This window comes from Meriones unguiculatus, chromosome 1 (assembly GCF_030254825.1).
Source record: "Meriones unguiculatus strain TT.TT164.6M chromosome 1, Bangor_MerUng_6.1, whole genome shotgun sequence".
NCBI classification, from domain to species: Eukaryota; Metazoa; Chordata; class Mammalia; order Rodentia; family Muridae; genus Meriones; species Meriones unguiculatus.
In genome coordinates this window covers 54,463,335-54,590,759 of record NC_083349.1, presented here as the reverse complement: position 1 = coordinate 54,590,759, position 127,425 = coordinate 54,463,335, and the positions used below count along the sequence as shown (strand labels likewise).

The 127,425-nt window shown below is 39.0% G+C and overlaps 3 protein-coding genes and 3 pseudogenes across 3 annotated transcripts in view; 3 read left to right on the top strand and 3 right to left on the bottom strand.

Moving 5' to 3' along the window:
- The window catches only part of LOC110541031 (cytochrome P450 2C29-like), a 21,479-nt gene extending 15,407 nt beyond the window's left edge, over nt 1–6,072 (bottom strand). The window contains exons 1-3 of the mRNA XM_021627825.2: nt 5,865–6,072; nt 3,821–3,983; nt 3,497–3,646 (exon numbers count right to left, since the gene is read on the bottom strand). Coding sequence (XP_021483500.1) covers nt 3,497–3,646; nt 3,821–3,983; nt 5,865–6,032 — 481 coding nt within the window. The 5' untranslated portion in view covers nt 6,033–6,072. The remainder of the gene's footprint in view (nt 1–3,496; nt 3,647–3,820; nt 3,984–5,864) is intronic.
- A 34,706-nt stretch (nt 6,073–40,778) lies between these two features.
- On the bottom strand, nt 40,779–41,363 carry LOC110541032 (large ribosomal subunit protein eL19-like; annotated as a pseudogene).
- Nucleotides 41,364–55,603: 14,240 nt separating this feature from the next.
- Nucleotides 55,604–91,791, bottom strand: LOC110540048 (cytochrome P450 2C18-like). The gene is given in 10 exon segments (XM_060389099.1): nt 55,604–55,723; nt 55,725–55,809; nt 58,037–58,178; nt 61,675–61,862; nt 67,371–67,512; nt 68,695–68,871; nt 69,894–70,054; nt 81,415–81,570; nt 81,783–81,945; nt 91,613–91,791. Coding segments are annotated over 10 exon segments (1,461 nt in total). The 5' UTR covers nt 91,781–91,791; the 3' UTR covers nt 55,604–55,644.
- Nucleotides 70,421–71,168, top strand: LOC110540046 (ubiquitin-conjugating enzyme E2 variant 2-like; annotated as a pseudogene).
- A 4,608-nt stretch (nt 91,792–96,399) lies between the features above and the next one.
- LOC110540045 (small ribosomal subunit protein eS10-like) lies at nt 96,400–96,898 on the top strand (annotated as a pseudogene).
- A 15,605-nt stretch (nt 96,899–112,503) lies between these two features.
- LOC110540047 (cytochrome P450 2C50-like) overlaps nt 112,504–127,425 on the top strand; it is a 19,665-nt gene continuing 4,743 nt past the window's right edge. The window contains exons 1-7 of the mRNA XM_021626866.2: nt 112,504–112,702; nt 113,913–114,075; nt 114,251–114,400; nt 114,668–114,828; nt 116,091–116,267; nt 122,411–122,552; nt 124,518–124,705. Coding sequence (XP_021482541.1) covers nt 112,535–112,702; nt 113,913–114,075; nt 114,251–114,400; nt 114,668–114,828; nt 116,091–116,267; nt 122,411–122,552; nt 124,518–124,705 — 1,149 coding nt within the window. The 5' untranslated portion in view covers nt 112,504–112,534. The remainder of the gene's footprint in view (nt 112,703–113,912; nt 114,076–114,250; nt 114,401–114,667; nt 114,829–116,090; nt 116,268–122,410; nt 122,553–124,517; nt 124,706–127,425) is intronic.

Sequence of the window (127,425 nt, the reverse complement as noted above, 5' to 3'; positions counted from 1 at the left end):
GATGGAAGGATTTGGAGAAATGAGAACCTCACAACAAGACCAACAGAGACTAACCCAGGCCTTGGGGGCTTACAGAGACTGAGGCATCAACTAAGGTGCATGCATGGTCCAGACTTAGGACTCCTGCACACATGTGAACGGGGGCAGCTTGTTCTTCATATGGGGTGTGTGGGGAGTGAATGGGGGGTTGTTCCTAACATAGATATGATTGTCTGTTTTGGATCACTTTCTCCTGGCATGGCTGCCTTGCTTGGTCTCAGGGAATGACGATATGCTCAGTCCTGATTCGACTTGATGTGCCGGGGAGGGTTGATATGGGGGAAAGGGGCTCTCCTTTTCTGGGTGGGAAGAGGAGAAGGAAAGAGGGAAAAGGGGGTAGGGGTGGGGGAGAAGTTTCAGGGGAGAGGGGACTTGGAGGAGAGGAGTAAGTGGCCGGCCTTGGGATGTAAAGTAAATAAACTGAAATTTATTTTTTTGAAGTATTCTAAGCAAGTTTGTTAGTCTTTTGGCAGCCTGATTCTGGGTTGCCTAGCAACCTATTTTATCATCATGTGTTGCCAGACAGGTATCTGGACCTGGCAGGCATGGCTATGTTGCTCCTTAATACGACCAACCTGCCATTTTATCTCTCTCTTTTGCTCTTGGCTCTTGCCTTCTCTTGCCCTCTCTCCTTTCTTTGTTGGGGCATCCCCTTTTCTTTCCCCTATCATGTCTTCCTCTCTCTGTCTCTCTTCATCTCCATCTAATAAACCTCTTTCATATAAAATCTGCTGTGCACATCATCATCATCATCATCATCATCATCATCATTTAATTTTAATTGGTGCTTTTGGCTGGGAATGGCTCTCCTGGGAGCACCTGGTCTCGTCATGCCAGGACCCCTTTAATCAATCGGACTATGGATGCCTGCAACAGATTTTTTTCTGCTCCATCTATCCTTAACCACCTATGCCTTAAAACCTTTTTCTCAACTGCCCTTCACTTACTGTGCACACCTGTCTGGCTGCTTGCAGCTGCTTGGACTTGAAGTCCTGCCAGATGCTCTGAGCCCCAGGGACTCAAGCTGCACCAAAATCAGCTTGTGGAAACTCAACTGCTCACAATTCAGACAGACACAGCCTGCTTCTAGGTAAGCAATTACAGGGGACCCTGTACACACACACATGTGGCTTTAAATTGCACACTGCCTCAGGCCCCACGGGTGAGATCTTAAATTTCCCGCAGAACGCCTGCCTAGAAGCTGGATTGCGGAGAAGGGTTTTCAGTTGCACAGACTTCCATGCCACGTGCACGCAGCCATGCCATGAACATGCAGAGTTTTAAACCGGGCCGGGACAGCCATCCCTTGAGCAAGCACCAGGTCTCCCTGTGCTGCCACAGTTGCGCACCGCACATGGAATGCCTTCATGTTGATTTTAAAATAGAGAAGCCAGGGCATGCGTTCTCCCCTCCCCCACATCTGCAAAACTCTAAGCCAGGCACATTCAAATACTAACCTTTAAGGTGCTACTTCCAAGCTTTTAAAAACCTTTTCTTCCTGATTTCTGTACATAATGCTCTTAATATATATATATATACATGTATATATATGTATATATATATATACATGTATATTTAAGTGCTGTAAATTCTTATCTAATGATTTATATTATTTTCTCATTTGATTCCATTTATAAGATTTCCTTAATCATAATTAATTCTATGTTTATTTTATCTCCTTTTAGACTAGGAAAGTAACAAGTATCATTTTAAATTGGTATGGATTTTTATAAAAATTCAAAGTTATGTTTTAAAAAATATATGTGTTTATCAATTCTTAAATTAATAAATACTGTTTCTCCTGCCATAATCTGCCTATGATCCAGATACATCACTACACTTTCTGGCTAAGGGATTTGGTATAATAGATTCAAGTATAATTTTAAAATTGCTTTATACTGTTCTAAACTATCTTGTTGGTTTTAAAACTCATAACTCAGGGGTCACTACGTACAAGTTTTCACCAATACTCTAAGATATATTAATTTTAGAGCCATTTATTTATATTAAAACTTGGTCATTGCACTATATCTTTACTATCAAAAGGTTAAAATATACTTGGTCTTGTTTTCTAAAAATGGTGTTATTATTAATCTATAGTATAGCCTTATACTTTTATAAGCTGTGAACTCTTTATGTACTAAACCATACAAAAAACTGTTGTGCTCTATACTTACGGCTTTTAAGGCTCCAACTTAACAGGGACAAAACCTAAAGGTCTAATATTTAATGGTTAACAAATGCAAGTTAATAGTCAATCATCTCATTGATGATCAAGTTATTTATCAAAATGATGTGATGCAATTGCAATAATGTCTAAATTTTTTGTTTCATATTGGCCATGTCTATGATTTTTACACATAAGAAAATAGAAGAACATTTCTTTTTATGAGCTTTCTATAGAAATTTCTATACTCAAACCATTAATAATCCTTATATGTAAGGAGACTACAAAATTATAACTGTAGTTCCCAAATAAAGATCACTTTAATTGGTAATATGCTTAGCAAATTGTTACATATGTAATGAAAGGGAAATTCCAAAATATGTTGGTTGTATACCAAGCTTTCAAACATTACCATATTATAATCTTTCAGAAATGTATTCTTTTTAGAAGAGAAGATAATGGGTAACCTTTTGGGATTTTTCTTGGTATGCATGCCATTCACAAGTAAAATCTGATTTTCAGTCTTTTCTTCACTTTATTTTGGGGAAAGAAATTAAAGATAAAGTCCTTCAGAATTTAAGAAATAACCTGAGTCTTCCCTGACAGGTGCTCTCTAGGTGAGTAGCATTCACAATGGCAGCAAATTAAGATCTGCCCATCCCCTAATGCAAAACAATAACTGTGTGGTGAATTGATGGACAGGACAGATGATACATCCATAATACACTTTTAGAACCATGAGATAAAGTGTTAATGTAAATAGTTCAAGTCATTTAAACTGATCATTTGATTAGGTTTGTTTCCTTAGCAGATTGATGTTATCACATGTAATTTCTTAAATGTATAAATCACAACATAAGAAGAATTCATGATAATTTTGAAATCATGATAAACTTCTATTACATTCAGCTAAGAAATTAAACATATATTGATTCATTAGTACTCAAAACTGTGGACATGACCCTTCAGTGGAACATCAGTAAAATTAGGGAGACCAAAGTGTTTCAACAAAATGAAAACAAATATCATCTGGTTTGGGCCCCATAAGTGTAGATGAAGTCACTGCCACTGTTATCAATAGCAATTTTTCTCTGATGAAATGATTAGCAATATATAAGTTATAGTTGTACTTGGGTTGTAACTCATCAGAAATTTAAAGTGAAAGCTCTGTTCATGATATCTGTTTCATAAACAAAAGGAAAGCTTTACATTTAGAATACAATCAATAGATTTTTTTTATACCTAAATTTAGAACAGGATGGAAAAATTAAAGCACAAAACTTTCCTCACCATTGGTTCTTCTCAGTTCCTCCACAAGGCACTGAGCTTCTTCTTGAACTCGGTCCTCAATGGTCCTTTTGCCCATGCCTAAATTCCGCAGGGTCATCAGAGAGAAGCGCCTCATTTCTTTCCATCTGTTTCCATGGCTTAAAATAATTCCTAAACAAATAACAAAAACTACAAGTGATTTCCAGAATAGAAGGAATATCTGAGAACACACAACAATACAGAGGCCCAACCTGAGCTCCAGAAACAAGTCTGGCGTTTTCTTCATATCTTCTTCCTCACCATGAATACTATCCAGCTCACACATGAATGTACACAGTAACTTACCAAGGCCTTTACTAATTTTGTCAAACACTGGGAAGCTTCCTCTTTCAGAAAACTCCTCCCCGTGATCAAGCAAGGCTTCCTTCACTGCTTCATACCCATGCAATACGACAGTGGGCGTCATGCCAAAGTACAGAGTGAACACGGGGCCATAGACTTTTGAGAACTAGAAATTGGAAAGCAAAGTAATGGATAATTATTACTTGTGGGTGGGACAATGTACCATGTGATGGCCCTTTCAGTTGATACTTAGATTACAGTGAATTGTCACATCAAAGTACTTAGCAGGTCTTTTGATCATGTTTCAAAGAGAAACTGAGGCAAGAGTTTTCCACATTAATTTTTGGCCTGAATTGCTAATAAATAAAAGACTCAGCATCTGTATTCTGTTCTTTTTTTTTTTAATCACTTGATGCCTGAGGGATTTATTTCCATATTTGCTCAATAGTAAAATTAATATCACTGCCCAGATGACTCCTTCACAGTACTGAACCTAAGTAAAATCACAATTCTTCTCCATCTTTCCCTTTTAAGCATTAAAACATATTGTCGTCAGTTTCCTAGGTAAGCTGAATAATTGTTTGTTACTAGGTAGCTTTAGAAGTTGTGATGTGCTCTCCTCAAATGCTCAGAGAGCTGGAGTCTTTTAAGAAATGATATAATCCTGTTTCATATATTTGTATTTCTATATATTCAGGCAATTTTGTCTTATACAGAATTGTACTCATTTGTCTCATATTTGTAATTTATTCACATTGGAAACATTTGAAATATACTATCCCGAAAATGAAAAAAAAAATCTATCAGGAATCTGTTAGTTTTGTTGATATAAAAGTAGTTGAGTAATAACCACCAAAATAATTATATGTATTAATAATAAACATTTATAGCTTTTTTATTTTCTACAACTGTAAAAAAAAAAAAAAAAAAAAAAAAAGAAATACCTGTAAAATTTCTCCTGCAGAACTTCATCACACAATGAAGAGTAGAAATCCATACCAAGCAACTGAGGTTCACTCTGTCATTACTACAGACGCAGAGACTGGGTACCACTAAAGCAGCGCTCAGCATGAGCATAGCTAAGAGAACAGTTTCTTACCCTGGGGCATTCAAGTTCCCAAACAACACCGAAGAAAAGTCAATTTGGAGAGTATCAAATATGCTGTGGACATTGATTAGTTTTCTTTTCCTGTGTTACTACACATATATAGATATTTTCTGTTGATAAAACACCAGTTATTCACAGTACTTCAGTACCACTGACAAATGTGAATAAAGATACATGTCTAAAATATTACCTGACTTGTTGGATGATGTGATGTGTCCTTTACCAGAAACTTTTAGCAATGAATTGTGGGAAATTGAAATAAAATAAAGATGGGAAGAGGTATGCACAACTTGTGCAATTTTGCAAATTTGATTATGATATGCAAAGATCCAAAAGTTCTCTAATTCACAACAGAAATTGCTAAATTTCTGATAGGGACAAACTAAAACATTTAAGATGCATGCAATTTTCAGGAGTTTTTGATTTTATGACAATTAATTACAATATTATTTTGGCCAGTCCTGAAAATGTGAATACAAATAACAGTATACAGACTATATTGGTTATATTTAAGAATATATACATACACACACATATATATGTATGCATATATGCATGTAACAACAATAAAAGAAGAAGCCATGAATTTGAAGAAGAAAAAGGAGCAGCATATGGGAGTGTTTGGAAAGACTAAAGACAAGAGGGAATATATGCAATGTCAAAATAATAATGTCATTGTATTATAATCTCAAAATTAAAAAAATAAAACAGGATCAGATGAATGGGGAGGAGGTCCCCCCCCATCAGTGGACTTGGAAAGGGGCACGGTGGAGATGAGGGAGGGAGGGAGGGTCTGGGAGGGAATGAGGGATCGGGACACGGCTGGGATACAGAGTTAATAAAATGTAACTGATAAAAATAAAATAAAATAAAATAAAAAATAAAGAGCTCAATTTATCTTACTTTGCAAAGTGCTGGAGGAGCATAAGGCATACTTACGTTGGTTAAGGATTGTCTGATGTCCTTCACATCTATCTGGAGAATATTGCCAATAATTGGGAGAGGTGTGGGGCCAGGAGGGAGCTTCCCTCTCCCTGAGCTCTGTCTCCAGAGTGAGAAGAGAAGCAGACAGGAGAGAGTGAGCACCAGGAACGTGAGCAGATCCATGGAGCCTCTTCTCACTAACACGATTGAGATCAGGCAGCACGGAGCTTTTATCATGTGGCTACAGAATCAATATGACAAATTAACTGACTAATCAGATAAACGTTCTTTAATCTCTCTTTTGAGTGAACTTTATCCTAGTGACAAAGACAAAAATAAGATGTTCTTCATGCCTGTTCTTGTTAATAGGTACACATAAGGGATTCTTTGTAATACAAACCAAGTATTGTAATTTAAAAAGCAAGCTGATGTTTAGATGGTGTCACTAATCTTGAAAGTGTTAAGGTTGATAATTGAGTAGAAGAATATGTCTTAAAATTCTATTACATTGATTCCAATGATTCTGAGATTAGTTACCAGGTAAGGATTTTTGACATTATGGATATTTTGCATGCTATGAAATATGTTTGTTTTCAAGCAAAGTCTCATGATGTACCTTACCACTCATGTGCTTTATCTCCCTGTGGTTACAAGTCTATGCACACAGCATCATGCCCACGCTTACCTGGATATTTAAAATATTTATTAGTTATCTTAAACATTTGCACATGCATTCTCAATAAGAATAGCCTTATCAGTACATAATAGACTCAGAGAAATACAACTAAATAAAGTTTGGCTTGTGTTCCTGGATATCTTGTCTGAAAGACCATACATTATTCTGTCCCAGAACCCCATATAACACAAGTCATAGAAAGACAAGACTGATGTTATTTGTACTAATGCTGAAAAGACAAACAGAAGAACTGTCAGGATTGCACAGCTCATTGACAGAAACAAATAGAATTCAGTGAGATTTTCTGATGGCCCTAGTTATTCACTGTGGCTTTATAGCAAATATTTTTCTATTGAAAATAGATTATTGTATCATAGCATTTTCTGTCCACAGTTTCCCTCCCTCTACTCCCAGCTTCTCCCAACTCTACTCTCCCATCTATCTTATCTTAAGAAAAAAAGCGGGCCACCAAGAGATGACAAATGGGAAAAATCAAGATAGAGTAAAACAAGTAAGAGCCCTCATACTGAAGCTGCAAAAGGCAACCCTATTTGAAGAAGAGTTTGAAGAGCAGACAAGAGTCAGGGATACACCTGCTTTCACTGTTGGCAATTCCACAAAAACACCAAGCTAATGGCCATACAACTTCTTAAATAAAGGTATCAGGATTGTCTCTTTCATACCATTTGAGAAGTGATTCCATCTCAGTCTAAGTGACCACAGAAACATCAGAAAATAAGTGCTTGAGGACTGTTGGTCCTTCACATTATAGTCTCCCCGACAGAAGTGTTTGTTGTTTCTATTCCTGTCTTAGGTAGGGCTACAATTGCTGTGATGAAACATCAAAACCAAAAGAAAATTGGGGAGGAAAGAGTTTATTTGGTTTATACTTCCACATCATTGTTCATCATTGGAAGAAATCAGAACAGGAATTCAAGCAGGGTAGGTTTCTAGATGAAGAAGCTGATGCAGGGACCATGAAGGGTTGTTCCTGACTGGCATACTTTCCATGGCTTACTCAGTCTGCTTTCTAATAGGACCCAGGACCACCAGACCAGGAATGGCCCCACATACAATGAGGTGGGCCTTCTTTCATCAATCACTAGTTACGAATATGCCTACAGCCTGATCATATGGAAACATTTTCTCGATTGAGGTTCCTTCCTTTCAAATGACTCTCTCTACTTTGAGACAAATTGACATAAAACTAGTCATTACATTTTTCTAATTGTTAAGAAGGGGAAAAAATCGCTATTCAGTAAGGAGGTTGAATAAAGAGCAGTTTCTGTAGCTTTAACAAATCATGGGTTCATAGAGATGCTTGTAGTCATAGAATAAATAAAATGACCAGAGTGTTCACTATGGAAGGTGAGGACACAGGATTATAAAGATTCAAATAGGAGTGGAATGGTATGTATTATTCTAATAATAATAGCAAAGCTCTAGAAAAGGATTGATTTCTAAAGATTTCATCATATTTGTTCTAAATTGACTAACCAGATATCCCTGTGCTTTCTTAGCACAGAAAATTGTTTTTAAATACTGTTTCACAGTATTTCAAAAATTATACTACACAGAGTCTGTGAATTTTCTTAAAATGCTCATAGCAATATCTCTTCCAATTCTCTCTACTTTCCTTGTCTAAGTAAAAATTTTTCCCACTAGGGATTTAAAGCTGAGCATTAGAGATTCAGGACTTTGGCCAGAAGGATAATATAGATACTATAGCTAGAATTTGAACCCCCATTCTATATTTTATTTCTCCACAAAAACATTCAGTTCCATGGCATCCACTGATCTTTACTGACTGTGTACTGTGATTCAATATCAATCTTACTCAGTTGCATTCAAAAAGAACATGAGTTTAGTTAATTATACGATCATTTAGGACATGGAGATCATGAAAGTTTGGTTTTAATGATCTTTAGAATCTAGTTAAAAATGAGATCACCATTTGTCCACCTAAAAGTCAGAAAAGTTCTATTTTAATGATCTTAAGAATCTATTTAATAGGTAGATCATCATTTGCTGACATAAAGGTCAAAAGAGTTCTATTTTAGTAATCTATCAACCTTTCGTGACCTACAGTCCTCCTGCCTTATCATCTTATCAGGGTAAGCAGAACTTGTTGCCCAACTCCTATTGATCTAAATTCCCAAAGAAACAAAGTTCCTTTTGCTTAACATAGGCTAGACTAAAAAACACAGGACTTTATATTGTAATTTAATTAAATGTTGGTAGACTCTTAAATTGGTGAGATCCAAATAGCTTCTATGAGTATTAGCTGAGGACAGACTCTATGGAATAAGTTAGAGACTTAAGGCCTAACCGGTTGTATTTCCCATCTCTGTGTGGCTGCTTAAACTTGAGCTACAGTTCACCCACAGAGGTAATCAGTAATACATTCTGCATGGCCCTGGTGCTTCCCCAAAGCTGAGCTGGTCTCAGAGCTTATCTGAGCTACAGGGTTTGGATGGGGTACAACATACAGCCTTGGTTTTCAAAACACTGCCCACACCATTCCTCCCCTAAGCTCAAGAAGCACAGTTCGGAGTAATTGTTTTTAGAGGAGAAAATGGGAAGTAGGTAACAAGTTGTTACATAAATGATAACTTTTGTAGGGTACCTACCAGAGAACACTGCTCAGACACAGATTTAAACCAATAGAAAGTCTTTATTAGCCAGTTGTCAACTACAATGGATGTTCAGATCCCAGCTTAGTCCAATCCTTTCTCAAAGTGAACTTTAAGTACAAAAACAATGTTCTGTTTTGACATTGTTCAGTTAGCAAGAATGGTTAGCCAGAAGAAACACTACAGAGCAAAAAAACGAGGTTAGTGCATTTAGAAACTTTCCCAGAACTATGGGCTTTGATAGATTAGGTCTTCTTTTGTTGTGCTTTTGTTTCTGTTTCTGATTTTTTTTTTTTCATTTTAGCAGGTTGTACTAAGTCTGCGTGCTTTGAGTTTTATAGCCTGAATGCTATTTCCATCATGAAGTCAGTTGTACTAAAATCTGGGTGCCTCTTACAATTACTACTGGTCACATCATAGTTTCTGTGTCTTTTGCCAAGTGAAATCATTCAGTGTCTAACCATGGATAGGTGACTTCTCTAACCCAGATAACGGACTATTATTTTTTGTTAATATTTTGATGCTTTGATAATTTTCATATATAATTAGATGATACTTATCATCTTTTCCCATCTTCTACATATGATCTTTATTGCAAACACATCCAACTTTGTGTTCTCATTCATGTTTGTGCTTAATCCATAGAGTCTAATTAGTGCTGTGTCTATAAGCCTGGGCGTGTAGCAATCAAGTGTTGTGTCTTAGACCTCCAGGGGTTACACCTTTACGAAAAAACTATCTCTCCCTCTTCTAGAAGCCATCGGTAAGATGGCTCCTCTGGTAGGAATGAACTTCCTTCTTATTGTTAGCTTCCATGTCTTGTGTAGCTTGAGCTTGGTCACGTCTGATGTCTGTTATTACAACTGCTTTGGTTCATTTGTGCAACTGCCTTATTGTGTCAGGAAATCACTGTTTCATTGTAGTCATCTACTATCTCTGGCTTTTACAGCCTTTACTGTTGTCTAATGATATCTGAGCACTGGCAAATCGTGGGGGGCAGGGAGTGGGTGGGTGGGTGTGCATGTGTGTGTGTGAAAGAGAAAGAGATACAGAAACAGAGAAGCAGGGAAAGAGAGACAGAGCTGCCCTACATAGGGATGAGTAACCCATAGTCATGCATTCCCTATATGTTTACCAGTTATGGCTCTCTATATTGACTAACTGCAAAAATAATTTTCTCTGATGAAGGTTGAAAGATTCATTTAACTATGGTATAAGGAGAAGTTGTTAGAATTGGCTTAATACTATATCCCATTAGCAGAGTAATAGTAATGGGTTCTGCTCTCAGGACCTATGAACTAAGTCACAGGTTCTTTGTTCTAACAGCTGTGCCCAGTAATGGTTCCATCTGGTGGACAGAGCCATAAATCCAACCATAACATAGTTAGATAGTCACATGGCGTCTGTGCCACTGTTAAACCAGCAGCCATACCTTGCCAAAGGGTCGTTGTTACAGTTCACAGCATAAACGAATGAGTATGGCTAATGATTGCTCTTCTCCTCTTGTAGTACACGTAGCCCTGCCAGCAATAGAGAAAAAGTTTCTAGATCAATACCAGGTTGATTTCTCCTTTCTTTCTAGGGAAATGGATTTGTGCAGGAGAGGGGCTGGCCTGCATGGAGCTGTTTCTATTCCTGACCACCATTTTGCAGAACTTTAAACTGAAATCTCTGTTTCACACAAAGACATTGATAAGACCCCAGAGGTGAATGGATTTGCCTCTCTGCCTCCCACTTACCAACTCTGCTTCATTCCTCTCTAAATTTAACAGATTTTTCTGGCCCTGGGGTTGTTGTCTTCTGTAGTCTTTTCCAGGTCTTCATTCATCTTTTTCTCTATCAGGGACAATGTGTCCCTCCTCCCCTCTCACACTGCCCCATTCTCTCAAGACCCAGAAAATATCTATCAAGCTGTTTGCAGTTTCTGAAGTCCCTGCATAAATGTACTAATATTTTCTATTAGATATAACTGTGTTTCTGTCCCTTGTGCTTATGTGTATCCATTCCTGGGTTAAAATAAAGCTTCACTGTAAATTAGTAATTATTGTTAGATAACTCATAGTCATTTTTCTTCTGCATGTTTTCACTAATAAATATAATTGTTTTGTGTAACTGTTCTCAGACTTGCTTACAATTTAGGTAAGTATATGTGAGAATAATACCTCTCACACCATCCTGAAGCACATAAGAAAAAGCATAGAAAATGCAAGAGGAGGTGCTAGGGAGATATGTCATTCACTAAGGAGCTTGCTATACAAACATGAAGACACAATATAATCTCTCACATGTTTCTAAATGACCAGGAAATGTGGTTTGTGCTTGTTATACCAACAGAAACAACAGATCCCTACATCTCACTTGACATCCTGCCATGCCTAATTAGTGAGAATCATGTCCATGAGATACCCTTGTCTCAAAAAACAAGCTCCGATATCCAAAACCCAAGGGTCGCCTCCAATTTCCACATATGTGTACATGTACATGCACTCCTCACACACATGCACCTGATTATGTACACACATCTACAAACCCACATGTATACATGTAAAACAGAATCTCAAGAGGAAGGTGGTATGAAAGCTCTTTGGCTGAGCAACACTAGGAATCACTTGAAGTGTTTGTATTGGAAACAAATAGTGCCTATGAACAGCTCTGCTCTGAAGAGAACAAGTCACAGGGAGGGTGAACACACATGCAGGATGGAGGTCAAGTCCTGCTTTGCAAATATTACTGTCAACAAATGTAAACATTTAACTGTGCCTTTGAATTGATGTTCACTGCTTAGAACTGAGCATAGCATACATTTTGATTTGCTGTTGCTAACTGTATGATCTGTGTGCCTCTGTTGTCTCCAATGAGAATAAAGTTCCCTGGAATTGACAGTTGTGTTATCTCCAGATGCTATTTTTCCTTCCCACAGCATTAAAGGTTATATGTTGAGCAGTGACCTCACTCATTACATCTTTACATTACAGTCTTAAAGAACACCACTGTGTCTGGTATTGCTGAGTTCCTACCTTGGATCATACTGCAGAGACATGTCTGTACATACCTTACCCCACAAGCATACATTTCACATGTTCTGTGATCTTTAAACACATGGTTTCAGTAGAAAACGTGGTTCCTTGTAAAATTAAACTAAAATTACATTTTATGCAATTACATATTTTTCTAGTAAAAGTGTGTTACACACTTTTGTCCACTATGCTCAAAACTCTAAACATGGATTCAGACACAATTATTTTCCTGTGTATTCCTGTTACAGTTAGATTCCTGTGGAAATTCTCAGGTCTAAGACCATGTAAATCAATTGCTTTAACATATCAACTCTCATCTATGAAACTATGTATCTGTGAGATTTTCTATGTATCTATCTTTCTATCCTCTATCATCTAGATATATCATCTATTTATCAATCTATCTAACTTGTCTCACTTTCCTATGTCTCTCTATCAATCTATGTTTCTACCTACCATATTGCTTCTGTTTCCTAAGAAACCTGAGCAAGGAAAGAAGTAATTTCTTGCATTGTTTTATCATCTGTCTTGAAGTTTGCCAGGCATATACTTCTAGGGTGTAAATAATTTACTTTGGTACTCTTCAGACATTTAAAAATGAATTTTAATGTGGTGTGTTGCTTTTGAGGAATTATATTCCCTACTGAATTTTGAGACTTTATTTGCAATATGTGTTCCCTTTGATCTCTTAAAATGTTTTCTTCCAAGTTTATAGCAAACATTTCACTGTAAATTTCTTCATTCATTCAGTATCTTCATCTGCTTTAATTAATCTCCATAGTTCTTTTAATTAAACAGAATCCTACTGAATATTTTGTGGACCTTAACTATAAGTGTTCATTGTGTCTCTGACCCTCATATTTGTATTTTATAATGTACATGTGGCACTTCTTAATTGGTGCGGGGCTGACTAGAGTACCATGGAATCAGGAGGAGCCAGTCTGGAACAATACGGTTGTGTCATGTGCAACCCAGGAAATCTTGTCTTGAGAAGTGTAGGAGTGAGGACCACTCTCTCCCCTGCCCAGGCCTGCATATCTGCCTTGACCTCTGCCCCTCTTGAGGTGATCACATAGCCTGGTAGCCAGATAACATGTTAAACTTCCTCTGTCCTCATAAGGTCATGTGCAGTAGCACCTGGGATTCCTCTTTGTGCAAATAAGTCATTCCCAGCACCTTGGCCCTGGCAATGATGGGCAGTCACACAGAAAGCTTTTATTCACTCCTTAAAGGTTTAAATAACATTTGGTCCCCTGCAATTAAACTATCTGCTCAATGAAGCCTGCTTCCAAGAACTCTATTTTCTACCAGGCACCTCTGCCTGAGGTTTCCATCACACTCCTGACAGTTCCTGAATCCCTCTCAGGCCACTGGTCATGATCAAGGGTAATCATGCCATTAAGGGACAGAGAACAAAGAACATGTGTTTGGTTCCCAGCACCCACATGGCTGCTAACAACAGCCTGTAACTCTAATTCTACAGAAATCCACACCCTCTTGTGGCTTCTGAAGGCACTGCATGAATATGCTGGGCAAACAGGCAAGCAGGCAAACACGCATATACATAAACAAAATAAAATAAAAGATCCATCTCAAATGTTTAGCACTTATGTACAATGAAACACTTTAACAGTTTCTTCTTGTTTTGTAATTATACAACACATTTTATCATAAACACATGAGAAGCTTCTATTCAGCTGTAGTGATCAGCTTTTTCCTCAGCTCCCCCTTTCTATCCTCTCAAAATTTAATTAACTACCCATTTACTCTAAAGTTCTATTGAAATTAACATTCTTTAAGGTGTAAATGTCCCTGTGTGTGTTCAAGGGACCTTCATAACATTTTACTGATTAAGAAAAATAATTACTTCTGTTGATCCATAGCACAAGCTTGAGATCAGGGATGGAGATACCTCCAGAAGATCTTTTATTCTACAGAGTTGTTTTAGCAATTCTGGGTTTTTGTTAGTCCATATGAAATTGATAATTGTTCTTTCCAGGTCTGTAAAGAACTGTGTTGGTATTTTGATGGGAATTTCGTTGAATCTGTAGATTGCTTTTGGTAGGATGGCCATTTTCACTGTGTTAATCCCATCAGTCCAGGATCATGGAAATCTTTCCATTTTCTGATATCTTCTTCAAATTCTTTCTTCAGAGACTTGCAGCGTTTTTGTTTTTTGTTTTTTTTTTTTGTTTTTGTTTTTTTCATACAAGTCTTTCAATTGCTTGGTTAGAGTCACAACCGGGTATGTTATATTATTTATGGCTATTGTGTCTTAAGCTGTACTGGGGAGCAACAGTAATAAAAATGGCATGATACTGGCATTAAAACATACTGGTGGATAAATGGAATCGAAGTGAAAACCCGTAAATATACCACACACCTACGTATACTTGATTTTTAACAAAGAAGCCAAAACCATACAAGGGGAAAAAGACAGTATCTTCAACAGATGGTGCTGGTCTAACTGGATGTCTGTATGTGGAAAAAATGCAAATAGATACCTATTTATCTCCCTGAACAAAACTCAAATCCAAGCAGATCAAAGACCTCAACATACAACCAGACACCCTAAATCAGTTACAAGAAAAAGTGGGGAAGAGCTTTGAACTCATTGGAACAGGAGACAACTTCCTGAACAGAACACCAACAGTACAGGTTCTAAGAGCAACAATCAATAAATGGGACCTCATGAATCTGAAAAGCTTCTGTAAAGCAAAGGACACTGTGGTCAGAACAAAACAATACCCTACAGACTGGGAAAGAATCTTCACTATCCCTATATCTGACTGAGGGTTATAATCAAGAATATTTTGAAAATTCAAGAAGATAAACACCAAAAAAAAATCAAATAATCCCATTAAAAATGGGGTACAAAGCCAAACAGAGAATTCTCAATAGAGGAATGAGAGAGAAACACTTAAAGAAAGGATGGACATTTTTTAGTCATCAGGGAAATGCAAATAAAAATGACTATGAGATTTTACCTTACAGCCATCAAAATTGCTAAGATCAGAAACTCAAGTGACAACATATGCTGGAGAGGATGTGGATAAAGGGGAAATCTCCCCATTGCTGGTATGTAAACTTGAACAACCACTTTGGAAATCAATCTGAAGCTTTCTCAGAAAATTAGGAATTGTGCTACCTCAAGATGCAGCTATAAGACTCCTAGACATATATCTAAAAGATTCTCAGTCATACAACAATATTTGCTGAGTTATATTCATAGCAGCTCTATTTGTAATAGCCAGAAGCTGGCAACAACCTAGATGTCCCTCAACAAATGAATGGATACAGAAATTGAGGTATTTTACACAATGGAATACTACTCAGCAATTAAAATGGGGGGGGGGAAATCATGAAATTTGCAGGCAAATGGATGCAACTAGAAAAGATCATCCTGAGTGAGGTAACCTAGAAGCAGAAAGACATGTATGGTGTATACTCATATATAAGTGGATATTAGCCATATAATATAGGGTAAATATACTAAAATCTATAGTCCTTAAGAAGCTAAACAAGGAGAACCCTAGGAAAAAGGTTTATTCCTCAATCAGAAGGGCAAACAAGATATATATTAGAAGGGAAAGAAGGCAGGGAACTAGACAGGAGCCTACCACAAAAGGCCTCTAAAAGAGTCTACCCATCAGGTAAAAGCAGAGGCTGAGACTCATAGCCAAACTTTGGGCAGAGTGCAGGAAATCTTATGGAAGAAGGGGGAACTAGAAGGACATAGAGGGGACAGGAGCTCTACAAGATCAACAGAGCCAAAAATCTGGTCCCAGGCAGAACCTGCAGAGACTGATGCTCCAACCAAGGACCAAGATCATTTGCTCAGATGTACCTCATAGGCAGCTCAGTCTCCATGTGAATTTCCTATTAAGGGAAGCAGAGCCTAGCATAACTGTCTTTTGAGAGGCTTCCACGAGCAGCTGATAGAAAAAGATGCAAAGATGCACAACCAAACTATAGGCCAAGCTAGTGGAGCCTTGTGGAGGGGGGTGGAAGAGTGATGTCAAGGACACCACTAGAAGACCTACAGAGTCAACTAACATGGGCCCGTAGGATCTCAGAGAGACTGAACTACCAACCAAAGAACATGGATGGGCTGAAACTAGGCCACCTATACATCTATAGCAGATGTGCAGCTTGTTCTTCATCTTGGTCCTCTAACAATTAGAGTAAGGGTATGTTTCTGACTCTGTTCTCTACCTTTGGATCCCTTTCCCTTAGCTGGGCTGCCTTGTCTGGCTTCAGTGGCAGAGGATGTACTCAGTACTGCTACAACATGATGTGCCGAGAATTGCTAAAACAATCCTCTACAGTAAAAGATCTTCTGGAAGTATCTCCATCCCTGATCTTAAGCTGTACTATAGAACAACAGTTATAAAAACTGCATGGTACTGGCATAGAAACAGACTGGTTTCAATGGAACCGAACAGAGGACCCAGAAATAAACCCACACACTTATGGACTCCTGATATTTGACAAAGACGCCAAAACCATACAATGGAAAAAAGATAGCATCTTCAACAAATGGTGCTGGTCCAACTGGATGTCTACAAGTAGAAAAATGAAAATAGATCCATACTTATCACCCTGCACAAAACTGAAGTCCAAGTGGATCAAAGACCTCAACATAAAACCAGACACATTAAATCGGCTTGAAAAAACAGTGGGGAATACCCTAGAACTCATTGGTACAGGGAAAAACTTCCTGAACAGAACACCAACAGCACAGGCTCTAAGAGCAACAATCAATAAATGGGACCTCATGAAACTGAAAAGCTTCTGCAAAGCAAAGGACACCGTCATCAAAACAAAGTGACCACCGACAGATTGGGAAAGAATCTTCACCAACCCTTTATCTGACAGAGGACTCATATCAAGTATATATAAAGAACAAAAGAAGCTGAAAAGCAGCAAACCAAGTAACCCACTTAAAAAATGGGGAACAGAGCTAAACAGAGAATTCTCTGGAGAGGAATATCGAGTGGCAGAGAAGCACTTAAAGAAATGCTCACTAGCCATTAGGGAAATGCAAATCAAAACAACCCTGAGATTTCACCTTACACCCATGAGAATGGCCAAGATCAAAAACTCAAGTGACAATACATGCTGGAGAGGTTGTGGAGAAAGAGGAACCCTTCTCCACTGCTGGTGGGAATGTAAACTTGTACAACCACTCTGGAATTCAATCTGGTGTTTTCTCAGACAACTAGGAATAGTGCTTCCCCAAGATCCAGCCATACCACTCCTAGGCATATATCCAAAAGAGGCTCAAGCACACAAAAAGAAAATTTGCTCAACCATGTTTGTAGCAGCTTTATTTGTAATAGCCAGAAGCTGGAAACAACCCAGATGCCCCTCAACTGAAGAATGGATGCAGAAATTGTGGTACATCTACACAATGGAATATTACTCAGCAATGAAAAATAAGGAAATCATGAAATTTGCTGGTAAATGGTTGGACCTGGAAAGGATCATCCTGAGTGAGTTGTCCCAGAAGCAAAAAGACACACATGGTATATACTCAGTCATGTAGACATACAACATAGGACAAACCCACTAAAACCTGTGCATCTAAAGAAACTAAGCAAGAGAGAGGACCCTAACCAAAATGTCCAATCCCCATCCAGAAAGGCAAAGAGGATGGACATCAGAAGAAGAAGAAAACAGGAAACAACCTAGGAACCTACCACAGAGGGCCTCTGAAAGCCTCTGCCCTGAAGACTATCAAAGCAGACGCTGAGACTTATTGCCAACTGTCGGGCAGAGTGAATGGAATTTTATGTAAGAAGTGGGAAATAGTAAGAGCTGGAGAGGACAAGGTCTCCACAAGGAGAGCAACAGAACAAGAAAATTTGAACACAGGGAACTTCCCAGAGACTCATACTCCAACCAAGGACTATTCATAGAGATAACCCAGAACCCCTGCACAGATGTAGCCCAGGGCAGTTCAGAGTCCAATTGGGTTACATAATAATGTGAAGAGGGACTGCCTCTGACATGAACTGACTGGCATGCTCTTTAGTCACCTCCTCCTGAGGGGGAGCAGCCTTACCAGGCCATAGTAGAGGACAATGCAACCACTTTTGATGTGAACTGATGGACTAAGATCAGAAAGGAGAGGAGAACCTCCCCTATCAGTGGACTTGGGGGGAGTGACATGCATGCACAGGCAGGAGGGAGGGTGGGACTGGGAGGGGAGGAGGGAGCGGCTTATGGGGGGATGCAGAATGAATAAAGTGTAATTGATGAAAAATTTTAAAAAAATGGAAAAAATGATTTAAAAGCCTTAAATGACTTTCAAAAGTGGAGGAAAACATGGAGTTAGTCAATTTACATGGAGCACGTCTCGCCCCTGGGGGCAATGGTCTCCTGAACCTACTCAGACCTTGGACACCACCACTGCTAGTTCTAGAACTGATGCAGGATGTTCCAACGAGGGGGGTTAAGGCTTCTCATAATATTTCCTATAAGCCCACACCTGTTTGCTTATATCCCCATTTTTATTCATTATTAGCCAGATAGAGCCAAGTAATTGTGGTAATGATACTTGCTTTTTTGCCCAATGCTGGAATGCTAGTAAATTTACTAGCTGGTTACTCGCATGCCTTGCTGGGTGCCTGTGCCCATTGATGCCCCTCACGCTATGACTCTCTTCAGACAGAAAAGGGTTCTTGGAATTACAGCCGCCATTGTTACTGCCATCTCATTGGCGGCTGTTGGAGTTACCACCGTGGCATTAGCCATGAGTCATACTGTGCAGACTACTCAGACCCTGAATAACCTTTTAGCCAATGTAGCTCATGCCTTAGATGTACAAAAAGGAATTAATGCTCAACTAAAAGGAGGCTTGATGGTGTTCAATCAGAGGATTGACCTCGTGCAGGAGCAAATTGATACCCTATGGCAAATCGCTCAACCTGGCTGTCAATGAAAGTATGCTGGACTTTGAGTCACTAGCATACAACATGAGAATTTTCCCTGTGCTGCAAATCTGTCTAAACAATTGTCTAGCTATATTTTAGGTAATTGGACTGGAGAATTCAATACTATAATGGAGCAGCTGAGAGTGGCCATTGTCACGGTAAATTCTACCAGAGTGGACGCAGGACTAGCCACAGGATTATCATCATGGATTGCTGCAGCCATGAATCATCTGAAGGAATGGGCGGGCATGGGAGCGTTAGCAGGACTTCTGGTGTTGGTCTCCTTGGTTTGCCTGTGGTATATATGCAAGATTAGAGTCTCACAACTCACAACAGCGTAATGCAGCCATGACCATTCAGGCCTTTATAGCCATTGAAGCAGGACAGTCTCCCCAAGCATGGTTGGCTACCATAAAAAGCTAAAATGTTACTCTCAGGTTGCGAGGCTAAGCACTGCACTCAGGGTCAGCCGCTTTGGACTCAGAGAAGAGCATGTCTGATTGCATGCGGGTTGATGCCCCAGGTCCTGCCTCTGAGAAAAAGGTATCAGACGGGTCTGATGCTCTTTGGGTGGATGACACCTAAATGAACATCAGTACAAAGTCCCAATTTGTTTCTAATATCTGAGATCAGACCTCTACTCTTGCCTGATGCGTCTAAAACAAAAAGGGGGACCTGTAGAGAGCTGCGGAATGCTATGCCTTAAAGATGGAGCTGGTTTCCGTGATGGTGAGTGCTCTCTGTCACAAACAACTCCACATTTGGCTAAGGCTGAGGATCTGGCTTGCTTCCTTGTATGTGGACCTATCTGCATTGCCCACTTGGCATGCTGGGGTTGGCTACCCAGAGGCTATTTAAGCTGTGGGCTGGCTTTCCCCAGGGTCAGATGATTGTTCAAGGTTCCTGAATAAACTGCATTGAAAAAAAAATCTAGTATAAACAAAACAAACAAAAAAAAAAACATGGAAAGAGATCATGACTGTTTTGTTTCTGTACAGAAAATCTATTCATGCTAGCCAGACTCAATCAGCTTGAGTGTATGAGAAAATAAAGGTCTGTCGTTTTTTCTATCAGAGTAGGATTTGAGAGATGGAAGTAATGACATAAGAACAAGTCCAGCACTGCTTTTGGCTGGCTATTGCCAATGCTCCTTTAATAAACAGTTGTTTTGAGCCAAAATAAAAAATAAAAAAAAATAAAAAATCTGGGGTCGGGGGTCCTGCAAGAACCAAGAACCAAGAACCATGCATGAAGAGGGCATAGATCCCCTGCTTAGATGTAGCCCATGGGCAGCCAAATCTCCACGGTGGTTCTTAGTAAGAGAGCAGGGGCTGTCTCTGACATAGACTCAGTGGTATCTATTTTATCACTCCCCTGGCAAGGTAGCCTAAATAGGCCATAGAGAAAGAGAATCCCGACAGTCCTGATGAGACCTGATAGGATAGGGTTAGATAGTAGGGGAGCAGGACCACCCTTATCAGTGGACTAGGGGAGGCACATAGGGGGAAAGAAGGAGGGAGGTTGGGACATGATGGAGATGAGGCAGGGGGCTACAGCTGGGATACAGCCAATAAACTGTAATAAATAATCATAAAGAAAAAATTGAAAATAAAATAACATAAAAAATAAATATTGTTTTATAGTTTGTATATAATAATAATAATCTGAAAATTATACCATTAACATTTTTTAAATATTTTAAAAAAATTTTTGAGACTAAAATATAATTACATCATTTGTCCCTTTCCTTTCCTCTCCCTCAACCATCTGGTGTAAGAGCAAAACCACACACTTGCTATCATTCAACTTTAACACTTATATTCCACAGGAGATTAGAAGTGGCACTTGTTTTCTTTTCCTGCCTTTCTTCCTGCAGCATAACACTTCACACTTCCACTCACAGATAAACAAAATGAAAGAATATAACCACATGATCATCTCGTTAAATACTGAAAAAGCCTTTGACACAATCCAACACCACTTCATGATAAAAGTTTTTACAGATAGATGGGGAAAACAAAATATTCCACGACAAAACTAAATTTAAGCAATATCTGAACAGTAAACCAGCCCTACAGAAGATATTAGAAGGAAAATTCCAATCCAACAAAAACAACTACACCCAAGAAAACATAGGATACAGATAATTTCCCAACACAAAATAAAAGAAAACAAGCAATGAATCACAATAACACCACCAACTGCACAATAATAGGAAATAAAGTTCAATGGTCACTATTATCTATCAACACGAATGGACTCAACTCTCCAATAAAAAGACACAGACTAACAAAACGGGCGCAGAAACAGTATCCAACATTCTGCTGTATCCAACAAACACACCTATGCAACAAAAATAAACATTGCCTCAGAGTAAAGGGCTGGAAAAATGTTTCTCAAGGAAATGGACCCAGAAAACAAGCTGTAGTAGCTATCCTAATATTGAATAAAATAGACTTTCAACCAAAATTAATAAAAAAAAATATGTGGAGGGGTACTACATTCTCATCAAAGGAAAAATCCACCAAGATTTTCCAGCAGATAGCTGGAAATAATTAATAATCAATAATTAATTTATTGATTATTAATTATTAATTAATAATCAAACCTGAAATCAATCAATTAGAAACAAATAAGACTTTTCAAAGAATCAATGGAACGAAGAACTTGTTCTTTGAGAAAATCAACAAAATAGACAAATCTTTAGCCAAACCAACTAAAAGGCAGAGAGAAACTATCCATATCAGCAAAATCAGAAATGAAAAGGGGGACATAAAGACAGACACTGAGGAATTCCAAACAATCATTAGTTCATACTACAAAAACCTATATGCCACAAAATTGAAAAATCTAAAAGAAATGGACAATTTTCTTGATAGATTCCATCGACCAAAATTCAGTCAAGATCAGATAGAAAGATTGAACAACCTTATATCACCCAAGGAAATTGAAGTGGTCACCAACAGCTTCCCTTCCAAAAATAACCCTGGGCCAGATAGTTTCAGCACAGAATTCTACCAAACCTTCAAAAAAAGTGTTAACTCCAATTATCTTCAAATTATTCCACAAAATAGAAACAGAAGGAACATTACCAAACTCATTCTATGAAGCCACAATCACCTTTATACCTAAACAACACAAAGACCCAATAAAAAGAGAACTTCAGACGAATCTCTCTTATGAACATTGATGCAAAAATACTCAATAAAATACTTGCAAACTGAATCCAAGAGCACATAAAAGATATCATCCACCATGACCAAGTAGGCTTCATCCCAGGCATGCAAGGGTGGTTCAGTATACGGAAATTCATCAATGTAATCCACCATATAAACAAACTGAAGAAGAAAAACCACATGGTAATCTCCTTAGATGCCGAAAAGGCATTTGACAAAATTCAACACCCATTCATGTATAAAGTCTTGGAGAGATCAGGGATACAAGGTACATACCTAAACATAGTAAAGGCAATATACAGCAAGCCAATAGCTAATATCAAATTCAATGGAGATAAACTTAAATCAATCCCACTAAAATCAGGGACAAGGCAAGGCTGCCCACTCTCTCCATATCTATTCAACATAGTACTTGAAGTCCTAGCTAGAGCAATAAGACAAGTAATGAAGACCAAGGGGATACAAACTGGAAAGGAAGAAGTCAAAGTTTCATTATTTGCAGATGATATGATAGTATACGTGAGTGACCCCAAAAATTCAACCAGGGAAATCCTTCAGATGATAAACACCTTCAGCAAAGGCTGGATACAAAATTAACCCAAAATAATCAAAAGCCCTCCTGTATAACCAAGACAAAAGCGCCAAGAAAGAAATCAGGGAAACAACACCCATCACAATAGCCACTAATAACATAAAGTACCTTGGGGTGAGTCTGACCAAGCAGGTGAAAAACCTGTTAGAAAAAAAACTTCAAGTCTCTGAGAAAGAAATCGAAGAAGACATCAGAAGATGGAAAGATCTCCCATGCTCATGGATCGATAGGATTAACATAGTGAAAATGGCCATCCTGCCAAAAGCAATCTACAGATTTAATGTGATTCCCATCAAAATACCAACACAATTCTTTACAGACCTTGAAAGAAAAATTCTCAACTTCATTTGGAGAAACAAAAAACCCAGAATTTCCAAAAAGTTCTTGTACAATAAAAGATCTTCTGGAGGTATCTCTAGCCCTTTTCTCAAGCTGTACTACAGAGCAATAGTAATAAAAACTGCATGGTATTGGCATAGAAATAGAAATGTGGATCAGTGAAACTGAATAGAAGACCCAGAAATAAACCCACACACTTATGAATACTTGATATTTGACAAAGAAGCCAAAACCATCCAATGGAAAAAAGACAGCATGTTCAACAAATGGTGCTGGTCCAACTGATGTCTACGTGCAGAAAAATGAAAATAGATCCATATTTATCACCTTGCAAAAACTAAAGTCCAAGTGGATCAAAGACTTCAATATAAAAACAGACACACTAAATCGGTTAGAAGAAAAAGTGGGGGAAAGCCTAGAACTCATTGGCACAGGAGACAACTTCCTGAACAGAACACCATCTATACAGGCTCTAAGAGCAACAATCAATAAATGGGACCTCATGAAACTGAAAAGCTTGTGTAAAGCAAAGGACACTGTTGTCAGAACAAAACAAGAGCCTGCAGATTGGGAAAGGTCCTTCACCAACCCTATATCTTACAGAGAGCTGATATCCAGAATATATAAAGAACTAAAGAAGTTAAAAGGCAATAATTCAAGCAACCCAATTAAAAAATGAGGTATGGAGCTAAACAGAGAATTCTTTGTAGAAGAATATAGAATTTCAGTGAAACACTTAAAAAGATGCTCAGCATTGTAGGCCATCAGAGAGATGCAAATCAAAACAAACCTGAGATTTCAATTAAACCCATCAGAATAGTTAAGATCAAAAACTCAAGTGACAACACATGCTGGAGAGGTTGTGGAGAAAGGGGAGCCCTCCTCCATTGCTGGTAGAAATGTCAACTTGTACAACCACTTTGGAAATCAATCTGGTGCTTTCTCAGAAAATTAGGAATGTGTTTCCTCAAGGTCCAGCTATACCACTGCTAGGCATATATCCAAAAGAGGCTCAAGTACACAACAAGGACATTTGCTCAACCATGTTTGTACCATCTTTATTAGTAATAGCCAGAACCTGGACACAACCCAGATGCCCATCAACGGAGGAATGAGTACAGAAATTGTGGTACTTTTACACAATGGAATACTACTCAGCAATTAAAAAACAAGGAAATCATGAAATTTGCAGGCAAATGGTGGGATCTAGAAAAGATCATCATGAGTGAGGTATCCTAGGAGCAGAAAGACACACATGGTATTTACTCACTTATATAGACCTATAAGATATGATAAACATACTGAAATCTATACACTTAAAGAAGATAAACAAGAAAGAAGACCTGGGGTAAGATGATCAATCCTCACTAAGAAAGACAATTGGGATGGACATGGGAAGTAGGAGAAAACAAGAAACAGGACAGGAGCCTACCGCAGAGGGACTCTGAGAGATGCTGCCTAGCATTGTATCAAAGCAGATGCTGAGACTCATAAGCAAACCTTCGGTAGAGTGCAGGGAATCGTATGATAAAAGGGGGAGTTAGTATGACTGGGAGAGGACAGGAGCCCCACAAGAACAAAATATATCAGGGCACCGGGGTCTTCTATGTGACTGTTTCTCCAACCAAGGACCATGTATGAATATAACCTAGAAACCCTGCTTGGATGTAGCCCATAGTAGCACAGTATCCAAGAGGGTTTTCCTAATAAGGGGAACAGGAATTATTTCCGACGGGAACTCAAATGACTGGCTCCTTTACCTCCCTCTGACCCCCCCAAGGGAGGAACAGCCTTGCTAGGCCACAGAGGAGGACATTGCAGCCAATCCTGAAGATACCTGATAAGCTAGGGTCAGATGGAAGGGGAGGAGGACCTCTCCTAGCAGTGGACCTGGAAAGGGACAGAGAGGAGGTGAGGAAGGGAGGGTAGGATTAGGAGGGAATGAAGGAGTGGCCTATGGCTGGGATACAAAGTAAATAACCTGTGATTAATATTAAAATAATAAAAATTAATAAAAAAATAAAAGTTTTTACAGAAATTGTGGATAAAAGGGACAAGCCTAAACATAATAAAGGTGATTTCCAGAAAGTCTATACCCAAAATAAAATTAAATTGAGAGAAACTTAAAGCAGTTCTACTAAAATCAGAAACAAAACAATTTTGTTCACTCTCTCTTTATCTCTGCAATAAACTATTTGAAGTTTTAGCTAGAGCAATATAACAACTGCAGGAGATCAAGGAGATACCAACTGGAAAAAAATGAGTCAAAGTATCAATATTTGAAGATGTTATAATACTCTACATTGGAAACTCCAAAAATTCTACCAAGGAACTCCTACAACTGATACACACCTTCAGTGATGTGGCTGGATACAAGGTTAAGTCAAAACAATCAGTAGCCTTCCCATATGTAAGTGAAAGAGGGTTGAGAAAGAAATCATGAAAACAACATCCTTCACAATAGCCATAACAATATAAAATATTTTGGGATAATCCTAATCAAACAAGGACTTATAGAAAAAAAAAAACTTCAAGTTTTTGAAGAAAAAAAAATGAAGAAGTTATCAGAAGATGGAAATATCTCCCATCCTTGTGGAATGGTAAAATTAATGGTGTAAAAATGTCCATCCTACCAAAAACAATCTACAGATTCAGTGCAATTCTTATCAAAATTTTAACACAGTTCTTTACAGACCTTGAAAGGACAATCCTCAATTTCATACAGGAAAACAAAACTTAAGGAAAGCTAAAAAGAAAACTGATCAATAGAAAACATTCCAGAGGTATCATCATTCCTGATTTCAAGCTCTACTACAGAGCCACAGTAACAAAAAATATATTGTGTTGGCATAAAAAACAGATATTTTCATCAATGGAATAAAATAAAAAACATAGGCATAAATTCACACAACTATGGACACATGATATTTTATTTAAAAAATCCAGAAATACACACTGGAATAAAGAAAGCATCTTCAACAAATGCTGCTGGTCTAACTGGATGTCTGCATTAAAAGAATGAAAACTGAATCATCTTTATCACCCTGCACAAAACTCAAGTTCAACTGGTCAAAGACCTCAATAGATACACTGAATCTGATAGAAATAAAGTAGGAAATAGTCTTAGAGGAGAGAACTTTCTGAACACAACACCAATAGCTCAGGCACTAAGATTGACAAATAATAGTTGGGATATCATGAAACTAAAAAGCTTATGTAAGGCAAAGGACACTGTCAATTGGGGAGAGAGACAGCCTACAGAATGGGAGAAGATTTTCACCAACTTCACATCCTAAAGAGGATTAATAGCCAAAATATATAAGAACTCAATAAGCTAGACATCAATCACAAAATAATTCAATTTAAAAATGGGGTATCTGCAAGCAGTTGGATGGAACTAAAAAAGACTATCCTGAATGAGGTAACCCAGCAGCAGAAAGACACACATGGTGTACACTCACATATAAGTAGATATTAGACATATAATGTAGAATAAACATACTAAAATCTGTAGTCCTAAGAAGCTAAACAACAAGGAGAACCCTAGGGAGGAAGCTTAATCCTTACTCAGAATAACAATCAGGATAGACATCAGAAGTAGAAGACAGGGAACAGGATAGAAGCCTTCCACAGGGGTTCTCTGAAAGCCTCTACCTATCAGGGTATTGAAGCAGATGCTGAGACTCATAGCCAAACTTTGGGCAGAGTTCAGGGAATCTTACAGAGGAAGAGGGAGACAGAAAGACCTGGAGGGGACAGGAGCTCCACAAGGAGACCAACAGAGCCAAAAAATCTGGATCCAGGGGCTCCTGCAGTGACTGATGAATCAACCAAGTACCATGCATTTAGTGGACCCAGAATCCTGCTCAGTTGTATCCCATTGGCAACTCAGTCTCCATGGGGGTTCCCCAGTAAGGGGAAAAGGGCCAGTCACTGGCATGAACTCAGTTGCCTACTCTTTGATCTCTTCTCCCTGGCAAGGTGGCCTTACTAGTCCACAGAGAAAGAGGATCAAACATTCCTGATGAAACCTGATAGGCTAGGGTCAGATGGTAGTGGAGGATCTCCCCTACACAGGGAAGGAAATAGAGGGAAAAGAGGGATGGAGGGTGGGGCCAGGAGGAGATGGGTGGGTATAGTCTGCATAAAAGTGAATAAATTGTAATAAATAACAATATTAAAGAAAAATTTTTTAACCCTTCCATAATTGTTTATTGATAACTCAACACTAAAGAATTCATATGAGAGAAACTTTAGAAATGAATAGATAAGGGAAGGGCTTTAATAACAGCTTAACCCTTACTCAACATTCACCATTACATACTGGAGAGATCTCGTAATGGTGAAGAAGATGGCTGTATTGAACATTCTATAATTATGCAATATCAAACATTTTGGAGAAGTGCTACAAATGCAAGTAATGTGGGAAATCCTCATTAACCATGAGTGAATTCTAATAGAACTTTATACATGCATAATGTCTTGGGAAGGAACAATTTTTAAAGAAAAAAATGGGGTGCAGATGCAAACAGAGAATTCACAACAGAGGTATCTCAAATGTCTAAGAAACACTTAAACAGATGTTCAATATCCTTAGCCATCATGTAAATTTAATTCAAAAAATCTTTGAGATTCCACCTGTCAGAAAAACTAAGATCAAAAACACAAGTGACAGTTCATACTGGCAAGGATGTGGAGTAAGGGGAACACTTCTCCATTGCTGTTTTGTGTGCAAACTTGTTCAGCCACTATTTAAATAAATATGGCAGTTTTTCAGAAAACTGAGACTTGATCTACCTCAATACCCAGCTATACCATTCCTGGGAATATATCCAAAAGAGGCACCACAAAGACACTTGCTCAACTATGTTCATAGTGACTATATTCATAATAGCCAGAAACTAGAAATAATCTTGATGTTTATCCAGTAAATAAGGAATAAAGAAAATGTGGAACTTTACACAATAGAATATTTCTCATCTGTTGGAGAAAATGAGCATCTGGGTTGTTTCTGGCTTTTGGCTATGACAAAGCTGCTACAAACATGGTTTAAATGCCCCTCAGTTGAGGAATGGATACAGAAATTGTGGTACATCTACACAATTGAATATTTCTCAGCAATAAAAATAAATAAATAAAAATAAAATAAAAAACAAGGAAATCATGAAATTTTTAGGCAAATGGTGGGAACTGGAAAGTGTCATCCTAAGTGAGCTATCCCAGAAGCAGAAAGACACACAGGGTATATACTCGCTCATAAGTGGATATTAGATATATAATATAGGATAAACATACTAAACTCTGTACACCTACAGAAACTAATCAAGAAGATGCTCAATCCTCATTCTAAAAGGCAAAGAGAAAGGACCTCAGAAGAGGAAGAAAACAGGGAACAGGATAGGAGCCTACCACAGAGGGCCTCTGAAAGCCTCTACCCTGTAGGGTATCAAGGCAGACGCTGACACCTATAGCCAAACTTTGGGCAGAGTGCAGGGAATCTTATGAAAGAAGTGGGAAATAGTAAGACCTAGAGAGGACAAGAGTTCCACAAGGAGAGCAACAGAACCAAAAATTCTGAGACTGATACCAAAACCAAGGACCATTCATTGATATAAATATAGTCCCTGGCAGTTCAGTGTCCAAGTGGGTTCCATAGTAATGGGAACAGGGAATGTCCCTGACATGAACTCAGTGCCCTGCTCTTTGATCACATCCCCCTCAGTTGGAGTGCAACCTTACCAGGCCACAGAGGAAGACAATGCAGCCATTCCTGATGAGACCTGATAGACTGTGATCAGAAGAAAGGGGAGGAAGACCTCCCCTATCATTGGACTGGTTGAGGGGTATGGATGGGGCAGAGGTGAGTTTGGGAGGAGAAGTGGGAGGGAGCTACAGGTGGAATACAAAGTAAATCAACTGTAATTAATTAAAAAATATTTTAAATTAAAAAAACTAAAAAATTACATAAAATCTATTTTTTTTGTTTTATTTATAGCTTTTTATTCTTAAGCAGACCACAGGAAAATCATTGGTATCTATTGGATGCAAGGATAGTACAATTGCAGATTTTGTGTTATGGTAAGAAAGCATGGTGGATATTAACATTGAACGGGGATAAAACAAAACAAAACAGAACAGAACAAAAACTTTCAAACTGTCTCCATATATCTGGCAGTCTCTGGAGCCTAGGTTCAATGTCCAAGGTCCAAGGCACACTGAGCCGTTCTGGGGCTAGAGTTCATTTTCTTTTCTTTCTTTTTTTTTTTTTTTGAATTTTTTTTTTCTTATCAGTTACATTTTATTAACTCTGTATCCCAGCAGTGTCCTGCTCCATCATTCCCTCCCAGTCCCTCCCTCCCTCCCTCATCTCCACCATGCCCCTTTCCAAGTCCACTGATAGGGGGGACCTCCTCCCCATTCATCTGATCCTGTTTTATCAGGTATCTTCAGGACTGGCTGCAAAGCCCTCCTCTGTGGCCTAACAGGACTGCTCCTCCCTTGGGGGGTGGGGAGGCCAAAGAGCCAGTCATTGAGTTCCTGTTAGAAATAGTCCTTGTTGCCCTCACTTTGGGAAACCAATTGGTTACTGAGCTACCACAGGCTACATCTGAGCGGAGGTTCTAGGTTATATCCATACATGGTCCTTGGTTGAATGCCAGTCTCAGAAAAGACCCTGTGCCCAGATATATTTGGTCTTTATGGATCTCCTATCCTTTCCCCATCAGACTAACTCCCCTTCTTTCTTATGATTCCCTGTACTCTGCCAAAGGTTTGGTCATGAGTCTTTGCTTTGACAACACTGCTAGTTAGAGTCTTTCAGATGCGTTCAGTAGACTCGTGTCATACGTTCAATGCACATCCCATCTGACTTTCTAAACGAGGATTGATCATCTTACCCCATGTCCACTCTCTTGATTATCTTTTTTAGGTGTATAGATTTCATTATGTTTATCATATCTTATAGGTATTTTCAAATGATTCATCTCTTTCACTGTCATTTCTTTTTAACCACTTTAAGCCTAAGTAATAGTAAAATGCTTCAAAATTAAAGAGAATTCTGGAGTATCAAACAAAAATGACATTATAATAATAAAATAAATTTCTATGAAAAAAAAGAAGTAGATATTAATGGTTAAGTAAAGGATACCCAAACTACAATCCATAGGCCCAGAGAAGATAAGTAATAAGGAAGGCTCTAGGGAGATGCGTGGATCTTCCTGGGAAGGGAAAATAGAATAGATTTTCAGGTAAACCAGGCACATGCAGGCATAGGAACAGGAGGGAACAGGTGGGGGAAGGAAAGACAGAGGGAAAGAGACAACTGAAACAAAAAAACACTTAAGTGCCAGTGTGGAAACCTAACATAGCAGAAACTCCCTGGAACCTAAAGGGTGTACCTAGTGAGAACTCTCAGTAATGGGGATTCAGAGCCTGAAGTGGCCATCTTCTTCAAACAGGCAAGGTTCCTAGTGGTGGAATCTAAACACCAACTGCCAGAGCCCAGTCATGCAGGAATGGACTTGAGGCAAGCAACTGAGCTTCTTGGAGGTGGCCCACTGCTGCAATATTTGTGGTGGGTGCGCCGCAGTAGGCAAAGTCCCTAGGGACCTCTTTTCTAGATTGCTTCTTGCTGCTTATTGCCTTTCCATGTTTGTGTTTCCTCTACTCCTCATCTGGCATGGCTGTTGGTATAATGTTCTTTTAAAATGTATACACCTTACCCTTGTTCATTCAAATGCTGATTTCTCCCCTCCACTCTCTGGTTTCAATCCGGATATTGCATTGTGATACTCATTCTAAGCATCCTGTCTCAACTCTTGTGTAAACAGGCCAAAATAAAGCAACTAGACGCAATGTTGAGCTGGGAGGAGCCAGATGACAGGAAAGAGAGGAGGAGCTAAAGGGCAGGAAATGAGTGGGAGGGGAAGGGGCCAGAGGAGCTTGGAGAAGGGAGCTGGGAGAGGGAGCTGGAGGAGAGATCTTGGAGGACATGGAGCATGAACCAGACCTAAGATTTCACAAAAAGCAAGCATAATGTGGGCAATCTAAATGCTAGGAAACTTGGAGGTTTAGGATGGAGTAACTATTGCCCAGCATTGTGTTCTAGGTTAACTAAATAAACCCAGTCTCTGTGTGGTGATTTGGTTATACAGCTGTATATGTCTAACAGCAGCTTTACCAGAAGATATATCAATAGTAAATATTAATAATCGACACAACACATGGCATACAAAATATATATACATCCTTCATTGCCTATACTCTGACATGACTACTTTTCTCTGACAGGCAGATTCTTGCAGAATCATCATGAGTATAACATTATTTTTGATAATGACTCCTAAATTGATTCAATTAGTTTTTTCATCCCTTCATGCAGAATAGCTAAATCTGCAAGAAATTCTGTGAAAATTTTTGTTAAAAATAAGTCCTTATGTAATTTTCTTATATATTTAAAAATTATTGTAGGAGTAATTGTTTTACATTTATTTGTTCTTCCAGTCATCAAGCTCTAGATCTACTTACTGTCTGCACAGACAGAGATTCACAGCTTTCATTTAGTGAATCTGAAAGGGAGAGCTGCCAAGAGCCCTTCAATTGGGGAAGTGCAATAGGCACATGGGCTTCCTGGAATGTGATCTAAGTGTTCCACAAGGTCTGTACCATGATGCACCCTCAGAATTGCTTACAGCCTCTGACACCCTCCTTTCTGTGATGCTGTAGCTCTCAAAAATCTGGCATGGTGGGAACCTCACTTTTTGGGTATTTACCTACTCTGACTGAACAATTCTACAGGATCTTTATGAAGATGCACTGGTGTCAGACTAATTAACTTCTGATTATGTAATTCCTCATTTAATTCACAGTTTTAGAAGTTTAAAAGTTGAATATTTAATAGACAGTTACAGCTGCAATACATACTTTACTGGACCTCCAGGTGCCTCACTAAGAGACAGGCGTGGGACAGATTTGTGGCTTCAGATAAGCTTTCACAATGGCACCTTGAATTCCAGCACACATCATAAGTATAGGCAAGGTGGTTTGAACTTCTCATGAACTCTGAAAATAATAGTACTATCAAAAAGTGACTAAATTAGGTAAAAATCTTAATGTCAAATAATACAAACTGTTTCATTGTAATTTCTTATACCTTGTTAGCTTATGGGACAAAACACTGTCATTCCAAATTTACCTTGTATCTTGGAATGTAAGACTAGATAAATAAGTGTGTAGCTTAGTAACAAAACATATGCTAATAAAAATCCCTCCATTGTATCAGTTTTAACTGTCTCTGTGATAAATCCTTCTGACTATGATGTAATTTTCTAACATAGAGAGCATTGTCTCAGAAGTACAAAACTTGTGACCAGACATAAACAGGGTTGAAGTTTCTAGCTTCAACTACCTTTTCCTCTTAAATGATTGTATGTCAGAGTGGTCTATTTTCTATCTCTCTCTTATTTATTAATCCCATATAGATTCACAAATAGGTTAGCAGACTCAGGGCTTTACCACCAGCCTTGAACTCATTGGCACAGGAGACAACTTTCTGAACAGAACACCAACAATACAGGCTCTAAGATGTACAATTAATAAATGGGACTTCTTGAAACTGAAAAGTGTCTTTAAAGAAAAGCTCACTGTGAACAGAACCAAACAGAAGTCTAGAAATTGGGAAAAGTTCTTCACCAATCCTACACCTGAAAAAGGGTTCATATCCATAATATATAAAGAACTCAAGAAATTAAACATTAATAAACCAAATAATCCAATTAAAAAATGGGATACAAAGAGAAATAGAGAATTCTCAACAGAAGAATCTGGACTGTCCAAGAAGCACTGAAATAAATGCTCAATGTCCTTGGTCACCAGGAAAATGCAAGTCACAGCAACCCTGAGATTCCATCTTACACCTGTCAGAATAGCCAAGATAAAAAACTCAAGTGCTAACACATACTGTCAAGGATGTGGAGAACGGGGAACACTTCTTCATTGTTGGTGGGAGTACAAACTTGTACAACCACTTTGGAAATCAGTCTGGCACTTTCTCAGATAATTAGGAATAGCCATAACTAAAGACCCAGCTATACCACTACTGGGCACACACCCAAAAGGTGCTCCACCATACAACAAGGGCATTTGCTCAACCCTGTTCGTAGCAGATTTATTCATAATAGCCAGAAATTTGAAACAACCTAGATGTCCCTCAGCCGAAGAATGGATAAAGAAACCGTGGTGCATTTACACAATGGAATCCTCTTCAGCCACTAAAAACTAGAAAATCATGAAATTTGTAGCCAAATGTATGGAACAAGTGAAGCTCATCCTGAGTGAGGTAACCCAGAAGCAGAAAGACACACATGGTATATACTCACTTATAGGTAGTTTTTGGTCATATAGTAGAGGATGGACATACTACAATGCACAGACCCTAAGAAGATAAGTCCAGTGGATATATATTAGGCTTCATGTTGGCACACTAGTTAGGGGAGTGGGGTTACCTCTGACACAAACTATATTGCCTGCTTTCTGATCACTTCCCCCAGATAGCTCTTCCCTACAATGCCATAGGGGAGGAAGAAGAAATCAGTCCTCATGTGAACGGATGAGCTGGGGTTTCTGGATAAGGGGGTTCCCTATTTTGTGAAATAGGGGAGAGGGGATGCAGGAGAAAGGGTGAGACTGGGAGGAGAAGAGGGAGGGGACTATGACAAAGATGTGAATTGAATTTATTAAAAAAGATTTCAAACTTTTGAAAAGTTAAAAAGAAAAGAAATATTAAACTGTTATCTTTGTTGATACTTAAGTTTCAAAATCCAGCTTTCTCAGGTCAGGAAACCCAGAGGCAGGTAGACATAGAATCATCAAATGGGGACAGAGGCTAACAGCTTCTGGAATCTAGGTTAACAATTTAACTCTTTAGAGGTCAGTACTTTACAGCTTCTGGAATCTAGGTTAACAATTTAACTCTTTAGAGGTCAGTACTTTACAACTTGAAGAAAGAAAAAAAAACTTCTTAAACTCTCTTTAAGCTCTCCTGGGGTCAGAATTGTAGACTCTGACACTCTGACTAATGCCTCCTGCTGATTAGCAGCAGGCAGTTAAAAAAAGAAAGAAAAGAAACTTAATTACCTAAGCCAGACTCCATGCTCTCTAAGAGTTCTATGGCACAGATAAAAAACCCAAAGAGCTTAGTAACGAAAAGGGACCAAAGGAGAGTGCTGAAATGTCACTCAGAAGGGAAGATAGAGCAGAAGTGGGTGAAGAGAGGGAACTGGGCAGGACATGAAATGGGGAGAGAAACAGGAGTGGGGATGAGATGTTGGGAGAATTGGGATAGAGGTGAGAGGGCTGTGGAAAAGAAGGGACACTCAGGAGTGGTAACTCTTTGAAAAGCTAGAGGCCTTCAACAGGGTAAGCTCCTAGAGGGATATAGTGTGACTCTAGCTGAGACTCCTAAAGGAGACTGAAGTAAACACCTCCTGTCCTAGCCAGGCAGGACAAGTGAAGAGAGAGGAACAAAAACCCACTGATTAAAACTTTTGATCCAAAAATTACCCTGCCTACAAGAAGTTCAGGAATAAAGAGGGAACAGAGATTGAGGAAATGTCTAACCAATGACTGGCCCATCCTGAGATCCACCCCATCCCATGTCAGGGCTGGTACAGAGCCAGCCCTGACATTCTTTTTTTTTAATTTTTTATTTAACTTTTATTAATTACACTTTATTCATTTTGTATCCCCCCATAAGTCCCTCCCTCCCCCCCTCCCGATCCCATCCTCCCTCCCCTTTCTGCATGCATGCCCTTCCCCAAGTCTACTGATAGGGGAGGTCCACCTCTCTTTCTTTCTGATCTTAGTCTATCAGTTCTCATCAGAAGTGGCTGCATTTTCATCTTCTGTGGCCTAGTAAGGCTGCTCCCCCCTCAGGGGGAGGTGATCAAAGAGCAGGCCAATCAGATTATGCAGAGGCAGTACCTCTTCCCATTACTATGTAATCCACTTGGACACTGAACATGCACATACATCTGTGCAGGGGTTCTAGGTTATCTCCATGAATAGTCCTTGGTTGGAGTATGAGTCTCTGGGAAGTTGCCTGTGTTCAAATTTTCTTGTTCTGTTGCTCTCCTTGTGGAGTTCCTGTCCTCTCCAGCTCTTACTATTTCCCACTTCTTACATAAAATTCCATTCACTCTGCCCGACAGTTGGCCATAAGTCTCAGCGTCTGCTTTGATAGTCTGCAGGGCAGAGGCTTTCAGAGGCCCTCTGTGGCAGGTTCCTAGGTTGTTTCCTGTTTTCTTCTTCTTCTGATGTCCATCCTCTTTGCCTTTCAGGATGGGGATTGGACATTTTAGTTAGGGTCCTCTCTCTTGCTTAGTTTCTTTAGATGTACAGATTTTAGTGGGTTTATCCTATCTTGTATGTCTATATGAGTGAGTATATACTGTTTGTGTCTTTTTGCTTCTGGGACAACTCACTCAGGATGATCCTTTCCAGGTCCCACCATTTACCTGCAAATTTCATGATTTCCTTATTTTTCATTGCTGAGTAATACTCCATTATATAGATGTACCACAATTTCTGCATCCATTCTTCAGTTGACAGGCATCTGCACCCCTGACATTCTTAATGATGCTCTGCTATGCTTGCAGACAGGAGCCTTGCATGACTGGCATCTGGGAGATTACAGCCAGCAGTGAATCAAGACAGATGCTGGGACTTGCAGCCAAACATAAGGTGGAACCCCTGGGGTCCTGTGGAAGTGTTGGGGGAAAGATGAAAGGATCTAAAGGGAAATCAAACCCCACAAGAAAACACAAGGAGACAATTACCCCAGACCCATGGGTGTTGACAGAGACTGAGACATCAGCTAAGGAGCATGCATGGTCTGAAGCTAGGCTCCCTGCCAATATGTGACTGATAGGCAGGTTGATCTTCACGTGGGTTTCCTGGAGATGGGAATGTGGGGCTGTTTCTAACATGGGCTCTATTGCTTACTTTTGGATCACGTCCACTTGTCAAGGCTGCCTGGCCTAAGGGGATGAGAACATGCTCAGTCCTGATGTGACTTGATATGTTGGGGAAAGCTGATAGGGGAAGAGGGAGACTTGCATTTTCTGGGGGGAAAAGAAGAAGAGGAACAGGAAAGAGGAGGAGGAGGGGTAATGTGAGGAAAGGATTCAGGAAGCACCTTTGAGAAGTAAAGTAAATATATAAATAAAATTAAAACATTAATACCATTTAAAAAAATAGAGGAAAGAAAATTACCTAGCCAGACTCCAGGCTCTCTAACTCAGAGACCTGTGGTGCAGATTGGTACAGAGCTTATTAACTCTTTGTGAGCCAGCAGGAAAGAGAAAAGAAAAGTTGAACCATGCACTCACATACACATGAAATGGATGAAGCAAAGCAGGCTCCAATCAGCAAGTTTCCACAAACTTTAATAATGTTACACATACATATATACACACATAAATACAAAACACACAGTTGGTAGATACAGCAAGGCAAGCTGTAACACTTCATATATACATACATAAATCATACATACACACATGCATACACACACAGGTGGACAAACAGTCAGACAGACACATATTTGATTGAGAGTGGATGGAGCGTAAATTCCACCTACAACCAAATTCATTCATAAGTACAGATAAGAGAAACATATTTGGTGGATGGTGGATGAAGCAAAAGCTCCAACAACCAAAAAATGTTTATTATTTCTTTTATATCCTCTGAAAGTACTCTACTTCAGAAGAAAAATTACCTCATGGCCATAAAAGCAAATATCACAAAATTTGGTACACAGAAAGATTATTGATTACATTTTTCCCTTAGACTTGTACCTAATTAAATGTCTCTTATCTGTGACTTCATTCTACATGTTCATTGTGAGTTTAAAAACAGTTTTTCACGTCACAGGCTAGTAAGATTTAAGGTAACAGGGTCCAAGAAGTAAAAGAAGGATTATTGTTTATATGTCTGTCCATTAAGACTCTATCTGACTAAACATTTTTTCAGCTATCCATGGGTTCACTGAAAGTTCAAAAGGAAAGGGTCTTTTTGTTTTGTTGTTGTTGTTTTGATTCTTCTGTTTGTATTAAACACCCACTTCTTCAGCCTAGAAGAGGGAAGAACAAGATAGAGGGAGAAGACAGCAGCAACCATGAAGGCATCAGTGACAGTGTGATGTTCAGGACAGTCAGACAACCCACCTTCACACAACCTCCCTCAGAGAGAGCACTAATGAGGACAGCTTCTTCAGATTATGATGTTTCCTCAGACAGATCTTCAGAGAACAGCTTAATAAAGCATTCTTCATGGAGCTCCTTCTCCCCTGGAGATAGGAATGATCTAGCCCCTCCCCATCCCACCCCCCACATAGAGATGATCTAGCTACATAATCTTGTGACTGATATATCTGTGGAATGCTATGTTGATTTTGATAAAAGGTATCTCTTTGATTCTTATAGCTATCAATATATGTATAATAGAACTGCCAACACCATTTAATATGCAGGAGGCTCTATGGTTCATGGGTGGTACTTCTTTAGACATAGTTGAAAGCAGAACAGAAGACAGAGGGATACATTGTTTCTATAGATAAAAATATTACATGAATTTAGATGAAGTTTAGGATACAATAATCATAAAACTCCTGAAGGGGTAATGTGAAATAAGTCTTTTTTAAAATATGAGCTTTTTGTAACCTCTTAGTTCTGTGACTGCCTGTGTGATTTTCTTTCATCACAGAGCTGCTCAGCATCGTCAGCATTAGCTCTGGTCCTGTTAGTGGTTGGGAGTGCCTGCCTGCACAGTCTCATTTTTCTGCTTACTGAAGCACATGTTATCTTGAAAGATCCTATTCATTAATTGGAACTATTCAGGTGCAAATAGGTATGCAACAAAATGGGGGAGGGTGGAAAAACAAGCTCAAGGCTTGATGTTCAGGGAACATTTTTAGATTTAGAAGCAGCCTGCTGCTCTCTGTGAAATCACTGACTGTAATTAATGACACACATTCCTTTCTGGTATCTGGTGTTTTTTTTTTTTTCCTTTAAGGGTAAACTACTAGTGTGGCTTTCTCTTTCTCTCTATGTTTGTCTGTCTGTCTGTCTTTCTCTCTTTCTCTCTGTATGTGTGTGTGTATGTGTGTATATGTATGTGTATGGGTGTATGTGTGTATGAGTGTGTGTGTGAGAGTATCCATGTGTGTGTCTGTACATACCGTCACGTGTCAAAGTTAATGACTGTGATTATTTTGTTAACTCTACCCGGACAGTGTTTCTATTCAGGTCATAGAAAGTATCTTCTTTAGTCATTATAGAAATCTGATAATCTTCCCAGTTAGATTCAAAACACGGTAAAGCTATTTACTAAAACAAAGCATGGCAGTAAATTAATTTTTCTATTTTTGGGGAATGGAGGGTGAAGCCACAGATAAATGGCATAGTAAAATTTCAAGTCCTGTTGAGTTATTAGGTGGAGTCAGAAATAATTTTTTTTAGCCACTTTGAGCCAATGCAGTTGAGGAGAGCACTTCTTGAATCTCTTCTTTAGCCTGGAGAGAGTCAGTCCTCAAGAAAATCTGAGTGGCAGACCTTTTCACTGAACTTCTTCTAGTGAGGATTTAGTAAAAACCACCACACTCCTACTCATTATAGGAGAGAATTAATCACACTTGAGAGCCAGGAAACTCATCTTTAGGCTGGAAACATTAGATCATGCACCATTCACATTGCTAACCCTCAGCTTTATTCTTTACAGTGTTGGAAAAAGCTTTCCAGTTTAGCATAAGACAGCTTTTCTTTCTTGACTGTCTCTCTCACACTTGAAAAACACATGGTTAGTCCTCATAAAAACTCTAAACAGAACAGCTCGCTGTGTTGGGTGGTGTGGCATAAGAGGCAAAAGACTCATACTCATCTTTGATGGTCTCTTTGGACTGCAGGCAGGATGCCACTGGTGTCCTGATACCTGACAGGTGATTATAAGCATGGGACCATGACTTGCAATGGGACCACCTGTCTTCCTTCCCTATGTCTTGGAATAGTCTTTTATTTAGGCTCAGTGCAGTGTCTAATCAGTACCAACCTGGCTCCAGCCTGCCCTGCCAATCTGGTTTTTGCACAGAATGCCTTGGTCCACTCCAGAAGCAGAACTGACTTTCCCTTTTTCTTCTAAGAATTATGTATCACATGTATCGGTGTTTTGGGGGAGGTTCTTTCTTGTTTGTTTTGTTTTGTTGTTCATTACTTCAAACACAATAGAGAATCAGTTTAACTGCTATCCCCTTCCTGTGGATTTGCCTGGGAAGTCGCTATCAGATCATTGCTGAAATCATCACCCCATATTTTCATGCTATCATGAAACTTTCAGAACAATTTCTTATAGGGTACATTTTGGCCAGAACATTTTTGTAAGACTAGTTTGTCCCTCTTTCCAAGCATTTAGAAACATAATCCAATACAGAGGCTGCCAACCATCTTACTCTTTGCACTCATCTCCAGACTGTCAGGATTCACACCTCCCAGGTCAGGTTGTACCTCCAGAGGAATAGCCAGGTCTTCTGTAGCTAACAACATACAAACAGTTTCAATATTTTTGATTTGGGATTTCAAGCAGATGGTATTAAAGCAATTGAGTGTGTAATACCAGGTTCATGGGACCCTCAGAGACCACCAGGAGATGACTCAATGCCATAGCAAGAGAGTTTTATTACAAGAGCAATTGAACTCGGGACCCAAGTCTCACTGACCCAGCAGTAGAGAAGTGGGACCCTGAGCCCTGAGTGAGCAGGGTTTTTAAAGGGAAACTCTGTGATGAGGGGGTTTCCATGACAGCAAGCAGGGGAGGTACATGTTTCCATGACAGCAAACAGGAGGGTACATGCCTTGACGTTACAGGATTAGGTAAAGTTAGAAGGGCGAGGTGACCTTCTCTGTGGCACAATTGCCTAAGGCATATGCCTCTATGAGGCATAATTGCCTAAGACATATGATCACAATGGCTATTCTTTTAAACTATATCTGAAACATTGGGGAGATTTTCCCACCCGATTCTCAACCGATTCTCAACCAATTCTCATTGATTATTGCCAGGGAGATTGTCTCTATTTTCTATGAAGTATTTATTCTGTGATATTTCCTGGTACCTGAATTTAGCTCCCAGTCAAGATGAATCTTTATTTCAGAATGGAGTTATTCTCAAGCTAACTATACCCAGGCTAACTTAAACTTTTCAAGTGTTAATTTTTTTCCATCGGGGAAGTGGGACAAAGTGGGCACTACTATTATCACAAAATTTTTAAAACTTTAACTAACAGGGGTTAAAAGTCATCTTACAATTGTTGCAGAAATTGATAAGCAGTCAAGAAAGTCCATCCTTAGTCCTCTCTGAAACATATCTGTATTTTCTATGTGGAGCTTTCCCAAGGAATTATTTCCTTTATGGGTATCTTATTTTATTCTGTTGTTTTGTTTTGTTTTGTTTTAATGATTGATTGACACAAGGCAACAACCAAGCCACTATATACAAACACAAGGGCAGCTTTATTTCTTGGCCTCTTCCTCCCTGGACAGAGTATGGATAATCTCTTCCTTCTAGGCCTGGAGCCGCTCATTCTGGTGCTTCAGGGCTTCCTTGCTCTTAGACATGTGAGCCTCAGCCTGGCCAGCCAGGAGCTTCTTGTGGGCCTGGTCTGCCTTGAGCTTGTGGATGTGCTCCATGAGAATCCGCTTATTTTTGGTCATATTCCCTTTGACCTTCAGGCACAGGCTATGATATATATGGCGATCCATCTTCTTAGATTCACAGTATCTCCTAAGGAGCCAGTGCAGGATCCTCATCCTTCTCGTCAAGGCCACCTTCTCGGGCATCAGAATGTTGGCGGTACCCTTCTGCTTCCCTATGGCCACATGCCTGCCCTTCCTTAGAGCCAAGGTGTTTTCTGTCATCATGCCCATGATGGACTGTCACAGGCTTCCGGATGATCAGCCTGTCTTTGATCAGTTGCCTGATTTGCTGAGGAGAGTGGCATTGGTGATCTCATTGGTATCGTTGGGGTCCCTCCAGACCTCCTTTTTGCCACAGTGGGCACTAGAGGCAAGTCTCTTCCATAGCCTGAGCATACTCATGGTTGCAGTTACTAAATTATTTTCTTTTTTTTTTACTTTGGACTAAGCTTGTTGATGATGGTGATGATGATCATTTTTTCATTTTGTATCCCACTTATAGCCCCCTCCCTCATCTCCCCCCCTTTACCTCCTCAATCCTTCTTCCTCTCCTATCCCTCTCCCTTGTCCAATGATAGGGGAAATACTCCTCCCCTACTGTCTAACCCTAGCCTTTCAGGTTCCATCAGGACTGTCTGGATATCTTTTTCTGTGGGCTGGCTAGGTGTCCCCACCAGGGAGAAGAGATCAAGGAGCAGGTAACCAAATTTATGTCAGAGCCTGTCTCTTCTCCCTCATACTACAGAACCCTCATGGAGACTGAGCTGTTTTTTACTTTACAAGTTAACAAGGTTTAAGCAGGACAAGCCTATAGTAGTCATTTTTTCCTAGTTACAATCTGTATTTTCTAAGAAACAAGTTTTTTATCTTTTGTCTTACTTTTAAAGTTTGTATAGATAAAATAGTTAATTATCGATTTTCTATTCATGGCTTATCTATTATGGCACATACCAAGACTCAATGATCTCATTTCCAACCTAAATCAAATGTTTATTTTTGGTCATGAATCTGTCCCAAACCTGTTCTTCATAGTGAAATTTATATGCTTGACACAAGAAGGTTCAGAGAGTTCCTACAAAATTTAATATTCTAAAGGGAGGTTTAAAGTTACCTGAATCAAATCAGGAATTCTATAAAATCATTATCAGGAATTATAAAATCCTGGACTCCAAGACAGTTGCAACCAGTGCACAACTTATCTGTATGGCAGAGGATCCAAATCTCCAAAACTGATGAGTGGATGGGCAGCTGAAGCCAAAAAATTGACTCTGAGGCTTCCCAGGCTAGAGGGAACTACCTGTGAACTGAGACAGATTGGATCCAGGTCTCCCATGAATGTCCCCAGAGTCTGAAAGTAGCAAACTATCAACCCCCTGCACTGTAGGCTGCCCATTTCCTGGCTTTGCCAGCAGTGGGTGTGTCTGTGGCAACAGGGTGGGAGGAGAACATAAACCTAGGTAAGGGGCCTTCTTACCCTAAAGGCCAAACATGGCACCGAAATCTGAGAATAGAGAACTGTGGGCCCTCTAAGCTTACCGCATACACCTGCCAGTGAGTTCCCAGGCCCTCTGTGCTTTCCACATGCTTATGTGTGAGTATTTCCATGAGAGAGTGTTTACAGAGTCCCAGATCTGGGGTTTCACAACACTAACTGCCAGACATCAGATCCCTCCCATGAATCCACTGTGGACAGCATAAGGATCCCTGAAACTGTGTTCTCAACATTGAAGCCCCTGTTCAGTGGGCCTCCCAGTGTATCCAGCCAAACAACATTATGCCTAGATCAAAAGACCCCCCCAAGAAACCATCAGGATCATGAGTCCAGTGTAAACACGCAGGGGTCTTTATTCAAGCTCAAGCTCAGGACAAAAATAGTCCCTCTCACTGCAGTTCAGAAAATAGCAGTCCCATTCCTAGTTGTATGAGAAAGAACCAGACTGATTTCAAGATTGGTTGTACTAGTTTACATTCCCACCAGCAGTGGAGGAGGGTAACCCTTTCTACACAACCTCTCCAGCATGTGTTGTCACTTGGGTTTTTTATCTTAGCCATTCAGATGGGTTTAAGGTGAAATCTTAGGGTTGCTTTGATTTGCATCTCCGTGATAGCTAAGGATGTTGAGCATTTCTTTAAGTGTTTCTCTGCCATTCAATATTCCTCTACAGATAGTTCTTTGTTTAGCTCTGTTCCCCATTTTTTAATTGGATTACTTGGTTTGCTGCTTTTCAGCTTCTTTAGTTCTTTATGTATACTGGATATTAGCCCTCTGTCAGATAAAGGATTGGTAAAGATTTTTTCCCAATCTGTAGGCAGTCATTTTGTTTTGATGACGGCGTCCTTTGCTTTACAGGAGCTTTTCCGTTTCATGAGGTCCCATTTATTTATTTTTGCTCTCAGAGCCTGTGCTGTTGGTGTTCTGTTCAAGAAGTTGTCTCCTGTACCAAAGAGTTCAAGGCTCTTCCCCACTTTTTTTTCTAATCGATTTAATGTGTCTGGTTTTATGTTGAGGTCTTTGATCCACTTGGACTTTAGTTTTTTTTGTTGTTGTTGTTGTTTTGTTTTGTTTTGTTTTTTGTTAGTTTTTTTTATTATTTTTTTTATCAGTTACATTTTATTAACTCTGTATCCCAGCCATGTCCCGATCCCTCAGTCCCTCCCAGTCCCTCTCTCCCTCCCTCATCTCCACCGTGCCCCTTTCCAAGTCCACTGATAAGGGGGACCTCCTCCCCATTCATCTGATCTTGTTTTATCAGGTATCTTCAGGACTGGCTGCAAAGCCCTCCTCTGTGGCCTAACAGGACTGCTCCTCCTTTTCAGGGGTGGGGAGACCAAAGAGCCAGTCATTGAGTTCCTGTTAGAAATAGTCCTAGTTCCCCTCACTTTGGGAAACCAATTGGTTACTGAGCTACCACAGGCTACATCTGAGTGGAGGTTCTAGGTTATATTCATACATGGTCCTTGGTTGAATGTCACTCTCAGAGAAGACCCTGTGCCCAGATACATTTGGTCCTTGTGGAGCTCCTATCCTTTCCCCATCAGACTAACTCCCCTTCTTTCTTATGATTCCCTGTACTCTGCCAAAGGTTTGGTCATGAGTCTTTGCTTTGAAAACACTGCTAGTTAGAGTCTTTCAGATGCGCTCAGTAGACTCCTGTCATACGTTCAATGCACATCCCATCTGTCTTTCTAAATGAGGATTGATCATCTTACCCCATGTCCGCTCAATTGATTATCTTTTTTAGGTATATAGAATTCATTATGTTTATCATATCTTATAGGTCTATATAAGTGAGTATATCCCATGTTTGTCTTTCTCCTTCTGGGATATTTCACTCAGAATGATCTTTTCTAGATCCCACCATTTGCCTGCAAATTTCATGATTTCCTCCTTTTTTATTGCTGACTAGTATTCCATTGTGTAAAATTACCATAATTTCTGTACCCATTCCTCCGTTGATGGACATCTGGGTTGTTTCCAGGTTCTGGCTATTACAAACAAAGCTGCTATAAACATGGTTGAGCAAGTATCCCTTTTGTGTACTTGAGCAAACTTTGGGTATATACCTAGCAGTGGTATAGCTGGGTCTGGAGGAAGCACTATTCCTAATTGTCTTAGAAAGCGCCAGATAGCTTTCCAGAGTGGTTGTACCAGTTTACATTTCCACCAGCAGTGGAGGAGGGTTCCCCTTTCTTCACAACCTCTCCAGCATGTGTTATCGCTTGAGTTTTTCATCTTGGCCATTCTGATGGGTGTAAGGTGATATCTCAGGGTCGTTTTGATTTGCATTTCCCTGATGGCTAATGAGGATGAGCATTTCTTTAAGTGTTTCTCTGCCATTCGATATTCCTCTGTTGAGAATTCTCTGTTTAGCTCTGTTCCCCATTTTTTAATTGGATTACTTGGTTTGCTGCTTTTCAGCTTCTTTAGTTCTTTGTATATACTGGATATTAGTCCTCTGTCAGATAAAGGGTTAGTGAAGATTCTTTCCCAACCTGTAGGCAGTCATTTTGTTTTGATGACGGTATCCTTTGCTTTACAGAAACTTTTCAGTTTCATGAGGTCCCATTTATTGATTGTTGCTCTTAGAGCCTGTGCTGTTGGTGTTCTGTTCAGGAAGTTGTGCCTATGAGTTCTAGGCTGTTCCCCACTTTTTTTTCCAATTGATTTAGGGTATCTGGTTTTAGTGAGGTCCTTGATCCACTTTGACTTTAGTTTTGTGCAGGGTGATAAATATGGATCTATTTTCATTTTTCTGCATGTAAATATCCAGTTAGACCACCACCATTTGTTGAAGATGCTATCTTTTTTCCATTGTATGATTTTGGCATCTTTGTCAAAGATCAGGTGTCCATAAGTGTGTGGGTTTATTTCTAGGTCTTCTATTTGGTTCCATTGAAACCAGTCTGTTTCTATGCCAGTACCATGCAGTTTTTATAACTGTTGTTCTATAGTACAGCTTAAGATCAGGGATGGAGATACTTCCAGAAGATCTTTTATTGTAGAAGATTGTTTTAGCAATTCTGGGTTTCTTGTTATTCCATATGAAGTTGAGAATTTTTCTTTCAAGGTCTATAAAGAATTGTGTTGGTAATTTGATGGGGATTGCATTAAATCTGTAGATTGCTTTTGGTAAGATGGCCATTTTTACTATGTTAATCCTGCCAAGCCATGAACATGGGAGATCTTTCCATCTTCTCATATCTTTTTCTAATTCTTTCTTCAGAGACTGGAAATTTTTTTTTCATACAACTCTTTGACTTGCTTGGTTAGGATTACACCAAGGTACTTTATGTCATTTGTGGCTATTGTGAAGGTTGTTGTTTCCCTAATTTCTTTCTCAGCCCTTTTGTCTTTTGTATACAGAAGGGCTACTGATTTTTTTTGAGTTAATTTTTTATCTGGCCACTTTACTGAAGGTGTTTATCAGCTGTAGGAGTTCCCTGGTAGAGTTTTGGCGTCACTCACATATACTATCATATCATCTGCAAATAGTGATAATTTGACAAACTTTCTCAGACAACTAGGAATAGCGCTTCCTCAAGATCCAGCCATACCACTCCTAGGCATATATCCAAAAGGGGCTCAAGTACAGAATAAGGACATTTGCTCAACCATGTTTGTAGCAGCTTTATTTGTAATAGCCAGGAGCTGGAAAGAGACCAGATGACCCTCAACTGAAGAATAGATGCAGAAATTGTGGTACATCTACACAATGGTGTATTACTCTCCAATGAAAAATAAGGAAATCATGAAATTTGCAGGTAAATGGTCGGACCTGGAAAGGATCATCCTGAGTGAGCCGTCCCAGAAGCAGAAAGACACACACGGTATTTACTCACTCATATAGACATATAACATAGGATAAACCTACTAAATCTGTACATCTAAAGAAACTAATCAAGAGAGAGAACCCTGACTAAAATGCTCAATCCCCATCCTGAAAAGCAAAGAGGATGGATATTAGAAGAAGAAGAAAACAGGAAAAAACCTAGAAACCTGCCACAGAGGGCCTCTGAAAGGCTCTGCCCTGCAGACTATCAAAACAGACACTGAGACTTATGGCCAACTGTTGGGCAGAGTGCATGGAATCTTATGTAAGAAGTGGGAAATAATAAGATCTGGAGAGGACAGGAACCCCACAAGGAGAGCAACAGAACCCCAAATTTGAACACAGGGGTCTTCCCAAAGACTCATACTCCAACCAAGTACCAGACATGGAGATAACCCAGAACCCCTGCACAGATGTAGCCCATGGCAGTTTAGTGTCCAAGTGGGTTCCATAGTAATGGGAAGAGGGACTGCCTCTGACATAATCTAATTGGTCTGCTCTTTGATCACCTTCCCCTGAGGGGGGGGCAGCCTTACTAGGCCACAGAAGATGACAATGCATTCACTCCTGTTGTGATCTCTTAGACTATGATCAAAGGGAAAGGGAGAAGGACCTCTCTTATCAGTGGACTGGGAGAGGGACATGGGTGGGGAAGAGGGATGGTGGGATTGTGAGGGGAGGAGGAGGGAGGTACAGGGGAGATACAAAGTGAATAAACTGTAATGAATAAAAATAAAAATAATTAAAAAACAAAAAGAATATAGCAGCCCCAAGTCTCTGGAGGGCAGAGTTTTTAAAGAGAAAAACCATAGACAGGGAATTCCAACAGGATTATTTAAATTGGCTAAGGATTCAGCAAGTGAGGTGAACTTTAAGCTGATTGGTCCAAGCCACCTGGAAAAACTGTAAGATATCTGTATGACAAACTGCTGGGTAGAGGCCTAATTGTAGTTATCTATTAACACATTCTGTTATCTATTAACACAACAAAAATCAGGACATCATTGCTTCACCAGCAACCCCCAAAATCAATGGATGTTTCAATTTGTAGGAAACACAAGAAAATTATTTTAAAGCTATGCTTATCCAGTTATTAGAGGCACATAAAGAGAAAATGAACAAATCTCTCAAAGAAATTGCTACACTAATGAAGGCAAATAAAGAGAAAACAAACAAAGCAATCAAAGAAATACAGGCAAATACAGCCAAACAAATAGAGGCACAATTAATGACATATAGAGAGGAAAACAAATAGAGGCAATCAAGGAAAGACAAGAATCCACATTCAAACAAATGAAGGAAATGGTGCAAGACATAAAAACAGAATTAGAATCAATAAAGAAAACAAACAGAGAAAACCCTGGAGCTGGGGAACTTAGAGAAAAGATCAGGAACAACAAAGGTAAGCATCACCAATAGAATACAAGAGATGGAAGACAGAATCTCAGGTGCTGAAGATACACTTGCAGAAGTTGATACATCTCTCAAAGAAAAAGTAAAATCAGAAAAGTTCCAAACACAAAATATCCAAAAAATAAAGGATGCCGTGAAAAGACGAAATCTAAGAATAATTGGAGTAGATGAAAAAGAAGATTCCAGGCTCCAAGGTCCAGAAAATATTTTGAAGAAAATTTTCCCAACTTGAAGAAGATGTCAATAAACATACAAGAGGCCTATAGAACAACAAGTAGACTACACCAGAAAAGAAACAACTCAGGTCACATGATAGTCAAAACACTAAATCTACCGAACAAAGAAAAAATATTAAAAGCAGCAAGGGAAAAAGGCCAAGTAACATATAAAGGTAAACCTATCAAAATCACACCAAGCTTCACAGCAAAAACTATGAAAGGCAGAAGGGCCTGGGCAGATGTCATGCAGACTTTAAGAGAACATAGATGCCATCCCAGGCTACTCTACCCAGCAAAGCTTTCAATCAACATAGATGCATAAAACAAAATATTCTATGACAAAACTAAATTTAAACAATATCTACAAAGCAACCCAACCCTACAGAAGATATTAGAAGGAAAGCTCTAATTCAACAAAAACAACGACAACCAAGAAAACATAGGATATAGATGACTTCACAACAGAAAAAGAAAACAAGCAATGAAACACAGTAGCACTACAATAAAAGAAACTAACATTCATTGGTCATTATTATCTATCAGCATCAATGGATACAGCATCAATTGGATCAACTCTCCAATAAAAAGACACAGGCTAACAAAATGGTTGCAGAAACAGGACCCAACATTCTGCTGCATCCAAGAAACACATCTCTGCAACAAAGACAAACACTCCCTCAGAGTAAAGGGCTGAAAAAATGTTTTTCAAGTAAATGGACCCAGAAAACAAGCTGGGGTAGCTGTACTAATATCTAATAAAATAAACTTTCAACCAAAATTAATCAAAAAAGGTGAGGAGGGGCATTTCATTCTCATCAAAGAAAAAATCTACCAGTAGGACATCACAATTCTCAACATGTATGCCCCAAATACAAGAACATCTACATTTGTAAATGAAACATTATTAATGCTAAAATTAAACATCGATTCCAACACCTTAATAGTTGGAAACTTCAACACTCCATTCTCACAAGGGACAGATGATCTACACAGAAATAATAGAGAAATAATGGCACTTACAGAGGTCTTAAATCAAATGCACCTAATAGATGTCTAAAGTACATTTTACCCAAATTCAAAAGAGTATATATTCTTTTCAGCACCTCATGGAACCTTCTCCAAAATAGACCATATAGTTGGCCTCAAAAAAAAGCCTCAACAGATACAAGAAGATTTAAAAAATCTGTTATATCGTATCAGACCACCATGGATTAAAGCTGGACCTCAACAACAACAGAAATAACATGGAAATTGAACATCTCGCTACTCAATTACAGCTGGAATAGGAAAAAAATAAAGAAAAAATTAAAGACTTCCTAGAATTCAATGAAAATAAAGGCACAATATACCCAAACTTATGGGGCACAATGACAGCAGTGCTATGAGGAAAATTCATAGCACTAAATGCATTCAAGAAGAAATTTGTGACATCTCATACAAGCAACTTAATGGCCCAACTGAAAGTCCTAGAAATAAAAGAAGCAAATACACCCAAGAGGAGCAGACAGCTGGAAATAATCAAACTCAGGGCTGAAATCAATCAATTAGAAACAAATTAAACTATTCAAAAAAATCAAGGAAACCAAGAGCTAGCTGGTTCTTTGAAAATATCAACAAAATAGACAAACCTTTAGCCGAGTTAACTAAAAGGCAGAGAGAAACTATCCATATCAGCAAAATCAGAAATGAAAAGGGGGACATAACTACAGACACTGAGGAAATCCAAACAATCATTAGGTCGTACTACAAAAGCCTATATGACACAAAATTTGAAAATCTGAAAGAAATGGACAATTTTCTTGATAGAGTTCATCTACTAAAATTAAGTCAAGATCAGGTAGAAAGATTGAATAGTCCTATATCTCCCAAGGAAATAGAAGCAGTCATCAACAGTCTCCCTTCCAAAAAAGCCCTGGGCCAGATGGATTCAGTGCAGAATTCTACCAGACCTTCAAAGAAGTGCTAACTCCACTTCTTTCCAAACTATTCCACAAAATAGAAACAGAAGGAGCATTACCAAACTCATTCTATGTAGCCACAGTCACCTTGATACCTAAACCACAAAAAGACCCAACAAAAAAAAAGAGAACTTCAGACCTATCTCTCTTATGAACATTGATGCAAAAATACTCAATAAAATACTAGCAGACAGAATCCAAGAACACATCAAAGATATCACCCACCATGACCAAGTAGGTTTCATCCCAGGCATGAAAGGGTGGTTCAACATACAGAAATCCATCAATATAATCCACCATATAAAGAAACTGAAGGAGAAAAACCACATAATCATCTCCGTAGATGCCGAAAAAGCATCTGAAAAAGTCCAACACCCATTCATGTATCCCTTGGAGAAACCAGGGATACAAGGCACATACCTAAACATAGTAAAGGTAATATGCAACAAGCCTATAGCTAACATCAAACTCAATGGAGAGAAAATTAAATCAATCCCACTGAAATCAGGGACAAGACAAGGCTGCACACTCTCTCCATATATCTTCAACATACTACTTGAAGTCCTAGCTAAAGCAATAAGACAACTAAAGATCAAGGGGATACAAATTGGAAAGGAAGAAGTCAAAGTGTGACTATTTGCAGATGATATGATACTATACATGAGCAACCCCAAAAATTCATCCAGAGTACTCCTTCAGCTGATAAACACCTTCAGCAAAGTGGCAGGATACAAAATCAACTCAAAAAACTCAGAGCCCTCTAGTATACCCAAGACAAAAAGGCTGAGAAAGAAATTAGGGAAACAACACCCTTCACAATAGCCACTAATAACATAAAGTACCTTGGGGTGACTCTAACCAAGCAAGTGCAAGACCTATTTGAAAAAAATTTCAAGTCTCTGAAGAAAGAATTAGAAGAAGATATGAGAAGATGTAAAGATCTCCCATGCTCATGGATTGGTAAGATTAACATTGTGAAAATGGCAATCCTGCCAAAAACAATCTACAGATTCAATACAATTCCCATCAAAATACCAATTCAGTTCTTTACAGACCTTGAAAGAATGATTCTCAGCTTCATATGGAGAAACAAAAAAAACCAGAATCTGCAAATCGATCCTGTACAACAACAGATCATCTGGAGGTATCTCCATCCCCAATCTCAAGCTGTAGTACAGAGCAATAGTAAGAAAAACTGAATGGTATTGGCATAGAAACAGAAGGGAGTATCAAGAGAACTGAATAGAAGACCCAGAAATAAACCCACACACTTATGAATACTTGCTTATGACAAAGAAGCCAAAACCATTCAATGAAAAACAGACAGCATCTTCAACAAATGGTGCTGGTCCAACTGGATGTCTACATGCAGAAAAATGAAAATAGATCTATATTTATCACCCTGCACAAAACTAAAGTCCAAGTGGATCAAAGACCTCAACATAAAACCAGATACTCTAAATCTCTTAGAAGAAAAAGTGGGAAAGAGCCTAGAACTCATTGGCACAGGAGACAACTTCCTGAACAGAACACCAACAGCCCAGGCTCTAAGAGCAACAATCAATAAATGGGACCTCATGAAATTGAAAAGCTTCTGTAAAGCAAAAGACACTGTCAGCAGAACAAAACGACAGCATACAGACTGGGAAAGGATCTTCACCAACCCTATATCTGATAGAGGGCTGATATCCAGAATATATAAAGAACTAAAGAAGTTTAAAAGCAATAAATCAAGTAATCCAATTAAAAAATGGGGAACGGAGCTCATCAGAGAATTCTCGATAGAGGAACATCGAATGGCAGGGAAACACTTAAAGAAATGCTCAACCTCATTAGCCATTAGAGAAATGCAAATCAAAACGACCCTGAGATTTCACCTTACACCCATCAGAATGGCCAAGATGAAAAACTCAAGTGACAACACATGCTGGAGAGGTTGTGGAGAAAGGGGAGCCCTCCTCCATTGCTGGTGGGAATGTAAACTGGTACAACCACTTTGGAAATCAATCTAGTGCTTTCTCAGACAATTAGGAGTAGTGCTTCCTCAAGACCCAGCTATACCACTCCTAGGTATATACCCAAAATTTGCTCAAGTACACAACAAGGACATTTGTTCAACCATGTTTGTAGCAGCTTTATTTGTAATAGCCAGAACCTGAAAACAATCCAGATGTTCATCAATGGAGGAATGGATACAGAAATTGTGGTATTTTTACACAATGGAATACTAGTCAGCAATCAAAAACGAGGAAATCATGAAATTTGCAGGCAAATGGTGGGATCTAGAAAAGATCATTCTGAGTGAAATATCCCAGAAGGAGAAAGACAAACATGGGATATACTTACTTATATAGACCTATAAGATATGATAAACATAATGAAATCTATACACCTAAAAAAGATAATCAATTGAGTGGACATGGGGTAAGATGATCAATCCTCGTTTAGAAAGATAGATGGGATGTGCATTGAACATATGACAGGAGTCTACTGAGCGCATCTGAAAGACTCTAACTAGCAGTGTTTTCAAAGCAAAGACTCATGACCAAACCTTTGGCAGAGTACAGGGAATCATAAGAAAGAAGGGGAGTTAGTCTGATGGGGAAAGGATAGGAGCTCCACAAGGACCAAATATATCTGGGCACAGGGTCTTTTCTGAGACTGACATTCAACCAAGGACCATGTATGGATATAACCTAGAACCTCCACTCAGATGTAGCCTGTGGTAGCTCAGTAACCAATTGGTTTCCCAAAGTGAGGGGAACAGGGACTATTTCTAACAGGAACTCAATGACTGGCTCTTTGGTCTCCCCACCCCCAAAGGGAGGAGCAGTCCTGTTAGGCCACAGAGGAGGGCTTTGCAGCCAGTCCTGAAGATACCTGATAAAACAGGATCAGATGAATGGGGAGGAGGTCCCCCCTATCAGTGGACTTGGAAAGGGGCACGGTGGAGATGAGGGAGGGAGGGAGGGAGGGAGGGAGGGAGGGAGGGAGGGAGGGACTGGGAGGGAATGAGGGATCGGGACACGGCTGGGATACAGTTAATAAAATATAACTGATAAAAAAAATTAAAAAAAAAACTGAAAAAAAAAAAAGAAAAGATCATTCTGAGTGAAGTATCCCAGGAGAAAGACAAACATGGTGTATACTCGCTTATATAGACCTACAAAATATGATAAACATAATGAAATCTACACACCTAAAGAAGATAATCAAGAAAGCAGACACATGGGCAAAGATGATCAATCCTCATTTAGAAAGACAAATGGGATGTGCGTTGAGCGTATGACAAGAGTCTACTGAAGGCATCTGAAAGACTCTAACTAGCAGTGTTTTCAAAGCAGATACAAAGACTCACAACCAAACCTTCAGCAGAGTACAGGGAATCATATGAAAGAAGGGGAGTTAGTATGATATGGAAAGGATAGGAGCTCTACAAGGACCAAATATATCCGGGCACAGGGTCTTTTCTGAGACTGACATTCTACCAAGGACCATCTATGGATATAACCTAGAACTTCTGTTTGGATGTGGCCTGTCGAAGCTCAATAACCAAGTAGTTTCCCAAAGTAAGGGGAACAAGGACTATTCCCAACAGGATCTCAAGGGCAGGCTCTTTGACCTCCCCCCCCAGGGGAGGAGGAGTCCTATTAGGCCACATAGGAGGACTTTGCAGCCAGTCCTGAAGATACCTGATAAAACAGGGTCAAATGAAAGGGGAGGAGGTCCTCCCCTATCAGTGGACTTGGAAAGGGGCAGGGAGGAGACCAGGGAGGGAGTGTGGGGTTGTGGAGGGAATGAGGGAGTGGGATACAGCTGGGACACAGTTAACAAAATGTAACTAATAAGAAAAATAAAATTAAAAAAGATAAAAAAAAATATAAAAAATGGGGTACGGAGCTAAACACAGAATTCTCTGTAGAGGAATATAGAATGGCAGAGAAACACTGAAAGAGATGCTCAATATCTTTAGCCATCAGGGAGATGCAAATCAAAATGACCCTGAGATTTCACCTTGTACCCATCAGAATGGCCAAGATGAAAAACTCAAGTGACAACACATGCTGGAGAGGTTGTGGAGAAAGGGGAACCCTCCTCCATTGCTGGTGGGAATGTAAACTGGTACAACCACTTTGGAAATCAATCTGGAGCTTTCTCAGACAATTAGGAATAGTGCTTCCTCAAGATCCAGTTATACCACTCTTAGGCATATACCCAAAAGAGGCTCAAGTACATAACAAAGACATTTGTTCAACCATGTTTGTAGCAGCTTTATTTGTAATAGCCAGAACCTGGAAACAACCCAGATGTCCCTCAACAGAGGAATGGATACAGAAATTATGGTATTTTTACACAATGGAATACTAGTCAGCAATCAAAAACGAGGAAATCATGAAATTTGCAGGCATATGGTAGGATCTAGAAAAGATCATTCTGAGTGAGGTATCCCAGAAAGAGAAAGACACACATAGTATATACTCACTCATCTAGTCCTATAAGATATGATAAACATAATGAAATCTATACACATAAAAAAGATAAACAAGAAAGAGGACCCGGGGTAAGATGATCAATCCTCACTTAGAAAGACAAATGGGAGGTGCATTGGACGTAGGAGAAAACAAGTAACAGGACAGGAGCTTACCACAGAGTGCCCCTGAAAGACTCTACCTAGCAGTGTATCAAAGCAGATACTAAGACTCATAACCAAACCTTCAGCAGAGTGCAGGGAATCGTATGAAAGACGGGGGAGTTTGTATGACGTGGAAAGGATAGGAGCTCCACAAGAAGCAAATATATCTGGGCACAGGGGTTTTTTCTAAGACTGACACTTCACCAAGGGCCATGTATGTATACATCCTAGAACCTCTCCTCAGATGAAGCCTTTGGTACCTCAATAACCAATTGGTTTCCCGTAGTAAGGGGAACAGGGACTATTTCTGACAGGAACTCAATGGCAGGCTCTTTGGCCTCCCCAAGGGAGGAGCAGCCCCTGCTAGGCCACAGAGGACTTTGCAGCCAGTCCTGAAGATACCTGATAAAACAGGGTCAGATGAAAGGGGAGGATATCCTCACCAATCAGTGGACTTGGAAAGGTGCAGGGAGGAGATGAGGGAGGAAAGGAGGGTTTGGGAGGGAATGAGGGAGCGGGATACAGCTGGGATACAGAGTTAATAAAATGTAATTAATAATAAAAAAAGAAAAAGAAAAGAAAAAGAAGTACTTACACTTACAAGTGAAAGCTAAGGGCCATGATGAATAAATACTTGCATTTCTTTGTGAAAAAAAAGCAAAAGAAACAAAAGCATCTTGTGACATTATTTTAATTTATTACTACTTGCCTTATGAACAAAGAAGGACAGTGGATCAGGTTATTAGGATCAGCTGCATAGTGAGTTTAAGTCTAGCCTGGACTACATGAGGCTATATCAAAAAAGGAAAACAAGAAAACTTTTTAAACAGACCAGAATTATAATGCTTTTATTTAAAACACACAGAGTTAGGTGTTACTGAACTGTTATACAGATTTACAGTAAAAATATATTAATAATCCATCATTAGATAAAAACTAAAAATGCTGAAGTTGATAAATCATTGGGAATTGCACACATGTTTGTGCAGTGACCCTGAAAATTACTCCAAATAGAAGATAGGAATGCCCTGCATCTTGAGATGAGAAAATATGAGATGGAAGGTCAGAGGGGCATGCCTGGCAGAAGAGTTTTACTGTGCCCCTCGGAAGGGGCCTAAGAGGGACATACATTTAGATGGGAGTGAAGCATATCTTAAACTTGGGTGGCACAGAAATAAAACCATTAGCAACTGGGGTAGTTTCGAGGTCATTTCAGGTTAAAGTTCTGTAAAATGGTGGTCAGAAATAAAAATAACTCCATTCGGGCCAGGCCCTCTCCCACACAGATTCGTTTTCCTGAAGAAGAAGAAAAAAAAAAGGTATAATTAACTCCTTGTGTTTGGCTGTTACAAGCATGATATTTGCAACTATAATAAAAGAGAATCTATGTCACTCTTTCATATGCTGCATGGATTAATGGATGGATGGATGGATGGATGGATGGATGGACAGTTGGATAGATAAATGTAGAAAAGATGGATACATTTTTCTCCATGTCTAATATTAAGAAATACAGTATTAAAATATGTAAATATAAAGCTTTAGAGGTAGAATAGCAACATTGAACACTGGTCTTCTCAACAACATGATAAAAATAAAGGAACACTCATTTAACTGCTCATGGTTAAATGTGAATGCTCATGGTAAGCCCTGGGATTTAACAGAGTTAAAAAGGACAGCTCCAGAGAATATCGAGAATACAGAAGGGGCAGAATAACAATACTTTGGAACAAAATAACAGCATAATGGAAGAGAGTCCCATTGAAAGTAGAAAAAACAAAAAAGAAAGTGTCACATCATAGACAAAAGGCTCCATCCCATAAAACAAACAAACAAACAAAAAGATAGCCTAAATAAACGGATAACCAGAATTCATCCCAACTGGGAGGCTTTAGAGAAAACGTTCAGATATCTCTTAGAAAATGCTAAAGTTCTATAGCCAGCAGCCATCTTGAGAATGGCCCTAAATCGGAGAAAATAAACTATCCTGTGGACTGGAAAACCTGATATTACCACAAACCAAGTGGCCATGGATGGACAGTCTACAGCTGTAACTGGATAGTCAGTTGCTTAGGAAAGAACCTTTGATATGTACTCCATTGGCTTATGTATTTAAATACATGGTCCCCTGTTGCTAACGTTGTTATACAATGTTGTGGAAATTTTAGTAGGTGGAGTCTTACAATAAAAAGTCACTGAAGTTGAGTCTTGTAGGTTTATAGTCTCCCCCACTTCTAACCTGCTGTCTGTCTCATGGTCAGCCAAGTTATGTGACGATGTGAGAGGTCTCAGCTTGTTCTTCAGTAACCACAGGGCACCTGCTGCCATGTCTTCTCTTGCATAATAGACTATAGCTCCTCAAACTTTAAGCCAAAATAAATCCTTAAGTTGCTTCTTGACAAGTATTTGTTCAAAAGAACAATAAAGGTAACTTGTACAGAAAGCTGGTACCAAGGAGTTGACTCTGTGTGCCTTCCTCACAGAGATCAAGAAGTCCTACTGTCTAGGAAAACTTCAAGTTTAGCTTGGTGATACATCTAGACACACGATCCAACCACACTGCTGTCTAGCTTTGTGAATTTAGAAAGGATGGGTCAACACTCTAAAGTCCCACTAAAGCAGCTCCATGTGGATTCCTGATTAAGTGGAGCAGGGGCAACCTCTGTCGTGAACTCAGTTACCTGCTCTTCAATCACTTGCCCTTGATGATGCAGCCTTGCCAGGCCACAGAAGAAGAAGATACAGGCAGTCCTGATGAGACTTGATAAGCTATGGGCAGATGGCAAAGGAAGAGAACCCCCCCTGCCCCCTTTCAGTGGACTGGGGGAAAGGGATAGGGAGAAACAGGGAGGAAGGGTGGGAAAGGGAGGAGTTGAGGGAGGGGACTTCAATGGGGATATATAATGAATAAATTGTGGGGGAAAAAAAACTTAAAATTAAAGAGGACCTAAAACCCCAACTCAGATGTAGCCCATAAACTCAGTCTCCAAGTGGTTTCCCTAATAAGGGGAGCAGGAGCTTTCTCTGGCATAAACTCAGTGACAGGCTCTCTAATCACTTCCCTCTGGGGTGGTGCAGCCTTGCCAGACCACAGAGGAAGACAATGCAACCAGTCCTGATGAGACCTGATAGGCTAGGGTCAAATAGAAGGGGAGGAGGACCTCACCTATCAGTGGTCTAGGGGAGAGGGGGAGAAGAGGGAGGGAGAGTAAGATTGGGAGGAAAGGAGGAAGGGAGACACAGCTGGGATACAAATTGAATAAATTGTAATAAGTGATAGTAATTATTTTTTTTTAATTCTCAAAGATTTTTTTAAATAACTTCTCTTTGCAGCAAAGAGAGATTATAGAAAGCCACAACTGACAAAAATGCAGAGAACAATGGAACATTAGGTGCCTACCCCTAGTGGATATATTCACAATACAACTCTTACAGCTAAGGCTCAGGGTGCACTGTGGAAGAGGGGGATGGAAAGATTATAATATCCAAAAAGAAAAAAAAAACAGGAACTAATTATTATTACCTGCTGAGAATGGAAAAAAGTAGTCACTCTTCTTAAACTTGCCACTCTTATCCAGAAAATGACCAGGGTCAAATCTCTCTGGGTTCGGGAATTCTTTGTCATCATGCAGCACGGATGTCAGTGATGTTATGACAGTAGTACACTGGAAACAAGAAGCATAGACAAGTCAAGTTATATAAAAGTTGCAGAAGAGAAACAATGGAGATGGCCTAGTCAAAGCTTATAAGGAAATTTTGCCCCTAAAAGAGCAGCAGCATAGCTAGACAGAAGAGTTTGAGTCAAGTGGCAGTGATCTTGATACAGTGCCCTCCAATAACTTTTAAAGTACTAAATAATGTGATATTCAGTTATCAATAAGCTCCATTCTGGTGTATATTACACATACTGCTCTGCTTCCCCAAAGCCATTATTGTATCATGAATTGCCGGGAGCCAAGGCCAGTTAGTGGAAATTTACAGACAGCTGCAACAAGGTCAAAAAAAACCACTCCCCTGGACACCTAATTTAAAAAAAAAAAAAAAAAAAACCTGGATAAGCATGGTAAATCTGCAGCAGATAGATTTTGGCATACAGAAACCAAAAAAAAAAAAAAATTTTTGCTAAAGTAAAATGGAGGAATCCTTTAACAAATTAATGGCATGGACCCGACCCTGTGCTCATATGGGGACGAGGAGCTGTCTGTGTATTTTTTGCAGGAAAATGATGCAGCTTGATTGCTACTGGAATGCCTGGTGCAACAAGTGGGTGAGGAGTTTTCTCCTGACAATGATAATGATGTCAATGAATACCCCTCCAGTCAAGATGACTACTATGTGCTGCCCTCAAGGAAGAATGTTGTTTTTACATGGACTGTTCTATAGTTGTGAAAGACAGCATGGCTAAAGTTAGAGAAGGCTTAGAGAGGAGAAAAAGACAGAGAGAACAAGAGGAAAGTTGGTTTCATAATTGGTTTTCAACCTCTTCCCTGGCTCACCACGCTCCTCCCTTCAATCTTGGGACCCATGGTGGGCTTCCTTCTTCTCATATCTTTCGGCCCATGGGCCATCAAAAGGCTTACTAGCTTTGTAAAACAGCAAATTGACTCCCTGGCATCTAAACCCATACAAGTTCATTATCACAGACTTGATTTGGCTGACCGAGGCTTAGCTGAGCCTGAGGAAGACTGGTAACAGTCCATTACATGGGTCTTGATTGTTTGCGCTTGGCTCTCATGAGAACAGCATGAAACCCAGATAAATGCCTGATATGTCATGGGCACCACAGGGGTATAGGATGAGGTACCACAGGGGAAGGGCCCAATTGTTCACTTCTGAGTTCCCCAAGAAGCAAACCTGATTGCATAGAGGTTGGTGTCTGATTACCCCTAACTACAACCTGCTGAGGATGCCCTCATGTGTTGATGGGGTCTTCCTCTCCTCCCCCAAAAGACACCCAAAAAGGCTGCAAAACGCCCTGGGAGGATCAGGTCACTACTTCCCCCCTCTGGTTAATGCCCACTGTCTTCAAAAGACCTCATGTTCATAACCTTACTGCTAGCTTCTTAAATTATTTGAGAAAGGGAGGAGATGCCAGGAGCCAAGGCCAGCTAGTGGAAAGTTACAGACAGCTGCAACAAGGTCGTGCTTCCAGAACTGATGAGTCATCTGTTCATCAGGCTAGACATTTTGAGATATCTTAGATGACATTCTTGTAGTATCTCTTTTAGTAAACATTCTTGTAGTGTTCTGCATCATCATTAATCACCCTTAATGTTATGTTTTGTAAACTATGTTGCTGACACATTTTCTCTTCTTGCCTTCTCCCTATAAAGTTGTGTGAAAATTTTCAAATAAACGAGAGTGAGATCAGATTATAAAGTTGCTCTCCTTCTTTGTGTCTCTTGTTCCTATCCCATTCCTTTCGCCCCTCCTTAGGAACCTGTTGAACTCCCACTGGGTAGGACATTGAATAAGTGAAATGTGGCTTCAGATGTAAGCTTTGATATGAAACACCAGAAAATGCTGCTCATAGGTTGTTGCATATACATGTCTGATAAAATTAACAATCTCTTCTGGAATAACATGGCCAAAAACAAATTGTTCAGTGTTTTCCCTGCCATACAGTTTATTTGCTTTAATTTTAAAATATGTATGAGGTCTTTACTACACTTAGGACAACTAGAAAAAAAAAAAGTAATGCAATGACAAATTTAGAAACGTCCAGTCAAGGTCAAAAGTTTACTTGAATATAAACACCAAAACAGAGAAGTGACCATATGACTCAGTAAATAGGATAGTCATAATGGAGCCATGTCATGGGTTTTATTAATACAAAAAGAGCAGAACCTCCACAACAGAGAGATCTGAATGTCCTTAAGACAGAGAGAAGTAGGCATATCCCAACAGCATAGTTACCATACGCCAGTCTGCCTTACAACATGTAAGCTCTAGAGGAACTCCTTTGCCCATTTTTCTGCCAGGGTTATAACTGGGAGCAAACTATTAAAGGACAATGACACACAAATCACTCCTGAAACACGGGGCTTAACTACATGAGCTGAAGGATTTGATAGGTCAATATCTGAAATCTTCCAAATGTGCCTATGTAGCTCTTAGCAGCCTGACAAAATCATAGAAGAGTCTCTTCAGGGACTGACAGTCTGATCTTTAAATTTTATTTGAAAGTGCAAACAGTCAAAAGTGGCTAAAACACAGCTTTAAATGGAGAGCAAATTTGGAAGGCCTACAGTGCCACAAACCAAGACTTGCTCTAAAAATGTTTTAGCTCTTAACTATAATAAGGTCCATCCAGCTTCCAGATTTAAAGTGTTTGTATTTCTCTTATCTTGTGGGGGAAGAAAATTGGAATCAATCACATGGTAAATTCTTAAGAATTTTAATACAGTCCAATTGTGAATCACACTATTTGTGACTTGGCTGGTTTAATCTCCTAGAAGGTTTTATAACCTTTCTTTTTAAAATTGGTAATCTGCAGCTCTCTACAGTTCCCCCTTTTTGTTTTAGACGCATCAAGCAAGAGTAGAGGTCTGATCTCTGATATTAGAAATAAATTGGGACTTTGTACTGATGTTCATTTAGGTGTCATCCACCCAAAGAGCATCAGACCAGTCCGATACCTTTTTCTCAGAGGCGGGACCTGGGGCATCAACCCGCATGCAATCAGACATGCTCTTCTCTGGGTCCAAAGCGGCTGACCCTGAGTGCAGTGCTTAGCCTCGCATCCTGAGCATATCATTTTAGCTTTTTATGGTATCCAACCTAAAGATGGAGCTGGTTTCCGCCTTCCACCTTCCCGATGGTGAGTGCTCTCTGTCACGAACAACTCCACATTTGGCTAAGGCCGAGGATCTGGCTTGCTTCCATGTATGTGGACCTATCTGCATTGCCCCCGTGGCACGCCTGGGTTGGCTACCCAGAGGCTATTTAAGCTGTGGGCTGGCTTTCCCCGGGGTCCGAGGATTGTTCAATGTTCCTGAATAAACTGCATTGAAAAAAAAAAAAAAAATTCTGCACTCAAAAAAAAAAAAAAAAATTGGTAATCTGAAATTCAAAACCCAACATATTGCACCAATAATCTAATTTCACTTACTCATTTGAGATCAAGAGCATTAAAGTTCAGTGTAGAAGAAGGAATCTTACCTTGGGAATGAGATAGTTTCTGAATTTTATGTCACAGGTCACGGTATGGGGCAGGCTGGTGGGAAGAAGGTCAATGAATCTCTGGACCTCATGCAATACAGCATCAGTATAGGGCATGTGACTCCTGTCCTGCATGCAGGGGTTCCTGTGTCTACCAATAACATGGTCAATCTCTTCCTGAACTTTAGCTGTTTTAACACAAAAATGATAGAAAAGGATAGAAGTGGCACATTGATCACAACTAAGGGTTACTTGTAGCAAGGTGAAGACGCCTAGGCAACATTATGTAAGCATATCTTATGCTAATGAAGTGACAGTTGCTATGCTATAAACATTATTATCCTACATACTAAATGTTATAATAGATATCCCTTATATGTCAATTGGCATACTTGAAAATTGACATCAACTATTGCTTTCAAATAATAAACATAATATTAAGTCAAGAAAAAGCTCTTACAGAAGAAAACTATTGCTCAAATATTATGTTTGTGCCAAAACAATTGCTACATTTAAAAATAAATTATAATGGTAATGTATGAATGTAGTTTCCAACGGTATGTAAATACCCTCTTACTTCCCAAATATGAACATATACTAACAATTTCTCCTGAAATTTATGTTTATATTTATATGTAATGATTATTTCATTCTTTGTTCATTCGTTGGAGGAATTAAATTCTTTGTGTGGACATAATGGTTTCATATTTTATACATATATTAAATAAAAACACATTGCCCTCTGTCCAATTGTCACATGGTAACCCTGGTTGTATCCACTGGTTAAATCTTTCTAACTGCAGGGAATCATATGAAAGAAGGGGAGTTTGATGTGGAAAGTATAGGAGCTCCACAAAGACCAAACATATCTGGGCACAGGGTCTTTTCTGAGATGGACATTCAACCAAAGACCATGAGAGGATAAAACCTACAACCTCTGCTCGGATGTGAGTCGTGATTGCTCAGTAATCAATTGGTTTCCCATAGTAAGGGGAACAAGGACTATTTCTAACAGGAACTCAATGACTGGCTCTTTGACCTCCCCACCTCCCAAGGGAGGAGCAGTACTGTTAGGCCACAGAGGAGGACTTTGCAGCCAGTCTTGAAAATACCTGACAAAAAGGAATCATATGAAAGGGAAGGAGGTCCTCCCCTATCAGTGAACTTGGAAAAGGGCAGGGAGGAGATGAGGGAGGGAGGGTGGGATTGGGGAGAGAATGAGGGATACACCTGGGATAGAGAATTAACAAAATGTAACTAATGAGAAAAATAAAATTTAAAAAAAAAACAATTCTAAAAAAGAAAAATCTTTGTAACTACATAAAATCTGTTCCCTAGTAAGAAACAGTTGCTGATGCCTTCTTGGACTTTGTTACTCTTTATTGGTTTAGATTTTCTATTTTATTAGAATTATTTTGAAATACCCAGATTTATGTTTTGAAGTTCTCAGACTATCAACCACTTATTTCTGTTCTTTTTCTGGTTCTCTCCTCGTACTCTCACTAAATCCATCAGTCCATTCTCAACTGGCCCTTTTCTAGGTGTGATGCCCAGCAGCCTCTCTGAGTTCTCTGAATTCCTATAACCCATTACTTCTGTTTTTTAATTTTTTATTAATTACACTTTATTCATTTTGTATCCCCCCGATCCCACCCTCACTCCCCTTTCTGCATGCATGCCACTCCCCAAGTCCACTGATAGGGGAGGTTCTCCTCTCCTTTCTGATCTTAGTCTATCAGTTCACATCAAAAGTGGCTGCATTGTCCTCTACTATGGCCTGGTAAGGCTTTTCCCCCCCCAGGGGGAGGTGATCAAAGAGCAGGCCAATCAGATTATGTCAGAGGCAGTCCCTCTTCCCATTACTATGTAACCCACTTGGACACTGAACTGCCATGGGCTACATCTGTGCAGGGGTTCTAGGTTATCTCCATGAATAGTCCTTGGTTGGAGTATGAGTCTCTGGGAGGTTCCCTGTGTTCAAATTTTCTTGTTCTGTTGCTCTACTTGTGGAAACCCTGTCCTCTCCAGCTTTTACTATTTCCCAGTTCTTACATAAAATTCCATTCACTCTGCCCAACAGTTGCCCATCAGGCCCAAGTTCTGCTTTGGTAGTCTGTAGGGCAGAGGCTTTCAGAGGCCCTCTGTGGTAGGTTCCTAGTTTGTTTCCTGTTTTCTTCTTCTGACTTTCAGAAGCCCTCTGTAGAAGGTTCTTAGGTTGTTTCCTGTTTTCTTCTTCTTCTGATGTCCATCCTCTTTGCCTTTCAGGATGGGGATTGACCGTTTTAGTTAGAGTCCTCTCTCTTGCTTAGTTTCTTTAGATGCTACTTCTTATGACTTGGTTTTAGAATTTGAATGTAGTATGTTCCCAGTATTTTGGGGAAAAAAGTAAAATATTAAACTCTATAAAAAACATGGAGGGCTGAAAATACCTTCCCCCCTGCCCTTCTTTTTTAAGGAGTAAATAGCATCTCTTGAGAATTCTGGTACAGTATGATTGCTAACTCCCTAGTGTATGACATGGTTGGTTTAATCCTTGAAGGTTTTTATAATTTTCTCTTCAACATTGGTAATCTGAAACTGCAAGACCTGACATCTTTTTTTTAAATTTTTTATTTAACTTTTATTGATTACATTTTATTCATTTTGTATCCCCCCATAAGCCCCCCTCCTTCCCTTCTGGCCCCACCCTCCCCCCCTTTCTGCATGCATGCCCCTCCCCAAGTCCACTGATAGGGGAGGCCCTCCTCTCCTTCTTTCTGATCTTAGTCTATCAATTCTCATCAGAAGTGGCTGCATTGTCAGGGTTCTCACCTTGGGTCAATTAATTCTATTCATTGTGATAGTTATTGGATAAGCATTTTCTATTAAGATGATAACACATGGAGGTATGTACTCCACAGTTACTGTATGAAGGGTATATATGCCTACTAAAATGGAAGAAACATAAAAGACACCTTGAAGATTTGAATGCTACAAATTCAACTCTAGCAGGATATTTTATTCCAATGTGAACTCCAAAATTGTGAACTGTAAAACCCTGTTTCTTATTTGGTGCGGTTGAGCCCTATCACATACCTTTAATCCAAAAACTTTCTGTACATCAGCTTTAATAAAGTTAACCCTAGGTAAAGAGGCAGAGTAAGAAACCATCTGACAGGGATTAAAGAGTAGGAGGGACTTTGAGTTGAGGGGTATTTAAGATAGTGTGGAGAACTTTTAGCTCAAGCTCTGGCTTTAGATTTGGCTTCAGCTCCTCAGCTCCCTGGCATGTTTGGCCTTTGAGCTAGCAAGCCTTTGCCTTGGGTTTTTTGGGCTTTTCCTCCTGGGCTGTCATATGTGCTAGTAAGCCTTTTGGGTTTTTTCCATCCAAACTTGAGCTGAGAAGGAAGGTCAGCTGGGTACTTTCTCTACCTCTCGGAGCTACCAGGTTTTCACCCCAGCATCTAACTCATGAGTCTTTATCAGTAAAATAAAATGATTGGGATTCACATTTGTTTAAAATAACATTCAACAACTTTCCCCTTTTTTATTAATTACAGTTTATTTACTTTGTATCCCAGCTGTAGCCCCTTCCTCTTTCCCTTCCAATCCCACGCTCCCTCCCTCTTCTCTACCCATGCCCCTCCCCAGTCCACTGATAGGTGAGATCCTCACCTTCCATCTGACCCTAGGCTATCAAGTCTCATCAGGACTGGCTGCATTGTCCTCCTCTGTGGCCTGGTAAGGCTGCACCCCCCTTAGGGGAAGTTGATCAAAGAGCAGGCCACTGAGTTCATGTCAGAGACAGTTCCTAGTCCCATTACTAGGGAACCCACTTGGACACTGAACTGCCATGGGCTACATCTGTGCAGGGGTTCTAGATTATCTCCATGAAAAGTCCTTGGTTGGAGTATCAGTCTCAGAAAAGATCCCTATGCCCAGATTTTTTTTCTCTCCTTGTGGAACTCCTGTCCCCTCCAGGTCTTTCTATTGCCCCCTTCTTTCATAAGATTCCCTGCAGTCTGCCTAAAGTTTAGCTATGAGTCTCAGCCTCTGATTGATACTCTGCAGGGTTGAGTCAACTTTCCTTTTTATTTTACACATCCCTCTGTCACTGTCAAAGATTTTTATGGATGGGGTTTGTCAAACTAGACTTCTTTAAGTGCAAGCCTCTTCTTTTCCGTAAAAGAAATTGGTTTCCTGATGAATGGAGACATTGAAAAATCTGGCCAGGAAGGAGCCATTATTAACCTCAGTCTCTATCATCTCTGGCATTTATTATTTTGAAACATAGACACACAGCTTACTCTTTCTCTTTATTCAGTCTTTCTCTTCTGTATCATCCTTTCTTCTCCATTAATTGTCCACCTTTATTCCCTTGTCCTTTAAAATGTGGTGAATATTAGCCGTTCATTGGTCAACATTATTATTCATTGGTCAACTCTTTCTGACTTAAAAGGGCTGATGGGCTTCAAAATTATGGTAACCACTTCAGAGGATTTGTGGCATAGCTGCTATGTCTTTTTCAGATGTGCAGCATAGCTGGGTTCTTTTCATTTTTATTCTCTCTATTTCTGTGTATGTTTGTGTGTGTGTGTTTCTGTGTGAATGTGTGGTTGTGCATTGCCAAGTGCATGTGTAGAGAATGACATTCAGAGTCAGTTTTCTCCCTCGACCATATGCCTGAGGCAGAGGGATGTAATTATCAGCAAGAACCTTTCTCATTGATGCAACTGACTGCTCATGCTTGGAACTCTTTAAGGAAAAATATAAACATGTTCTTAAGAGATAAAATTATAGGGGCAATAGAGTTGTCACAGAGGCTAAGAGCACTTGTTGTTTTTGCAGAGTACCTGAGTTCAGTTCCCAGAATTCGTAAGGTGTCTGGGCCATCTGCAAACTCCAGTTCTAGGAGTCTGATGTCTTCTTCTAACCTCTGTAGACACCAGGCACGTACATAGTACACACATATAAGCGCACGCCAAATATTCTGCATAGAATAATTTTAATATAAAATTATAGAATAGCCCCCCAATAATTTGTCCTATATTAAACAGTATTTTGTGGAAACTGATTTATGGAATGATAAATAAAATTTCTTTTTTCTTTTGTTTTCTTTTTATTTATTTGTTTATTCATTTATTTATTTATTACAGTTTATTCACTTTGTATCCCAGCTGTAGCTCCCTTCCTCAACCTCTCCCAATCCCACCCTCCCTCCCTCTTCTCCTCCCATGCCCCTCCCCTAAGTGAAATGTCTTTAGAAATCTAAGCTTTTTAATAATTTCAAGGATTATGTCTCACTAAATTCTATAATTATTTTTTTTCTGTAAGGAGAGTTTCTATCCCAACAAAAGAACTATCAGAATAATAAAAAAATATTTTCAAGAATATAGCTGCTATTCAATATGACTTTTTCCAATTTAAACTAATTTGCATTTTTAAAACAATTTGTGTGGACACAATCACTTCCCATTAAATCCAGGCACCGGAATAGTACTTTATTGATTTTTCCTCCTGCCTTCGTTTTGAAGCTTCCTCCTCTGCTATGGGCTAAGATATCTCCCTTCAGTCCTACTGATAAATGTAGCAGATTGTAGTGGTACAGAAGGTTAAATTCTGAGGCTTCCCTGAGACAAACAAGATAAAGGAATGTCTCAGAGATGTCTTCAATTTTTTTCGTGTGAAACTCACTTGCTTCCCACTTGTGTACTTACTCATGACTTCTGGGTACTTGAGTAGGAGCAGTAGAGAGTACCTCAGTGTTGTGCTTGTTGTCTCTGTCCCAGCAGCAAACAGGTCAGTCGCTGAGAAGATCAAGTTTTCACAAGTAAACTCTGTCTCTGGGTTGTCATTTTCCTGAGAATAGTTTGACAGTGTTATCTAGAAAATTATCTGCCAATATACTTATTACAGTGAATAAAATGACTTATATGTAACAAACTTAACCTGACAGGCCCTGAAGATGCAACAGGAGAAGAAACTGTGCTCAGGAGACATGTAGACCCCCTGACCCATCTTTACCTCTTCTACCCAGTTTCTTGTCTGGAAAAAGTCTTTCATGAGACTCTTCAAGCAGGTGAGCCATTGGGTGTACTGTGTTCCCAAAGATAAATAAACAAAAGGATTGATGGCCCATTTCCTTTTTAAAAAAATGTTTTGCTCAAAACACACATAAGAAAAAGAAGATAAAACAGACAGCAGGTGATATTTGGGGTACGCACATCACATGAAGATGAAAGTTTTTATTGTAAATGTGGTAAAGAAAAATGAAAGGTTCCTAACTCCCATGGAAAAAGTATACAAATTGAATAAGGACAGTAAATTTAATACACACATAGCATGAGGATACAGTACAGTGTTGCAGAATGGAGAGCTCACAAAACAAGCAAAGACTTTACATTTATGATGAGGGGCAACAGAGGCTTTTCAACAAATGCAGCTATGAAAGAAGAGTTCATGCATATATGATGCCTGATAGACATCACTCTCTAATTCCACATCTAATGTCAATTCACTTGAAATTACACTCAGTTAAAGCACTTTTCATCCTTGCCACTAATCATTCCTCTCCCATACCATGACCCACACCTTAGAATTCATCTGAAAGGCCCTTGCCTGTCCATAGCTAATATTTTAAGATTTATTTCAATCTGCAGGAATTGTAGTAAGTCTGGCTATCTTGAACTGCTTTTCTAAGTTTTCATACATTTCCTACAAAGATAATATTCATCTTTATATCATGACATGACATTTTTTTCTGAAAATTTTAGAAATGTTTCCATTTCATGGGTACATTGCATTATATGACTCTTTAGCTAGATTATTTTTGTCTAAAAAAAGTCAATATATTCAAATTACTGAACTTTGTATTGTCTGGGATACTTACTAAAAATTCATGTACACATTAGACACACAAAGTGCATAGCAAACATTACTGATCTGAAACATTTGAACATACCTGTAAACAGAGACAATTCATGGAACAAAAAATGCTCAAACCATCAAATAACTGAACTGGAGTTTTATAAAAATTTTTACCTGGTCCATTTTGATCAGGAAACAATCAATAAAGTCCCGAGGATTGTTGATATCCAGTGATTGTTCATGCTCTATTATTTTTGCCAAAAAATAAGGTTTTGTAAAAATTAAATTTTTATTTAATTTTCTATGTCTTCCTGGTACATAATCAATGATGGCAGGAAAATTATTGCAAATCTACAAAAGAAAATAATAAAAGTGTGAAATATGAGGTGTATATATGTATGCCTTATAGTAGAGTTTGGCCAGAAAGAATAAGTACAAAAATAAATATGTGTTATCTACCTTAACGAGTGATTTCCATGGTGTATATAAAAATTCTCTTTGCTTGTAAAGATGTCTATGGGTAAACATGAACTGACTGAAACAAAATAACCACTGCTTAAACTCTTACGTGATCTTTATTCCATATATGAATTTTATATCAACTCATTCATTTTCTACACAACCTCTTCACTACAATCTTAGACTACAAGATGGCATGAATTAATGTGATTTACATTTTTTAGACTGCAACAGAGATAAAATCAGACATAGATTTGAAGCATAGACATCATCCTGCTACTGTAATTTCTGTCAGCCACTCTCAAACACAGAATAAGAAGTTTAGCACTGAGTCTCAAGAACTCTTGAAGTACAGCTGTGAACCTGGACAGACCAGCCAGATGGTTCTTCAAGAGCATACAAACATTCTTTAGATAAATTGTCAGATATACCAACTCAGCAGAGGGAAAAATATGATGAGATCCAGACGTCACTCCTATACCAGCTTTATTGCTGCTTAAAATATCAACTTTTTATTAACTACTACCGCTATACTAAAGGATTCCTAGCAGTTTCAATGCTCCCAAACTGTCCCTACTTGCATAAATATTCTCTTTGCAAATTATGGTATTTCTGCTAACTGTTTTAATGACAAGATCTCTAAAGTATAAACCTTGTTGCTAACAAAGATTTCAACAATTAAGTAGATGTCCACTGAGTAATACAGGCATACAGTAAGCATTGATTTATATTTAAAAGAATTATTTGAGGTTTAATGGAAAATCAATGAACAGGGTTCTAAGAGCCCACAGTTAAGCCTTCATTTTTCTAAAACATTTTTGGAATTTCATGGAAAACATATCTCTAAGTAGTTGTTGGGTTTGGTTTTGTTTTGTTTTTTCTTTTGCTTTATTTTTAAAGAAACTTGAACTCACCTGCATCCAAGGGGAACTCAGAATCTCTACATTTTCATTTAAGATGCCCATTAAGGTGAGAAATTCCTGATCTTTATAATCAAAACGATTCTGGAAAACAATGGAGCAGATGACATTGCAGGGAGCACAGCCCAGGATGAAGGTGGGGTCACAGGGTAAGCCTGAAAAGTTGGAATCAGTTGTAAAATGCCACTGAAATATATGTGTGTGAAACACAATATCTCTTAACAGATAAAAGAACTTAAAACAATTTAAGCAAGTCGTACCCATACATGGCCTCATAGACATAATTGTATGCATTATATCTGTGCATCATTTTTATTTAATGTAAGTTCATTAATCTGGCCACCTATCCAACTCATGAATCTGAGTATACTCAGTTTTCATCTCATATCTCTATTGGCTGGCCCTTCTCTCAGATGTCTGCCATTTTGGAAGGATAAAGAAAAAAAAAAGGTGTGCAGCGACTACATCTAGTAGCAGAAGATGGCAGTCTCCACAGTTCTTATTGAATCTAGGTTGTAGAAATGGAAGAGGTTGAGTGGATGTTGTGGTTATTACATTTCAAGGCGTTAAAGTAATTTTCGCTTGTTGGAAGAACTTGAAAAAGGACAGAAGGACAAACTATGAAAACAGAATATATAGGCTGAAAGTAGAATGTGGATCTAAATACCCAGAAGCCCCTCCATCAGTTAGATTTGTAACAAAAATTAATATGAATGGAATCAATAATTCCAGTGGAATGGTGGATGCACGGAGCATACCAGTATTAGCAAAAGGGCAAAACTCTTATAGCATTAAAATTGTACTTCAAGAGCTAAGATGTCCAAAGAAAATATGAAGCTTCCACAGCCACCAGAAGGACAGACATACAATAACTAATAGTGGATCTCAAACTTGTCTTAAATCAACAACCTTCTACTCAGGTTAATGTTTTGATTAAGTATCACCATGCAAAAGACCTACACATTAAGTAAAAAGAATTTCAGCTGGTAAACATGACCTGGACAGTTGTAAGAATATATTTAATATATGTACACCTATTATGTTTTCAGGTAACAAGTGCAGCACCATTTTTCTTTCTCTACCTAAAGCACTGTCATCTAAACATGAACCTGAAATGTTCAAATTGAATTCAGGTTTTCAAGACAGAAGCATGGCAAAGGAGTGTCAGATGGCCATGGACACCTTTGTTGTTCTGAAAAGTAAAGTCTCAAGAAGGAAGAACAGAAATGGCATGCTTTATCCGTCGTACATAGAGCTGCAGTTGGAACTGTTAAAGTAGCAGGTATAATGAATAATCACAAATTGTATTAATTCTTGAAGTGGTATGGGTGCTGACTACTACTAGTATCAAAAATAGGTTCAGGATTTCTTTGATACCTGTATTTATAATAAAAAGATGTTTGGGGGTATTGATGAATTTCTGTTAAGCTGTTGTCATTTATTACATGTAACAGACATGATAATTTGTTTAGAGTCTTTGTGCAATAAAACATGCTTAGAAGTTTTAAGTGAAATCAACGAAAAGGAAATAGGTGTATGGATATGTGATTCTGAGATTAAAATTAGACTTAAAATGTAAATAAAATACGAAATGTGTCTTCAGAGATGGTGCTGTTTCTGTTAAATTGATATATGTGAAGTAGCCATATCAAGGTGGCAAAAATGGGAGCTTATTAAGCTAGGCATGATGGTGGAAAAGGCAGAAAGAATGCAAATCTCAGATCACCCTAGGCTGGTATGTTAGACTGAATTTAAAACAGATATATAGCTAAAAATACTGAGAAGAAAAAAAATGTTTCAAATCTTTAGCAATTCAAGGCCAGAAGAAATTCATGTCAGTTTGTTAGGCCTGTAGACAACACAGCACAAAGATGCGTGGGAATAGAAGGCAGGGTTGTTCTGGGAAGAGTTGAGGGATGAAATGGTCAAAATACACTGTGCAAACATCTCAAGGAACCAATAAAAATGAAGAGGAAAAACATCTCCGAAAAACATAAAGAAAAATAAAGAATTATAGGAAACCTAGAAATATTTATATGTAGGAGTTGAATGATTCATACCTTTAGCCAGTAGAGTACAAAAACAGAAACTGTGTCAAGTTCATCTAATGGAAAAACTAATATGAAAATGAAATGTTATGTGAGATAAAAAATCATATAAATAAGCAATAAATATAAAATGGATTTCTTGGCACAAAATTAAGATGAGAGCCTTTGTTTGAAATATGTCCCCCCCAAAAAGCAAACAAAAGTATGAAATAAAGTTCTAATTCTCACTTCTATGTCTTAAAGCCCCCTGATTTTCCTCCTTTTAAAAGTAAGTAGATGTCTGTGGTGATTAATATTGATTATCAACTTGACAGGCTCTAGCATCACCAAGAAAAGTGGCTTCTGGCTGTGTTAGTGAAGTGGGAAGACCCATCCTAATTGAAGGAGGAACCACTCCCTAGGCTTGGGTGATGGACTGCATAAATGGAAAGAAGCTGAACAAGCGGGAGCTTTCTTATCCTCTGCCTTTCACTGAATTTACAGGGTTACCAGGAAGTGACTCATGCTCCACTTCTGTGAAGCTTCATCATGATATATTATAACCAAAATCTGTAAACCCAATCTCTTTCTTCAGTTGCTTTCACTGGGTATTTTTTACAGCAACAGAAGTAACTAACAAGCTCATCATCCCCTAAATTTATTATATCTTGACATTTGTGTATTCTTTAAAAAAGTCTCTCTGATCAAATTACTAAAATCAAATTATTATATTTTATATATAAAGCATGTAGAAAACTCAAAGCCTAAAATAAAACTAACTTAAATTGAAAGTACCTTGGATAAATACTAAGATATTTTATAATAAAAAATTGAGTTCATCATTTGAATTTAATGTGCCTTGAAACACTATAGCATTTCTGGAAATTTTTTTTTTTTAAGTTTTAAATATAGATAATTTTATTTAAGCACAAGTTCTGGAAGCATGAACTTGTGAATCATTCTCAGCATGTACCTTCTCTGCTGCCTCCACAGTAGACCATGCCTGGTTGAAGTTAATTCCGAAGGAATGAATACATCTCTTTGTCATAACTTTAATATTGACCATTCTCAGTGACCTTCACATGCAGTCTTCCCAGTGTTGGTTCAAGGAACTAGTTTTCCTCTAGTCACATTTTTCAGTGCAAAACCAAAAATATTTTTAGTACTAAGTACTATTGAAAAGGTGGAGAAGATGTATGCCTGTTAATTTGAGTTAGGAAATATTTGATAATTATTATGGAAATTGTCTAACATAGACTCCCCAGACCTGTAACATTTCTTTCATTCCCTTCTTAATCTGACAGAATTAATCTTTTTTTTTTTTTTTTTTTTTTTTTTTTTTCCCATTAGGCTCAGAGGGCTGGGCCTCTGGTTCTTTTTTTTTTTATCAGTTACATTTTATTAACTCTGTATCCCAGCCGTGTCCCGATCCCTCATTCGCTCCCAGTCCCTCCCTCCCTCCCTCCCTCATCTCCACCGTGCCCCTTTCCAAGTCCACTGATGGGGGGGACCTCCTCCCCATTCATCTGATCCTGTTTTATCAGGTGTCTTCAGGACTGGCTGCAAAGCCCTCCTCTGTGGCCTAACAGGACTGCTCCTCCCTTCGGGGGTGGGGAGACCAAAGAGCCAGTCATCGAGTTCCTGTTAGAAATAGTCCCTGTTCCCCTCACTTTGGGAAACCAATTGGTTACTGAGCTACCACAGGCTACATCTGAGTGGAGGTTCTAGGTTATATCCATACATGGTCCTTGGTTGAATGTCAGTCTCAGAAAAGACCCTGTGCCCAGATATATTTGGTCCTTGTGGAGCTCCTATCCTTTCCCCATCAGACTAACTCCCCTTCTTTCTTATGATTCCCTGTACTCTGCCAAAGGTTTGGTCATGAGTCTTTGCTTTGAAAACACTGCTAGTTAGAGTCTTTCAGATGCGCTCAGTAGACTCCTGTCATACGTTCAATGCACATCCCATCTGTCTTTCTAAATGAGGATTGATCATCTTACCCCATGTCCGCTCAATTGATTATCTTTTTTAGGTGTATAGATTTCATTATGTTTATCATATCTTATAGGTCTATATAAGTGAGTATATCCCATGTTTGTCTTTCTCCTTCTGAGATATTTCACTCAGAATGATCTTTTCTAGATCCCACCATTTGCCTGCAAATTTCATGATTTCCTCCTTTTTGATTGCTGACTAGTATTCCATTGTATAAAAATACCACAATTTATGTACCCATTCCACCGTTGATGGACATCTGGGTTGTTTCCAGGTTCTGGCTATTACAAATAGAGCTGCTATAAACATGGTTGAGCAAGTGTCCTTTTTGTGTACTTGAACAAACTTTGGGTATATACCTAGCAGTGGTATAGCTGGGTCTGGAGGAAGCACTATTCCTAGTTGTCTTAGAAAGCGCCAGATAGCTTTCCAGAGTGGTTGTACCAGTTTACATTCCCACCAGCAGTGGAGCAGGGTTCCCCTTTCTCCACAACCTCTCCAGCATGTGTTATCGCTTGAGTTTTTCATCTTGGCCATTCTGATGGGTGTAAGGTGATATCTCAGGGTCGTTTTGATTTGCATTTCCCTGATGGCTAATGAGGATGAGCATTTCTTTAAGTGTTTTTCTGCCATTCGATATTCCTCTGTCGAGAATTCTCTGTTTAGCTCTGTTCCCCATTTTTTAATTGGATTACTTGGATTGCTGCTTTTCAGCTTCTTTAGTTCTTTGTATATACTGGATATTAGTCCTCTGTCAGATAAAGGGTTAGTGAAGATTCTTTCCCAATCTGTAGGCAGTCGTTTTGTTTTGATGATGGTATCCTTTGCTTTACAGAAACTTTTCAGTTTCATGAGGTCCCATTTATTGATTGTTGCTCTTAGAGCCTGTGCTGTTGGTGTTCTGTTCAGGAAGTTGTCTCCTGTGCCAATGAGTTCTAGGCTGTTCCCCACTTTTTTTTCCAATTGATTTAGGGTATCTGGTTTTATGTTGAGGTCCTTGATCCACTTTGACTTTAGTTTTGTGCAGGGTGATAAATATGGATCTATTTTCATTTTTCTGCATGTAGACATCCAGTTGGTCCAGCACCATTTGTTGAAGATGCTGTCTTTTTTCCATTGAATGGAATTGGCTTCTTTGTCGAATATCGAGTATTCATAGGTGTGTGGATTTATTTCTGGGTCTTCTATGCGGTTCCATTGATCCTCCTTTCTGTTTCTATGCCAGTACCATGCAGTTTTTATTACTGTTGCCCTGTAGTACAGCTTGAGATCAGGAATGGAGATACCTCCAGATGATCTGTTGTTGTACGGGATCATTTTGGAGATTCTGGGTTTTTTGTTTCTCCATATGAAGCTGAGAATCTTTTTTTCAAGGTCTGTAAAGAATTGAGTTGGTATTTTGATGGGAATTGCATTGAATCTGTAGATTGCTTTTGGCAGTATGGCCATTTTCACAATGTTAATCCTACCAATCCATGAGCACGGGAGATCTTTCCATCTTCTGATATCTTCTTCGATTTCTTTCTTCAGAGACTTGAAGTTTTTCTCAAACAGGTCTTTCACTTGCTTGGTTAGGGTCACACCAAGGTACTTTATGTTATTAGTGGCTATTGTGAAGGGTGTTGTTTCCCTAATTTCTTTCTCAGCCTTTTTGTCTTTGGTATATAGGAGGGCTTCTGATTTTTTTGAGTTGATTTTGTATCCTGCCACTTTGCTGAAGGTGTTTATCAGCTGAAGGAGTTCTCTGGTTGAATTTTTGGGGTCGCTCATGTATACTATCATATCATCTGCAAATAGTGACACTTTGACCTCTTCCTTTCCGATTTGTATCCCCTTGATCTCCTTTAGTTGTCTTATTGCTCTGGCTAGGACTTCAAGTACTATGTTGAAGAGATATGGGGACAATGGACAGCCTTGTCTTGTCCCTGATTTCAGTGGGATTGATTTAAGTTTCTCTCCATTGAGTTTGATGTTAGCTATAGGCTTGCTATATATTGCCTTTACTATGTTTAGGTATGTGCCTTGTATCCCTGATCTCTCCAAGACTTTAAACATGAATGGGTGTTGGACTTTGTCAAATGCTTTTTCGGCGTCTAAGGAGATGATCATGTGGTTTTTCTCCTTCAGTTTGTTTATGTAGTGGATTACATTGATGGATTTCCGTATGTTGAACCACCCTTGCATGCCTGGGATGAAGCCTACTTGGTCATGGTGGATGATATCTTTGATGTGTTCTCGGATTCGGTTTGCAAGTATTTTATTGAGTATTTTTGCGTCAATGTTCATAAGAGAGATAGGCCTAAAGTTCTCTTTTTTTGTTGGGTCTTTGTGTGGTTTAGGTATTAAGGTGACTGTGGCTTCATAGAATGAGTTTGGTAGTGTTCCTTCTGTTTCTATTTTGTGGAATAGCTTGAGGAGAATTGGTATTAGCACTTCTTTGAAGGTCTGGTAGAATTCTGCGCTGAAGCCATCTGGTCCAGGGCTTTTTTTGGAGGGGAGACTGTTAATGACTGCTTCGATTTCCTTGGGAGATATAGGGCTATTCAGTCTTTCTACCTGATCTTGACTTAGTTTTGGTAGATGGAATCTTTCAAGAAAATTATCCATTTCATTTAGATTCTCAAATTTTGTGGCATATAGGCTTTTGTAGTATGACCTAATAATTGTTTGGATTTCCTCAATGTCTGTGGTTATGTCCCCATTTTCATTTCTGATTTTGCTGATCTGGATAGTTTCTCTCTGCCTTTTAGTTAGTTTGGCTAAGGGTTTGTCTATCTTGTTGATTTTCTCAAAGAACCAGCTTTTTGTTTCATTGATTCTTTGGATAGTTTTATTTGTTTCTAGTTGATTGATTTCAGCCCTTAGTTTGATTATTTCCAGCCGTCTGCTCCTTTTGGGTGTATCTGCTTCTTTTTGTTCTAGGGTTTTCAGTTGGGCCATTAAGTTGTTTGTATGTGATGTTACGAATTTCTTCTTGCAGGCACTTAGTGCTATAAATTTTCCTCTGAGCACTGCTTTCAGTGTGTCCCATAAATTTGGGTATGTTGTGCCTTCCTTTTCATTGAATTCTAGGAAGTCTTTAATTTCTTTCTTTATTTCTTCCTTAACCCAGCTGTCATTGAGTAGTAAGTTGTTTAGTTTCCATGTGTGTGTCGGCTTTTTGTTGTTTCTGTTGTTGTTGAGGTCGAGCTTTAGTCCATGGTGGTCAGATAGTATACAAGGGATTATTTCAATCCTTTTGTATCTGTTGAGGCTTGCTTTGTGGCCCACTATATGGTCTATTTTGGAAAAGGTTCCATGGGGTGCTGAAAAGAAGGTGTACTCTTTTGAGTTTGGGTGAAATGATCTGTAGACGTCTATTAGGTCCATTTGATTTAGGGATTCTGTGAGTGCTTTTATTTCCCTATTTGGTGTCTGTCTAGTTGATCTGTCCCTTGGTGAGAGTGGAGTGTTGAAGTCTCCCACTATTAAGGTATTAGGATCAATGTATGATTTAAGCTTTAATAATGTTTCATTTACGAATGTCGGTGCTCTTGTATTTGGGGCATAGATATTCAAGATTGTGATGTCCTCTTGGTGGATTTTTCCTTTGATGAGAATATAGTGGCCCTCCTTATCTTTTTTGATTAACTTGGGTTGAAAGTCTATTTTATTAGATATTAGGATGGCTACTCCAGCTTGTTTTCTGGAACCGTTTGCTTGAAAAACAGTTTTCCAGCCCTTTACTCTGAGGTAGTGTTTGTCTTTGTTGCATAGGTGTGTTTCTTGGATGCAACAGAATGTTGGATCCTGTTTCCTTAACCATTCTGTTAGCCTGTGTCTTTTTATTGGTGAGTTGAGTCCATTGATATTGATAGATAATAGTGACCAATGCATGTTAGTTCCTTTTGTAATGGAGTCGATGATGTAACCCTGATTCATTGCTTGTTTTCTTTTCATTTTTGTTGGGACATTATCTGTATGCCCTGTTTTCTTGGGTGAATTTGTTTTCATTGGATTGGAGTTTTCCTTCTAGTATCTTCTGTAGGGATGGTTTGCTGTGTAGATATTGTATAAATTTAGTTTTGTCATGGAATATTTTGTTTTCTCCATCTATGTTGATTGAAAGCTTTGCAGGGTATAGTAGTCTGGGTTGACATTTGTGATCTCTTAGAGTCTCCATGATACTTGCCCAGGCCCTTCTGGCTTTCATAGTTTCTGATGAGAAGTCCGGCGTGATTCTGATAGGTCTACCTTCATATGTTACTTGGCCTTTTTCCCTTGCTGCTTTTAATATCTTTTCTTTGTTCTGTAGATTTAGTGTTTTGACTATGATGTGACGTGATGTGTTTCTTTTCTGGTCTAGTCTATTTGGAGTTCTGTAGGCCTCTTGTATATTTATGGACATCTCTTTCTTTAAGTTGGGAAAATTTTCTTCTATGATTTTCTTGAAAATATTTTCTGGACCTTGGAGTCTGGAGTCTTCTTTTTCGTGAATTCCTATTATTCTTAGATTTTGTCTTTTCATAGCATCCTTGATTTCTTGGATATTTTGTGATTGGAACTTTTCTGATTTTACTTTTTCTTTGAGAGAAGTATCCATTTCTGCAAGTGTGTCTTCAGCTCCAGAGATTCTCTCTTCCATCTCTTGTATTCTGTTGGTGATGCTTACTTTTGTGGTTCCTGATCTTTTCTCCAAGTTCTCCAGCTCAAGGGTTTTCTCATTTTGTGTTTTCTTTATTGATTCTAATTCTGTTTTCATGCCTTGCACCATTTCTTTCATGTGTTTGAATTTGGATTCCTGTCTCTCTACGATGGCCTCTATTTCTTTTTTCATTTCCTTCTTATATGCCACTAATTTTTCCTCTACTTGTGTATCTATTTGTTTGGCTATGTTTGCCTGTGTTTCTTTAAGGATATTGTCTATTTCTTCTTTCTTTGCCTCCAATTGACTGGCCATCTCTTTGAAAGACTTGTTCATTTCCTCCTTATGAGCCTCAAATAATTGGGCAAGCATGGCTTTAAGATCATTTTCCTGTGCTTCTGCTGAATTGGTGTATCCATCGATTTTGGGGTTTGCTGGTGAAGTCATGATGTCCTGATTTATGTTGGAAGTGTTCTTTCGCCTACCTCTGGCCATTGGCTTATCTGAAACCTTCCCTGTTTGTTTTTGGATTCTGCAGATCAGACTGGTGCTGTCTCTCTCTGGTGTCTGGAGAGTTCTTCAGGAAGCTGAGCACTCTCAGCGTGTGCTGAGGACTAGCTGTACCTGTGGGAGGAAAGTACGCAGGCGCAAACGGGGCAAATACAAGCGTGTGTGTGCGCGCGCGCGCGTGTGTGTCTGTGTGTGTAAGTGTGCGTGGATGAGTTTCTCGAGGGACAGAGTGATGGCTAATGTTGAACCCTTGAGTGTGTGGGAGGGGCTCTGTACTGTATATGTCGCAGGCGCTAATGATGATCGCAGCGCAATTTCTGGTATTAACTGTCTTAGCTCCTCAATCAGGCCCACAGGGCAGGAACTTCAATGTCCAAAGTGCCCCTCTGTTTCCCAAAGTGGGTATGTGGGTGGGAGGGGGGTTCGATGCCTGGCTTCTGATTTAGAAGGACCCAGGATCTGGGGAACTGCAGATTCTCAAGGGTGCACTCACTTACAGGCAGGTCTCTTGGCCGAGATCGTGGTATCCGGGGCTCTCTGCTCTCTGGTTTGGCCCTGCTTCTTTGATGTGTTCCGCCAGTTCTGTGCTGCTGTCACTGCCAGGTTCTGAGGTCTTGCTGCAGCTGGAGATTTCAGGGTGGTCACTTCAGCAGGGATGGGGTAATCAGGCTCTCTGTTCTCTGGTTTGGCCCTGGTTAGTCTTAAACTGGAGGGCTGTGGTGCCCCGCCAGTTCAGTACTGCTCTGCTGCCACGTCCTGCTGTAACTGGAGACTGGCTTGCTAGTCCCAATGCTTTCTGGGAAGTCCTGGGATCTCTTCGTTGTGCTCTCCAAGCTTGGGAGGCCCAGTGCCTGGTGTGTCCAGGTTGTATGACGTTTCTGCCTGGTTTTGGTGAGTATATAGCGTATTCTCTGTCACTGTGGGATTGGGCGGGTCGTACCGTCAGTGATGGCGCTCCTGCGGAGCTAGTATGGTGTCTAGCAGATTCGCGCCCTGGGAGGATGGTGCAGCCGCTGCGCGAATCTGGGACTCCGGGGTACGTACTGCTGGCTTTTGTCTGGCTAAAGTGGTTGGGGCTCCATCTCAGCGGTTGTATACCCCAGGCAGTTAGGTCTGTGCTGAGAAAGATGAGTCCGCTGTGCCGCTGTGCCGAGGAGGAAGGAGGTCTGGGGGAAGAGAGTGCAGCAAGAACAAAGGATCTTTTCTCTCCCTCCCCAAGCAAGTCTCCGGGTGACCGGAGGCCAAAGTTTTCACCTCCTGCGATGTTCTCTGGTGTTCAGAAAGCCTCGCTGTGGTTTTCCTGGGTTGGGGGTCCTTCCATTCTCCAACTCAGAAGATCAGGTATCCCACTGCTCAGAAACTGTGTGTGCTAGTCGCCATCTTGGCTCCGCCCCTCGCATTTCTGGAAATTATGTATCAATAAATATTTTATTGTGTCAAAGGAAGAAAAATTTATTTGAGAAACATGGATGTATGTGTGACTCAGAGAAGAAATCTGATTTCTTTTATTTTCTTTAACTTAATTTGAAAGACAACATTTAAAAACAGGGTCATGTCTCATTGTGAGAAGTACTTCAAAATGTTTGTAAACCTCAGAGTGAGAGAAGACAGTTATTGCCATAAATGTGTAATCCCTAAAACAACAAATAAAAGGAGATGAGATAAATAAAGATGGAGCCAATAGTGAAGCCTAGTTGTATTCATCACTAAAACCTGAACATTAATTTTGCAGAATCATGTATTGATATATAATTATTCAAAGATATAAATCAACACATAAAAATGAGAAGTAATTTATTCTATATTGTATATATTATGCTATGCTTTTAAAAGAGCATTAACTAATAAATCTTTATTAGGATATGGCCACATAAAAAATGTTACATAGCAATAATTTGCCAAAATTTTATGCAAAGACCTGACATATGTCAGTTGTACAGCATAGTCCAACTAAAGAAAATTACACCATGTAATTCTTGTTCAATACTAGCGTGATGCGCTAATTGCCACCAAAGTCACATACAATGTGTTTGCTAGTGGAATTAATATTTATACTAACAGAAATTACTGTTCCTTAAGTACTCAGAAAACAAGCTCAAACCATAAATTCATATAGTCACATTATTATTTGAAAACAAAACAAAAATTAGAAAAGATCTAGGTTAAATGATGGCTTAGACCCTCTACAAATACACAATCTCACAATAAAACAAAAATCACAGGTATACAAGCTTACTATTTTTCTCTACAAATCACACTTTCCATATGAAGACTGAGCTAAAACACAGAATGACAGCTCTGGTCACCCTCAAAAATTCTTGAGGATCTCATAAAAATATAGAAGTCTAAGATGAATAACACCCATCATTGGTTTTCCTCAACTCCTCCACAAGACACTTAGCCTCCTCTTGGACACAGTTCTCAATGCTCTTCTTCCCCATCCCAAAGTTTCGCAGAGTCATGAGTGCAAAGCGTCTCATCTCTTTCCAGTTTCTCCCATTGCTGAAAACAACCCCTAAAAGAAAGATCAGAAATGAGTAGGGAGATCCTAGATAAGGAAGGGACTGATGGGTGACTGCCAAACAGAAAGCCAAACTGGATTTGAACAAGTTTTCAAGGTTGCTTTCCATCCTCATATTCCCTGTGACCACAACCCAACACATATACATGGGCACATAAGTGCATAGACCCTTAGACCCATGGACCCTTAGGTACATGGACACTTACCAAGGCCTTCGGTAATTTTATCAGACACTGGGATGCTTCCTCTTCCAGCAAACTCCTCTCCATGATCAATCAAGGCTTCTTTTACAGCTTCATAGCCATGCAACACCACAGCAGGCTTCCTGCCCAAGTACAGAGTGAACACTGGGCCATAGGCTTTTGAAAACTGGAAAATAAAAAGTGGTTTAAATGGAGTAAAAATATGTCAATATTTTACAAGCTACACATCCCAGAAAATGGGGTAAGCTGTCCATAGACCTTCCCTTCTCTGTATGTTCCCAGACCCAATTCTCAAGGTCACCCCTAGCACCACAACAGAACACCAGCTGAAGCTCCCCTCCCTACTATTCACATCTTCTGTAGATCCCACAGACCACACCACACCCTCAGCTTTCCTCCCCACCTCTCTGCTGTATTCCAGCCCCTAACTCAGGTACACAGCTCCTACTCAAACAAAAGCCATGTCTACAAGAAGACCAGGTAGGCAAATCGACTGAGAAAGAAATTAAGGAAACAACACCCTTCACAATAGACTCAAATAATATAAAATATCTTGGGGTTAGTTTTAACTAACCAAGCAAGTGAAAGACTTGTATGATAAAAACTTCAAGTCTTTGAAAGAAGACATTGAAGAAAATATCAGAAGATTAAAAGATCACCCATGCCTATGGATTGCTAGAATTAACATAGTAAAAATGGCCATCCTACCAAAAACAATCTACAGATTCAATGCAATCTCCTTCAAAATTCCAACGCAATGGTCCTCAGACCTTGAAAGAACAATTATCAACTTCAAATGGAAAAACAAAAAAAATTCAGAATGGCTAAAACTCTTTTGTAGAACTTCTGGTTGTATCACAGTCTCTGACTTCAAGTTCTAATCAGCGCTCTAGTAATTAAACTGCATAGTATTGGCATAAAATAGACAGGTGGATCAATAGAATAGAATTAAGACCCAAACATAAATCCACACACCAATAAACACCTGATTTTTTTTACTTAAAAAAAAGCCATAAATATACAATGAAAAAAGGAAAGCATCTTCAACAAATGATGCTGGTCTACTTGGGTGTCTGCATGTAGAAGAATACATAGAATAAATAGATAGATCTATACTTATTACCCTGCAATAAACTCAAGTCCAAGTGGATCAAAGACTTCAACATAAAACCAGATACACTGAACCTGACAGAGGAGAAAGTGGGGGAATAGCCTTGAATGCATTGTCATAGGAGACAACTTCCTGAACAGAACAATGAAAGGGAAGGCATTAAGATCAAGAATTAATAAATGCAACATGTGAAGCCGAAAAGCTTCTGTAAGCAAAGGACACCATAAATTGGACAAAGGTGTTGGTATAATGTTCTTTTGGAATGTATACGCCTTTCCCTTGTTCATTCAAATGCTGATTTCTCTCCCCCACTCTCTGGTTGCAATCCAGACATTGCATTGTGATACTTATTCTAAGCATCATCTGTCTCAACTTTGTGTAAACATGCCAAAATAAAACAACCAGCCACAATACTGAGCAATGGAGAGGAACGAGTAGGCGAGAGAGGGGAAGAGCCAGAGGACAGGAAGGAGTGAAAGAGAGTACAGAGGCTGGGAGAGCAGAGGCTGGAGGAGAGGTCTTAGAACAATGTGGAGAAATGAACCAGACCTAAGATTTCATAAAAAGCAAGTATAATGGGTGAACCTAAATGTTAGGAAACTATGAGGGCTTGGAGGTTTCGGATGGAGTAACTATTGTCCAGCACTGTGTTCTAGGTTAACTAAATAAATCATATAAATATAAATATAATCACTTGGTTATACAACTGTTTAGAATTAACAGCAGCGTTAGTAAAGAATATATAAATAGTAAATATTAATCACCATCTGCAACAAAGAGGCAGCCTACAGAATCAGAAAAGACTTTCATCAACTCCACATATGATAGAGGACTAATTTCCAAATATATAAAGAGAATCAAGGAATTAGGTATCAAAAAAACCCAAATAACCCAATCTAAAAATGGGGTACAAATTTAAACAGAGAACCCTCAATAAAAGAATCTCTCAAATGGATGAGAAACACTTAAAGAAATGTTCAATATCCTTAGCCATCAGAGAAACGCAAAGGATGTTCCAACCTACCACAAAGATACTTGCTCAGCTATGCTCATAGCAGCTTTATTCATAATATTCAGAAACAACCTAAACATCCTTCAACTGAAGAATGGATTTTACACAATGGACTATTACTCAGCTGTTTAAAAATGATATCATGAAATTTTCAGGCAAATGGATAGAACTAGAAAAATTATCCTGAGTGAGGTAACCCAGGCCCAGAAAGGTAAATATGGTATGAACTCACTTGTAAGTAGATAGTAGCTGTTAAGCAAATGATAACCGAGCTACAATCTGCACACCTGGAGAGATTAAATAAATAGGAGGGCTCTGAGGGAGATGCATGGACCTTCCTGGGAAAGGAAAATAAAATAAAATTTTGTTGACTGGGAACAGATTGGAATGGGAGCAGGAAGGGATTATGTGAGGAGGCAAAGGGATGGATGGAGAGACTATGGACAGAAACAGCTGGAACTGGACATCATTATGAGTGAGTGGAAATATATTCAGTGTAAACTTCCTGGAATCTATGAAGGTGACCCTTGTAAGGACTCACAGTAATGGAGTACAGAGTCTGAACTGACCATTTTTTGTAGCCAAGCAAGGCTTCCAGTGGTAAGACTGGGGTGCATTTGGTTGGGTTGTTTGCTGAAGGTATCCCCTAGAGATTTCTAAACAACACAGGCTAATGTTAGGACAAAAGGTCACTCTCCAAAAACTGACAGTGGGGACCCATTGCCAAGGACAACATCCATATATCTTATTGAAAGTAGAGAGGTTGAGCTGATGTGGGCTTGAAGCATTCACTCCAACACTTTACTCTCTTTGGCAAGAGAAGGTATTCTGCAGACTACAGAAAGAAACCTGAACACCAATCCAGCCATGAAACTCTCAATCTACAATCTGTCCTACCTGCAAGATGTGCTGGGGAAATGGTAGTGCAGAATCTGTGGGAGTGGCCAACCAATATTTGGTTTAACTTAAGGCCCATACCACAAGATGGCGCTCAATCTCAACAACTGCCTGTCTAGCCAGAAAACAGAAACTGGATAGCACAAACACAATGGTAAAAAAACAATGAAATGATTCTTAATGATATTCTGCTATACTCATATATCAGTGCTTTTTCTAGTCATCACCAGGGAGACCCCCTATGGCAGCTTATAGGAATGGGTTCAGATACCAACAGACAGACATTATGCAGAAAGAGAGTCTAAATTGGAGGTGTCCAACAGGTCTCCTTCCTCAGAAACCCTGATTTCTGAAGGTGGAGAGAAAAGATTGTGGGACTCAGAGGGGATTGAGGACACCAGAAGGATATGGCCTACAAAATCAACTAAGCAGGGCTCACCTAGCATAGGTATTTACCAGGTCTTCTGCATGTATGTTATGGTTGTTAGTTTGTTGTTTTTGTGGGACTCCTAACAGAGATAATGTGTGTCTCTGACTCTTTTGTCTGCTCTTAGAAGTCTTTCTCTCCTATTGGGTTGCCTTGTGAGGCCTTGCTATCAGGACTTTTGCTTTGCCTTATTGTATCTTGTTTTGTCATGTTTGATTGTAGTCTCCTAAAGGCCTTCTGTCTTCTGAAGAGAAATGGAGGAGGAGCAGATCTGGGAGAAAGAGGAGTGGAGGGAAGGCAAACTGTGGTCAGGAGGTATTGTATAAGAGAAGAATAAATAAATAAATAAATAAATAAACAAACAAACAAACAGGAAAACTATATGCCTAGTAATTCTGGTATCTTGGAGAACATAAGTCTATATTTGCTTTTAATAAGAATACAAATATTACTTTCCCTGCATGCACACATCTCAGTTCCCCAGCACGTGCCATTACTGGGACCCACCCCGATCTGTAGCCCCAGAGATTAACACAGATCAGTGAACAGCAGGTGAGAGGCTTCCCCTCCCTGCCATCTACTCACCTGCCACAGCCTGCCAGCAACAGTGGTGAGGTCTGCCCAGGGCCCTTTGTGCTCCACTTTCCCTGTGCAGCCCACACCTCAGCTTCTAGGCCTGCACCATTTCCTGGGATCCGCCCAAATCTGAAACTCCAGAGACCAGCACAGATCAGGGAGCAGCAGGAAAACCAGAGGATTGAGGACATCTGGGACCATGATTTCTACCTACAACCCCAGAGACCAGCAGGCCTGCTAATAACAGAGTCAACAACATGGCTAGAGGTCAGAGCAAGAATACAAACAACAAAATTCAGGGCCACATGACACCACCAAAACCCAGCTATCCTACCACAGCAAGTCCTGAGTATCCTATCTCACCAGAAGCACAAGAAAATGTTCTTAAATGTGAGGTTATGTAAATCACAGAGGCCTTAAAAGAAGAAAATAAAACTTTCAAAGAACTGCAGGAAAATACAACCAAGCTGAAAGGTTTAGGCTAACTTTGTAACCTGTATGTCTTCTAAAGCCTATAGTTTTGAGTTTTAGGTACAGGTTAAGCTAAAGCCTCTTAGTACCTTTCCAGAGAACAGAGAAATGTGACCCTATCTATGAGGACAGATATGGAAAAAAAAAAAAGCAAGCAAGCAATGACCTTCGCTCAGCAAAAAGAAGTACCAAACCCTTGTCTTTGAGATAGTGTTTCTTAGCAACCAACCCAGACTTCTTCTGAGTAGCTCCTGACCTCCAGCCAAAAGTCTGCAGCCCCTAATCTTCAAGGATGAGCTAACTACCCCCACCTTCAATTGTAGCTGCATCCACACTTGGCAGGACTGGCCAAGCTTGAGCACCTAAGACTAACCAATTATCTTGCTTTATAGCTTCTTCATCCAATCCTAAATTGCCAAAACTGCAACTTCAAATTTCCCACAATTTTTCTTTTAAAAACCTAAAGCCTTTGTCTCCCAGTGCCACTCTTTGCTGGCCGGCAAGGGTGACCCCACTGCGCAATGGTTAATAAACCTCTTGCTTTTGCAACGAGTTGTGGTCTGTGGGGGTTTCTGGGAAGGGTGCGATCTTGAACTCCTGAGCTGTGAGACCCCAAACAGGTAAATTGAATAAATCTCTTAAAGAAATACAAGAAAATACAACCAAACAAGAGAAGATGAATAAAACTGTCCAGGACCTAAAAATGTAGATAGAAGCAATAAAGAAAATGCAATCTGAGGCAATCTTGGGGATGGAGAACCTAGAGAAGAGAACCTAGGAAAGATGCAGACATAAGCATCAATAACAGAATACAAGAGATGGAGGAGAGAATCTCAGGTATAGAAGCTATGATTGAAGAAATTGGAACATCAGTCAAAGAAAATGTTAAATCTAAAAAAGTTCCTGATATGAAACATCCAAGAAATCTGGAACAATATAAAAAGGCCAAACCTAAGAATAATGGGAATAGAAGAAGGAGACTCCAAACTCGAAGGCCCAACAAAATTACTGAAGAAAATTTCTCCAACCTAAAGAAAAAAAATGCCTATAAATATTTTCCCAACCTAAAGAAAGAAGCCTATAGAACACCAAATGGATTAGACCAGAAAAGAAAATCCTCCCATCACATAATAATCAAAACACTAAATGTATAGAACAAAGAAAGAATATTAAAAGCTGCATGGGAAAAAGACTAAGTCACATATAACAGCAAACCTATTAGAATTACGCCTGACTTTTCAATAGAGACTATGGAAGCCAGAAGGGCCTGGGCAGATGTCATCCAGACACTAAGAGAGCACAGATGCCCCCTAGACTACTATACCCAACAAAACTTTCATTCACCATAGATGGAGAAAACAAGATATTCCATGACATAAACAAGCTTAAACCAAGTACCTAGTCGCAAGACCAGCACTACAGAAGATACTAGAAGAAAAACTCCAAACCAAAGAAGCTAACTACACCCAAGAAAGCATAGGAAACAACACCAAGCTGCAAAACCAAAAGAAAGGAAACACACACACACACACACACACACACACATATACACACACACACACTCTAGCACAACATAGTAACAGGAAGTAACAACCACTGGTCGTTAATATCTCTCAACATCAGTGGACTCAACTTGCCCCAATAAAAAGATACAGGCTAACAGAATGGATGTGTAAACAGGACCCATAATTCTGTTACATACAAGAAACACACCTCAGCAATAATGATAGACATTACCTCAGAATAAAGGTCTGGGAAAACTTTTTCCAAACAAACAGCCACAAGAAAAAAGGTGGAACAGCTATTCTAATATCTAATAAAAAATACTTTCGACCAAAATTAATCAAGAGATGAGGAAGGCCACTTTATACTCATCAAAGGAAAAATTGACCAAGATAACATCTCAATTCTGAACATATATGCCCCAAATGCTAGGGCAGCCACATTTGTAAAAGAAACATTACAAAAGTTTAAATCACACATTGAACCCCACATGTTAATAGTAGAAGACATCAACAACCTGTCTTACCAATGGCCAGATCATTGAGACAGAAACTAAACAGAGAAATAACAAAACTAACTGAAGTTATGAGTCAACTGGACCTAACATATATCTACAGAACAGTCCATTCAAACACAAAAGAATATACCTTCTTCTCAGCATCACAGGGAACTGTCTCCAAAATTGACCTCATACTTGGACACAAAGCAAGCCTCAGCAAATATAAGAAAATTGAAATAGTACCTTTTATTCTCTCAGATCACCATAAATTAAAGCAAGATCTCAACAACAGAAACAATAGAATGCCTACAAAGTCATGAAAACTGAATGACTCTCTACTTGATGATCACTAGGTCCAGGAGGAAATAAAGAAAGAAATTAAAGATGTTCTAGAATTCAATGAAAATGAAGGCACAACATAATCAAACTTATGGGACACCATGAAAGCAGTGCTAAGAGTGCTAAGTGCCTTCATAAAGAAAGTGGAGAGAGTTCATACTACTTAACAGCTCACATGAAAGCTTCTCAGTTTCATGAGATCCCACTTATTAATTGTTAATCTCAGAGCCTGTGATGTTGTCTCCTATACCAATAAGTAATCCCACTTTTCACTGCTTTGTCTTTTAGTAGATTTAGAGTCTCTGGTTTTATGTCAAGGTCTTTGATTCACTTGGACTTGTGCAGGGGACCAGCCCCGGGTGAGGAAAGGGCTTGAAGGTGGGTGGGTGTAAAGAGGAGGGATGAGGGATGGAAGGATTAGACTCAGGGCTCCATTTAGTTTCCTTTCATGTGGGACAGAGACCTAGCACATCTCGGTATGGCTTGACCTGCTCTGACAATTTGTGTCTCTTGCAAGGTTTATTTATACACAAAATCATTTCCTCAGAAACTTTAATTATTGATTACATTGCTTTAAGTCTTCCTCGGTTACATAAGTATATAGGAACAAAAGAAACAAATCGAGCAAACAGCAAATTTCATAAGAACTAAAAATTAACATTATGATAAAATCAGTTTTCTTTTAACTCAAAGTTTTCTTCCTTATGATAGGTGTTGTAAAGCCTTGCAGTTACAAAAATGCTCAACAGAATGGGGGGGTGCAGAATGAATAAAGTGTAATTGATGAAAAATTTAAAAAAATAAAAATAAATAAAAAATAAAAACATAAAAAAACAGAATGATTCTATTTGAGTTTGATTCTGTTTCAGGTTGGCATAGAATTAATAGATCAAAAATCATTTCCTTCCATCTGCTACATCAAACTTATTTTCCTTTAAAAGTTTAATCTTTCTTACCCTTAGTTGAACCTTCCTTTCCTACCTCTAATTTTCTTTTATATTTGAAATAAACCATCATCTTTTTCTTGGATATGGGTGTGACTCTATCTGAGACTCCTACCAGGGGGAGACATGAAGACTGAGGTGACCACCTCCTAGTCAGACAGAACTATTGAAGGGTGGGGAACAACAACCCATTGATTAAAAAAAAAAAACTTTGATCCAAAAAATTAACCTGCCTACAAAAAGTGCAGAAGAAGAAAAAGAAGAAGAAGAGGAGGAGGAGGAGGAGGAGGAGGAGGAAGAAGAAGAAGAAGAAGAAGAAGAAGAAGAAGAAGAAGAAGAAGAAGAAGAAGAAGAAGAAGAGAGATGCAGGAACAAAGATTGTGGGAATATCCAACCAATGACTGGCCCAACCTGGACCCACCCCATGGTTAAGAACCAGCCCCTAACACTATTAATGATGCTCTAGTGTGCTTGCAGACAGGAGCCTAACTTGATTGTCATCTGGGAGTCTCCAGCCAGCAGTGAATTGAAACAGATGCTACTTGCAGCCAAGCCTGGGGTGGAACTCCAGGGGTTCTATGGAATTGTTGGGGGAAGGATGGAAGGACCTGAAGGGAACAAGAAGACCAGCAGAGACAACTAACCCAGACCCATTGGAGCCTTAAAAAATCTGGGACATCAACTAGGGAGCATGCATGCTCTGTACCTGGCCTCCCTACACAATAGGAGGCTTCATCTTCATGTAGGTCAGCTGGTGAGTGGAGGGGGTGGGTCTGTTTCTAACAGGGACTCTGTTGCCTGCTTTTGGATTGCTTCCTCCTGGCAGTGTTGCCTTTTCTGGCCTCTGGGGATGAGGATGAGCTCAGTCCTGTTGTGACTTGGTGTGCTGGGGAGGGTTGATGTGGGGAGGAGGATGCTCCCCTTTTCTGGGGAGAAAAGGGATGGAAGAAAGAGAAGGGGAACTAGAAAGAGAGGAAGGAGAGGACAGCCTTGGATGTAAAGTAAATAAGTTGAAATTTTAAAAAGAACAAAAACAAAAAGTCAATATTTTTTCTATGCAATATGTTCAATTACTGCAGATATTACCATATTTTCCACCACATGTTGCATCAATACTATGATTTGATAAATAAATATTACAGTAATAGTAAGAACTTTCATTTATGAATGGCCTACAATTGTTCACCCAGTTGGTAAGCAGATTGTAGTTAACTGTTAAATCTACATATTTAACATTTACATTTACCCCATATTACAAAAAAAAATAGAGCAGAAATATCACAATTCATCTTCCAGTGTAGATTTCAAATGGTAGAAATTCTAAATTTGAGCACTTGTTTTTTTTTCTGTATTTCGTGCTGAAATTAATAACCAAGTGACTATTTCTGCATACCTACAGGCTGTCTTCATAGAGGCCTTGAACCAGTACCTACGGCATTAACTATTCTGTATTTCTAAGTGATATCAAGATATGTTCATCACCCAGGCTGCTTTGCTCTCTACGAGCATTACAAACAAAGAAAAACTCTCTAGAAGGCACAGAATTTTCCAGAAGCAATATCTGACACATACCACATCCTTGTCCTTATAACAAGAGTTCTGACTCAAAAGAATTCGAATAGGAACTACTCAGCCCTGACTTATTCCTATGATTTCTTTCATTGTTCAGAACTATAACTATTTCCTGGATATCAGACAGAGGTTAATTCTACACAAAAACTCTATGTTTGTTCTTTCTACATATTTTGCACAGCTAAGATATGTGAAGGAACTTTCTAATTACTTCCTCTGTTTTACTTTCAGCCGGTAGCTGAAGGAATTTTAAAAAACTACAGCTTTGCCACACTGAGATTTTTATTCTACTAAATACGCTCTAATGTTTAACTAGCCACATCACATTACCTCATGTGATGATTTCTGACCATGACATGATGGAAAATACAGCGTAAAAGAGAACTTTGCAAGATAGGGCAGGCCTATCCATATGTTTCACTTAAACATTGGACCATTTACTTCCCTTTGAGTGTTATTAAGAAAAGAAAGAACGTACTTACATCCTTCAGTGATTTGCTGAAGTCCTTAAGATCTAGCTGAAGGATATTTCCAATTATTGGTAGAGGCGTGGGACCAGGAGGAAGCTTTCTTCTCTGAGAACTCTGCCTCCATAGTGAAAGAAGAAGCAGACAAGTGAGAACAAGCCCCAGAAACACACCTAGAACCATCGCTGCCTTCTCTTCTTACTCATATAGCTGTGTGATTACAACTCAAAGCTTATATAATGATGTCTGCTAATCCACCTTTGAGTCACTAATACAAAATAGACCAACCAGAAACAGCACTTAATCTCTCCTCCCAGTGTACTTTGTTCCAACAGAGTGATTAAAGTCAAATGCTGACTCCTTTCCTCTCATTTATACCATAGCACATCCTGTAGAAATGTGGCTTAATTATAATGGTTAGGGTTTCAAGAATGGCAAAAAGGTTTTCTGATAATGAGCACTTGAGAAACTTGTTATATTACAAAAATTTAGTATTTTATATAACATGCAAATAGACATTTTATATCATCTAAACTGTTGACTCTTCTTCCCCAATAATAAAATGAAATAAGTTTTCAAATAATATACTAACATTACAAAGACACAAACATAAACTATCCAACAACATATACTGTGACAATACATTAAGGTTTTAATTAAATAAATGTGCAGTTTTTAACATAAGATAAATTTTAAGATAAAAAAAGAGATGACATTTTATATTTCAAATGGGAAAGAAATTTTCTGTCAGGAAACCTGTTATTCTAATGCAGCTCTTAGGTGTCAAGTCTATTTAAAATCAGATCTGATAAGCACTGTTATTCACCATAGCTTAGAATAATTCCATCAACTAAAACATATCCTACAACAGGAATTACCCTATTGTACTGGCTCTGCCCTTCTTATAAAGCCAGAAATTCCACATGAAATAGAAGTACCTTATTTGACTTCAAGGATAATACACGAGTAGAGTCTCATAGATAGATAGATAGATCTCAATCTTGCTCTCCATAACTATGAAAGACTGAACCTCAGAGAACTTGTTGACAACAGCTTGAGAAATTGTCAACCTCAAAATGTGACTAAGATATTTAAATTCTGTCATTTTTCACAAAAATAAATATAAAAGTACACAGCAAGAAAACAAAACGCAAAAAGAAAAGAAAAGGAACTCAGAAGCAGAACAATTGAGTGCAATAGAATATGAGTGTTGTACTTCAAATGTGAAAGACCCATTGGCTCATGTGCTTGAACACTTGCCTCCCTCGCAGACACAATTTTGAAAGACTGAATTGTTTAGGAGATAGAGCTTTGCCCAAGGAAGAGATTACATCCTTCAGTAATCTGGGGGGCCAAGGGGGTTATAGCCTGTATCAACTTCCTATTGCTCTCTGCTTTCTGTTCTAACAAAATGTGAAGGGTAGAGTTGTCCCAGTTAGACACTGCTACCATTAGGCTTCACCTTTCCCCATGCCTGTCCCTACATAGTTAGATGTAACACCTCATTCTGTGAGCCAAAGTTAGATGTAACACCTCATTCTGTGAGCCAAAGTAAACTCTTCCACCCTCAAATTGCTTCCTGTCAGATATTTGGTCACAGAAACTAGAAAAGTAGCCAATACAGAAAGTTTATACAGAAAGTGGTGCCATTCTGATATACCTAACCTAAGTTTTGGGATTGGTCTGCTGGAAGATTGTGCAAGAGTTTGGGGACCAGAGCTAAGAATGTTTAGAGTGCTATGAACAGAGCTTAATGGGGCATTTGGGTAGGAGTCTGGAGGACTGGAATGCTGAGAGAATGTGGGTGGTGGAAGACTATTTCACAAGGTTTATGATGGTAAACAACTACTCTAAGAAACTGATCTAGAGGCCATTCATGGTTACTTTGGGCAAAGAATCTGGCTACATGCTGCCTATGTCATGAGAATGTGAGTAAGTCTGTATTCAGACACAATAATCTAATTGGTTTAGGAGAGGAAAAGTCAAGACAGGGTGGCATTTTAGTTGTGGCATGTTTGCTGATCACTTTTTTATTTTTTTTAAGGTATAAAAACTTTGTTTGGGCTCACAGTTCAATTATACAGTCTTCCACGGTGGCAAAGTCAACAGCAGGAGCTGGGCACCTTACACTCATAGTCAGGGGACAAAGAGTGATGTGTTCAGCTCATTTTCTTTTCTTTTTTTTTTTTCTTTTTTAATTTCAGTTTATTTACTTTACATCCCAAGGGTGCCCTCTCCTTCCTCTCTTCCAGTCATCCTTTCCCCTCATTCCTCCTTTTTTCTCTCCCTTTCCCTCCAGAAAAGGGGACTCCCCTTCACCCACATCAACCTTCCCCAGCACATGAGCATATCTTCATCCCCTGAGAACAGGCAAGGCAGGCCTTCCAGGAGAAAGCAATCCAAAAGCAGACAATAGAGTCCATGTTAGAGACAGAACCCCTCCACACTTGCCAAATGTCCCATATGACGACGAAGCTGCCCATCAGCCATATGTGTGCAGGGGACCTAGGTCCAGATCATGCATGCTTCTTAGTTGATGTCTCAGTCTCTGAAAACCCCCATGGGACTGGAGGTTATCTCTGTTGGTCTTCTTGTGCAGTTTCTGTCCCCTCCAGGTCCTTCCATCTTTCCCTCAACACTTCCACAGGACTCCCAGAGACAACCCATGCTTGGCTGCAAATCCCAGCATCTATCTCAATCCACTGCTGGCTGGAGCATCCCAGATGACAGGCAAGTTAGACTCTCGTCTGCAAGCATAACGGAGTATCATTAATAGTGTCCGTGGCTGGCTCTGAACCATGGGTCTCAGGTTGGGCCAATTATTGGTTGGACTTTCCTTCAATCTTTTTTCCCTCTTTATCTCTGTACTTCTTGTAGGTAGGGTAATTCTTATCCAGATCTGCAGTGAAGAAAATATCAAATTAGACAGAACGATATAAAAACATATAGTTTTACAGGGAGAGGATGGGAAGTAAATTTAGCATCGCTGTACTTTATGGATGAAGGTACTGAAAAGATATAATTAGAGAAAAATATTACCTCACAAATCAGAATGTAAGAGCTCTGTACTGAGACAATAAAGAAAGTTTCCTTGGCAACAATACTTCACCTGTAATAGGCTGTAACTTATGGGAACACAAATTCATTTGAAAGGAGAGAGCCTAAACTGAGAATGCCACAACAGTTTTCATCTCAAAAAGCCTTAACTTTGAAGCATTTTCCCATGGTGAACCTCAAGAAAACACAGAGGCCATTTCACATGTAGCCTAAAGAGGTGATCTGGCAGTAGAACCTGGTGGCATTGTCAACATGATACTAAGCGTCATGGGCATAAAGACAGAATTAGGGAGTCATAGAGGCTCTCCCCAAGGCTCCAAATAATTTCTGAGACCAAGTAATGTAGTCAGGATGGAACTCTGTATACTAAATTACTAAGAATTCATTACATAAAGCTAAGAAGGTGAATCATGTATAGCATCTTGCTGGAAATTCCAGGACTTTGGGACTTTATTGAAGAAGACTCCAAACATAGACATGTAGATGAGTCAAGAGAGTGGTCACATACAGGACAGAAAATAGACATGGAGAATTGTTGCTACCCTCAGCTAACAAAACCTAACTGATTCCATCCTGAGCCCCAGATAATGGATATTGAGTTGCAGAGGTTTAAATACCCTACCTGGTTTCATTCTTGCTTTGTTCTGCTCTTTCCTTTCTCTGTTGCCTCTCTTCCCTTTTGGAGTAGAAATATGTACTTCATCCCATATGAGAAGCAAGTGACTGGGTTTTTATCTTGCAGAGTTTCTATTAGCAGATTGCCTTGACTCACAGAAGGGATTTTAGACTTTGGACCATTGAACAGTGTATGTATGTAATATTGAAATCTATGGGAATTGTGTACATTGCAATGAATGCATTTTGAATTCTGAGACACCTGTGAGCACATGAGAACCACAGTAGGAAATGTGGTTCGAATGTGAAAGGTCTTTCATAGGCTTATGTGTTTGAACCTCAGTCCATAGCTGGTGACAGTGTTTAAAAATTCTGTAAGAAGAATTAGAGGTAGAAACTTCCTGAAAGAAGCAGAGAACTGTGGGTTGGCCTTTAGGTTTTTCTACCTGACCCTACACCCTGTTTGCTCTACACTTCTTATTCTACCGATATATAAGGATCTGAATGCCCTCCCCTTCAAAATGAACACTATTCTCTCAAACTGTAACTCAAAATAAAGCCTCATTCCTTGGGTTGTTTCTTGTCAGATATTTGCTGACACACCAAGAAAAGCAGTCAATACAATGTGGAAAAAAGTAAATTATTCATTGGACAAAAGCATAGAGCCACCACAATATTCACACATAACTGAGAGGAAAGATTTATAGGGTATGAGGAGAGATCTAAGAATCTCTCTGATATAAATTTCAACATCACTGATGACAATGCTTAACAAAAACAGAATTTTGTAAAGACATTATTAGATGTGATAGGTTTAGTTATTTTCAAGCCCTCACCTTATGCTTTTTTTTTAAATAATAAATATTAAATCTTGTCAAGACCCAGATATGAATGTTTTAACAATAATGTCAATGAGAATTCTGAAAATTAATGGGGAATTTTTACACATATAATATTCTTTAGGATTCTCTCAATTACCATTTCCTAAAATAAAACTATTCCCATTTTAAGACTGATGAATAGAAACTCAGATATTCAGTCTTCTGGTTAATGACGCACAGACTTCTGATGGTAGAGCTGAGTCAAAAATAATATCAGGAGCCTCCACCTTGGACCCTGCAACCACTGTGATGTTGATGCCTAAGAAGAACCAAATTGCCATCTATAAACTCCTTTTTAAGGAAGGAGTGATGGATGCCACAAAAGATAGCCACATTCCCAAACACTTGAGCTTGAAGACAAGAATGTGCCCAACATTCATATATTCACATGAAAGCCAGGCAGTCTCTCGAGTCCCAAGGCTACATGAAGAAGCAGTTTACATGAATACGTTTCTATTGGTACCTTATACCAGGGTAGCCACTATCTCCAAGATTATCTCCACCTACCTCCAGAGACAGTGCCTGCCACCCTGTGCCACAGCTGTCCTGACTTTGGTATGCCTCAGCCCAAAGGTCCAGAGAGAGAATGAGCTGCAAGATTCACTAGAGGGCAGGCAGACAGAGACACCTACAGAAGGAGCATTGTGCCCCCTGTGCTGACAAGAAAGCTGGGGCTGGGGCTGGCTCAGCAATAGAATTCCAGTTTAGAGGCTGTTTTGGTCATGGATGTGGTCAGCCACCTCAGTGAAGTTGGAGATTGTGTTGTGTTGAATAAACTTTGAGAAAAATAGTAACAATATCAATTCAGTCTTCCAACCTCTCTTTCTAGCAAGGCATTCACTTTGATGGGATTCAGTAATATTCATTGATTGTGAACCACAATACTTTTTCTTCCCACTGCCATTAAATAAAAATATTAACCAGATGATATTTATAGCACAGGTTCATAAGAGTGAATGACATTACTAATTTGGTTGACACTCCCCTTTGCCCACCTTTCCCTCAACCTGTGGCTGAGCTGGGATGATGGCATGAGAGTTGGAGAGCTGGCCTTGCCCCTCACTGGCTGCAGCACTAGGGAGAGCAGGCAGCCGAACCTTGCCTGAGCAGCAAAGTAGAGCTGGCCCTGGTGGTGTGGGCACAGTAAAGCCGGTGGCCTGACCAACTCATCTTCTACCCAGGCTCAGATCCAGGGCTCTGGGTTGGCCCACCCCAACATTTACCCCATCTGTTAGCTGCTGGAGTAAATGAAGGGGCCAGTCCTGCAGATCCAGTCCTATAGAATTTCTATGACAAAGAGCAATGCCAAGATATCTGAGAGGTGTCTGGGAGAGATCCAGTATTTATACTATGGCAGAAGCCAGATGCCTTAAACCAGACCAATGAGTCATTGTAATGAACATTTACAAGTAAGCTGTTTGAGCAAAATGGTATACGTGCAGCTTCCACAGCAAAATAAGTTTTGTTGTTGTTTGTTTGTTTGTTTTGTCTTCTCTAGGGGGTTACAAGGCCAGAAGGTAGATATGAAGGGGCAGGGTGATGAATAACATTGGGGTACATGATATGAAAGTCACAAATCAATTTTTTTAATTAAAAAAATCGAATTTTTAATTTAAAAACTTTGATTGTGTCTGTATCTTGCTGAAATCTTTATGAAAAGCAGAGAAAAAGCAAGACTTTGCTACCTGACTCACATAGAATTTTTTTGGAATTTTTATTTGAATATATATATATATATATATATATATATATATATAGTGAAATAGCATCACAGTACCCTTCATTTCCCCCTCTAATTTCGTCTTATCCTCCTAAAGAAGTCATCCTCCCAATTTCAAGAGTTTATTTTTTGTGTATAAAACCCACCAAATCCGCTTAGTGTTGCCCATTTGTGCATGGTCATGAGGCCTTCCACTGAAGCCGAGGAATCTAACCAGTGGATACATCCGCAGGAATAGGTTTGGAAGAGTTTCAGCCTTGGTCAGAGAAGCTTTCTTTTGCAGGGAGCATCAGTCAATGCAGAGACAGGGTGCTTAGCCTTAAATAAGACATCTATGTCAACCCCTCCTTCATATCTTAGGAAAGGAGCATCTTAGAAGTCAGAATGTAAGATCCAGAGAATGGAGAGAAAAGCTGCCTTCGGGACATGGTAGGGCCTAGTACACTCATGGTATGGCTAGAACTCACAGCACCTGTGGTCACCAGCACAAGACCTAAAAATATTCTAGCATAGATGGGCTAAATGATTTCCAGCCTTCACCCTTTACTGAGCCCTAAACTCTCAAGGAAAAGCTATGTCTTATTCTGCATGAATTCACCTCAGTTACTGTTTAAACAGCAGTAATTTTCTTTCTTCAGGGATGCTTCTCTTTTTCCTACCTTCTACCTGGATGAGGCTTGTGTCTTCTTCAGTAGAATGACAGAATCAGAAATAACTTGAAGACAAAACATAACTCAAAACAGTTAATCCAAAATTTAAATCTGAAATTAATGAATGAACAACTCATAATGCAGTGGAATAAGAAACATACTTGGAAATCAATTGAAAAATAGAAGATAAATACGTTGTAGAAAACATAAATCGTTAATAATGTTTATTATTAATGCCTATAATTATTACTGCAGTTATTATTGACCTACTACCATATCAATAAAAGACAGAGAGACCTGTTTGTATTTAAATAAGCCTTGTTTCGGGCTGGGGAGATGGCTCACAGGTTAAGAGCACTGGCTGCTCTTCCAGAGGTTCTGAATTCAATTCCCAGCAACCACATGGTGTCTCACAACCATCTATAGTGCAGGTGTACATGCAGGCAGAATATTGTATACATAATAAATAAATAAATCTTTAAGAACAAAAAACAAACAAACAAACAAACAAACAAATAAGCCTTGTTCTCATCTGGAGCGGGCAGATATTACACCCTAATCTTCCTTGTTACCTCTCAGCCACACATCCTTTGCCATTTGCTTTAATCATTCTTCTCTGAGCTACTTTCCATTCAGTATCTCCATAAATACTTGCACGTGTTTTCCATGTAGGCTGCTTCTCTTCATACTGATCTTCAGAGTTCCTCCTCCCACCCAAGTGGTTCTTTACCTATCCTATGGCAACTCTGCTCCTTCTTTCTCCTCTACCTGTCTCTGTCTCCCTCCTTTCCCATGATCCTTGTCTCCTCCAAGTCCATGAACTTTCACCATGCCTATCTCACTTCTGCCCTGCCCAGGTGTGTAGGTATGTATTCAGCCAATCAAGGATAATATGAAGCAAAGATTACAAATGTCATTTTGGAGTAGTGAGTATCTGATCATAAAAGCTAGCAAGCAGACCTCAATGGGGCAAAATAATTAACAGTCAAATACAAAATACCAGACAATGCCATTACATAAATATTACTATGATTGATATTATAAAAACCTTATGAAATACATTGAAGAAGGAAAGAGAAATGAAAGCATATTCTGTGTTCAAAGGGATTGAGCAATATTTTTTTTGATGTCCATATCTTGCGCTGGAGAGGTGCCTTAGTAGTTAAGAACACTGGTTGTTCTTCCAGAGGACCTAGGTTCAATTCCCAGCACCCGCATGGTGGCTTATAACTGTCTGCAGCTCCAATTCCGTGGGATCTAACACCAGCAGCACGCAGACATACTGTGTCACACAGACACATGGGTAAACACCTGTGCACATAAAATTAAAACAAATAAGTCATTAAAATTGTTCATATCCAAATAGGCTTTACAATTCAGAGAAATTCATATCAAAATTGTGAGGGGGTCCAGTAAAGAAGCTACCAATGTGACTGCTCCATTAACAGCAGAGACTTTGTTGTGAATAAGAGAGAGAAAATAACTAGAGGCATCTAGAAGAGTCTAGAGCAGAGAGAAAAGGTAGACTGGATATGTGCAGGGCTAGAAAACAGGAGAGGGGGAGAGAAGAATGGAGAAAGCAATAGATAGAACATAGTAAAAGAGGCAAGTGAAGGCAAGCTAAACAAACTACATGGATTATAAGAAGGACAAGTGGCTGAGGCACAGACTCATCCCGGGGACAGAACACCTGTTTCACAAGGCTTTATCTAACCATCAGAAACCCCTCTGTAGTTCAGCGTGAGTACATTCCTGGATATAGGAACAACCTGAGACTTAACAAAAAAAAAATTACCCATAACTTATTCCCAGAATTAGAAAAAAAAGAATTTAACAATTTATCTGAAATCACAAACAAAACTCCAAATATTCAAAGCAAACTGAAGCAAAAATTACAAAGAATTACATAAACTAAAGGTATACTGCAAAGTTAGAAAGCAAAGCAGTATGGTGTTGGGGGGGTTAATAAAAAAATAAAAATTTTTAAAAACAGCCCTATGGAAAGAATGGAGAACCTAGAAGTAAGCAAGTAAGCATGTGTACCTATTGCTCTTGAACTAGTCCAAGCTAACGCCTTTGAAGGGTATAATGGTTACTGCTACAGTCATCTTTTTGCACATGAACTTCCATTCATTGTAGCAATATTTCTTGCTATCTCTTAATTGCCTTTGCTTCCTGGTCAAAGGTCAGATGTTTATTTCTGTGAATGTATTTTTGTTTTTCTATTTCTTCATCCGTTTTAATGCAGTTTTACTAACATCACACTGTCTTAATCGCTTTTAGCTCTATAACAGACCCTAAAGTCAAGTTAGATGGGGTTGTCCAATGATGTTCTTCTCCTTTAACATTATTTCAGTTTTGCTTTTCTTTATTTTTCTCTCTTTTCTCTCAACATAAACTTTATGGTTGTTGGAGAAAATTAAATGATAATTTGTTTGAAGTTTGGAATGTATATACCTATAGATTGAACCACAAATACTGACAATAAAAAAATGAGCCTTTGCTCTGGTGGCCTTGGTGTGAGTCAGCCCCGAGGGCATGAGTTTAGGAAAGGTGACCCTGCCCCCTTGCTGGCTGTGGCATTGGGTGATTCTGGAGCAACGCCAGAGAGTGTACTCTGATGGCATGAGTGCAGGACAGCTGGCTACCACACATCCCAGATCCAGGGCCTTGAGTTGGCCCACCCCAACGTCTATCCCATCTGTGAAATGCTGGAGTACTGGAAAGGGCAGGTGCTACAGGTCCAAAGCTGCAGGATCGCCACAACACAAGGCAACAATAGATACCCGAGAAGAATCCTGGTAAAGATCCAGTATTGATAGTGAAACAGATGCCAGAGGCCTTGAGTCAGATCAATGACTGGTTGCAATGAACATTGGCAAGATGTGGGGACAAAGGGGTGTACTGCGGGGCACGCTGTGACTCACTACAATGTCCACAACAGGATTACTTTTAGGCTTTATTTTATTTTTGCTTTGCTTTTGTTTTCTTCCTATTTTTTTTTCTTCTGGGAAGAAGGTTGCATGGGCAGAGGGCATATATGAAGGGATGTGGATATGAGTGAGTTTGGGGTGCATGATGACAAAAAAATCAGTAAAAAAAAAGTTTTTAATAAGCCTTTGTATCCACGTAAAAGAAAATCTTTCTTGTGAATCTACACCTTGTATTTCTTCATTAAAGTTTTATTGTATTCTCTGCCTCCTTTCACACTAGATAACACTGAGTACAGGGGACATTCTATGACCTCCCCTTCATGGTGAGTGTACTGATCATTATGTTGACTGCGCCTATTACCAAGACTCAATTTCTTTCTTACCTGTGTTGTGCCTAAAAATGAAAGATTGAAACTGGGACCAAACATCAAAAATACTTTTTATTAAGAATATACAAAAAAGTTTTTGTTTTTATTTTTGTTTCCTCAAAGTCATTCTAATAAAAATTTAAGTCATTCATAAGATTGTATATGAATTTAGCTGAATGAATTCAACTAAATCATGTAACAACCCTGCCACCAACTTCTTTCATAGGAAATGGATCCAAGATTTGGGAAGAAATTCTTAAACATCTTAGTGATTTTGTGGGATCATTAAAACTGTAACTAATAAAAAAAATAATTTTAAAAATCACATCTAGCCACTGGAGAAAAAAGTATATTTCATAAAAGGCATTCGCAAGCCCCATGTTCATGGTGACATCAGCAAGGGTAAGGGAGTCCTATCGATGTGGAATCTTCTCAAGGGATGAGCCTATATTTCCCTTTTGAACATCATTTTTTTTTTCATTTAAATCCAAACCTGAAATAATGATTGGTGACACCCAGTTAAAGAGTCTCCCATCTCTTCCTCTTACTTTATACATAGTAAAACATGAAAAAACAAAGACACCTTGGAACATTATCTTAATCCATTTTACCTGCCTTATAAACAAAAGAAGGACAGTTATTTGGAGTATGATGGGACATACATGGAATCCTGGCTCTCTGGAGAGAGAAGCAGGAAGATGTGAAATTTAAGATCATGTTCAGCTGCATAGAGTTTAAGTGCATCCTGAATAGCATGAGACTGTATTTAAAAAGAGAGAGAGAGAGAAAAGAAAATTTGAAAACTGACCAGAATTATAATGCTTTTATTTAAAACACACAAACACAAGGAAAAAAAAAGGAAAAAAGAAAACTACACACACAGGGCTAGGTGATACTGAACTTCACAACCTCATATTTTGAACATCTTTTCCAGTTTTATTTTTACAGTAATAATATAATTCATCGTTATTAATAAAAATAACCACATTAAAGACAATAAATCATTGCGCAGGAAAGGCAATTGAAGATGTGTTTGTGTGGTAACCATGAAAATTGTTCCTCTCCTATAAAAATCCTTTTTCCTACAAATAAGAGTGTATCTAAAGAATACATATCAATAAAGGACTATCACAGTAACGCAGCTCCCCAAAAGGCAGGAAGAAAGAGTAAAAAGACCTAAAGTAGATGGATGCACTTTCACTTAAGAATATGGGCTTCACAGAGGAGGACTTTGCAGCCGATCCTGAAGATACCTGATGAAAGGGATCAGATGAAAGGGGAGGAAGGAGGTCCTCCCTATCAGTGGACTTGGAAAGGGGCAGGGAGGAGATGAGGGAGGGAGGATGGGATTGGGAGGGAATGAGGGAGCGGGATACAGCCGGAATACAAAGTTAATAAACTGTAACTAATATTTAAAAAAAATTTTTTTAAAGAACATGGGCTTCAGCTGGGCATGGTGGCACACAACCTTAATCCCAGCACTCAGAGAAGCAAGCAGAGGCAGGTGGGTTGCTTTGAGTTTGAGGCCAGCCTGGTTTACAAAGCAAGTCCAGGACAGCCAAGGCTACACAGAGAAACCCTGTCTCCAGAAACTCAAAAGAAAGAGAGAGAGAGAGAGAGAGAGAGAGAGAGAGAGAGAGAGAGGAAGAAGAAGAAGAAAGAAAGAAAGAAAGAAAGAAGGAAGGAAGGAAGGAAGGAAGGAAGGAAGGAAGGAAGGAAAGAAAGAAAGAAAGAAAGAAAGAAAGAAAGAAAGAAAGAAAGAAAGAAAGAAAGAAAGAAAGAAAGATGGCTTTCTAAGTTCTTCACCAAGACAAAGACTCAGCAGGCTCTTTCCCCTCTGCAGAACAGTTTGGAAAGACTTTCCAATCTCTCAGTGTCATGCTTTTTTGGTAAAAGTATTTAGCTTTTCTGTCTTTGTCCAAATTCTATAACCTAAACCAGCCTATTACAATTTAGAAAACTATGATCCATCTCATGCCCCAAGCATATAAGAACCCAGACCCTTCAGGCTGACTCTGAAACCAATTCCATTTCCCCTACCCATGCAGGAAGTTGGTTCCTTTGTGTGTTCCATTGTATGGTGTATGTGTACTTTCACTTTCAATAAAATTTGGGTAAATGTTGTGACTGTGGTTTTTGTACCTTTTAATTTGTTAAATTTGCAAAGACATGAAATATTTTTCTATACCACTGCATTGTAATTAGTTTGCTAAATGATTGGAGGGATGGATAAATGGAGAAAAAATAGAGACTTTTCTTCGTATTTAATGCTAGCGAACATAACATTAAAATATTTAGATAAAAATCTCAAGATGGTACAGTAGCAACACTGAACCCATCTACAAGATGCAAACAAAGGTAGACTTAAACAATTTCCGGTGACCATGAATGGCTTTTGGTGGGCCTTGGGAACTGATGGTGTGAAAAGGAAAGCTGGGCTTTCCAGAAAATATGGAGAATAAAAGAAATACAAGCAGACTACCACTGTTCCCAGAACCAACACCTACATAAGGGACTCTCCCTTCAAATGGTATAAAGGAGAAAGAGAAAAAAGCATAACATTGTACTAAAAATTGTACCATAAAGACAAAATAGCAGGCATATACTCATGCAGGCTATGTAATTTATGCACAGATGAAAATGGTATAAAATGTGGTTCTTTGTAAAATTATATTGAAATACACTTTGTACAATTAGTTTTTTTACTAAAGGATATGACACTAAGACTTCAATATATTTAAAACAAAATAGAATGTTTTACTTAATTTAATTTTATGAAATGTGTAAAAATTTGGGACAGGAGCAGTCAGTAGGTAGTTAAGAGTACTTACTGCTCTTATAGAGGGCTGCAATGAGGTTTCAACTCCTACACTTGGAAACTCACAGAATCCTACAACTGCAGCTACAGACTTCCAACATTATCTTTGGACCTCTTCAGACATCTGCTCAGAAGTGCACATACAAACACAGACACAGAACAAAAATAAATAAAACAAATCTTTAAAAAATATATAATGTTGCTTGTAAACATACATACATGCATCACTTCATAAACTGAGCAGATTGTATTTGTGTATTAGGAGTATATGTGTAAACATATTTATACATATGTATACATAACAACAATTAATTTTAAATATAATAGGAATTTAAAAGGGGAAAGAAGCAGTATATGTGAGACATCGGAAGGAGTAAAAGGAAGGGGCAAATGATTCAATTATATCCTGAAAAAGTAAAAGAAATAATTTCTGAAAATGTATTTAAAATAAAATCAGATTAAATATAACTATATCCCTAAACATTTAATATTTTTTGTACAAGCACTGAATGACCTTTCTTGTTTTTAGAACTATATATACCATCAAACACATTAAAACTTGTTTCATATAATACTAAAATTTGCTATGAATCATTTCCACATTGTTCCCTCTCTGCTCCATAACTACTGGTAACCATTAATCTACTCTAGATTTCTTTGGGGTCAACTGTGAAAATATCTATTCCACATGGGTACCCAAATGCGGTGTTTTTCTTCCGTGTCTGGCTTATTTCACTTAACACAATTACTACTTCCATTTACGCCATAAGTGAAATTACATTTGAATGACAAAAAAATCTCTTCCATATACATGGATCATGTCTTTTTTTTTTAATCCACTCATCAGAAGGTGCACACTTCAGTCATTTGCATGCCTGAGAAGTGCTACAATAAACAGAGGAGTGCATAGAATGTTCACTATACGAATGTTATTATTTCTACCAGAATTCAACACTGAAAATTCTGTTTACCTCTGTATCCCATTTTTAATTGGATTGCTTGATTTGTTGCTCCTTAACTTCTTGAGTTTTTTATATAATCTGGATATTAGCCCTCTGTCAGATATAGGATTGGTGAAGATTTTTTTTCCCAGTCTGTAGAGTGTCATTTTGTTCTGATGACAGCGTCCTTTCTTTTACAGAAGACTTTCAGTGTCATGAGGTCTCATTTATTGATTGTTGCTCTTGGAGCCTGTGCTGTTGGTGTTCTGTTCAGGGAGTTGTCTCCTGTGCCAATGAGTTCTAGGCTCTTCCCCACTTTTTCTTCTAACAGGTTTAGGGTGTCTGGTTTTATGTTGAGGTCTTTGATCCACTTGGACTTTAGTTTGTGTGGGGTTATAAGTATTGACCTATTTGCATTTTTCTACATGTAGATATCCAGTTAGACCAGCACTATTTGTTGAAGGTGCTATCTTTTTTCCATTGTATGGTTTTGGCATCTTTGTCAAAAATCAGGTGTCCATAAGTGTGTGGGTTTATTTCTGGGTCTTCTACTCTATTGCACTGATCCACCATTCTGTTTCTATGCTTGTACCATACAGTTTTTATTATTGTTGCTCTGTAGTACAGCTTGACATAGAGAAATATCGAATGGCAGAAAAACACCTAAAGAAATGCTCAACATCAAAAGTGACTCTGAGATTTCACCTTACACCCATCAAAATTACTAAGATTAAAAATTCAATACTAGAGAGGATGTGGAGAAAGGGGAACCATACTCCATTGCTGGTGGGCATGTAAACTTGTACAACCACTTTGGAAATCAATCTGGCGCTTTCTCACACAATTAGGAATAGTGCTACCTCAAGATCCAGCTATACCACTCGTAGGCATATGTCCAAAATATGCTCAAGTACACAACAAGGACATTTGCTCAGCCATGTTTATAGCAGCTTTATTCGTAATAGCCAGAATCTAGAAACAACCAGATTTCCCTCAGTTGAGGAATGGATACAAAATTTGTGGTACATTTACACAATGGAATACTACTCAGCAATTAAAAACAAGGAAATCATGAAATTTGCAGGCAAATGGTGGGAACTAAAAAGGATCATCTTGAGTGAGGTATCTGAGAAGCAAAAAGACACACATGGTATATACTCACTTGTAAGTGGATATTAGCACATAATATAGGATAATCATACTGAAATCTATACACCTAAAGAACAAGGAACACAACAGGAGCCAACCACAGAGGACCTCTGAAAGACTCTTCCCAGCAGGGTATTAAAGCAGATGCTGGGGCTCACAGCCAAACTTTGAGCAGAGTGCAGGAAATCTTATGAAAGAAGGGGGAGATAGAAAGACCTGCAAGGGATAGGATCTCCACAAGGAGAGCAACACAACCAAAATATTTGGGCACAGGGGTCTTTTCTGAGACTGATACCTCAACCAAGGACCATGCATGGTGATAACCTAGAACCCCTGCACAGATGTACCTCATGGCAGCTCAGTCTCCATGAGAGTTCCCTAGTAAGGGGAACAGAGACTGTCTCTGACATGAAGTGATTGGCCTGCTCTTTGATCACTTCCTCCTGAGGGGATAACAGCCTTACCAGACCACAGAGGAAGATAATTCAGACAGTCCTGATAAGACCTGATAGGTTAAGGTCAGATGGAAGAAGAGGAGGACTTCCCCTATCAGTGTACTGGGGAAGGGGCATGGGAGGAAAAGAGGGGAAGAGGGCAGAATTGATATAGGATGAGGGAGGGGGCTACAGCTGGAATAAGTGAATAAGTTGTAATAAATAAAAAAATTCAAAGAATTAAATACTGAAGATTAAACAGATGAAAAGGGCAAAAGAATGAAGTAAAGATTTAAAAAGGAAGACACCACATTACCCCTAAGTGCAAATGGCATGACATAACAGAGGCCACAGGCCTATTCAAAGATCTTCAGGCAACTTGGGAAAGCTGAGTGTGGGAGAAGGAGTATTTTCCAGAAGAGAGTTCACAGATTGGTTTGCAAATACCAAATGGTCAGCTGAGAAACCTATAGAAAACCTACATTATACAAAATTACCAGATGGTGTTATATTTTAAGAAGTATATATGTATATACAAATAGGTAAAAACCATAAATGAAGAAAAAGAATGCAAATTTGAAGACATCTATATTACAATGGAGTTTATATTTAAGCATAATGAATGGTATAATGTAATTTATTGATTCTATGTGCTACTAAAGATCATCATACAAAATGAAATATTCTGGACTTAAAAAGATAATATCACTTTCTTATCATATATGAAATATAGTATACCTATGTATCCATATGACAGATTTATGACTTGTATAGTATGTGTATGAAATAGAAGGAAGGGCTAAAGAGGAAGACAAAGTGACTAAAGAACAAAACACTGGAAATGAAAAGAATGTCAAAGTACAGAAGATACTTTCATACATTGAATGAAAATGTTATTGTGAATTCTGTTTCTGAAATAAAAACATGCTAAGTATGTTTACATTATATAATTTAAATAATAAAAACATAACAATGAAAAAAAACTTTGTGATATCAATAAAGGAATAGACAAGGATTAAACAAAAGACAATAGGCCAAAAAAATTTACACAGGAGATAACTTATCTTTAGTAAATTCACTGATTGATTAGTGACAAATACAATGCTTCACAATTAACCCCTTACTTACAAAAACAAAGCAAAATGTAGAGTGGTAGATTTAAAGATCTTTATTCTCAGGTCAACATTAGCTTTATTTTCAATGTTCTTTGGCTCTAGAATGAAGTCCTTCACCATTGGAGCCTTACCATCAGGTTCTACTTGGGAACCCAGAACAATGGGTATTATCTATGAGTCTATGGAGTCTCACTGGTCAAAACCTTCAATGAGGGTAATTTTTCTCCTGTAATCTGGCTTTTTGTTTGATAGCCTATGCTTAACACAGTTTGCATATTATATAGTAACTCATTTAAACTCCTTTCATATTTGTATATGATGTAGAAAAATCTGTTGCCCACTGTCTAGTGGGCAACATTGTTGACCGGATCCTTGTTTGTTTTGTATGACTGATTAAGGTAGCTATCACCACTACTCAGGGTCTATTAAGATATTATGCATGCTTTTAGAAGGGAAAAATGATCATCTATCTGTGAATTTTGGAAACTACAGCTACAACCAGCCTGACAAAACAAGACCACTGGTGCATTAACAAGCTAAACATCCTGGGAGTAGGAAACAACTTTCTGAGTGGATTTAAGTCCCACTAAAAAGGTAGAACTTATACCTGGAATTATAATCAGGGTCAAGATCTTGTGGTTAGATAGGTCATAGAGGAGAGAGACATAGGTCCTACCAGGAGACAGTCAACTACTATTACCTTAAAAAGATTCAGTGCTTTACTGACTCCCAAAGAGACAAGTTGGTTTTATTTTTTTAAACCCTGAGTGATAATGCAGAGGCCCCAACTATTTAAGATGAAAAGAAGAGATTGCAGAATGCTCACTCCTGAATGAGACCGTTTTTTTTCTTCTTCTTTTTTACATCCTCACCATCCAAGACTCAAGAATCACTGCAAAACTGGGGCCAAAAATATTTTAATAACCAGAAGTGGTGGAGGAATTCAAGAAAGTAGTGTTATCCAGAAAAAAAAAATGGGCAATGACATATAAGGACTCAAATACTTGTGACAACAGACACAAGACATGTGCAAATTCAAGCCAGACAAAATGACAGCAAGAATGCATCGCATGGGGGTGAATACAGTGTCTCACAATTAGCTAAGGTGCTACCAGCAATTGAAAGCTGCCAGGAATAGGAGACTTGGTTTCTTTGAAGGTATATCTCCTACTACATGAAACATGAAACACGACACACCTCCAAAACTATGTACTGGACCTGCTGGATGAAAAGAAAAAGGAGAGCCCAAAGTTGGTGGTTATGAAATGAAGGGTCAGACTGTGAGAAGGAAGGACAGAGGTGAATGTGATAAAAACACGATGTATGCAATTCAAGGACCTGACCAAAATACATTTTAAAGGATCCTCTCTGTCCAAGGGATTTATTTCTTGGATTCTAATAAAGGAAAAGCCACAGGGAAAAAAAAGGATAAACTGAGAAGGAACAACTATTTCTCCAGCTGTAAAGTGATGCTGCTGTTAAAGAAACATATGAAACTTATTTATGAATTTGTGGGAATATAGAGCAATGTGAATCAGTCACAAATTACTGCTTACTGTGTTATAGACATGGAGATAGCCAAGAGTCCTGGTCACTAAAGTTCTATGAATTACAAAAGCAAACTTTACTGAACTCCATGCAATAAGAACAGTGACAACATTGTTTACCAGATCCTTGTTTACTTTGTTTGACTCTGATTAAGGTAGATATTGAGCCATAGGGCAAAGTCAGTAAATGTGGTGGTAATGGAATGTTTCTGTGCAGGAAAGAGGTGAGGCTCCAAAGGTACAGGCTGGAGTCACCATGTACCACCTTCACTCTCTGGCTTTGTTAAGGTTGTAAATCTACAAAGCCCAGTTTCTCATATGCAAATGGAAAGAAATTTGAACAAATGTGAAGAAATTCAAAAAGTGAAAAATGACAGATTCAATTCAGTAATGATTTCAGTAATTCAGTAAACATTTCCATAATGATTATTAAACTGTGATGACTTCCCCCCCCCCCGAGGGAGAAGTAGCCTTGCTAGGCCACAGAAGAGGACATTGCAGCCAGTCCTGATGAGACCTGATAAACTAGGATCAGATGGAAGGGGAGGAGACCTCCCCTACCAGTGGACCTAGAGAGGGGCAGGGAAGAGATGAGGGAGGGAGGGTGGGATTGGGAGGGAAGGATGAAGGGGGCTACAGCTGAGATACAAAGTAAATAACCTGTAATTAATATAAAAAAATAAAAGCTATAAAAAAGGACTCTCTGGAAAAGAGATTAGTAATGGTTGGAGGGTCATAAATATAACAGTTTAAGTGTCACTTTGAGTTTGTCTTGTAGGAGTTGTGAAGTCTGGGTTTATTTCATTTGTATTAAATAAACAATCAAAGGTAAAAAATGTGATGTAAGCAAATATCAAGAAGAGAGTTTCCCATATTAAAGAAGTTTATGAGAAACTGCTTAGTCAAATCAGAACATCTTTACATCTTTACAGGGGGATACTTTCAGTTCTGCATACCTTGGTCCTTTTATAGTAATATTTTAATGTCCATAGCACTCATTCTCTATGACCACAGCAAATGCTCCATGTTTAACAAACTTTCATTACAGCATACCAATTGTTTCTGATTCTTAAAAAGAAACAACAGCAATGTCTCTGGTGATGTTTCAAAGACTAGAAGATACACTTCTTCAAAAGCTTTCATGTATTGCCTTCTGCTCAGTTATGCTGGAACAACCTTACTTCTGAATGATCAGACATAGAGAATCTTAATACTTTGAGAAGCTGTGGTAAATCCAAAGCAAGCACCTGTAACCATGAAATAATTACATTCAATTCTGAGTTCTTCCAGCTATGAGCTGGTAGACACTGGCAGTCCTTCTCTTATTGTGTTACCAATGGAAAACTACAGAAATCTGTATCTTCCACAATGGGTTTCCACAGAAGTAAAAGGCATATAGCATTCACGAGGTAAAAATTCAATATATTTTTCCACTTTCTTTATATTATTATTACTAAGTACAATTTTTTTCACTTTGTATTCCAACTGCAGCCCCCTCCCTAATCTCCCGGTCCCACCCTCTCTCCTGAATCCTCCTCCCTCAAATCCTTCCCCTAGTCCACTGATATGAGAGGTCCTGCTGCATTACTATCTGACCCAAGCCCATCAGGTCTCATCAGACTTATCTGGATCATCTTTCTCTGTGGCCTATTAAAGCCACATCACCCGGGGGAGGTGAACAAAGAGTAGGCAACCAAGTCCATGGCAGTGACTGCACCCTTACTCTGCTCCACAGAGACTGAGATGTTCATGGACTACATCTGAGCAGGGGGTCCAGGCTCTTTTCATGCTTGGCTCTTCATTGATTCATCATTCTCTGCAGGCACTCCTGGGCCCAGAATTCTTGGCTCTGTTGGTCTCCTTGTGGAACTTCTGTCCCCTCCAGGTCTTTCTATCCGCCCCCTTCTTTTATGAGATTCCCTGCACTCTGCTCAAAGTTTGGCTCTGAGTCTCAGCATCTGCTTTGTTATCCTGCTGGGTAGAGTCTTTAAAAGGGGCCCTCTGTGGAAGGCTCCTGCCCTGTTCCCTGTCATCTCCTACTTCCGGTGCCTATCCTGTTTGCCCTTCTGAGTGAGGATTAAGCATCTTCCCTAGGGTACTCTTTGCTGTTTAGCTTCCTTGGGACTATAGATTTTAGTATGTTTATCCTATATTATATACCTAATATCACTTATAAGTGAGTATATGCCATGTGTGTGTTTCTGCTTCTGGGTTACCTCACTCAGGATGATCTTTTCTAGTTCCACCCATTTGCCTGCAAATTTCATAATTTCCTTGTTTTTAATTGCTAAGTAGTATTCCATTGTGTAAATGTACCACAATTTCTTTATTCATTTCTCTGTTGAGGGATATCTAGGTTGTTTCCAGATTCTGGCCATTATGAATAAAGCTGCCATGGGCATAGCTAAGCAAATGTCTATGTTGTATAGTTGAGCATCTTTCCTGAGCATCTTATGCTCAGGAGCGGTATAGCTGGATCTTGAGGTAGCACTATTCCTAATTGTGAGAAAGTGCCAGACTGATTTCCAAAGAGGTGGACATAGGTACTTGTTTGTCTTATCATTGGAACAAAGTCTTCTTGGAAGAGAGATGAAACAGTGTCTAGTAGATTAACCAAACATGCCCCAAAGTGCAACATGTTCGATCTGCGGCAACATTATTAAAGCTCTGTGCTGCCTGATCACAGCTGGGTCAGTTAGGAGAGTCTCCATGGATCCAGTCCTGGTTTTGGTGCTCAGTCTGTCCTGTCTGCTTCTCCTCTCACTCTGGAAACAGAGCTCTGGGAGAGGGAAGCTCCCTCCAGGCCCCACTCCTCTCCCAATTATTGGCAATTTCCTCCAGATAGATGTGAAGTATATTCAACAATCCTTAACCAATGTAAGTATGCTTTATGCTTTTCTAGTAGTTTGTTAAGGAGATACAAGTCCTGCTGCTTGCAATGAAATCCTATTAGTGGAGACAATATTGTAAAAAATGCTCATAAAGCGAAAAAAACTGTAAAGTTTTCTGCCATTTCTGTCCTTTGCTTCTAGTCCTGGCTAAGAAAGTAGTACGGAGCAAGGTTTCAGGTTGAGGAGCATCTAAGTCATCGCATTTTATAATATAATCACAGAAATTTGAAGTTATGTGTCTTCAAATCCTTTTTTTATAATAACTTTCCATTATTTGGCTGAAGGTAAGGAATGAGGAATATTCCACTCAATGATTCAGAATTTTAGACATGCCTTGTTCTCTGAAGAACTAAGTGTTCCCTAATATGAAGTAAAACCTACGGGCATGGGCTCACACAGGAAATTACAGCAACAAACAGTGTGTCAGAGCATATATATGCTCGCTTCCCAATCTGCTTTTATTACTTGCAAAGCCTGTCCTTGGTCCCTAGTACACTTCAAGCTGCATTCTGTGGTGCAGCTTCTATGGGGCCTGCTCTGTGTAATTTTGAAACAATTGACAAAAAATTGGATGGATTCATTTGTGATGACCAAAATTTCAGATTTCTATTCTCATCACAGGGCTCTATAGTTTCCACAAGAGGAGTTTCACATCTGATCCTGCAGCAGTCATATGACTAATTAAATTAAATATTTATTTTTTTATTAATTACAGTTTATGCACTTTGTATCCCAGCTGTAGCCCCTTCCCTCCTCCCCTCCCAATCCCATCTTCCCTCCCTCATCTCCTCCTATGCCCCTCACCAAGTGTCATATGACTATTGATTTCTCTTTCAGTATGGAATGTGCATGAGTGTAATGCTCAAGCATCCAGTAGTGAATAAGGAGGGTGCCAATTAGGAGTCTTTGCTTGTTTGCTATAGGGCCTACAGTTCCTTTGTGAAATAAGACCAAGAGACCTGCAAAATATCTTAGTGTGATATTCCATTGTCATCAGTATACAACCGCTTGTGTGATTTCCTGTCACACTAGAGGTCATCCACATGTGATAATCCTAAAAAGTCAAGGTATATACACTTCAAACTGAGTTTTTCTGATAAAAATATCATAACAATAATATTAGCAGTCTAAAAGTGGTTGCAACCCTACAGAATGAGGTGATCTTTTTTAATATGCATATTTTCTTTCTCTTTCAGTTATCAAAAGTCTATGGCCCCGTGTTCACACTGTATATGGGCATGAAGCCCGCTGTGGTGTTGCATGGCTATGAGGCAGTGAAGGAAGCTCTGGCTGACCATGGGGAGGAGTTTTCTGGAAGAGGAAGGCTTCCAATTTTTGACAAAGTTGTTAAGGGCCTGGGTAAGTGTACGTGTGCTTATGTGTGTGCTGGACAGTATCCATTGTGAGCTGGAACATGGAAAGCAGAGACCGTGTTCACTCCCTAAATACATTTGGGGACTTTGTGGCTGCCACCAGCCATCTCCTTCTTCTGTCTCTGGGATGTACTCACTATTGTCTGTTCCCATTGTTTTAGGCGTTGTTTTTAGCAGTGGAAATATATGGAAAGATACAAGGCGCTTCTCACTCATGACCCTGAGGAATTTGGGCATGGGGAAAAGGAGCATTGAGGACCGAGTTCAAGAGGAAGCACAGTGCCTTGTGGAGGAACTGAGAAAAACCAATGGTGAGTGCAGGTTCAGAATCTGACGTTTACTTCTTGATCTACATATGGGTGTATGAGTCATTTTGTTCCTTTCTATTTAAATGATTTTTTTTTCCTAATGAGATTATAGGTCTCATGCTAAAGTTCCAAAGCAATGCCAATCTATGCATTTCCCTTAGCACAAACGTAGATCAAAACTTCTCAATTATCTTACCAGGTTACCAAGAAAAAAAAAATGTCTTCCATGTATATTTTAATGGCATTTTACAACTGTTTTCAATCCTTCAGGCTTACCATGTGACCCCACCTTCATCCTGGGCTGTGCTCCCTGCAATGTCATCTGCTCCATTATTTTCCAGAATCGTTTTGATTATAAAGATCAGGATTTTCTTAACTTGATGGAAAAACTGAATGAGAACACCAAGATTCTGAGCTCCCCCTGGTTGCAGGTGAAGTCACAATCTGTTCTTTCTGAAAACACACTTAGAGTCTTTGTTTCTCACAGGTCAAATTTAATAGTGACCAAGTAAGTAGTGAGGTGACCAGACATCACAGTTCTGACTAATGTGTTATGGAAACTAATATCTGGAAGGAAGATCTAAACTCTTTGCTATTCAAAAAAAAAAAAAAAAAAAAAAAAAAAACAGAAGGAAAAATGCCAGGACGGTTTTAGCCTGCTAGCTTCCTATTCATTGACCTCACCTCTAACATCCACAGGGCTCTGTTGGTAGAGTAATGAATTCACTTCTAGAAAGCTGGCCAGTCACTCATAGAACATCCTCCTATTATGCAAATTTATTGGCCTCTTTTCAACAGTTACTTACATCCTCATCATACTACCAGGAAGGAATATCTTAGTATAGAAAGACTATTCTCTTCAGGAAGAAAGAGTATATATGGCAATGAAAGCTGCCAGGAAATACTCAGTTGTTTCCAGTGGTTTGGTTCATCAGCTAGAATCCTACTTGACAGGCTAGCAGGAAGAAGTGACAAAGTGAATGATTTCATCCCAGGATTTTATTAGGTTGCACTGTCCTTTTGTGCACACTTTATAAAGCACATGAAGCTTGCAATAAAGGCCAATTGGATATGCAATTTATACTCGTTCTGTGTAGAAAGATGCTTGATAGGAATAAAATCTTCAGGCAGCAAATTTTTTCTGTAAATCAGGTCACTCAAACATCTTTTTTTTAATTTTTTATTAATTACACTTTATTCATTTTGTATCCCCCCCCATAGGCCCTTTCCTCCTCCCCTCCCGATCCCACCCTCCCTCCCTTTTCTGCATGCATGCCACTCCCCAAGTCCACTGATAGGGGAGGTTCTCCACTCAACCATCTTAACTTCAACTGTCATCTGAAAAGTGTGAGTGTAAGAAATTTACATTACATGGTATTTCAAACTTGTAGAGCAGAGTTTATTTGAGCTATCAAAGAACTGACAGGTACATACTTTACATTGAAAAGACATTTGAGTGTGGAAATCTTACTATGATCTTTGATTATTTGGGTAGAAATTTCCCCTCAAATTTCTCTATTAGAATAGTGTTTCAATTTATGCACAGAGACCATCTCCTTAAGATGAATTTCATATGTATCTTGACCTATCACTGCAAATCAGTCATATGACATAATCAGTGATATGATATAAATATATCTTAATGACTTCGTTACAGTGTATTTATTTACTAAATTCTTGCATTTCCTTGTAGGTTTGCAATACATTCCCCGTTCTGCTTGACATTTGTCCAGGAAGTCATAAAAAATTTTTTAAAAATTATGCTTATATTAAAAGTTACCTATTGGAGAAAATAAAAGAACATCAAGAATCACTGGATGTTACAAATCCTCGGGACTTTATTGATTATTTCCTTATTAAACGAAGGCAGGTAAAGAGTTAATATACATTTATGCAATTACTGAGTTAATTGGGTTCTTTATAGTTCACTGAATACTTACTAGTTTACCAGTGATGTTTAAAATTATACAAATATCACTTGAAAACAATTTAATATTTTGTTTTGAGTATGCCTATAAGGAGTAGAGCAATATTTTTAATTAGAGCACATTGGTCCTGGTCTTTAAATTACGCACATACAAGTTAAAGCAATCTAGTAAGCATAGGGCAACACAAAAGGCAGGTAAGGTGAGCCAAATTCCAATTTATCCATACTTTATAAACTGTCCTGTCTGAACATGAACACAGGCATCATCGCCCAGTGTGGATCACTTGTGTTGATTTTAATATAGATTAATATAGATTTAATTTAGATAAAAATTGATCTTAGTGTATGTGTGCTGATAGATCCTACAGGGGATCCAGAAGGACGGAATGATGTTGGAAGAAGTGCACCATGGGAAGAGTGGGAAGACGAAAGAGTAAAGCTCTGAGCATAATTTTTAATGAATTTGCCCCAGTGGGCTTAGAGATGGGCATTCTTTGGGCATTTTGTCAGTATTAACTGTTGACATTGTTTAGTTTAAGAAAAACACAGATTCCCTACAGTTTTTGTGGCACTCTTATTAGTACACCAGTCTTTGCTTTCTGTCTTCATGCACTTGAGTAAACTCCAGGATGTTCCTCTAAGTGCAGCTTGTTTCCAATATTCCTCCTTCTGTTACATCAAACTTCACTTACAAGGATGAGAGCCACAATGCAGTTATTCATCATTCGTGTAGCTTTGTGTTATTTCTACCTCCAACTTGTCTGAGCTATTCCTCTAGGAACATCTGTCCACATGTTTCTTAACGGCATGTTTTCATTTTCTTTGTGCAAACCTTCAGTCCTGCAGTTTCAAATCCAAATGGTAATTTAATACTTATCTTTGTGAAAAATAACTCAAAATTTTAACAGACAGTATAAAATTTAATACCTAAAAGAGTCTTTATTTTTTATGTTTAAATTTTTTATGTGTAAGGAAGTTTTTTGATGGCATTTTGTTTTCTATTGAAACTTACTCAATGCAAATTTTTTCATAATCTTTTTATTGTCAGCCAATGACTTCACAGCAACTATTTATACTTCATATGAGTTATAATGGAGGGCTTTTAATGGGAAATTAACATTAATTATATAGTTCTGGACAATATTTAAAATTTTTATCTTGGGATTGGCCATACAATTTTTTTTATTTTTATTTTTTATATTAATTACAGTTTATTCACTTTAAATCCCAGCTGTAGTCCCCTCCACTCATTCCCTCACAAACCCACCTTCCCTCCCTCATCTCTTCCCATACCCCTCTCCAAGTCGAATGATAGGGAGGTTCTCCTCCCCTTCCATCTGACCCTAGCCTATCCGGTCTTATCAAGACTGGCTACATTTTCTTCCTCTGTGGCCTGGTAACTGCCCCTGCCTCAAGGGGAGTTGATCAAAGAGACAGCCACTGAGTTCATGTCAGAGACAGTCCCTGTTCCCCTTACTAGGACACCCACTTGGATACTGAGCTGCCATGGGCTACATCTGATCAGGTTTACTGTATATTGCCTTTACTATGTTTAGGAATGTGCCTTGTATCCCTGATCTATTTCTCCAAGACTTTAAACATGAATGGGTGTTGGATTTTGTCAAATGATTTTTTTGGCATCTAAGGAGATGATCATGTGGTTTTTCTCCTTCAGTTTGTTTATATGGTGGAATACTTTGATGGATTTCTGTATGTTGAACCACCCCTGCATACCTGGGATGAAGCCTACTTGGTCATAGTGAATGATATCTTTGATGTGTTTTTTATTCAGTTTGCAAGTATTTTATTGAGTATTTTTACATCAATGTTCACAAGAGAGATAGGTCTGACGTTCTCTTTTCGTTCTTTTGTGTGGTTTAGGTATCAAGGTCACCGTGGCTTTGTAGAATGAGTTTGGTAATGTTCCTTCTGTTTCTATTTTGTGGAATAATTTGAAGAGAATTAGAATTAGCACTTCTTTGAAGGTCTGGTAGAATTCTGCGCTGAAACCATCTGGCCCAGGGCTTTTTTTTTTTTTTTTTTTTTTTTTGGAAGGGAGACTGTTAATGACTGCTTCAATTTCCTTGGGGGATATAGGATTATTCAATCTTTCTACCTGATCTTGACGTAATTTCTTTCTTTATTTCTTTCTTAACCCAGCTGTCATTGAGTAGCAAGTTGTTCAGTTTCCATGTGTGTGTAGGCTCTTTGTTACTTCCATTGTTGGTTGAGGTCCAGCTTTAGTCCATGGTGGTCAGATAGAATACAGGGGATTATTTCAATCTTCTTGTATCTGTTGATGCTTGTTTTGTGACCAACTATATGGTCTATTTTAGAGAAGGTTCAATGAGGTGCTGAAAAGAAGGTATACTCTTGAGTTTGGGTGGAAAGTTCTGTAGACATCTATTAGGTCCATTTGATTTAGGGCTTCTGTAAGTGCCTTTATTTCCCTATTTGGTTTCTGTCTAGTTGATCTGTCTCTTTGTTGAGAGTGAGGTGTTGAAGTCTCCCACTATTAAGGTGTTGAGATCGATGTGTGATTTAAGCTTTAATAATGTTTCATTTATGAATGTAGCCACTCTTGTATTTGGGGCATAGATGTTCAGAATTGTGATGTCCTCTTGGTGGATTTTTCCTTTGATGAGAATGTAATATCCCTCCACACATTTTTTGATTAATTTTGGCTGACAGTCTATTTTATTAGATATTAAGATAGCTACGCCAGCTTGTTTTCTGGGTCCATTTGCTTGGAAAACATTTTTCCAGCCTTTACACTGAGGTAGTGTTTATTTTTGTTGCAGAGGTGTGTTTCTTGGATGCATCAGAATGTTGGATCCTGTTTCCACACCCATTTTGTTAATCTATGTCTTTATATTGGAGAGTTGATTCCGTTGATGTTGATAGATAACAGTGACCAGTGAGTGTTAGAGTATTAGTTCCTTTTATTGTGGAGTTGGTGATCTTACTGTGAGTCATTGCTTGTTTTCATTTAATTTTTGTAAGGAAATTATCTGTATCCTATGTTTTCTTGGGTGTAGTTGTTTTCATTGGATTAGAGTTTTCCTTGTAGTATCTTCTGTAGGGCTGGTTTGCTGTGTAGAAATTTCTTAAATTTAGTTTTATCATCGAATATTTTGTTTTCTCCATCTATATTGATTGAAAGCTTTGCAGGATATAGTAGTCTGGGTTGGCATCTGTGGTCCCTTATAGTCTGCATGACATCTGTCCAGGCCCTTCTGGCTTTCATAGTTTCTGATGAGAAGTATGGTGTGATTCTGATAAGTCTACCTTTATTTGTTAGTTGGTCTTTTTCCCTTGCTGCCTTTAATATCTTTTTTTTCCGCAGACGTAGCTTAAGTTTTTATTTAATATATTACTGAGGTTCTAGCCTCTATAGTAAGACAAGAAAAAAAAAGTAAAAGCATATATGATGTAAAAGAAGGATTACAAGAACATCAAAATATATAAAATACTTAGGAATAAATTCAACAAGAAGGGCTTCAAAATGAACAATATAAAATGCACTAAGAAAGTTTTAAAATTATCTACATAATTGATGAAATACAGTTATTATATTCAGGCACAAAATACTCAATATAGTTAAGCTCTCCAAACTGAACTACAAGTTCAGAAGATGACAATGCAGCCACTCCTGATGAGATCTGATAGACTATCATCAGAAGGAAGGAGAGGGGGACCTCCCCTATCTGTGAACTTGGGAAGGGGCATGCGTGAAGATGAGGGAGGGAAGGTGGTATTAGGAGGTGAGGAGGTAGGGGTTTATGGGGGATACAAAGTGAATAAAGTGTAATTAATGAAAGTTAAAAAATAAATTAATTAATTTTAAAAAAGTATTGAATGAAAATATTTACCTGAGGTGAACTTGCCATAGCCCTCCCTCCAATTTTGTTCCTATTAATGTGGCTATTCTACGTTGCATCCATTTCAATACAAACCTTAGGATACATTTGTTAACTACCTAAAATAAAATTATTGGGATATCTTTTTTTGTTTTGTAGATTTAGAGTTTTGACAATGATGTGACCTGAAGAGTTTCTTTTCTGGTGTTCTGTAGGCCTCTTGTATGTTTGTGGACATCTCTTTCTTTAAGTTGGAAAAATTTTCTTCTATGATTTTCTTGAAGATATTTCTGGACCTTGGAGCCTGGAATCTTCTTTTTCATCAATTCCGATTATTCTTAGATTTTGCCTTGTCTGATTTCTTGGATGTTTTGTGTTTGGGACTTTTCTGATTTTACTTTTTCTTTGAGAGAAGTATCAATTTCTGCAAGCGTATCTTCAGCACCAGAGATTCTCTCTTCCATCTCTTGTATTCTGTTGGTGATGCTTACCTTTGTGGTTCCTGATCTTTTCTCTAAGTTCTTCAGCTCCGGAGTTTTCTCTGTGTTTTCTTAATTAATTCTAATTCTATTTTTATGCCTTGCACCATTTCTTTCATCTGTTTAAATGTGGCTTCCTGTCTCTGTATGATGGCCTCTACTTTTTTGTTCATTTTTTTCTCTATATGCCACTAATTATGCCTCTACTTGTGTCTCTATTTGTTTGGCTATATTTGCCTATATTTCTTTGAGAGCTTTGTTCATTTCTTCTTTATTTGCTTCTATCTGTGTGGCAATTCCTTTGAGAGATTTGTTTGTTTCCTCTTTATCTGCCTCTAATAACTGGGTAAGCATATTTTAAAGTCATTTTCCTGTGTTTCTGATGAATTGAAGTATCCATGGGTTTGGGGGGTTGCCGGTAAAACCATGATTTCCTGATTTTTGTTGGATGTATTCTTTCGCCGACCTCTGGCTGTTTGCTTATCTGTAATCTTCACTGTTTGTTCTTGGATTCTGCAGTTCAAACTGGCACCTTCTTTCTCTGGTGTCTGGAGAATTATTCAGGAAGCTGAGCGAGGTCCAGTGGTTTCAGCGTGTGTTGGTGTTTCAGCTGTGCCCGTGGGAGGACAGTCCACCAGCACAGAAAGACAAATGTGGACAAGTGTGTGTGTGTGCATGGAAGTGTGCTTTGAGGGACAGGGTGCTAGAGAATGTAGAAGCTTTCAGTGTGATGGAGGGGCGCCTTGCTGGCACCGAAGGGTTCACAGGCACTGAGGGTATTGCAAGCGCTGGTGATGATCACGGCCGCAAATTCCCTGGGTATGTCAGTGGCCTACAGGCCTACAGGTCACTAACTGAGCTCCAGGAATTATTTGCCTAAACTCCACTGCTAGATCCTCAGGGCAGGGACTTCAATGTCCCAAGAAACCCTCTGTTTCCCACAGTGGATGTGTGGGTGGGAGGGATCTGATGTCTGACTGCTAGCATAGAAGCACCCTGGATCTGGAGCTCTGTAGGCACTTGAGGGTGCACTCACTCTCTAGTAGGACAAATCATGAAGCCCAGGGGTTCCTCCTGTTCTCTGCTGGCTGGTTTGGACCTGCAGAGTCAAATGTGGCAGAATGCACTCAGTCACCTCAGTGGTGCTGCAGCTGCTGAACTTGGGAGGCAGCTGTGGCTGCAGAGATGGAGTGTCCAGGTGTCTGCTGGGAAGTCCAGGAGAACCACAACAGTGGTCCACAGACCTAGGTGGCCCGGCACCTGGTGTACCTGGGTGGTGTTGCAGGTCTGCTGGACTTTGGTGGCTGTGCAGCTGGCTATCTGCCACTGAGGGATTGGGCAGCTCATACAGTCACTGGCTGGAAAGCCCTGTGGAGTCAGTATTGCCACTTGTAGACTTGGGCTCTGGGAAGAATTGTACTGCAGATCTGGGACTCTTAGCAGGAGGGTTCAGCTGGCTGGCTGCTGCTGCTGAGGAACTAGAAGCCCTACCTCTGCTGTCTCTAAAATGTTTTTTAAGTTTCCACTACTACTGTGCATTTACAGATTTGAAGTTATCCATAAAATAAAGTTTTCCAATATTGTAAATTTCTAGTAGTCAGCTGTTCCAGTAAGATATAGATGAGATAGATAGGTGGGGAGATAGATAGACAAATAGATACATAGATACATACATACATACATACATACATACATACATACATACATAGATATATGGACAGATATAAATTATATCAAACCTTCTTAGGAAAACCAAGATCAACTATTGAACTCTACACTTGAACACCTGTCAGCAACGGTGTTTGATTTGTTTGCTGCTGGGACAGAGACAACAAGCACGACGATGAGATATGCTCTCCTCCTGCTGATGAAGCACCCACACGTCACAGGTAGGTAGGACGCAGGTGATGAAACACGCATATAAGATGATGAGAAGATGCTGCAAGTGTCCTGCATGTCGCTATTCAGCATCTCAGTATTTAACGTTCTGTTCTACTGGATGACTGAGAAAAATAAAGAGAGCATGGCTGGCCCAGCATCTGCATTCGCTGGCAGGTGATTGGTAGTAGGCACTGTCAGCATGCATTGGACTGTGGATGCATATTCATTTATTGCCCAAATTGAGAATTATGCAGCATACAAATATTTTTAATATTTATTACAATTTATACATTCTGCATCCTGGCTGTAGTCTCCTCCCTCATCTTTTCCCAAATCCACACTCCCTCTCTCTTCTCTCCTATGTCCCTCCCCTAGTCCACTGATAGGGGAGGTCCTCCTCCACTATCAGACCCTAGCCTATCAGGTCTCATCAGAACTGTCTGGATCCTCTTTCTCTGTGGCCTAGTAAGGCCACCTCACCAGGGGAATGTGAACAAAGAGCAAGTTCATGGCACTTACTGCCCCTACTCTGCTTGCTGGGAAACTCCCATGGAGACTGAGCTACCCAAGGGCTACATCTGAGCAGGGGGTCCAGATCTTCTCCATGCATGGTCCTTGGTTGATTCATCAGTCTTTGCAGGCACCCCTGGGCCCAGATGTTTTGACTCTATTGCCTTCCTTGTGGAGCTCCTGTCCCCTCCATGTATTTCTATCTCCCCCTTCTTCCATAAGATTACCTGCACTCTACCCAAAGTTTGGCTATGAATCTCAGCATGTGCTTTGATATCCTGCTGGGTAGAATCTTTAAGAGGCCCTCTTTAGAAGGCTTCTGTCCTGTCCCCACCTTCCCTTACTTTCGATGTCTATCCTGTTTGCCCTTCTGAATGAGGATTAAGCATCTTCGCTAAGGTCCTCCTTGTTTAGCTTCTTTAGGTCTGTAGATTTTATTATGTTTATCCTATATTCTATGGCTAATATCCACTTATAAGTGAGTATATACCATGTGTGTCTTTCTGCTTCTGGTCTTTTCTAGTTCCATCCATTTGCCTGCAAATTTCATGATTTCCATGTTTTTAATTGCTGAATGGTATTCACCACTATGAATCCGGTCACTTGTACAATGAAAATATAGCTGGAGTAACATTTTAAAATGCAAATGCACACACCTATAATTTTAAAATGAACACTAAATTTTGACAAATACCTGATTTCAGGTGTCTTTCATTACTAACTATAATAACTGATAATTATTTAAAGTTTGTTTTTTAAATATTTAATTACTTATTATTTGTTATCATGGCTCTAAATAATAAATATATGCTAATGAGTAATAATAACTATTTATAGGATAATGTCTTAAGTCTTTATCATAGCAGTTCTGTATGTCTAAATTTACTCCTAGTCATGAAATTATGTTTATAATTCTTCTGAGGCACAATCGTCATGCCCTGGGTGACCTTGTATTAATGTAACAAACATGCCACAGTTCCCAGAACACATGCAACAATGCCTGACGTGGTGGCACATGCTTCTAATCTCAGCACTGGAGAGAAAAAAACAATAGAACTGAAATGTGCAGTGGACAGAGGGTCTGGCCTAATCAATTCACTCTAGGCTCCCAGACCCTGGGACAAAACAAGGGGAAATGACTCCAGAAGACCAACATCTGAGACTGTCACCCCGCATCCAATGCCTGAGTAAATGTATGCAAATGCACATATAAATGAACACACACACACACAAGGACATGCACTTGCATACACTAGTAACTACTGAGTAGGAGAATGGTAGGAATACAATCACGAGTGTGTGTGTGTGTGTGTGTGTGTGTGTTGACCAGTGATCTATCTCTTTAAATTTTCTATTAATAAATGACATTTTGGGGCACCTTCATTATGCCCTGGCTAGGCCTGCATTGTTGTGACAAACATGTCACTTCTCTTCTTCCCACTCTTCTCTCTGCAACTCACCAGCTAAAGTCCAGGAAGAGATTGACCGTGTGGTCGGCAGAAACCGCAGCCCCTGCATGCAGGACAGGGGCCACATGCCCTACACGGATGCCATGATTCACGAGGTCCAGAGATTTATTGATCTCATCCCCAACAACCTGCCCCATGAAGTGACCTGTGACGTGAAGTTTAGGAACTACCTCATCCCCAAGGTAAGCTTGCCTCTCTGCTGCAACTCTGTGTTCTCCATGCTCCCAGGTTCACAGTGAGGTTCCAGTGCTCTGAGTCACTGTGCTACAGTGGCCTGTGCTGCTGCATGATTGAGAAGGCAGCTCTAGAGCAGGCAGGGACATAGTAGTGACACTTCCCCATTTGCTCTGCCTTCCAAATATTTTAGTAAAGCTTGGGTGTTTACGTTTCCATATTTGTTTTCCAACTTTTTGTCAGTGTCCCCAAAGATTCTTCTGGAATTTTAAGCATTGTTGGAAAATTACCAGTTAATTGGAAGGAATATATCCTGATTTCTTCAAGTCTTCCATAAATTTATGTCATTCACTTATTTTTGCTGTTTATTTTTCTGTGTAATATTTTCTTCTCAGTGATGTAGCTTGAAAATATTTCCTCAGATTTTATGGAACAATTAATGCTCTGTTATAATTTTTCAAATGACTCTGCATTTCTTTTTATATGATTTATAGAAAAATTGATTTATTCATTTTGTTGTTCTTATGTTAGATAGCCTTGCAAATTTTACTAGTTGTTTCTAATTATTTGTTTGGAAATGTATGTGGAATTTCAAGGTGTTTTCTGAGTTAATATTTTTGTGTATGTTTTCATATTCTCATCCTTATTTCTGCTTGTTATTATTGTGCCAGTTTATAAATTACAGCTAGCCCTGAACAAAGCTGGTTTTTAATGTCTTCACTCAAAAAAATCCAATGATAATAAATGTAAACAGGCCTGGAAGAATATGGGTCCAATCAGAGAATAGAAAGCAGAGCAAAAACTCAAATTAATAACTTAAGATATTCATTCATGAAACCCTCCCAAGAAACAGCTGATATTCACATAAATACTAATAGATAAAAATAATTCAATGAAAAAAATTCAACTAACCTAAGGAACAAACTAATTTCATTTCTGTTCAACAAGGAGTATACCTTGAAGGTTCAAGCTTGAAATCAAGGTAATATTTTAAAGAATATTTTGCGCTCTCCAATTTCCTTTATTGAACTTCTGTTATAGAAATAAGCATCACTGTTCAACTGGTCTATGCTAATACAAATAAGCAACTTGTTCTACTGGAGCGAAGCCAATGATATCGGCAGAGATAGTAGGCTGTGATGAGAAAAATAAGTTTTTCCTGCAGTTTTCTTGATGCACAATATATCAGAATTTTTTTTTGGACATTAAAATGCTTCTGCTCCTTTGAACTCTATTATTGCAGGAGAGAGCAGTCACAGGTGCTGTGCAAACAAGTGAGGATGGCTGTAGTTAATGCTTATGGAGCTTAAAATATAATTTTTACTTACTTTCCACAAATCAAAAATATTCTTTCAGTTTTTGAATTTTAAACATGTTTAGTTCAGTTGCACTGCTGAGAGTGAGACAGAAAGACAGAGAGAGAGGCAGGAAGGGAGGGAGGAGGAGGATTACAGCTTGTTGGGCATTCCTGTCTGTTAGAAATTTGGGGATGACGTGAGGTCAGTTTTTACCACATGAAGATAATTTTGCGGCATCAGCTCTAACCACTTCTATGCATCTCCAGAAGCTTTTTCTTATTTAGCTTTAATTGCACTTAGAACATAATCATCCCTTCTTAATTATTCTTTTTAATTTATATTGTTTTATTTTATTTAACTTAATTGCCTAAGAGCAACTTCAACATGTCAGGAAAAATAGGAGGGGTGTGTGTGGATTCAATGATTAATCACCCAGTAGACTTTTCTCTGAGGAAGTAAACCTTAATTCTCTGAGGCCATCGAAAAACTTTCTGGGGCTGGTGTAAAACAGGGAAAACACACACACATTCATACACACACACAGAGAGAGACAGATACACACAGAATGAGAGAGAGGGAGACAGAAACAGAGAGACAGAGAAACAGAAAGACAAAAACACACAGAGAGAAAAACACACAGGATTAAGCAAGCTTCAACAAACTTTACTTTTTCTCTTAGCCTTTTTATACCACCTAAGAAAAAATTCTCTATGTAAAAAAAAAAGATTACCTCAGAGCCACAAGGTACATATTCTCCATATGAGTCTATTCTTGAAACACAGGTTAAAATCATCACACAAAAGGAAATTACAAGATTTTGGGTTATTTATTCTTCTTTTGAAACTCATACCCAAGTAAACCTTTTCCATGTAGCTTTCTCTCTGTAAGTTCTTTATCACCCCAAAGCAATAATTCTTTTGTCATTGATTAACAAAGATTAAGCAAGCCAAGTCTATAGTAGCAAGTTTTTCCTATGCTTACCTAATGACAATTTCTATTTACCAAGAAACAAATCATCTATCTTATGTCTTATTTGTGAAGTCTTGTTCAGCTAAACAAGCTACTCAACTATTTCTATGTTTATAATTATAATAGAATTGTTTGCTTTTTGGTCATAACCCTATCTTTTCACGCTGTACATTGAAACCTGTGACCACAGCCCTAGATTACAAGATCCAAGAACTCAGACTCAACCTAGAATGAATGTTTGCTTTGACCATTAACTTTTCCCAATGTTATTTTTCTCTTTTGAGTACAATTACACGCTTGTAATGCACGAAAGCTCACTGAACTCCTTTTCTAACATATGCAGCCCTTACTATTCTACAAGGGAGGGGACACATTCTACTCTTAATTCCAACGTTATTATAGCTCTATGGCAAAAAAAAAAAAAAAAAAAAAAAAAAAAAACTTCTATCATCTCATTAAAT